Genomic DNA, 128,893 nt, shown 5'->3' with positions numbered 1-128,893 from the left:
CACATACACATGCTACATCACACACACACATACTACATCACACACACTTTTATGCTTTGCACACAATCGAGTAATTCGGCCCCGCATCTTGTAGCATGTCCGACCGATTAATGTGACCGATTTAGAGCCAAAATTGGTTGCATAGTTGAACGGGCATGCACTTGGCAGCCTCCATAAGATTAGTTTTATAGATTAAATTGTTTAGTCCTAATCTTTGTAGAAGTGTAGATTCTGATCTGTGGAAACCGCAGTGACCATGACAACAGTGCCCACATTTACTTGTCTGCAAGAAGCAAGAAAACACGAAATAAGATTTTATTTTCCTTAAAGTAAAATATAATGAAATATGGCAACAAAAAATGCAAAGTACAATACACATATAGGAAGTTCAAATGTACAATATTGTGCTATATATATATTGTAAGTATAAAAAACTAATGCTATGCAATCTGTTTTGCAATTTTTTTTTTGGTTCCAACCATGGCCTTGGTGGTGTACATGGCATTCAGGGCCGGTTCTCTCAGAAAGCAAGGTGAAACATTTGCATCAGGCGCAGAGATTTCAGGGGCGGCAGTTTTGTATTGTGTGTACCTTCCTGAGGTGGAATGGAGTGGCTGAGGGTGAGCAGTTTGTTTGCCACAGACTCACAGCCAGCCAGTGTGCTATTGTGTTGAGCTGCAGCATGTCATGTGAGAATATTCAATGAAGCAGAGTAAATTGACGGATGCTGTGCAATCATTCCAAATCGGGGAATGGGGCGCTTCCTCACAAGTTTGCCTTAGGCAGCAAAAAGTCTAGAACCGGCCCTGATGGCATCTGACCTTATTATGTAAATGAGATTGAGCATTTCCCAGAATTCTGCAGTAAAGTGTGGATTCTGCAGAACGCTGAAGGTGAAGGATTTGAACAGCTTGCCCGCTCCATGCTGCCATGTTCAGGTTTGGTCACTGGCACAAAGTTTGGTGTTTGATACCTGCAGGAGTTTTTCCTGACACATCTTGAGTACAGAATAGCTCAAGGATAGAGACTTTTTGTGAAGTAGTGCTGCAGGTTGGGTAACAAGGCCATTTAGGCTCTCCTTCCATTATGAAATGGATAGCGCACAGGGAAAATGCAATTATAATGCAGTCATTTTTCCTGTGTGCATGCTAGTGCTGGATAGTGTACTGGTTAAGGGCACTGCCTTTGACATGGGAGACTAGGGTTTGAATCCTAGCTAGGGTATTCAGTAAGGAGTTCAAGGCAAGACTCCCTAACACTACATGTGGCCTCTTGAGTGCATCCCAGTGGCTGCAGCTCTTGAGTGCTTTGGGTGCGACTGGAAAAAGCGCTGTACAAATGTTCGGATTATTATATTTTTTTGTGCAATTGCAAAGCCTCGTACAGTTTTACTAAATGTTGCAAAAATGTTGGCAGAGCTTTGGGCTCTGGGGAATTACCCAGTTTTCCCCTAAGGATGCACCAACCCTGGTGGTGACAGCCTCTGTTACCACATTGGGCTCTGGGAAAAGGCATCAGTTACCCCTCCCTCCAATGTAGGGCTCCATTGTCAAGACTGTGTTGTATGCAGCCTTCCCACTTGTTTGCTCCACAGCAATCTTCCACAGAATCCCTTTTATTGAAAATAGGTCAGTGGTGTTACTGGGTAGCACAGCTGAAGGCACATGGCACACTATCCTCTCATTAGACTGTGTTCAGCTCTCTCACTCAGTAGCACGTATCGGACTTTCCTGTGTTTGAAGATGAACTTTGTATAAACTTTCACACTATATAAAAGGTTAACCTGCAGTATAGAGCTCATAAAATGAACATGTCAGCTTGCAATGATTTATTGGTCACATGGAATTATGTCAAAATAACCCTCTTCAGGCAAATATGAAGCTCTCTTTCTGTCAGGGAGATTTATAAAGCTGATTTTCTCCTCATGTATTTGGCAAATGAAAGAAATTTAAAATGGAATTTGTGTGAATCTTCTCACATGTTTCATGTGGTAGCTGCATAGTTACTGTAGTATTTGCGCATTGCGATATGTGCTGTACATATTTGGAATAAATAGTACAAGCACATGCTTTGTAATTCTCAGCCCCCCCAGCGAGGAGCTGATGCAATGCAGATTATTCACATATTTCACAGGTCAGATCCTCCTAAACCGGATATTCCAGTGTTGCATGGTGGATCAAAATGATCCGCCGGCTCTTTTATTTCAGAGACTTTGCCCCTCCCACCACCTGAATGCTTTCTGTACCCGGCTGCAGCAGTCGTGCAGAGCAGGGAATCCTGGCAGGAACCCCACACAGCTGTGAGATTCAAATCACATGCAATGAGACTAATGTCTGCTAAAGTTGTTGTGCACAGGCAGTCAGAGCCGGATTTCCCATAAGGCACTCTAGGCACGTGCCTACAGGCGCCTTTCAGAGGGAGGAGCGGCTCCTGATCCCTGAATGTCTCCTCTTGCAACAGGTGCTGCGTTCCCCAAGTTGCTACAATTAGATGCCTCCAGCAGGGCGGAGCGCTGCGCCTCTCCAACTCTACATATCGAGCTGATGGCTGCCCGCCTGTCTCCTCTCCCCGCCTGCACTCCCGGTACGATTCGTTCAGTGTTGTCATCACATGAGATGACACGTGCAGGCCGGTTGTAGTGTGTGGCTGCTAGGCAGCAGGAAGCAGGAAGCCGAGTTCTGCAGCGGCTCCTGTTCTTCCTGTACAGAACAGACTGCGGGCCAATGGTCAGGAATGAGGAGAGTGGCTCCAGCTTCAACTGCACGGGGCAGAGCAGACAGAGGAGGAGATCGGGTGCACCGTTACTAGAGGCAGCTGGAGTGAGTGCCGTTGTTCTGTATGCTAAGTTGGAATGCTATCTGTGCCTCTGTCTGGTCTGCAGGTCACGGACCATTTATCTAAGGAATGCATATAGAGTCAGTAATTAGTCAGCCTGTATAAAACTGTCCTGAAGCAGTCTCTCTTCACTGAATTGTACGGTGACACTAGCTATTGTTGTGTTACAAAAGCTATGTCTATGTATGTGCAGTTATCTGCATAGTTTATGATGAAAAGTGTGATTTAAGATGTCACCACTTCAGTTGCAGCAACTTACAAGATAGTGATCATGTGCAATTTTTTATATGGTTCTCCCTGCTGCTTAGAAGGGTCTGCAGTTATGCACACCATGCTCCAGAACCCAGTAATATAGTTTACTCTTGCCAGCTAATCTCCCACATTAGCAGCTGCTGCACATGTGTGTAGAGGGGTTCTTTGCTACAGATGACCAAGGGGCAGACAGTGAAGCTGCAGTTTTGGGGACATCTGATCCCAGGGAGGGACACAAAGCACAGGGAGATCAGTCGATCTGAACTTTGTCCTCTGCAGTGTCTGAACATGTATCCCTACTGTAGAAAGGTCAGACAGAGAATGGGTGATTGTGCCTTATGCTGGATACACACGTTGCGTTTTCCCGTGCGATTCGTGGGATCGATTCCGTCGATTCGATTATTTCCAACATGTTCGATCGTGTTTCGATGGATACAGCCGTCGATTTTGCATATAAGTATGCAAAATCGACGGCTGTATCCATCGAAACACGATCGAACATGTTGGAAATAATCGAATCGACGGAATTGATCCCGCGAATCGCACGGGAAAACGCAACGTGTGTATCCAGCATTAGCAAGTGTACATTTCTGTGTCTGTCTTTGTTCAAGTGTGTATGTGTTCCTGTGTTCAAGTGTGTGTGTGTGTGTGTGTGTGTGTGTGTGTGTGTGTGTATATATATATATATATATATATATATATATATATATATATATATATATATATATATATATATATATATATATATATATATATATATATGTGTCTGTAAGTATGTGTGCGTGTGCCTGTGTTCAAGTATGTGTGTGTATGTGCGTGTGTGTCCCTGTGTTGATTGTTGAACTGTGTGTGTGTGACTGTGTGTGTGCCTTTGTTGAACTGTGTGTGTACCTGTGTTCAGCAGCCGAATTGCTAGAGCTGTGCCATTCACAGCTATAGGGAATTTGATGTGTGACAAAAAACTGCGGCATGCCATCCATAATCACACCGGCATGTGATTTGGACATCAAGATACTGTCTGAATAGGCAGTGTTTCCCTGTCTGGCTCACATGCTGAGAAACACTGCATATTTGGACTTAGTGGAAATAGGCCCTAGGGTCCTTGTTTGAAGACCGCCAGCGGGACTGTGGATGAGTGTCACTACCTTTATCATACATCTGTATTGAAAGCCTATTGGGTAGGGAGGGGAGCTTAGAACAGAGGGAAGGAAGTCCAGGGACCACTAGACTGACAGGGATATTGGGGGCTCCCTGCCTGATGCCAGTAACTGCTCTCAGGCAATCTAATTCCTACATCATATCACTGAACTCAGGAGCCTACACCTTAATCCTTGTCTTATGTCACTAAGGATGACATGAGACAGTACTTAAAGTGTAAGATTCTAAGGACAGTTAGTGATGTGAGGCAGGTATTTAGAGTTGAGAATATTTTTTGATTGGGGGTGTGGCCCAATTTCAGGGGCGGAGTTAGGGGCGCCAGAATGCCTGTGCCTACAGGCTCCAGTGTTGTAAATCCGGCCCTGCAGGCAGTGCAGTTACTAGCACAGGGGGACCACTGGCCTTTAACCCAATAGCGCCACGCGCATTACCGGGTTAATGTGTACGTTGCTATGGTAACGTTCAGGGTAACGCGTGTTACCAAAGAAATGTGTGAGGCGCTAATAGGTTAACGTCCGGTGCTCCCCCCCCCCCCCCCCCTGCACTAGTTAGTGCAAAGCTGATCTTAACATTCTCTATAACTGCTACACTGAGTACCCTCAGGCCAGCTTTATACTATACCAGTGATCTGCAAACTTGGCTCTCCAGCTGTTAAGGAACTACAAGTCCCAGAATGCATTGCAGGAGTCTGGCAGCCACAGTCATGATTCAAAAAGGCAAATGCATTGTGGGTCTTATAGTTCCTTAACAGCTGGAGAGCCAAGTTTGCAGATCACTGTACTAGACGTTTGCAATGCTATCATCACACCACATAAATTAGGCTTGCTATGACCCTGCACCACAGTGCGGCAACAGGGTCATATGCATAGCCCCGCGCCCCGCTAATGCGCTGCAGACTTGAGATTGCACCGACTTTGCTACCTCCGGTGCACCGCATAGCATCATATAAACTGAGCAAGTCTCCATAGACTTGCATGGCCCTTACGTCGGGGAAGCGTCAGGTAAGCATTCCGTGGTGTGACAGTGTGCAAGGGGCCTCAGTTCTGCACTTTGTGTATCACTAGTTAAAAATAACTGTCAACATGGTCAGGAGCATTTATAATTACATTGCACATGCCCCTTATATATTCATTCATGTGGATTTAGTTATGCCTTTAACCTGCCTTTTACCATGTTACCAATGCCTTTAAGGATTTTTAGAGAAAAGTGTTCTATAGCACATTATTAAAGCCAGACTCCAGGAAAAAAAATGGTTTGGACGGTGTAAAAAGGTGGTAGATTCTCTTTTGGCGCATGTTTGCTGTGCTCTCACCTGGAGGAATTTCCCTTTCCATCCTTGTGGACGGAGTAGGAGTTAGAGCTGATAATGAATCCCACTTTTGATAACTAAAGTTATTTAAAACTGTATATAAAACACACATTTAATGAGAATCCACTAAAAATAGATACAGTATGACCACATAAATAAAAGCTAGGAACACACCATGTGATGACTGTACATATAGTTATCTTACTTGCTTTGGTCCCAAAGTAATGTAATTTGTGTAAAAATCACAAGACCCACCAGCTCAGAGAACAGCAATGCTTGGAGATGCCATTGCAAATGGGTATGTTAAATCAGTTGATTCAAACATCTCCCCAGTAAGGAATATTCTTTTCTGCTTACAGTCATTAAATCCTGTGTAGAAAACCTCTCTTCTGTGTGTGTTCTGTCTTATCTACTGCAGTCAGTCACCTAAACACCCTGGGGAATTAGGCTGTGTTCCCACTTCTGCCAGACCACATGCAGCCTGCAGGAGCTAATGGTCCACTGTGTTCCGGCTGTAGCCCGGAGTGGATGCGTTACCCCCTTAGGCTATATAACTGATAATATTCTGAGCAAAGCAACAGTCTTACCCTCATCCTACCTAATAATTTGCAAGTGTCCCTGCGTCCAGTCCATCTGTTAGTGCTTTTGCGCTACTGGGCATGTCGAGCACTGACAGCCGTTGGGACAGGGGGCCAGACGGGCGTGTGTGTGCGTGGCAGGCGGGAGCACGCGCCCACACGCAACGGGTGAGTGCGCACGCATGTGGTGCGCGCGGTGGTGACAGACCTAGAGCCCGTTTTCAAACGGGCTTAGGTCACAAGTAGACCATATAACTGATAATATTCTGAGCAAAGTTAAAAACAGTCTTAGTTCACACTAGGGGTGGTTTCCGCTTTTTTTTTCAAGCACAGGCGATTTTTAAAATCACCCACAAAATGCTATGCAATGATTCCCTATGAGAGAGTTCACAGCTGAGCGGTTTGTTTCCAATCCGCTCAGCAAAGTGGTGCCTGTACCATTTTTGGGGTGTTTTTGCTATAATGGAAGGTATAGAAAAATTGCAAAACACTCACAAAATCGCTTTGTGCAGCGATTGTGTTTGCAATTTTAAGAATAAATACATTGTATTATTATTTTCCGGGTCAAAGAGTTCACTTCCTGACTTGCGTCAGTGAGTGAATTACAAAACCGCTCTGAAAAAGCGCTTAGAAAAGCACTTTTTACAAATGCGCAGTGGAGCGCCAGAAGGAGAAAAAAAGTGCACAAAAACTTTTATTTTTAGGTGTGAAGGGGGCCTCACCCCCATAGGCTATAAAATTGATAATATTTTGAGGAACGTTAAAAACATCTATCTACCCTTTCAGTTACTTTTTTTTTTTTTTTTTTTATGTTTTCCCTAGAACTCCTTATGGTGTTGCTAATCGTTTGGAGCAGAAGATACATTTTGACTATGGTTTCACTTTAAAAACATGGTTATGGGGGTCTCAGGGACAGTAATTGCGTAACAATCTTCTCAACCAGGACTTAGACAGTAGTAAACACCCTCCCAAAAGAGGTTTTACCAGCTTTCCACTTTTTTTATTTTTTTATCCGGGAATTGGCTTTAATGCTGGAATGCAAATTGCAGGTACTATGCAGGAAGACTGCGTTTGTGTTTCTTCCTGTGAAACAATATAAGCATTGGAGTAGTTGAATGCTGAATTTTAATTTGCATGTATACTTCCTACGCATTGCTCTGAAACCGCACCTAGGTAGGTAAATACTGTGCAGAGAAAGGAAGAGCCCAAATCATACAACATCACAGAAGGCCATCAGATGTATTGCTGTATGTACTCCATGAACTGCTGCTATTCCGGGATTGGGACGGCCTCCGCACCTCTGCAGAACAGAAAGGAAAAGACTGTGTTAAAAAAATGCGTATTTGTTTAAGGCATACATCTCCTATATTAGAAATACAAAATCAAAGCTACTGCATTCTGCTTGAGCCACATGCTGGATGCACTGCAGGGTGTAAGGCCTAGTGCACACCAGAGCGGTTCTGCTGCGGTTTGCGATCCGTTTGCGGGTGCGGATCCGCTAGGGTAATGTATTTCAATGGGCTGGTGCACACCAGAGCGGGAGGCGTTTTGCAGAAACGCATACTCCCCGGGTGAGGCATTTTTTGGATTGCGGATGCGTTTCTGCCTCAATGTTAAGTATAGGAAAACCGCAAACCGCTCTGAAAAACACCTGTTCAGAGCGGTTTTGCCGGCGTGTTTGTTACAGAAGCTGTTCAGTAACAGCTTTACTGTAACAATACATGAAATCTACTACACCAAAACCGCTACACAAAACCGCAAAACGCTAGCTGAAACGCTACAGAAAAAGAAAAAGCGTTTCAAAATCTGCTAGCATTTTGCAGATCTGCTAGCGGGTTTTGGTGTGCACCAGGCCTAAATGATTATGGGCCCCTAGAATAACTGGTCCTGTTTATTCATTGCACAGTCACACTGCCCAATAGCCCCTGCATGTCAGAAGGTGCACAAACATAACACTGCAAGCTTTCATCGATCACTCCAGATGAACTCAGATTTTGATCAGATGTGGCCGGTACAGGGTGAAAAATAGATGCCTTGAAACAGCCACTCAGATCCAGTACTACTCTTAACTGGTAAAGGGATATCCATGAAACCTAACCAATTATATACCTATCATAAAGTGTTTGCAGCATGTATATATGAACTGACTGAGGAATCTAGATCGGTGTTGCCAGAATAGACAGCCTATTATAGCATAATCTTCCCATTTTCAACAAACCTTTGTTGATATTCAAAATTTCCAGTGGACTGCCATGTTACAATGAAAGGCGGGGGTCCCACCCATTAGTGTTCTGTACAACTTTACGTGGGGTCTTGGTTAAATCGCCTGATGTAGACAATGGCCTCAATTCTGATAGCTAGGTGCAGTAAATATATTTTTTTGTTGGTAAAATACCACAATCTGTATTCTGTGTTTTTTTTTGTTTTTTTTTCAGCAATTATGAAAGATTTGTCCGCATTTTTAAAAATGCAACAAAACATGCAAAAAATGCGGAAAAAGTGTGATATTTCAGCGATAAGCATGCAGTAAATAATAATAATTAATTGCCTTCCATAAGCAGGGATAGTATTTGTAGTCTTTGGAAGTTTTTTTGGGGGGGTGGGGGGGGTGATTATGCAACAACCTACTATGGAAAGTTTATTTACAGGAATCTCATATAAAAAAAAATAAATGCATACAAATTGACTTTACCGCCAGGTACAGGCAGGTCTTAAACTGATTGGTAAATTATGTGCTAAAATGCCCCTTATTTTTCCATGAGATTTTTGATTTTCGGTAAAATATCGCAAAATACCACAACATGTATGACCTAATTTACTGCATGGGGTAAAGTATGCCTAAAATCTATTAAAATCGCAAACTGCTTTTACCAGACGCAGTAAAATACCGTGTATGCAGTAAAACGGATGCTAAGCCTACCACCAAACTCCTCATCCATGCCTTCATAATTTCCCGTCTCAACTACTTCAATGCCCTTCTGTCTGGTCTCCCTATGACCCGAATAGCCCCACTGCAGTCCATCATGAATGCGGCAGCCAGAATTATCCACTCCTCCCATCGCTCCACCAGGCGGCTCCCCTCCGTGAATCCCTCCACTGGCTTCCTATCCAGTCCAGAATCAGATTCAAGCTATTGTGTCTGACCTACAAATCTGACCCCAAAGCCTGTCCAACCTACATTTCTGATCTTACTCAGAGATACACACCTAGCCGCTCGCTCCGCTCCTTCAATGAACTTCGCATGACTGTCCCCCGCATCACCCAGTCCCATGCAGGACTTCTCAAGAGCTGCCCCAACACTATGGAACTCCCTACCTCCACCCATTAGGGCAGCCCTCTCCTTAAACATCTTCAAGAAGGCCCTCAAAACTCACCTTTTCACTCTGGCCTACCACCCCTCACAATTGTTCTAAACCTACAGCTGAACTCTGGTCCAATACCTTTGGTGTCCTTACCTCTCCCTCTAGATTGTAAGCCTTTGGGCAGGGTCCTCCTCCTTTTGTGTCCTACCTGATCTTGCACCTCCATTACTGTGCACCCATGCTATGCATCTGAGTGAACCTAACTTGCCTAATCTCCATGCTCCCATCCAGTGACTGACTAAGCATTACCTTGTACTCATACTGTGCTGTGTGATCTGGTTTTCTTGTATTCCTGTATTGTCTTATTGCTGAATGTCACCCCTAAATATTGTCTGTAACCTAAACTAATGTCCAGCTCTGTGTAATATGTTGGCGCTTTATAAATACAATAAATAAATAATAAATAAGCCTACTAGAATTGAGACCAATATGAATTATGTTTATTTGAAAATTTCCCCTTGCAGTTTTAACATCCACCTTACAAAACGTTTTCAATGAATTGATCCCTGACGCCTTGTAAATCTTCATCTGCAGCTGCTAGCTTTGTAAACTGGTGGATACAGTACAATGCTGTATAAACAATACACGCCTACCTTTTCTTCCTGCATGCCCTTCTTCCTTTCCCCATGCTCTAGCCAGCTGTCAGTCAGGCAAAGAATGGGCATGCAGGGTCAATATTCAGTTGTCATCATTTGAATACAATTTAGCTAGACTATTTTTAAGTTGAATCTACAGCGGGGATTGTAACCAAATTGAGGGCTGGACTACTGCCCTGATAGATTTGCATCGAGGTTGACAGAGTGGATCACTCCAATCAGGGCTTTGGAGTCAGAACAAAAATCATCTGAACACGACTCTGCAGTTTATGAAACCTCTGACTCCCAACTCCTTAGTGTAATTCTTACAAGTACTGTGGAGTGGAAACAAAAATCATCAGACTCATAAGTTTATTGAAACCACTGACTCCGACTCCAGGCACCCAAAACTGCGTCGATTCCTCAACTCTGACTCAAATCTACTAGTGTGGGTGAAGGGAGGTGTCATGCAGAATGTTAGCACAGGCACCCTGTCACATTTAATCATTCTAACTCTTTAACACTTTTAGTTTAGCTCAAGTATATTTTGAGAAAATGTAACCTACCAGTTTCACGATGGAAATTTACAACAGGAGGAGACCTCAGCCTGGAAAACAAGAGAGGTGAGACATTAGGGGGACAGCTGAGAGAGAAGAGCATGCAATCTTCTTCAACACCATAATACTATAAGCATCATACTTTGGTTCTTGAAACTTTGTGAACCTTTTTAAACATCAATATACCTCTATATACGTAATCTATAGTGTTGTCTGTTAATTTTACTAAAGTCCTAAAATTAGATAATGAGAACCCTTTCTTGGCCTACTAACAAACCTGAAGCAACAAAGAAGTTTCCTGTCAAGGAACTTTAACCCAAGATTAAAACTCATCCCAGTCAGCAGCTGATACCCCTTTTTACCATGAGATAACGTTACCTTTTCTTCAATAGATCATCAGGGGGGTCTGTGTGGCTTATATAGTGATGACATTGTGCAGTCACGACAAAGGTCATGACAGTTTCCTTTCTGTGAACCTTGTTATATTGTGGGAATAAATGGCTGTTTCCAACTGCCAAGCCACCAGTATCTCCCTCTGTGCATATGTATATAACTTTTAGCCTATCACATTGTTAGTGGGTGTGGTTATAAATACTGGTAACGGATGCATTTTTTCTTGTCTGCCAGTAGTAAAGATGGTTACATGCAGGCTGATTGAGGATCAAACAACATGAACGAATTACATGGCGCATTTATTGATCTCTTCCATTTTTTAAACTTCCCACTTTGCAATATATTGATTTATTTTTTAGCCCCTACTACTGTTTTTCAGTAAATTTTCTCTTAAAGGACTTCCGAGGCCAAATTTAGAAAAAAAATTGAAAAAGTTAGATACCTGCATCAGTTTGGAAGGCACGGAGGAGGCCCTCCGTGCCGTTCCGCCAGGTCCCCGCCGCTCAATAGCCCCCCCGAACAGCTTCTGACCCTGCGGGCCGGGTCAGGCTCTCCTTTCCTGTATAAAGATGGCCGCGGCTGCGCAGCTCTAGGGCCAACCCCTCGATCCACGTAACAGGCTGTTTCCTGTAGGGTGGATCGGGGGGGTTGGCCCTAGAGCTGCGCAGCCGCACTCGCGGCTATGCGGACTGCGCAGCCTTGGCCAGCTCGGGCGGCCATCTTTATGCAAGCAGGAGAGCCCGACCCGGGCCGTGCGGTCGGGAGCTGTTCGGGGGCCTATTGAGCAGCGGGGACTCGGCGGAACGGCACGGAGGGCGCGGACAGCATCCTCCGTGCCTTCCAAACTGATGCAGGTATCTAACTTCTTTCATTTTGTTTTCTAAATTTGACCTCGGAAGTCCTTTAAGCAAACAAATCTTCCTGCTTGCAAAAAGATACTTGTATTCAACCCTTCGTTAAAGAAACAAACTAAACAGGCCTGCACACCTATGTCCAGAATGATAATTTATTATTCCATAAACCTTTTTACATCCTAAATTTTGTAACCATTGAATGCCACTCAGGTACAAATTAATATAATGTTCTTTACAGTTAAAAGCCTATGATGTCTGCATAAGGCCCATGGGACTTAGTTACAGTTACATTTCAGTGCAGGAAACACTCCAAAAGTTCCTGAATTCAGAAAAAGACAATATTTCTTGGAAAGACCTCCAAAGTGACCAGGTGGTTTGAAATCACAATACAATTGCAAACAGTAAAATGCACATCAGTTAACCGATTCCAGACCAGCGTGATTTAAATCTAAGTCCTGCTCATGGCTGCACGGCTCTGACAGGATGTAGATTCCAACAATCATCACCGCACGATCCCGCCGCTCTGTCCCCGCTGCAACCCACTTGCCCTGCTGTCAGTATGACTGCAGAGCTGTGTGAGCCGGTTAGGAGCCGTTTTCATTGGCTCCTGAACCTGTCATTACTGTAAGCCAATCCCATTGGCTTACAATGATGGACAGCGTCGAGCCAATGAAAGCGACTCCTGACCGGCGTACAGAGCTCTGCCATCATGGGAACAGCAGAGAGAGGGAGCGGCGGGTCCATGCGGCGATTTGTTGGTAAGCGGTGTTTTACTGTACCAGCAGTCTTTGGTCCTTAACCAATTATGCCGCCTGGATGTGATGCTGCAGTGCTTCGGCGCGTTCCCGCATGCCCCTGTGCCGCCCCCCGGTAGCCCGGAGATCAATGAATGGCAACATGGTTCCCGTTCATTGATCTAAGTCCCCAGCACAAAAACCAACGGCTTCTGATCAGAGGCCGCAGTCTTTCTGAAAAAAAAAAAGTTTCCCGCCCTTTATATGCTTCCTGGAAGCGTGAAGGACTGGAAAAATCTCACTGTGGCTATCTTGTGGCCAAACAGTAAAACTACATCTACATATATTTTTAGCACAATAAACACACATTATTACATTTAAAATTAACTGTTTATTTCCACACCAAAAATTACCCCAAACATTTTTTATGAAAAAAAAAATTACAATTAAAAAAAAGAAAACATAAATAGTTACCTAAGGGTCTGAACTTTTTAAATATGCATGAGAAGAAGGTATATTATGAACATTTTTAAATTATAAGCTTGTAAATAGTGATGGACGCAAAGCTGAAAAAATGCACCGTTCTTTCCAAATAAAATATTGGCGCCATACATTGTGATAGGGACAAAATTTAAACGGTGTAATAACCGAGACAAATTGGCAAATAAAATACATATGTTTTAATTATGGTAACATGTATTGTTTTAAAGCTATAATGGCCGAAAACTGAGACATAATGAATTTGTTCGATTTTTTTCTTAATATTCCTGTTAAAATCCATTTAGAAAAAAATAATTCTTAGCAAAATATTCCACCCAAAGAAAGCCTAATTGGTGGCGGAAAAAACAAGATCTAGATCAATTAATTGTAATAATTAGTGATATTTCTTGGTGAATGAATGGGAGGTGAAAATGTCTCTATTGCATAAGGTGAAAAATCCCCACGGGCTGAAATGGTTAAGGGAGTAGACACTGCTGGTACGGAAGTAGTTAAACATCTATGCAAGTCCAATGTACCTTAGGTACAGTATAGCAAAATCGGTTTAGTCTAAAGAAATAAATAGTTATTAGCAGTTACGTTTTTTTAATTGATGCTCAAAACTCACCACGTTTAACGTGTTTCAGATATCTACGTGTACTTCCTTAAAATATAGGATAGCTGATTTCATAAATGGACTGACAGTCTGGTACTATACATTTAGGAAAAGAAGTATTTAATTCCCTGATGATTTTGCCCTCTGACCAAGAAATGATCTGGCTATAATTGTAATGGTGGTTCTACTATAGCTTTGAAAAACAGAATAACAACAAACCCCTCTAAAACCCAGTGCCCCAAAGTGTACTTGATCCCTTATCAAAAGTTTAAGATTTCAGGCTCCCAGGTGCCTTCACCACATGCAGGTAACAAGCTGAGATTAGGTGCACCCTCTGTACTTACGAAAGACCCGCCAAAACAAACGGCACAAAAATGGGAACAAGTGAAAAAAAATTCAAAAAGACCTTGTAGTTTTTGAGAAAATTGTTTTTGAAAAATTCAAAGAAAAACGTTTTTTAAACTCAGTAAAATGACATTTTGTGTGTACGTATATGTATGCTGATGGTGAGCTGGGCGCCTGCTGCCGCTCAAATCCCTGGCAACATAAAATACTATTTTCCCTCCGAGTCATCGCAACTCAGAGGGAGATGTAATTTAGGGTCTGGAAATTGCCGGAACCCTAGATTACCCTTACGCGCCCCAAGCAGTGTAACATTACTGCAACGTCAACACCGTGCCGAAACCACCTGCTTCGCATTTTGCCACAATACACTATACTATGTAGCGAGTTCCAAGTTCTGCATACGCATTTTATACATTTTATAGCAAACCTGTGACACTGGACGTTTGCAAGGATTATGTGAAATCGATTCAATTTCAGAATCTCAATTACGTATAATTGTAATTACAAAATGTATATGTGAAATTTTGCGTAAGCGAAATTAGCACATTACAATCATCACTAGGACAGAAGGAGACACAAAGTGGGATGAGGGCAGAGGTAGTACAGAGGGACACAATGGAGGCTAAGGTAGCACAGAGGGGAACACTGAGGGAACAGGGGTTCAGAGGCAGAGGCGTAGCTTGGGAGGGCGGGGTAGGACATGTGACCCTGGGCGCTGGGTTCCTAAATTTGCCCAGCTGCGTGTTGTCTTTTTTTTCTCATTTTATCCTCTCTGCTGCAGCGTCGCTGTGGCTGACTTGCTTCCTGTGTCTGATCAGGGACTGATCTAGACCAAGTTGCACCTGGGGCAAGGTCAGGTTTTGGCGCCTAAAGGTCAGGTTTTGGCGCCTAAACTGCCATTCCCCATCCACTTTGGCACCTGAAGGTCAGCTTTTGGCACCTAAAGACCAGGTTTTCGCGCCTAAACTGGCATTCCCCATCCAAATTTTGCCGCCTTTTTAAGAATTCAACAACCTGCGCCTGGGGCAAGATACCCGCCTGCCCCCCCCCCCACCCCCTAGATCCGTCCCTGTGTCTGATGTCACAAGTCATTAGTGGAACGCAGGCAGAGCTGGCGGCGGCAGCCAATCAGACAGCCATTCGGCACAGTGTGACTGTGGAGGCAGGGGCGGAGATGGACGAAGTGGAGCCGAGCCAGCTAAGCCCAACTAGTTGTGACAGGTAGTAGCCTTGTAGCCAGGTAGTAGTGTTGGGCAAGAAAAAATGTAAAAAAAGCTTATGCGCCCCCCCTCCCTCCCCCCAGGGAAAATCGTGCAATCATCATGACATGGATGGGAGGGAGATTAGACAGGCGGGGGGCTTAATAAAATACAATGTGTTTTTTATGTACATGAGCCATGTGTCTGACTGTTCTCAGAGGAGCTCACAATCTAATTCTACCATAGTTATAGTCTAATGTCCAACCATATTATGTATTTATAGCACTGACATCTTCCGCAACACTTTACAGAGTACATAGTCATGTCACTGACTGTCCTCAGAGGAGCTCACAATCTAATCCTACCACAGTCATAGCCTAATGTTCGACCATATTATTATGTATTTATATAGCATTGAAGTCCTCTGGAGCACTTTACAGAGTACATAGTCACGTTAGCCAAAAAAAGAGGAAAAGATGGGAACAGCTGCCTAAAAGCCCTTTATTGTGGGCAGGTATACACAGGGGTACAGCAGTGGGGAGAAGGGATGCCTGACAGCTGTTTTGCAAGTGTTATACTTGCTTCATCAGAGCCTCTGATGGCTTACACTGTGACATCTGTAGCACTGTGACATCTTCTGCAGCACTTTACAGAGTACATAGTCATGTCACTGACTGTCCTCAGAGGAGCTCACACTCTAATCCCACCATAGTCATAGTCTTCTGTCCTCCATATCATTATTAAGTATTTATATAGCACCGACAGACTTTACGGAGTTCCCAGTAATGTCACCAAGTGTTCTCAGAGGAGCTGGCACTCTAATCCAACCATACTCCTAGTCTAATGTCCTACCATATTATTATTATGTATTCATATAGGCTTATACATTTGGCTCCACTCATGATCACGCCCACATATTGCATGGCCACACCCCTCTTTGGTGCGGCAGGTTTCTCTTTATAGTGTGCATTAATAGTCTTTGTCCCCGGGCGCTGAAAACCCTAGCTACGCCTCTGATCAGAGGGGGGACACAGAAGGCACAGGGTAACAGAAGGGGACTCTAGAGGCACGGGGGGGCACGGGGGGTCACAGAGGAGGTATATGGGACAGAGATGGCACAGTGTTCCTCTTTTACAATGGATTCAGGTTAAACACAAACCTACTGTCCCTATCTCGTCCGTTAACCAGGTACTATATTTGCAGTGCAATACAACGTAGGTTATATATGACATCTCAAATGCTGCGATTACTCCAAGTATCTGTTATGGCTGGTCCCACATCATTAGGTGGTGGGCAAGTATTCCTTCGATAATTCATGACTTGTGAGCTCACCTGTTTTCTTCTCCCTCCAGTAGTTTCTTATAGGTGACAATCTCAATGTCAAGCGCAAGTTTGACGTTCAGCAGCTCCTGGTACTCTTTCACCTGCAGAGCATATTCCTGTTTTGCATTTTGTAGAGCTTCCTGCATTTCGGCAAGTTTTGCATTGGCATCCCTGAGGGCCGTGCTGCTTTGTTCCTTGGCTTGAGAAACCTTCTGCTCCGCGTGCAAACTCTAAAGAGCCAGACAAGAGGAGAAGTAAGAAATACATCAGTGGTGAAAGGACTCTAGGCATCTAATATAGTGCTTTATACTATTTTACTACAACAACAACAGAGACTGATTGACAATCAAACCAATAGAATATACAGCGAACGTTTCCATTATTATGATGCATTTGCAACATGATTTTTTTCCTCATCGCAGAGGCGTAACTAGACAACACTGAGCCCCCCTGCAAAACTTTGGAATGGGCACCCCACCCCCCTCGCTTTCTGCACAGGAAAACTGAGGACCAATGTGGTTTCCCCATGCAGAGAAAAACACTTAGGCCTCAATTCACTAAGCTTCTCTCCTGTCTTTAATAACGTTTCTTTAGTTATCACCATGGTGATGAGGCATGTCCTATTCAGGAAACATTTTACCTCAGGCAAACCTAAAGTTAACTCTTCTGTCTTTAAATTAACTCTTCAATCCTTAAAATAACTCCAGAGTTAAAGACAAGCTGTTAATGAACTGCGTGTGAAAATAACTACAGAGGAGGTAATTTAACTACAGAGGAGGTAAATTAACTACAGAGGAGGTAACTTAACCCATTCAGGTTCCGTCGTTTTCGCTTGAGAAATGTTCACCTCCCATTCATTAGCCTATAACTTTATCACTACTTATCACAATGAACTGATCTATATCTTGTTTTTTCCACCACCAATTAGGCTTTCTTTGGGGGGTACATTTTGCTAAGAGCCACTTTACTGTAAATGCATTTTAACAGGAAGAATAAGAAAAAAACTGAAAAAATCATTATTTCTCAGTTTTCAGCCATTATAGTTTTAAAATAATACATGCCTCCATAATTAAAACTCACGTATTGTATTTGCCCATATGTCCCGGTTATTACACCGTTAAAATTATGTCCCTATCACAATGTATGGCGACAATATTTTATTTGGAAATAAAGGTGCATTTTTTCCGTTTTGCATCTATCACTATTTACAAGTTTAAAATAAAAAAAATATAGAAATATTTCATCTTTACATTGATATTTAAAAAGTTTAGACCCTTAGGTAAATATTTACATTTTTTTTTTTATTGTAATGTTTTTTTTTTTATATTAAACATTTTATTTGGGTATTTTTGGGAGGGTGGGATGTAAAGTATAGTTTTATAATGTAATTGTGTGTTATGTTTAATTTTTTTTAATTTTAGTTGTAGTTTTACGTTTTGGCCACAAGATGGCGGCCATGAGTTTGTTTACATGACGTCACTCTAAGCGTAACACACGCTTAGAGTGACTCATCGGGGAGGGAACGGCCAGAAAAGGCGCAGCTTCCGAGAGAAGCTGTCGCTTTTTCAGCGGGGGAGAGGAATCAGTGATCGGGCACCATAGCCCGATACATTGATTCCTTGGCTACCGAATCCGCGGCCGGGAGTGCACGTGCACGCGCGCGATCGGCCGCGGGAGCGCGCATGGTTCCTGGACGTAGTTTCTACGGCCAGGAACCAAAATAGGTTAAGGAATGAAGAGAAAAAATAACTCTCTCACTGTGTGGAGGTAAGTTTTCACTTGCCTTATTATCTCCAGCATGATCTTAGTGAATTGAGGCCTTAGTCTTAAAGGAAAAGTCAGGCAGTCTATGCTACCCCAGATCTACTTACCTGGGGCTTCCTCCAGACCCTTGCAGCAGACAAGTCCCTTGTCGCAGCTCTGTACCCAGTACATACATACACGCACAGCTGTATTATTTTACTACATGAGAGCACATGCTATATGGAGGAACAACAATGACATGCTGAACGTAAGATATAGTATTCACTGTAACTTTGGCAAAGCATTCAAAATGTCACTGATTGATATAGTTATTACAGGATCTTGGACTCCATGTGAGACAACAAGCTCTCAATGAGGCAGCAACAGTCAGACATCAATCTTTCCTATTCCACTTTGTCCAGTAGTGTGTGTGTGTGTGTGTGTGTGTGTGTGTGTGTGTGTGTGTGTGTGTGTAAAGGAAAAGAAGCACGTAGGGTGGCACTAGATGCTCTGATTGGCAGCTCCAAGGGGGTAGCAGGGGTTATACGCCGTGCCTCCGGAATAACCAGGTACAATTGTAACAAAGGAAGGCAAACAGAGTCCGGGCACCAGCTAGCAAAGGTCAAGCATATAACTCCTTTGCAAGGCCTTATATAAGGCCTTGCAAATTTCTGTCAGGGATCTTGGGGAAGGAATAAAGGAGTTTATGCATGACCTTTGCTAGCTGGTGCCCGGACTCTGTTTGCCTTCCTTTGTTACGTGTGTGTGTGTGTGTGTGTGTGTGTGTGTGTGTGTGTGTGTTAAGAATCTAGGAATCTCTTCTGAGGGAAGGTCTACAACTTTTTTTTTTCCAACTGTGACTCCTTTGTTTGTAATATTGTACATGAAGTCATCAGAACTGCTGCAGTGTGAGACAGATGTTTTTTTACCAACCCTAGGGAGCAGACAGTGTACAAATTGTGTATGATACCTTATCTGTGTGGTAGACACATGCAGTCAACATAACAATAGTATGAGAGTACAATACGTTTTCTCTCTATGCCCTTAGTTGCTTGTCAGTCTCTCAAACTTTTTCCCCCACGGGGCCCCCTGAGGCTTCTGGGCCCTCCTGCGGAGGCATCTGATCGCATTTGCTGTCCTCCTGCATTTTTCATGTGAATGAGTCCTATACGTTCTATAGAAGTGCAGGAATATTGCATAGCAATCACACTGCTATGCAATTTTTTTTTCAGTGATTCTGCAATTCAAAATATTTTCCTACTACACACACGCACGCACACACACACACACACTTTGGATCAGTTTTTTAAAGGACACCTGAAGTGAGGGGTATAGAGGCTGCCATATTTTTCCCTTTTAAAACGGAATATAACCCTGCATTTCAACTCTAAAACATTATGGCCTAGTGCACACCGGAGCGTTTCCGCTGCGGTTTGCGATCTGCTTGCGGGTGCGGATCCGCTAGGGTAATGTATTTCAATGGGCTGGTGCACACCAGAGCGGGAGGCGTTTTGCAGAAACGCATACTCCCGGGCTGCTGCAGATTTTGGATTGCGGATGCGTTTCTGCCTCAATGTTAAGTATAGGAAAAACGCAAACCGCTCTGAAAAACGGCACTTCAGAGCGGTTTGCCAGGCGTTTTTGTTACAGTAGCTGTTCAGTAACAGCTTTACTGTAACAATACATGAAATCTACTACACCAAAACCGCTACACAAAACCGCAAAACGCTAGCTGAAACGCTACAGAAAAATAAGAAAAAGCGTTTCAAAATCTGCTAGCATTTTGCGGATCTGCTAGCGGTTTTTGGTGTGCACCAGGCCTCAAACAGTATATTATATGCAACCAGCATTTTTTTTTTTACTAGACCAGCATTGGAAGGGTTACACAGAGCTTTAAAGTTCCTGGAGATTTCTGCAGACGCATCCGAAGCTGACATAGATACATTTTGTTTACATAAATGTATCTAAGTGTTGAATGTGACTCACTCTCTCTGACTGAAAAGGAGCTGGAGGACAGCCAAAGAGTGTGTAACATTTCTCAATAGATACATTTACCTAAATAAAATGTAACAATCTAAACTTCTTCTGCATATCTCTCTACGGAACTTTAAACCTCTGTGTTTAACCCTTCCAATGCTGGTCTAGTAAAAAAAAATGCTTTTTGCATATAATATGCTGTAAATAATGTTTTAGATCAAAGTTGAAATGCAGGGTTATATTCCGCTTTAAACAATACCAGTTTACAGGCAGCCCAGTAAGTTTGCCAGGTGGCACAGGCGCAGTCCAGCCGCTCGCGCTGCCGTGGCCTGGAGCATTATGCGCCTTCGCAGTAGTACTGTTCAGGTGCACAATGCTCCCAGCTACGGGAGCGCACGTGGCATGCGCAGTACCCCCGACTCACGGAATTAATGGTGCAGCTAGTGGAGGAACCAGGAGGCGGTGGAAGATGGCAAGGGACTGATCAACCTGAAGGGGGCTGGAGGAAGACCCAGTTATGTATCATTTTTATGTTTCTGATCATCTTAGGTTTCTTTTACATTTCTGATGTCTACTTATAATGCCTGTAGTTTGGGTCTTCTATTTTTATACAAGTTTTATTAGTATAGTTTCTCTTTAAAAAGAGCTGTGTCCTCTCTCCTTGAAAAAGCGGGGTGACTCCTGTGGAACTAGTGGGACTGTTCTGAGAGGATCCCTGTCTCTCCCTTGCTGCTCTGCCCTTATCCACACCATCTCCTGGGCTAAGTATCTCCTCCAGTTTTGCACTTCCTTTCCTCTCATGCATTGCACTTTCATAGGCTGCTCCTAGGTTGTTTTGCATAAATTTTTCATACAGTTTAGCACTATTTATTGTATCTAAATTGATTTGGTGAGATGTTTGCACGAGCACTTTATATGTGATTTTCAATTACCATGGACTATGCTCTGAATTAGCTCTTCTATCTTCAGCATTATATGTCATTACACTATTGTGACTTATAGCACTTTACTGAACCCGGGTTCATCCACCTGTGGGCTCTAAATATTGAACCCACAGGTTTGGTATACTATATCTTTATATATTGTTTAATGGTGTGGTTTAGCGCGTATTGGGGTTGATTCACTATAACAAATAGTGTTCCTTATCAGAGCTAACATGTAACGATCGGTGTTAACACAGAGAGGATCTGATTACCGGTGATCTGCAGTATCACCGAGAATGCAGATATATACCCGATTATTGATGATCTGCAGGATCACTGATAATCAGATATATCTCTAACCTCTGGACACCTGAGGGATGAGAGTGTTTTGGTGCAACAGTAGTACTTTGAGGACCGCACCTGGATATCAGGTGCTAGAGCAATAAGGAGTATTGCTCTGCAGCAAGTTCCTTCCGTTGGTCTGAACTCCCCGCAGGGAGGAGTCAGGCCGAGAGTGGGAAGGACAGAACGTGAGTGACACCAATGAGGGAGTGTCACTGACAGATCTGTGAACTATCTCTCAACAGGTGTGAGAGTTCTCGAGGTGGGGCAGGCCAGGTCGTCAACACACGGACAGATAAAGTACAGAAACAGGAGACAGATGCAGAATCTTGAGACTAGCCGAGTTCAGCAACAGAGTATCAGAATGACAAAGGTAAAAAATCAGAGATCAGAAGAATGGTCAGGGAAGCAGAAGGTCATAACAAATAATCAACAATTCCTAGACTAAGGTGTGAGTTCCTTGATCATCAACACCTTGGAAACTGGTCTAGATAATAACACAAATAATACAGAATTCCTAGTCTAAGGTGTGAGCTCCTTGATCATCAACACCTAAGAAACTGGTCTAAAGTAACACAGATACTGACAGGGTCTGAGTGCTACCACGTAGTGATCGCAACGCCAGACACCAGAGGAATGACCAGCACCCAGTATATATACACCAGTGCTCTCCTGCGCCTCCCCTAAGTGCTGGACCAATGAGAACTGAAAGAATTGTCAGCTGACCGGCCTGGTCAGCTGACACTCCTCTGGCTGTCATAAATGCGCTGCCTCTCCGCGCGCGCACGCGTCCTTCTGAACCAGTGTGGTCCCAGCCACACCAGACATGTGCTGTAATGCCTCTGCTGTTTTGGATGCGGAATCCGCCGCACCGCTGTCCGAGCGTGCAGCGTTTTCTCCGCATTCAGCAGTACTGAGAGAGGTAGGCCTATGCGTGCAAACCGCCGCGTTGGACGCGGAATCCGCCGCCCTATTCTCTGGGCATGCGGCGGTTTCTCCGCATTCTGTCAGGCCAGTGAATGCAGGTCCCTGCGCACAAGCTGCCATGTTGAACGCGGAATCAGCCGCCTTACTCTGAGTTCTTGCGGCGGCTTATCCGCGTTTTCTCACAAAAAGCACTTAGTGAATGGCAGTTGCTGCTTGCTGTGCAGAAAGCAGGGAGGCTGGCTAGCATCATTGTTTAAATCCTTTTTAGGGAATATCTTTATAAAGAATAAAAGCCTTGCTTAGAATCCACTATGTAGAGATGGACTAGTCCAAAACCTGTCACTTCTGTCAGATTTTTACTACCTATAATAAGTGACAGCAACATATGAGAAATTTTACGCTGGAAAAACGTACTTCTTCTTTGTCTATGTCTGCACATATTTTAAATTTTACAATTTTTCGGCATAGTGCCCCTTTAAGCTGGGACATGATGTATTCCGTTTTAAGCTGCATTTTCACATAGATGAAGTGAATGTTTAATTTGCCTCTACGTGGAATGTGTTTTAACACATCATTATTATTTTTTGTATCATCCTTGGACAATTTAAACAATGACAGATACACAGGGGAAGCATGTAACAGAACCGCAGGCGATCTAACCTACAAAGTATTTATGGTGATGAGAGACAACATAATTATACAACGACCCTTCCATTTCATTTATGATGGCTGTTAAAATAATGCTGATTGAGGCTTGCATAAGGAAAGGATTATATTATTGTACTTTCGTAATGCACAGCTAAAGCTATAAGGGCCTTACTGGTAAATCAGAGATTAGCATGTGCACAGTTGTTATTGTATACTTTGTACACACACATAGACACACACAGCTGTCCATGGCGAATCAGGAAAAAAGTGCACACAGAGCAAAGCGGAAAGAAGGGCGGCAATGATAAAAGCCATGATTAGCGCCATTAGAGGGAAATTTTGGCAATAAAATGCAGCAATGATATGATGTGTTTTTAGTGTTAGGAGTGAGGATTGCCGTCAATAGATGGAATTTTGGGTGAATATATAGCCACAATTCCTGGGCGTCCAAAATTCCATCTCTTGCCACTTATTGTGGTTAAGGGTTAGGCACCACATGGGGAGGTGGTTAAGGGTTAGGCGCCATGGCAGGGGGGTGGTTAAGGATTAGGCACCATGGAGGGGAGGGGTTAAGGGCTAGGCATCAGTAGAGGGAGGGTTCTGTGTGAGAACAGGAATAGGTTAGGTCATAGTAATGCGATGATCACACCACACCGTGTGTAGTGGAAACGGGCCCTAAGCTGTGAAATCTCAGCTAGGATCATTTTGGAGCGAGATCTGGTTGATGAGGAATGCTTTTCCTTGGGTTCTGCAATGGACATCTCTTGGAGTATTTGGGGCATTAGTTCCTATTTTGGACGATGAACCGTATCAAGCATGAAAGATTAGAGGGTTATGCTAGGTGTACTTGAAGGCCAGTTATTGGCACCATAGGAGTTTCTGAAGTAGGGAAATATGTAGGTGTATGGGGGAGAATAGTAATAGGCAATGGGGGTTATGTTTCTGACGTGAGATTGTATTTAAAGGAGTTGTCAGGCATATTTTATTAAAATTAACACTACTTACCGGGGGCTTCCTCCAGCCCCAAGCTCCCAGGACCTCCCTCACCGCAGCTCTGCCCGCCGTTTGCCGGAGCTCCAACCCGGTCCCCGGCGATGACGTCAGCGACCTGGAGGTCGCTCTGTACTGCGCCTGCACTATCGGCGCTGTCAATCACCGCCACGTGGGCCGGAGCGGACTGCGCAGGAGATTGGGGCTGGAGGAAGCCCCCGGTAAGTAGCGTTTATTTTATTAAAATATGCCTGACAACTCCTTTAAAACCATCAAGATTATTGCAGGTTTAGGGAGGGAAAAACTGTTATTTTTGTTTCTTTGCCAACAGTTTAGCTGCAGGCAACTAGACTGTGCTGCTGCCAAAAATACATAGCACTGATCCGTCTCCGCCAAAAACAGGAAATTTCATGGATCTTGCCAATATTCTTAACATTTGTGTACATTTATCTGCTTTTCTGGAGTTTAGTTTACTTGTGACTCTTTATTATATGCCCATTATGATTTTTTTTCGCTTTTCTACTTATTGCAGAGATGAATGTGTAATATAACCCAGTAGATCTACTGTATACTCACAGATACAAAATGCTGTGCTAAGTTCTTACCTGAGTCTGCAAACTTAGAATCTCCGATCTCAGACGCTGAATCTTTCCATTGAGCTGGGTGATCTGGCTGCGGCTGTTCTCTAACTCAGCCTCACAACGTCCGGCTTGGAGAACTCCTTGCTTTAACTGTATTTGAGAACAAAAAGGTGTTTTTTAGTATAATGTGATCACAAGCTGAGCCGGATCATCCACAAGGCAACCTAGTTTGGTGATTAGAGCCAGATGGGTGTCCAGGGCCTTGCTGGCACCTCCTCTGACTTCTATCATTGCACCAGAAAAGTCATGTAATAAATAGTAGGAACTATGATTTATCAGCTAGGTGAATTCCATTGTAGTTGAGACACTTATTACCTCACCTGTGCATAAATGAAGTTGCCTGAAAAACATGCACCGTTGGGGAGTCACGACAGGTTTAAGAAACGCTGCCTCAATCCATTGCTGACCACAAGTCATTTCTTCCTCCTGCATTGGCTGAATCAGGAAGCAGTAGTAACACATGATCATGTTACTCTGACTGTCGTCATCTGCAGGAGACCGTGCCACCAACACAGTATGCACAGTGCCTCTTTAACCACGTCGCTGGTCATCCCGCGATCGACATTAGAGAAAAATGCCTATACCGTTGTAGCCAGAGGGTTAATCGCGGGACCACTACAATCTCTGCCCAATTAGACATTTTTGTCAAATCTAAAGTCTAATTGGGCAAAAATATTGTATAGTGTATGTGTAACTCTATTCTTATTTCATTCCCACGTTCCTTCTTCAGGTTCCTTCCTCAAAAACAAAGGGGCGTATTCACAACGATCAGTAAGATTTCCGAGTGCCCCAGTCTTTACATCATCTATGTAGCAAGTTATGCAAACAGCTTTAGGCACCTCATTAATAAAGCAAACTATGCTACATAACTTCTCTAAAGACCAGCACATGCACTGCCTACAAATATACATTTTAATAATATTTTGTGAATATACTCCAAAGAAGATTATTGTGACTTTCTGGTGCACGACTAAGTTGCATTTGGAAACATTGTAACAGTTTCTAAAATAGGTTTGCCAGCTTTTTAAATTAAATAGGAAATATTGATTGTAAATATGATATTAACCACTTCACCACTGAGGGGTTTTACCCCTTGACCACCAGAGCAATTTTCACCTTTCAGCGCTCCTTCCATTCATTCGTCTATAACTTTATTATTACTTATCCCAATGAAATGAACTATATCTTGTTTTTTTTTGCCACCAATTAGGCTTTCTTTAGGTGGGACATTATGCCAAGAATTATTTTATTCTAAATGTGTTTTAATGGGAAAATAGGAAAAAATGTGGGAAAAAATTATTATTTTTTAGTTTTCGGCCATTATAGTTTTTAAATAAAACATGCTACTGTAATTAAAACCCATGAAATGTATTAACCCATTTGTCCCGGTTATAAAACCATTTAAATTATGTCCCTATCACAATGTTTGGCGACAATATTTTATTTGGAAATAAAGGTGCATTTTTTTCAGTTTTGCATCCATCCCTAATTACAAGCCCGCAGTTTATAAAGTAACAGTGTTATACCCTCTTGACATAAATATTTTAAAAGTTCAGTCCCTAAGGTAACTATTTATGTTTTTTTTTTATTGTATTTTTTTTTTAATTACAAAAAAAAAAAAAAAAATTGGGGAGTGTGGGAGGTAATGAGTTAATTTATTGTGCAAATGTAATGTTTGTATATGTAAAATGCTTTTAGGGTGTAGTTTACTATTTGGCCACAAGATGGCCACAGAGTGTTTGTTTACATGCGACCTGTAAGCGTCCGGAAGGACGCTTACAGGAAGCAGTAGGAGGCTGGGAGACGCACAATGATCTCGCTGTTTCTGAAAGAAGCAGCAGATCATTGCGGGGGCTAGATCAACGAACGGGAATGGATTTTCCCGTTCATTGATCTCCGGGCGAGCGGGTGGCGGCGTGCACGAGCGGCGGGTGCGCGCGCACGAGCGGCGGTAGCGCGGAAGGTACGGATTTCTCCGTCCCTGGTTTTTTAGGAGGGAAAAAAGGGGCGGAGAAATTCGTACCGCTGGGGGTAAAGTGGTTAAAGGATACCACAACTGACATGTGGCATAATGAGATAGACATGGGTATGTACAGTGCCTAGCACACAAATAACTATGCTGTGTTCCTTTTTTTCTTTCTCTGCCTGAAAGAGGTAAATATCAGTTATGTAAGTGGCTGACTCAGTCCTGACTCAGACAGGAAGTGACTACAGTGTGACCCTCACTGATAAGAATTTCCCCCTTTTTTATCTCTTTCTTGCTCTCAGAAGCCATTTTCTTCTAGGAAAGTGTTTTATAGTTGGAATTTCTTATCAGTGAAGGTCACACTGTAGTCACTTCCTGTCTGAGTCAGGACTGAGTCAGCCACTTACATACCTGATATTTACCTCTTTCAGGCAGAGAAAGAAAAAAAGGAACACAGCATAGTTATTTGTGTGCTAGGCACTGTACATACCCATGTCTATCTCATTATGCCACATGTCAGGCAGTGTGGTATCCTTTAAGCAACAGCTGAACTGACCCAAAATGAAGTAATACAAACATGTCAATTATGAGGTCCTGAAGTTTACAGATCACCTGGTCATGCTGGCCCATCTCCGTTCCCCCACATTGTCCACATTATCCCCCGTTTTAGGGTTTGACCAAAGCCAGTTGAATTAAACCTGCATGCTGTCATAATCGGCACTCTTGTCCATCTGTATCCCCACACGGCTGTGTATGTCAGCCATGGCAGGAGCATCCTGTGCATGCACACTTCGGAAGTGCCACTTGTGCATGATGGGAAAGAAATGGAGGCTAGCATTACCAGTGGACCTCATAATGGACACATTGGCACATTTTAGGTTACATCACGTGTCTTTGAATATCTAATCTAAATAATGAAATAATAGTTTTACATTAAAAATAAATAATAATTATAATATCAATATATATTATAAATTATATTGATTTGTTATGTTTCAGAATTGAATAATAACAGCAAGAACAGAAAGTATTTTACTTCTCTTTTACCCAGTCACTCAAAACACCAGACTCTTCCTGTTTTCTGTGGGAAAGAAGCTGCGCTACCTGCGCTGCCATATTATTGTTAAACCGGACCTGCTCTAAAATCTAAAAGACAAGCAACAGCTTCACAGAAACACATTTATTTGTTACAGCTGATACAAATCCTACAATAAATCTGCAGTGTGTCTACTTTTTGCTTTCATGGATTCAGACATATTGTAAACATCCTGTCTTTACAAATTAGCCGCTCTACCGTGGCAGAGGAGATTCCTGAGCTGACACAGCTGAGGGATCAAATTACGGTGGTGATTAGTCACAGATGAGGGGGAATTAGATAGGCTAAACTCTCTAAATACATACAAGGTGCATTTCTCTCTGTTTTCCTTCTGTGCTGTGCAAGAGTTCAGGCCACTTTAATCATGCTTGGACTGGCTGAGATCGGGCCGTGTGTAGCCAGCTGAAGTGTGAAACCTTAGGCATGTCTGACTGAGGAGTTGTCACTGATTTACTTAAATATGTTTCCTAAAGGCACACTTAGCTCATCTCCTCATCTCTGTAAACAATAGCATACTGTAATCTTTTGTATTTGTTATTTGTCAGTAATGATTTGTAATGGTAACATTGCTCATGCGTGGCTTTGGGTACTTTTTCCCTGCAGTCATTGCCGTGTCTGTCTTGATGTAAAAAGGCATTTTGTTAAGTAATGTTACTTTCTTACGATGCCCAGTTTGTAGTCGCACCTGCATGTTTACTGGCCATGTGGAATGTGTCAATACAGAGCTTCACTCATCACTCCCCTATGCTGGTATTTGCTCTCTCATTCACAGATGCACTAACTTCTCACTAGTCTATGTTAAGTATATTTTTTTTTCCAAATATCGCTATTGTTAGCTTTATGTGATTTTTAAGATGACTTCAGTTTTATATGGTAGCAGAATTTAGCTTTAATCACTTCACCACTACGCCAGAGCAATTTTCACCATTCAGCGCTCCTGCCTTTCTTTCGCCAATAACTTAATCACAAGAAGACGATCTATATCTTGTTTGTTTGCCACCAATTAGGCTTTCTTTGGGTGGTACATTATGCTAAGAATTATTTTATTCTAAATGCATTTTAATTGGAATAATAAGAAAAAAAAATTGAAAAACAAATTAGTTTTTAGTTTTCGGCCATTATAGGTTTAAAATAATATGTTATACTATGCATTAAACCCAGCCATTTTATTTGCCCACATGTCCCAGGAAGGGATTTATTCCATTATTTTTTCTTATTAAAAAAAAAATATTGAGCCTGCCCTTTTTTTTTTTTTTTTTTTTTGCCACTAGATGGCATTAGAAACTCTATCCTGGGTTACCAGGTTTTTTTTTTACTCTTAATTTTTTTTTTTACAACTTTTGTTGTTATGAATTGACATGGCCCTTGAACGGGGTCATGTCCATGCACTCCAGACACTGCGATTGGTTCGGGGAACACTTGCTGACCCGTAAATGTCGCTGGGAACGAGCACTGCATATGTGTGTGCACCCGCCCTGGCAGACTAGCGTGGCTCCTATGATTAACTGTATAAGTTCCCCAAGGGCAAGTGTTTTTTTTTGCTTGCTGGCTGCTGAAAATATACAAAATAAAACAGTAATATAATGTGATAAAATGTAGTACATAATTTCTGTGGCGATATCTACCTTATTCTGGGAAAGAGTCTGTGCTTCTTCCCGACTCCGTGCAGCAATCATCTCATAGCGTTCCTTTATCTCCTTCACCAAATTCTCCAGTCTCAAAGGCTGTCCACCGTCCATGTTCACCATTACTGATATATCTCCGGACTGCTCCAACACTTCTTTCAGTTCCTAGAAAAAAAATGGAATTCATTCTGAGGGTGCTGCAAACTCATATTAAAGGGAACTTGAAATTAGAGGGACATGGTGGCTGCCATATTTATTTCCTTTTACCGGTTGCCTGGCAATCCTAATCATTTCTTTGGCTTCAGTAGTATCTGAATCGCACTTCTGAAACAAGAATGGTGCTAATCTAGTCAGACTTCAGTCAAAACATCTAATCTGCATGCTTGTTCAGGGTTTATGGCTAAAAGTGTTAAAAGCAGATAATCAGACAGCCAGGCAATGTGCATTGTTTAAGGGCACTTTTACATATACCGCGTTATGTTGCTGTGTGTTCTGCTCCGTCATTGAAAGTTTATGGAGATTTCTATACTTACAGGATGCATCGTTCTGCGCCTAAAGTAGTCAAATCACTGCAATCCCATTGCAAGGTCATCCATGCGTTACCGCATGATCTGTTCCCACCCCATGCAGTAAGTGTAAACGACGGAGTGCTGCATGCATCCGCAGATCGACAGGAATCCCGATGAGGTACTTCCTGTCCAGCAGGGAGTAGGTCACTGAATGAGGGATATCAGACTCCATTTCCCAATAAGTTCAAGAGGGCTGTTTATGGCCATTTTGGTTCCCGAGGTATGGTACCTTTTTTGTTGAAGCCCCACCCCCTTCCTCCAAACTTGTGACTAGGAAGACTATAGCCTACATAAGTTAGTTTTGCTGCAACTGCAGGCACCTATAACAAAATGATAGGATATACAGGGAAATTGTATTGTTTTTCAAAATGAACCTATAAAGAAGCCAAAAGCTATTACCAAAAGCTGTTACCAGGCCAGATACATCTAATTTCCCCTAACCCACTTAACCCACATATTACTATTATTATTTATTGTATTTATAAAGCGCCAACATATTACTCAGCGCTGGACAATAAATAGGGATACATACATTGTAAACAAAGGGGGACAGACAGAGAGGTAGCAAACGTTTATACACCATAGATGCAGGTGAACAGAGGCGCCAATAGGATAAAATAATAAAATAAAAAGTTTAAAATGTGGATGTGGCAGAGGTGGACTCCTAGCCACTCCAAAGGACACTACAACAGGCAACTTTTAAGGTATAGAACAAAAAGATTTCTTATTACACTCCACAATATTGCAACGCATTTCGCGGGCGTGACCCCACTTTCTCAGGCAGTTCAGTTAGGAGTATAAAGCTGTGGGACAGAGCTTAGTTTTAGACACAGCCTATACTGTATAAATGTATATTAATAATCAATAACAGTGGATCATCAGTATAGTATACATCAATGATAATTAAGAGCCATAATAGTAAATGAACAAATAAATACATAAATAAAATTGATACACAATGTTGCAAGTTTTAACCGTAAAAAATGTGTTGCTTACGTGAATTCAGTGTGTAAATATATCTAAAATTATTTAAAAGGAGTAGTAATAATTGATAAAAGAAAAGAGCATAGGGGTGTAGGGATATGTAGTGTAAATAATATCAGGCGTAGGGGTGTGGGGATATGTAGTGTAAATAATATCAGGCGTAAGGGTATAGGGATATGTAGTGTAAATAATATCAGGCGTAGGGGTGTAGGGATATGTAGTGTAAATAATATCAGGCGTAGGGGTATAGGGATATGTAGTGTAAATAATATCAGGCGTAGGGGTATAGGGATATGTAGTGTAAATAATATCAGGCGTAGGGGTATAGGGATACGTAGTGTAAATAATATCAGGCGTAGGGGTATAGGGATATGTAGTGTAAATATCAGGCGTAGGGGTATAGGGATATGTAGTGTAAATAATATCAGGCGTAGGGGTATAGGGATACGTAGTGTAAATAATATCAGGCGTAGGGGTATAGGGATATGTAGTGTAAATATCAGGCGTAGGGGTATAGGGATATGTAGTGTAAATAATATCAGGCGTAAGAGTATAGGGATATGTAGTGTAAATAATATCAGGCGTAGGGGTATAGGGATATGTAGTGTAAATAATATCAGGCGTAGGGGTATAGGGATATGTAGTGTAAATAATATCAGGCGTAAGGGTATAGGGATATGTAATGTAAATCATATCAGGCGTAGGGGTGTAGGGATATGTAGTGTAAATAATATCAGGCGTAGGGGTGTAGGGATATGTAGTGTAAATAATATCAGGCGTAGGGGTGTAGGGATATGTAGTGTAAATAATATCAGGCGTAGGGGTGTAGGGATATGTAGTGTAAATAATATCAGGCGTAAGGGTATAGGGATATGTAGTGTAAATAATATCAGGCGTAGGGGTATAGGGATATGTAGTGTACACAATATCAGGCGTAGGGGTGTAGGGATATGTAGTGTAAATAATATCAGGCGTAAGGGTATAGGGATATATAGTGTAAATAATATCAGGCATAGGGGTGTAGGGATATGTAGTGTAAATAATATCAGGCGTAGGGGTGTAGGGATATGTAGTGTAAATAATATCAGGCGTAGGGGTATAGGGATATGTAGTGTATACAATATCAGGCGTAGGGGTGTAGGGATATGTAGTGTAAATAATATCAGGCGTAAGGGTATAGGGATATATAGTGTAAATAATATCAGGCATAGGGGTGTAGGGATATGTAGTGTAAATAATATCAGGCGTAGGGGTGTAGGGATATGTAGTGTAAATAATATCAGGCATAGGGGTATAGGGATATGTAGTGTAAATAATATCAGGCGTAGGGGTATAGGGATATGTAGTGTAAATAATATCAGGCGTAGGGGTATAGGGATATGTAGTGTATACAATATCAGGCGTAGGGGTGTAGGGATATGTAGTGTAAATAATATCAGGCGCAGGGGTATAGGGATATGTAGTGTAAATAATATCAGGCGTAGGGGTGTAGGGATATGTAGTGTAAATAATATCAGGCGTAGGGGTGTAGGGATATGTAGTGTATACAATATCAGGCGTAGGGGTGTAGGGATATGTAGTGTAAATAATATCAGGCGTAAGGGTATAGGGATATGTAGTGTAAATAATATCAGGCGTAAGAGTATAGGGATATGTAGTGTAAATAATATCAGGCGTAGGGGTATAGGGATATGTAGTGTAAATAATATCAGGCGTAGGGGTGTAGGGATATGTAGTGTATACAATATCAGGCGTAGGGGTGTAGGGATATGTAGTGTAAATAATATCAGGTGTAAGAGTATAGGGATATGTAGTGTAAATAATATCAGGCGTAGGGGTATAGGGATATGTAGTGTAAATAATATCAGGCGTAGGGGTATAGGGATATGTAGTGTAAATAATATCAGGCGTAAGGGTATAGGGATATGTAGTGTAAATAATATCAGGCGTAGGGGTATAGGGATATGTAGTGTAAATAATATCAGGCGTAAGGGTATAAGGATATGTAGTGTAAATAATATCAGGTGTAGGGGTATAGGGATATGTAGTGTAAATAATATCAGGCGTAGGGATATGTAGTGTAAATAATATCAGGCGTAGGGGTATAGGGATATACAGTTTAAATAACATCAGGCGTAGGGGTGTAGGGATATGCAGTGTAAAGAGCCAAAGGCTTGCAATCTAAATGGTGGGGGACGGACACATAAGGTAGGGTTGTGGAAAAGGTGCTTGACTGAAAGATACCAAACCCATTGTATAATTGAAGTGTGTGCATAGGTGCGTACACACGCACTTCCAGCGGCAACGATGGGTCCGCCCTCCCCGCTGAGCAGATCGTTCATAAACAGCCTTATCAGTCCGCCGACAGCGCGTACACACGCACTACTGTTGGCTAAAAGACCGCCCAGCGGGAGGGTCTGGGGGACTCGTCGCCACTGGTAGTGCGTGTGTACGCACCTTATCTACTTTATACGTTGATCTTTACAGGTGGGTATATTGTCCTAGAAATCCAACAGTTCCTATAATTAATACAGGCTAAATCTAAAACCATTACAGCTTAATTAGCACATTAATAGCACCTGCTATAGCCTTGTTAAGGTGCGTACACACGCACTACTATAAGGAACGACCGGTCCGTCAGACCCTTCCGCTGGGCGGGCGTTCCGCCGACAGTAGAGCTTGTGTACAGTCTGTCGGCAAACTGATAACACTGTTTCTGAACGATCCATTCAGTGGATCGTTCAGAAATAGTGTTATCAGTCTGCCGACAGACTGTACACGCGCTGTACTGTCGCTGGAACGCCCGCCCAGCGGGAGGGTCTGACGGACTCACAGTTCCTTATAGTAGTACGTGTTTACGCACCTTTAGGCTTCTCTGGCATCATGTGTTATGCCTAATACACACAATGAGATTTTCTGGCAGATTTCTTGCCAGATCGATTCTTTCCAGCATGTCCGAACTGATTTCCGATCGATTTTCCATAGCAGTGAATGGGAAATCTATCAGAAAATCGATTGGAAATCAGATTGGACATGCTGCAAATAATTGATCTGGCAAGAAATCGGCCAGAAAATCTCATTGTGTGTATTAGGCATTACACTAATTAGCAGTGCACATTTAAGGGCTAGTTTCCACGGGCAGCTGAACTGTGTGCTCAGCAAGCATTTGCCAGGCAGCAACAAGCAGTTACCAGGCAGCAGGAAGCAGTTATGAGAGTTTGAGAGGCTTTTCATTGCCTGTCAACTGTTAGTGGAAAAGGGGCCTAATGCTGGGAATTCACGGTTAGATTCTGAGCCATTTAGATGGCTTGATTGATAATTTCCGACACGTCGTTTCGCCGCTCGATTCCGCATAGAGGACAATGGAAAAAGATAAGAGAAACGAGCGGAAGATAAGAGAATCGCCCGTGGAAATCGAGCGGCAAAACGATCGAGCGGAAAATTAAGCCATGTATTCCCAGCATTAATGTTAGAAATGTCATTCATGCCATTCCTATTGGGACTAGCATTTGTGTATGAGAATTCCAAAAATATCTCTGCAGTGCCGCCTTCAGCAGGTGTCACCTAGTGTTGGGCGAACAGTGTTCGCCACTGTTCGGGTTCTGCAGAACATCACCCTGTTCGGGTGATGTTCGAGTTCGGCCGAACACCTGACGGTGTTCGGCCACATGGCCGAACTAAGAGCGCATGGCCGAACGTTCCCCGAACGTTCGGCTAGCGCTGTGATTGGCCGAACGGGTCACGTGGTTCGGACCCGAACGCGCTCTGATTGGCCGAACTGTCACGTGGTTCGGGTAAATAAATACCCGAACCACGTCATATCTCCGCCATTTGTCTGTGGGTTTAGCTTTGGGTAGGCAGGCAGGGTAGTTCGCGCTCCAGCCACGCTAGCCAGGGTCCCCCCTGTCATTGTGTCGCTGCTGGGAACAGTAGTACACCGCTCGCTCAGCCACACTATATAGCATTCTGTTTACTGCCACTCTGTGTACCTCGCTCAGCCACATTATATAGCATTCTGTTCACTGTTCTGTGTCTGCTGGGAATAGTGGTACACCGCTCGCTCAGCCACACTATATAGCATTCTGTTTACTGTTCTGTGTCTGCTGGGAATAGTGGTACACCGCTCGCTCAGCCACACTATATAGCATTCTGTTTACTGTTCTGTGTCTGCTGGGAATAGTGGTACACCGCTCGCTCAGCCACACTATATAGCATTCTGTTTACTGTTCTGTGTCTGCTGGGAATAGTGGTACACCGCTCGCTCAGCCACACTATATAGCATTCTGTTCACTGTTCTGTGTCTGCTGGGAATAGTGGTACACCGCTCGCTCAGCCACACTATATAGCATTCTGTTTACTGTTCTGTGTCTGCTGGGAATAGTGGTACACCGCTCGCTCAGCCACACTATATAGCATTCTGTTTACTGTTCTGTGTCTGCTGGGAATAGTAGTACACCGCTCGCTCAGCCACACTATATAGCATTCTGTTTACTGCCACTCTGTGTACCTCGCTCAGCCACATTATATAGCATTCTGTTCACTGTTCTGTGTCTGCTGGGAATAGTGGTACACCGCTGGCTCAGCCACACTATATAGCATTCTGTTTACTGTTCTGTGTCTGCTGGGAATAGTGGTACACCACTCGCTCAGCCACACTATATAGCATTCTGTTTACTGCCACTCTGTGTACCTCGCTCAGCCACATTATATAGCATTCTGTTCACTGTTCTGTGTCTGCTGGGAATAGTGGTACACCGCTCGCTCAGCCACACTATATAGCATTCTGTTTACTGTTCTGTGTCTGCTGGGAATAGTGGTACACCGCTCGCTCAGCCACACTATATAGCATTCTGTTTACTGTTCTGTGTCTGCTGGGAATAGTGGTACACCGCTCGCTCAGCCACACTATATAGCATTCTGTTTACTGTTCTGTGTCTGCTGGGAATAGTAGTACACCGCTCGCTCAGCCACACTATATAGCATTCTGTTTACTGCCACTCTGTGTACCTCGCTCAGCCACATTATATAGCATTCTGTTCACTGTTCTGTGTCTGCTGGGAATAGTGGTACACCGCTGGCTCAGCCACACTATATAGCATTCTGTTTACTGTTCTGTGTCTGCTGGGAATAGTGGTACACCACTCGCTCAGCCACACTATATAGCATTCTGTTTACTGCCACTCTGTGTACCTCGCTCAGCCACATTATATAGCATTCTGTTCACTGTTCTGTGTCTGCTGGGAATAGTGGTACACCGCTCGCTCAGCCACACTATATAGCATTCTGTTTACTGTTCTGTGTCTGCTGGGAATAGTGGTACACCGCTCGCTCAGCCACACTATATAGCATTCTGTTTACTGTTCTGTGTCTGCTGGGAATAGTGGTACACCGCTCGCTCAGCCACACTATATAGCATTCTGTTTACTGTTCTGTGTCTGCTGGGAATAGTAGTACACCGCTCGCTCAGCCACACTATATAGCATTCTGTTTACTGCCACTCTGTGTACCTCGCTCAGCCACATTATATAGCATTCTGTTCACTGTTCTGTGTCTGCTGGTAATAGTGGTACACCGCTCGCTCAGCCACACTATATAGCATTCTGTTTACTGTTCTGTGTCTGCTGGGAATAGTGGTACACCACTCGCTCAGCCACACTATATAGCATTCTGTTTACTGCCACTCTGTGTACCTCGCTCAGCCACATTATATAGCATTCTGTTCACTGTTCTGTGTCTGCTGGGAATAGTGGTACACCGCTCGCTCAGCCACACTATATAGCATTCTGTTTACTGTTCTGTGTCTGCTGGGAATAGTGGTACACCGCTCGCTCAGCCACACTATATAGCATTCTGTTTACTGTTCTGTGTCTGCTGGGAATAGTGGTACACCGCTCGCTCAGCCACACTATATAGCATTCTGTTTACTGTTCTGTGTCTGCTGGGAATAGTAGTACACCGCTCACCCGCCACTGTATAGCATTGTGCTCTGTGTCGCTGCTGGGAATAGTGGTACACCGCTCACCCGTCACTGTATAGCATTGTGCTCTGTGTCGCTGCTGGGAATAGTGGTACTGTATAGCATTTCTGTACTGCCACTGTACTGCTGCCAGTCAGCGTGTACTGTAAGGATAAGTGAAATGAGGAAGAAATCCGGTGAAAGAGGGAGGGGCAAGGGAAGAGGGGTTTCCCCTGACGGTTCACGTACAGGCCACAGGGGAGCACCCAAGAAAACCCACTCAATACCGCCCATGTTGTCCAGGACAACAACCCTCACAAATCCAAAAGAACAGGACCAGATAATTACTTGGATGACCTCTCAAGCGTCCAGCAGTGGGTTAAGCAGCACCAGCACATCACACACGAGGTCCGAGTCCTCAGCCAGTTGCAAGGAGCCAGTGGGCACAAAGCTGACACAACCGGCAGCGACACCACGCACACAACTGCCAGATAACCAGTCCGATGAATTACCTCAGGACACAATGGGGTATTCGCAGGAGCTATTCCCAGCCCAACAAACTTCCACCTTTCAAAGGTCAATGGAGGAGCAGCCAGAAATGTTGTGCCTGGATTCACAACCGTTAACTGTGGGAAATGCACCGCGCACTGAAATACAAGGCGAGTCCGAGGAGGACTCGGAAACCCAAATCCCAGAGCAATTTGGGCAGGAGGGGTTGCAATTGCAGGAGGTCGGCCGACAAGATCTGGAAGACGACGTTGGAGTGTGCTGCGCAGAGGTTGTTGTGGGGAGCTCTACTCCACGGCGGCGGCCCACAATGACATATGACGAGTTTGAGGAGATGGAAGAGGAGGGTATGGACAATGTGGACAGAGACCCAGATTTTGTTTGTGAACGAGAACATCGCCATCGTAGCAGCAGCACAGATGAGTCTGTTGAAGAACCCACTGCTGCACGAGTTCGCCTTGTGCCACAAGGTAGGCGGCACGCAATTTCAGGCACCACAAGCGTGGAAGTTCAAGTGAGAGGCAAAAGAGGAGCAAACAGAAATCGCCAGCAAGGAGGCAGGTGCTCCAAAGTCTGGGCTTTCTTTGAAGACTGCACTGAGGATGTTACCATGGCGATTTGCAAGGTGTGCAAGACCCGCCTGAGCAGGGGGAAAAGTATTAACAACCTCTCCACTACCAGCATGAGCCGTCACATGCTATCCAAACATCCCACTCTGTGGGCAAACGCGTCAGGACAGGGTACCAGCAACAACACTGCCTCCCTTGGGTTCACCAGACTCACCACCAGACCCGCCTCAGCAGCAGCAGTAGCCCAGCCATTGCGTGGTTCACAACATTCACAAACATCAGACGACGCTGACACTGTCACTTTCCGGAGTAGTGCTCTTGAGGTCTCCCAGTGTTTATCAAACACAACAACCAACAGCCCTTCCGTGTGCAGCGCTACGGTTCAGTTGTCTGTGTCGGAGATGTTTGAGCGCAAGAGGAAATTGCCAGCAAATGACCCCCGGGCCGTGGCAGTAACAGCCAGCATAGCCAAGCTTCTGGCCTGCGAAATGCTGCCATATCGAGTGGTGGAGACAAACAGCTTCAAGGGCATGATGTCAGTGGCCATCCCACGTTACGTGGTTCCCAGCCGCTACCACTTTGCGCGCTCTGCAGTGCCTGAGTTGCATGAGCACGTGGTCAGCAAAATAACCCGAAGCTTGAAGAATGCCGTTGCCTGCAAGGTTCACCTCACCACTGACACCTGGACGAGTGCGTTCGGCCAGGGTCGATACATCTCCCTTACCGCGCACTGGGTGAACCTTGTGGAGCCTGGCAGCGATTCCTCACCTGCTACGGCACGGGTGTTGCCCACGCCACAAACAGCTGCACCGCCGTCCCTCCCACTGGATAACAACAGCAGCACCTACCTCTCTGACTCCTTCTCCTCCAACGCATCTCAAAGCTGTACCTCATCCGGAAACGCTAACCCAGCAGCAGTAGGATCGTGGAAGCAGTGCAGCACAGCTGTTGGCATGTGTCAGCAAGCGTTGCTGAAGCTAATCTGCCTTGGGGATAAGCAGCACACAGGGGAGGAAATTTGGAGGGGAATAAAGGAACAGACGGATTTGTGGCTGGCACCGCTGGACCTGAAACCGGGCATGGTTGTGTGTGATAATGGGAGTAATCTCATTCGCGCTTTAAGGTTGGCTAAGCTGACACACATCCCTTGCCTGGCGCACGTGATGAACCTAGTAGTTCAGCGGTTCCTGAGGACATACCCAGGCGTGGCCGATCTTCTGTTGAAGGTGCGTCGAGTGGCCAAACATTGTAGAAATTCCAGTACTGCTTCGGGGGCACTCGCCAAGATGCAGGAGCGCTTCAATCTCCCCCACCATCGCTTGCTGTGTGATGTCCCTACGCGCTGGAATTCTACGCTGCACATGCTAGCCCGCTTTTGCGAGCAGAAGAGTGCAGTGGTCCAGTACATGACGGCGCAGTACCGAGGCGCATCCGGCCAGCTGCCAAGCTTCTGTGGATCCGATTGGGCCAACATGTTGGACCTCTGCCAAGTCCTCCAAAATTTTGAGCAATCCACGCTGCTTGTGAGCAGTGACAACTCTTCAGTCAGCATTACCATACCACTGCTGTGTTTACTGAAGAGGTCGATGTTAAAAATCAAGGAAACAGCTGTCATGATGCAACTGGGGGAATATGAAGGAGAAAACGATCAGCGTGATGGTACCAACATCAGGCCATCCGCCTCAGGGAACGCTGGCCCCAGCAGCTATGACGAAGAAGAGGAGGAGGAACAGCTGGAGTTGGAGCAGGAATTTCATGCCACCACTGACAAGGGCCAGAGCGGTGCACGTTGGACTTCCACAATTCAACGCGAATGGTCAGCAGAAGCAGACCAGGAGGAAGGTGACGACTATGATGCATCACAACAACTATCACAACGCTCACAAGAGGATGATGAGGATTCTGGTAGGACTCTGGCACACATGGCTCAATTCATGCTAGACTGCATTGAACGTGACCCACGCATTGTGCGCATTCTGGACAACACCAATTACTGGGTTTATACCCTTCTGGATCCACGGTACAAACACAATGTTCCAAAACTGCTTGAAGAAAGAGTCAGACAGGTCAAAATGGAAGAATACCAGCAGGCCCTTGTGGAGACTTTAGAGAGGAGATTGACATCCTCCCCCTCCTCTAGCCAGTTGTACGCAGACAGACTGACTTCCGCAAACCCAGGACGACCAGGAGGGCAGCAAACAACGCAAGCCGCAGCTAGTACCCAAAAGGGAACGGTATCGGCAGTGTCCTTGGAGTGGGAAAATTTTCTGACACCCATGCAGCAGCAGCCCACTGAACAGCAAGCGTGCAGATCCACCTCCAACACCGATCGCCTGGAGAAGATGGTCAAGGACTACATGTCAGATGACGTAGCTGTGTCGAACAATCCATCTGCACCCTTCAACTATTGGGTATCGAAGCTAGACACCTGGCACGAACTGGCAATGTACGCAATAGAGGTGCTGGCTTGCCCGGCAGCCAGCGTTATGTCGGAACGCTGTTTCAGTGCTGCCGGAGGCATCGTCACAGATCGGCGTATCCGCCTCTCTACAGAAAATGCAGACCGTCTGACTCAAATTAAAATGAATCAATCCTGGATTGGAAATGACTACGCAACACTCCAGGACCCCAACCAAGTAACATGACCAATGAACATCTGGGATGGTGTAGCGTTTCCGGTCCCTGTTTATTGAACCTCTCATCTGTATTACATTTATGACTGCATGGCGGCAAAAAGCATTGCTGCTATATCCGCACGCTTTTTGTCTTCATGCAAGGCCTGGGTTGTTGTGTCTCAAAAGCCGTGGCCTTCTCCTCCTGCGCCTGCTCCTGTTCCATCACGTCTGCTGCTGCTGGGTTAGCGTTGCCGCGTGGTCCCTGTTTATTGAACCACTTATCTTTATTACATTTATGACTGCATGGCGGTACAAAGCATGCTATCCGCACGCTTCTTGCCCTCATGCAAGGCCTGGGTTGTTGTGTCTCACAAAGCGTGGCCTTCTCCTCCTGCGCCTCCTCCTGTTCCATCACGTCTGCTGCTGCTGGGTTAGCGTTGCCGCGTGGTCCCTGTTTATTGAACCACTTATCTTTATTACATTTATGACTGCATGGCGGTACAAAGCATGCTATCCGCACGCTTCTTGCCCTCATGCAAGGCCTGGGTTGTTGTGTCTCACAAAGCGTGGCCTTCTCCTCCTGCGCCTCCTCCTGTTCCATCACGTCTGCTGCTGCTGGGTTAGCGTTGCCGCGTGGTCCCTGTTTATTGAACCACTTATCTTTATTACATTTATGACTGCATGGCGGTAAAAAGCATGCTATCCGCACGCTTTTTGTCCTCATGCAAGGCCTGGGTTGTTGTGTCTCACAAAGCGTGGCCTTCTCCTCCTGCGCCTGCTCCTGTTCCATCACGTGTGCTGCTGCTGGGTTAGCGTTGCCGCGTGGTCCCTGTTTATTGAACCACTTATCTTTATTACATTTATGACTGCATGGCGGTACAAAGCATGCTATCCGCACGCTTCTTGCCCTCATGCATGGCCTGGGTTGTTGTGTCTCACAAAGCGTGGCCTTCTCCTCCTGCGCCTCCTCCTGTTCCATCACGTCTGCTGCTGCTGGGTTAGCGTTGCCGCGTGGTCCCTGTTTATTGAACCACTTATCTTTATTACATTTATGACTGCATGGCGGTACAAAGCATGCTATCCGCACGCTTCTTGCCCTCATGCAAGGCCTGGGTTGTTGTGTCTCACAAAGCGTGGCCTTCTCCTCCTGCGCCTCCTCCTGTTCCATCACGTCTGCTGCTGCTGGGTTAGCGTTGCCGCGTGGTCCCTGTTTATTGAACCACTTATCTTTATTACATTTATGACTGCATGGCGGTAAAAAGCATGCTATCCGCACGCTTTTTGTCCTCATGCAAGGCCTGGGTTGTTGTGTCTCACAAAGCGTGGCCTTCTCCTCCTGCGCCTCCTCCTGTTCCATCACGTGTGCTGCTGCTGCTGCTGGGTTAGCGTTGCCGGTCCCTGTTTATGGAACCTCTTATCTTTATTACATTTATGACTGCATGGCGGTACAAAGCATGCTATCCGCACGCTTCTTGCCCTCATGCAAGGCCGGGGTTGTTGTGTCTCACAAAGCGTGGCCTTCTCCTCCTGCGCCTCCTCCTGTTCCATCACGTGTGCTGCTGCTGGGTTAGCGTTACCGGTCCCTTTTCCTGGAACCTCTTATATGTATTACACTTATGACTGCATGCCGAAAAAAAACATGTTACCTGTGCAAAGAAAACAGACATTTCCCGCATTTAAAAGACAGTTTTCCCTTTGAAACTTTAAAATCGATTTTCTCAAAAACTATAAGCTCTTTTTGCTATTTTTTTTCCTCTTGTACCCACTCCCAAGGTGCACATACCCTGTAAATTCGGGGTATGTAGCATGTAAGGAGGCTTTACAAACCACAAAAGTTCGGGTCCCCATTGACTTCCATTATGTTCGGAGTTCGGGTCGAACACCCGAACATCGCGGCCATGTTCGGCCTGTTCGGCCCGAACCCGAACATCTAGATGTTCGCCCAACACTAGTGTCACCCCATGTGTTTTGTTTACCTATAAAAAAAAGTGTATTATTACTTGCACTAGTCTACTGAAACGCTGGCCCTTTTAAGTGGTTATGGTGCTCCTGGTGCTTGCTCCCAGTGCTGGGTAGTGCCAGTGGTCTATGTGAAAAAGCAAGGGGAGAGGCAGCGCTTCAATGGTGCCTTAAACCTTTTATTGATAAAACACGCAAAGTAAATTGCACTTAAAAACTTTTCCAGTTGCAAATCGCTTTGGGAGGCCGCTAACCAGCTCTCTCACAGCTCCTGAGCTTGGCCAGAGCTAACGGGAGCGGTGGTAATCGGGGAGAAGTGGACAGCGGGCAGATCCTCCTCTCAGCATGCTGTCTAATGTCAAACGCGTTTCGGCGCATAGCCATGCTAACTGTAACTTCTTAGTACAAAATGCACAATTGGTAAATGCAGCAGCACACCAGGGAAATGCTATCAAATCAAACTGTTTGTTAACCACTCTGCGACCACCTGACGCCAATTGACGGCCGCAGAGTGGCTCCCCCAGGACAGCCTAATGCTGATTGGAGTCAAGTACTGAGGGCGGAGATTAGCGGGGATTGCGTGTGCGAATGCGCTTTGTAAACAGCCTGCGAGCCACGATCAAAGCTGTCAGGCTGTAAATAGAAGAAAATGCCGCAATTACTTGTACAGCGCTGCGTTCTAGTGCAGCAGTTGTCATCCGTACACTGTCACTGAGCTGTCACCAGGAGAGGCTCACAAAGCGATCCCTCTCACAGGCTAATGCCTATGAGAGGTGATCATAGGGGCTGGATCTCGGAGGAAGGGATGGGGGGAGGGGAAGAATGAAAAAAAAGCACAATTCAATTAAAAAACGAACAATAAAATTAATTAAAAAAATTTCTGCAGCAAAAAGATGCCACCAACAGAAAGCTCTGTTGGTGGCAATAAAAGGAGGCAAGATTCATTTGTGTGCAAAGTTGTATGGATCTGCCGCGAACTGTTAAAGCTGCAGAGTGCTGAATTGTAAAAAATGGCCTGGCCACTGGGGGGGGGGGGGGGTGTAACCCTGTGGTCCTCAAGCAGGCAATGAGGTTGAGTGAAGTCACTTTCACATCAAAGAGACTGAATTTTTGAGAAACATAATGTTATCAAGATGCATATTGAAAATGAGAATTTCATTTAAATGTGTTTTTCTCGTGCCTATAGAATGCATTTGGAGAAAATGTGTGTTGTCTGTGGCTGTATTCCTTTATCACTTATGGTACAGAACGATTGTTCTGAAAGCAGCATGGAAACGGGGCATTTCTTAAAATTTGTGCTCTTGCAGTGCTGTTATATGAGTGTGGGGAAATGGTAGGACACTGTTCTGCCTGCCAGAGTGTGGAAAATGGGAGAACACTGTTCTGCCTGCCAGAGTGTGGGGAAATGTGAGGACAATGTTCTGCCTGCCAGAGTGTGTGGAAATGGGGGGACACTGTTTTGCCTTCCAGTGTCTGGGGAAATGGGATGACACTGCTCTGCCTGCCAGAGTGTGGGAAAATGGGAGGACATTGTTCTGGCTGCCAGAGTGTGGGAAAATGGGAGGACATTGTTCTGCCTGCCAGAGTGTGTGGAAATGGGAGGACACCTTTTCTGCCTGCCAGAGTGTGGGAAATGGGAGCACACCGTTCTGCCTGCCAGTGTATGGGAAATGGGGGGACACTGTTCTGCCTGCCAGTGTATGGGAAATGGGAGGACATTGTTCTGCCTGCCAGAGTGTGGGAAATGGGAGGACACTGTTTTGCCTGCCAGAGTGTGGGGAAATGGGATGACACTGTTCATCCTGCCAGAGTGTGGGGAAATGGGAGGACACTGTTTCTCCTGCCAGAGTGTGGGAAATGGGAGGACACGGTTTTGCCTTCCAGTGTCTGGGGAAATGGGAGGACACTCTTTTGCCTTCCAATGTCTGGGGAAATGGGAGGACACTGTTTTGCCTGCCAGAGTGTGGGGAAATGGGATGACACTGTTCATCCTGCCAGAGTGTGGGGAAATGGGATGACACTGTTCATCCTGCCAGAGTGTGGGGAAATGGGATGACACTGTTCATCCTGCCAGAGTGTGGGAAATGGGAGGACACGGTTTTGCCTTCCAGTGTCTGGGGAAATGGGAGGACACTGTTCTGCCTGCCAGATTGTGTGGAAATGGGGGGACACTGTTCTGCCTGCCAGAGTGTGTGGAAATGGGAGGACAATGTTCTGCCTACCAGAGTGTGGGGAAATGGGAGGACACTGTTCTGCCTGCCAGAGTGTGTGGAAATGGGAGGACACCTTTTCTGCCTGCCAGTGTATGGGAAATGGGAGGACACTGTTCTGCCTGCCAGAGTGTGGGAAAATGGGAGGACATTGTTCTGCCTGCCAGAGTGTGTGGAAATGGGAGGACACCTTTTCTGCCTGCCAGAGTGTGGGAAATGGGAGGACACTGTTCTGCCTGCCAGATTGTGTGGAAATGGGGGGACACTGTTCTGCCTGCCAGAGTGTGTGGAAATGGGAGGACAATGTTCTGCCTACCAGAGTGTGGGGAAATGGGAGGACACTGTTCTGCCTGCCAGAGTGTGTGGAAATGGGAGGACACCTTTTCTGCCTGCCAGTGTATGGGAAATGGGAGGACACTGTTCTGCCTGCCAGAGTGTGGGAAAATGGGAGGACATTGTTCTGCCTGCCAGAGTGTGTGGAAATGGGAGGACACCTTTTCTGCCTGCCAGAGTGTGGGAAATGGGAGCACACCGTTCTGCCTGCCAGTGTATGGGAAATGGGGGGACACTGTTCTGCCTGCCAGTGTATGGGAAATGGGAGGACATTGTTCTGCCTGCCAGAGTGTGGGAAATGGGAGGACACTGTTTTGCCTGCCAGAGTGTGGGGAAATGGGAGGACACCTTTTCTGCCTGCCAGAGTGTGGGAAATGGGAGCACACCGTTCTGCCTGCCAGTGTATGGGAAATGGGGGGACACTGTTCTGCCTGCCAGTGTATGGGAAATGGGAGGACATTGTTCTGCCTGCCAGAGTGTGGGAAATGGGAGGACACGGTTTTGCCTTCCAGTGTCTGGGGAAATGGGAGGACACTCTTTTGCCTTCCAGTGTCTGGGGAAATGGGAGGACACTGTTTTGCCTGCCAGAGTGTGGGGAAATGGGATGACACTGTTCATCCTGCCAGAGTGTGGGGAAATGGGAGGACACTGTTCCTCCTGCCAGAGTGTGGGAAATGGGAGGACACGGTTTTGCCTTCCAGTGTCTGGGGAAATGGGAGGACACTGTTCTGCCTGCCAGATTGTGTGGAAATGGGGGGGCACTGTTCTGCCTGCCAGAGTGTGTGGAAATGGGAGAACAATGTTCTGCCTACCAGAGTGTGGGGAAATGGGAGGACACTGTTCTGCCTGCCAGAGTGTGTGGAAATGGGAGGACACCTTTTCTGCCTGCCAGTGTATGGGAAATGGGAGGACACTGTTCTGCCTGCCAGAGTGTGGGGAAATGGGAGGACACCTTTTCTGCCTGCCAGAGTGTGGGGAAATTGGAGGACACCTTTTCTGCCTGCCAGAGTGTGGGGAAATGGGATGACACTGTTCTGCCTGCCAGAGTGTGGGAAATGGGAGGACACCTTTTCTGCCTGCCAGAGTGTGTTCACCTTTTCTGCCTGCCAGAGTGTGTGGAAATGGGAGGACACTGTTCTGCCTGCCAGAGTGTGTGGAAATGGGAGGACACCTTTTCTGCCTGCCAGTGTATGGGAAATGGGAGGACACTGTTCTGCCTGCCAGAGTGTGTGGAAATGGGAGGACACCTTTTCTGCCTGCCAGAGTGTGGGAAATGGGAGCACACCGTTCTGCCTGCCAGTGTATGGGAAATGGGGGGACACTGTTCTGCCTGCCAGAGTGTGGGAAATGGGAGGACACCTTTTCTGCCTGCCAGAGTGTGTTCACCTTTTCTGCCTGCCAGAGTGTGTGGAAATGGGGGGACACTGTTTTGCCTTCCAGTGTCTGGGGAAATGGGATGACACTGTTCTGCCTGCCAGAGTGTGGGAAAATGGGAGGACATTGTTCTGCCTGCCAGAGTGTGTGGAAATGGGAGGACACTGTTCTGCCTGCCAGAGTGTGGGAAATGGGAGAACACTGTTCTGCCTGTCAGATTGTGGGAAATGGGAGAACACTGTTCTGCCTGCCAGAGTGTGGGAAATGGGAGAACACTGTTCTGCCTGCCAGAGTGTGTTCACCTTTTCTGCCTGCCAGAGTGTGTGGAAATGGGGGGACACTGTTTTGCCTTCCAGTGTCTGGGGAAATGGGAGGACAATGTTCTGCCTGCCAGTGTGTGTGGAAATGAGAGGACACTGTTCTGCCTGCCAGAGTGTGTGGAAATGGGGGGACACTGTTCTGCCTGCCAGTGTATGGGAAATGGGAGGACACTATTTTGCCTTCCAGTGTCTGGGAAAATGGGAGGACATTGTTCTGCCTGCCAGAGTGTGGGAAAATGGGAGGACATTGTTCTGCCTGCCAGAGTGTGTGGAAATGGGAGGACACCTTTTCTGCCTGCCAGAGTGTGGGAAATGGGAGCACACCGTTCTGCCTGCCAGTGTATGGGAAATGGGGGGACACTGTTCTGCCTGCCAGTGTGTGGGGAAATGGGAGCACACCTTTTCTGCCTGCCAAAGTGTGTGGAAATAGGGGGACACTGTTTTGCCTTCCAGTGTCTGGGGAAATGGGAGGACACTGTTCTGCCTGCCAGTGTGTGTGGAAATGGGAGGACACTGTTCTGCCTGCCAGTGTGTGTGGAAATGGGAGGACACTGTTCTGCCTGCCAGTGTGTGTGGAAATGGGAGGACACTGTTCTGCCTGCCAGTGTATGGGAAATGGGAGGACACTGTTCTGCCTGCCAGTGTATGGGAAATGGGAGGACACTGTTCTGCCTGCCAGTGTATGGGAAATGGGAGGACACTGTTCTGCCTGCCAGTGTATGGGAAATGGGAGGACACTGTTCTGCCTGCCAGTGTATGGGAAATGGGAGGACACTGTTCTGCCTGCCAGTGTATGGGTAATGGGAGGACACTGTTCTGCCTGCCAGAGCGTGTGGAAATGGGAGGACACCTTTTCTGCCTGCCAGAGTGTGGGAAATGGGAGGACACTGTTCTGCCTGCCAGTGTATGGGAAATAGGAGGACACTGTTCTGCCTGCCAGTGTATGGGAAATGGGAGGACACTGTTCTGCCTGCCAGTGTATGGGAAATGGGAGGACACTGTTTTGCCTTCCAGTGTCTGGGGAAATGGGATGACACTGTTCTGCCTGCCAGAGTGTGGGAAAATGGGAGGACATTGTTCTGCCTGCCAGAGTGTGGGAAATGGGAGCCCACCGTTCTGCCTGCCAGTGTATGGGAAATGGGGGGACACTGTTCTGCCTGCCAGAGTGTGGGGAAATGGGAGGACACCTTTTCTGCCTGCCAGAGTGTGGGAAATGGGAGGACACTATTTTGCCTTCCAGTGTCTGGGGAAATGGGAGGACATTGTTCTGCCTGCCAGTGTGTGTGGAAATGGGAGGACACTGTTCTGCCTGCCAGTGTGTGTGGAAATGGGGGGACACTGTTTTGCCTTCCAGTGTCTGGGGAAATGGGAGGATACTGTTCTGCCTGCCAGTGTATGGGAAATGGGAGGACACTGTTCTGCCTGCCAGTGTATGGGAAATGGGAGGACACTGTTCTGCCTGCCAGTGTATGGGAAATGGGAGGACACTGTTCTGCCTGCCAGTGTGTGTGGAAATGGGAGGACACTGTTCTGCCTGCCAGTGTATGGGAAATGGGAGGACACTGTTCTGCCTGCCAGTGTATGGGAAATGGGAGGACACTGTTCTGCCTGCCAGTGTATGGGAAATGGGATGACACTGTTCTGCATGCCAGAGTGTGGGGAAATGGGAGGACACTGTTCTGCCTGCCTGAGTGTGGGGAGATGGGATGACACTGTTCTGTCTACCAGTGTATGGGAAATGGTAGGACACTGTTCTGCCTGCCAGAGTGTGGGGAAATGGGAGGACACCTTTTCTGCCTACCAGAGTATGGAAAATGGGAGGACACTGTTCTGCCTGCCAGAGTGTGGGAAATAGGAGGACACCTTTTCTGCCTGCCAGAGTGTGTGGAAATGGGGGTACACTGTTTTGCCTTCCAGTGTCTGGGGAAATGGGAGGACACTGTTCTGCCTGCCAGTGTGTGTGGAAATGGGAGGACATTGTTCTGCCTGCCAGTGTGTGTGGAAATGGGAGGACACTGTTCTGCCTGCCAGTGTATGGGAAATGGGATGACACTGTTCTGCATGCCAGAGTGTGGGGAAATGGGAGGACACTGTTTGGCCTGCCTGAGTGTGGGGAAATGGGAGGACACCTTTTCTGCCTACCAGAGTATGGAAAATGGGAGGACACTGTTCTGCCTGCCAGAGTGTGGGAAATGGGAGGACACTGTTCTGCCTACCAGAGTGTGGGGGAATGGGAGGACACTGTTTTGCCTGCCAGAGCATGTGGAAATGGGAGGACACCTTTTCTGCCTGCCAGAGTGTGGGAAATGGGAGGACACTGTTCTGCTTGCCTGAGTGTGGGGAAATGGGATCCTCCCAGTAATTAGAAATTAAGAATGGAGGAAATGTATGTTTGTGTGTATCTATACAAAGCAAAACAAAGTAGGCTGGGGCAATTTCTGGCTTATACAGACTGTTTTGGTGCTATTTTATCTGTGTATTAAAATTCATAGAAGGCTTGACAACAGAGATAGGATAAAAGAACACAAGAGCTATACAATTGCTGGGGCCATTAAAATAATAGTTCAGTGCCAACTGAATGGTCCTTTACTCACATGCTCATAGACAGCTGTCATCAGTTCAATTAACTCTTTCAGCTCCTGCTGTTTCACTTCCAATTCTGTCTTGTCCAAGCTGCAGCCGTCCACATCCTGAGGAATTAAGACATACAACAAAATTATAGATTATATATGTTCCATTCCTTATACTGAGCTACATTATGCTACCACTGCTTGCCCACTTAGGGGAACATAAATGATCTCAACTTCTGGATCATCCCTGCTTTGAAAGGTTGACATGCCAAAGAGTACACTACTTCATACATGTGTCTGTATCGGGACACTACTTCATACATGTGTCTGTATAAGGAGCAGTCTGCTGTACAGAAAGTCTGCATTGGAAAACCCCAAACTTTCATACAAAGCTGTGAGTGACTTGTTGACTTTAACAGGTTAATCAGTATGTTTGTGCTTAGGTCAGCAATTCTGTAGATAAAGTATAAAGCTGGCCATACAAGAATCCATTTTTCTGAAACTACAAACTGTGCAACTCTTTGGGTTGATCGATTTTCTATATATTCCCTACTGAAATCTATGGGAAATTGATGTGCAGTGTGTGGTAGGAATCGTTTCCTACTGAACCGATTCTTTTCAGAAATGAATTGATCGTTTTGGAACATTGGGTGGAAATGGATACCTGTATGGCTAGCTTAAGTCTGATTCGGTATGTTGGAAAACCACTGTGGGAGAGAGGTGGAGCTGGAGCATGTGGTTCACAAAACAATCACTATAGGCTGGGGGCACACTTGCGTCTGCAATTTGTCGGTGTTTGCAGTATTCTGAGTTTGTGATGATGGTTTCTGCCTGCAATTTTATGCAATTGTTCACGATTTTCGGACTGCAGCGCAATGTATTGAATTAAGAAACGTGTGTGTCATGTGTGGGAACAAAATAAACTGCTGGGTGCTAGTCTATTTTAGGGGAACCAGTAGGGAACCTCATAGAAAAATTCAGCTTATGTAATTGAGTAGATGACACCCTCTCAAACTGCTAAGTTTCCAGTTGGTTGTAGTAAACTACGCCCAAAACGCTTTGTTCTGTAGAGGACACTGTGATTGGAGAATTAGTTCCCTATGAGTGGTGTGTGGACCAGTGGAGTCAGAACGACCTTCCAGAGGAAACAGAAAAGGAGACAGGGACACCAGGAGCCCCTGATCGTGTGGTATATCAAGGTGTGGATTGCAAGACTCGCAACCACAGTATTAAAGCCAATCCTCAGACTCGGGGGTCATGTCTCTATATCATCACAGGTCGCACTCCAGAAGAAGTAAAGTAAAAAGCCCCTTAACACTAACCCACCCATCCAGAATTATTAAAATGCTGCCTTACCTCTATGAACAAGGAGATCTCCATAAACCGTAACAAATCTATTAAATAGAAAGTCAGACACTCAGTTGATAATGTGTTTTGCAAATCACAGTCCGCTTCATCAGATCAGAAAGAAAAGTGTCTTAATAGAAGTGATTTTCATAGGAGCACCTTCTTCTTAGAGGTAAGCCAACCTTTTTATATTTCTTTCATATGCCAATTTTTATTTTTTATAAATACTAAATAATAAAAATAAAAAGGGCCCATACATTTAACAACTTTTTGCATCGATGTCCAACTAATTTGATCATATGATTGGATCTGCTAGAGATTCCGCAAATTATTCTGAATCTACAGATTTTTACATTTAACATTTTAATTGAACAGTGAGAAGTGCATCTCAAGCAGCATCCAATTTGATGGCCGACAAATCTACTCTCACCTGTCTGTGCCGCAGTTTTAGCCTTTCTCTCCCCACTTGCTGCTTCTTCCCCTCTTCACATCCGTGTCCCGGGGTACCTGCCTTACTTTACACATGGAAACTCAGGAGAAAAGAAAAGGAGCAGGGGACAGGGTGAGAAGAGGCCGGGACCGCGTGGCAAAAAGGTGAGATAGGCTTCGTCACCACAGCACGGAAAGTGTGTGTGTGTGTTGGGTGGGGGGATAGACCTGGCAGGCAGGCACAGATTTACAAGGTTGTCATGCTGAAATCGATTGAAAATCTGTGTGTAGTGTTCTGTGGGATTTAGGCCCCCTGCACACCGCAAATCCGATTTGTGATTCTGATTTACCCAGGATGCTTTCAAAACAAAAAAGAAAGACGCAGCATGCAGTACCGATTAAAAATTGCATATCGGAATTGCATGTAAAATTGCGTCAAAATCGCTAATCGGAATCGCATGTAGTGGGCAATCAGATAATGATCGGAGAGGGCACTGTCTGTTGGACATATGAATCAGCCACCTTAAAGGAGTACTGTAGGGGGGTAGGGGAAAAAAAGAGTTGAACTTACCCGGGGCTTCTAATGGTCCCCCGCAGATGTCCTGTGCCCGCGCATCGGTGAGTGGCTGCGCGGGCACAGGACATCTGCGAGGACCATTAGAAGCCCCGGGTAAGTTAGACTCTTTTTTTACCCCCCTACAGTAGTCCTTTAAGGCCATTTTCTTTTGGGGGAGGAACCACTTAACCTAGCTCTATATTTATTGGATATAGGAAGAAACCCACACAAACATGGGAGAACATACAAACTCTGTGCAGATAGGATCCTGACCCACATTTGAATTTTGGACCCAGTGCTGCAAGGTGAGAGTGCTGTCTATATGCCGCCATGCCGCTGACATTTTACCCAAAGAATTCTCTAAATGCTGAAAAGTGAATTTTCACTTACAATTACATAAGGGGACTCTGTTTTGTTTGGCTGACACACTGTACTTTGTTCTGTATGGCTTTGTTGCATTGAGCATTCTTGTAGATATTACAGCATTGTGTACATATTTGTGCTGAGGTTCCCAGCCCTCACTCTTTTTACTGATGTGTGGTCATAATAAGCATTCCACTTCATGTGACTGATGTAATCTTGACAAGTGCAATGGAAATTCTACCTGTCAGATTGTACAAACGAATCTTGACATTTGTGGAAACTCAGAATGAATGCTTCATTGTTGTTCCAGAAATGGATGTGCTTTTTGTTGATACAACATGAATTTTAGTCCACTAGCTGGGAACTGAAGGCCAGAGCATCCTTTTATAATACAGCTTTACCAGTCCAGTCTGCAGCTTCTTGATGTTAAAGTGAACCAGAGACGAAGCACCCTCATGTATTTCACCATATAATCAGTGGAAACATTAGAGAAAACACCTACCCTGCTCTCTGTTTCATCTTTCACTGCTTAGCCTGCTTGTTATCAGCCCCGATAAAATCCCCAACTGAGCATTCAGTCTGGCTTTGCTCAGGAATCATTACAGCTGAGTCTGTTTTCTCTGATGTCTTTTCAAGCCCAAGCCTGCCCCCTTCTGGCTCTGCTTTCCTGCTCTATACTGCAGCATCACAGAAAGCTGTGATGAGAAGGGAGGAGCTGCTAAGGTAAGGGTATATTGAAAAAAGTTTTTTTTTTTTTTAATCTATATTTGTTAGTCATAAGAGGTTTTTAGAAATTGTGATTTTATTTTGCATAAAGCCCACTAAAAATGATTTTCTGATGAACTGTGTTTTGCGTGGAGTTTTAGTTAAAAAAACACAAAAAAACTGCACACCAGAGCAGCGAAAATACCAGGTATAGTATTTTTTTAATATCTATCAGGTGATATTTTTATTTTGTGCCAAAGTGTTCATCTCTGGTTTCTTTCAAAGAGGACCTGTACTCAGAACTTCATCTCAGCTCTAAACGATAAGCAACAACATAATAACCCTTACAGAAAAAACCTTTTCTTTGTTACAACTGATACAAATCCTAAAGTTTGTCTACTTCCTGCTTTCATGGAAGCAGACATATTGTTAACATCCTGTGTTTACAAATGAGCCCTCTGCCATAGTACATTGATAATTAAATGGCTGATGCAGCTAAGGTATCAAACTAAACTTAAGATTAGTCACAGATGAGGGGGGATTACACAGGCTAAACTCTCTAAGTACATACAGGGCGTATTTCTATATGATTTCCTTCTGTCCAGTGCAAGAGTTCAGGTCAACTTTAAACCAGTGATGGCTAAATTACTAGATATTAAGAGCTGTGAAGCAGTTAATTTAAGCACACAGCCTGATGACTTAATTAGTTGCCACCATAGACCACAATGTAATGTGCGGCTATGGCGACACCGACTAAATGAAATGGGTACCGGGTTTCAGAAATTATGCAACCGAACTCTGGATACCAGTGCAGCAGGTGTTGAAAGTGAATCATTGGTTCATGGGGTTTGTCCATTATATAGTCAAACTCAAGATACCGACAATCGTGTGATTAACGGGCCCCGAAGCCCATTGAAGCTTAGCCTAGGCTGTTTATTATGTGGAATTTCTCCCCTCCAGAGCATCCTGTGAGACCAGCTTATTTTTCTACTAGCTTTAGAACTCTTAGTAAACGCACATTTTGCAGAGATCACCTGCCAGTACTAAAAATATTGCTGCCTGTGATACATTTCAGAAAGGAAATCAAGGAGAAGAAAGAGTTTACAATTGGCAAACACTGACTAAATAAGTTGTAAGTTAATGTTTAAAAAAAAAAAATAGAACAAAAGGAATTTTATTGTTATTTTGACTACAGTTCTTCTTCTTTCTATTAGCAACAGTTTATTGAGCTCTTGCAAACTGAAGAACATCTCAGGGTGGCTTTCATAAGACTCTTTCAATAAATGAGCATAAAATACATTTGCCTGAAGCAAGTAATAGATTACTTGTGGGATAGCACCATATTTTGTATCATAAAATTCTATAGCATTCTCTTTAATGTACAGATCTCATAGCACTCACTTTGAACGTACAATGGTGTTTTACCATATTTACCAAGACATTTTAAAGACAGCACACATTTTCAGCCAGTTAATCTAAAGCTGATTTCTGCCTAATGTTACAAAATCAACGATTCCTTTCTAAAGAGAATCAATTCACAAGGAAATGATTCCCACTATACACTGCACAGTGTTCTCCCCAGGCTTTTTTTAGCCAGGTGTTCCACCCGGCTAGTTTTGGTGAGCACCCGGCTGTCATCGACTCACCTCCTCCTCTGTTGTAATCAGAGTTGTGCAGAAAAGCACCGGCCCTGCATTCTCTCATCTCCCCCCACCTGGCTACCTTTAATGCCACCCGGTTGGAAAACATTTCTGGGGAGAACATTGTTGCACATAAATTTCTAATAGAATCCAGCAGGGATTTTATTGAAAATTGATCAAACCACAGCATTACTCTGTTCGATACAGTGCAAGCTATGAGCCATCAATCTACCAATGCTCTCGATGCTCTCGCCCCCACCCCCGGTTATCCTAAATTTTTCATTCTGTCCGATCAATACTTTGGATCGATTTTTAATCTAAATTTTGTGGGAATCGATTCCTCGCAGATGAATCAAATCTGCAGGGAATCAAATTGGAAAATGGATTAGTGTATGGGCACCTTAACTTCTTGATGGCCGATCCATGCCAATTGGCACGAATGCGGCGGCAGCCTCAGGACCGCTCAGCGCCAATTGGCGTGAAGTCCTGGGGGTGGAGATTGCAGGGGATCGCCGCTAGGAGACCGTTAGACAGCGAAACCCCTGTCTATTTGCATGGTACAGCATTGCGATCTACGACAGCGCTGTACTGGGGACAGCTGTGTGATACGGCTGTCCCCCATAAGCCTTAGGAGCGATCTGCTGTCATAGGCTGAAGCCTATGACAGCCGATCGCTGTCATTAGCTGGCGGAGGGAGAGAGGGTGGGGAAAAAAATAAATAGGAACATTTTATTTAGAAAAAATGTATAAATAATAAAAAAAAAAAAATAAACATGCTGGCAGCGATCAGAGCCCACAAACAGAAAGCTCTGTTGGTGGGAAGAAAGGGGGGGGAATCACTTGTGTGCTGAGTTGTACAGCCCTGCAACTAGGCCTTAAAGCTGCAGTGGCCTAATTTAATTTTAATTGTTTTTTTTCACAAAGTGTCATTTTCCGCTAACTTGTGACAAAAAATAAAATCTTCTATGAACTCACCATACTCCTAACGGAATACGTTTGGGTGTCTTCTTTCTAGAATGGGGTCATTTGTGGGGTTCCTATACTGCCCTGGCATTTTAGGGGCCCTAAACCGTGAGGAGTAGTCTAGAAAACAAATGCCTCAAAATGACCTGTGATTAGGACGTTGGGCCCCTTAGCGCACCTAGGCTGCAAAAAAGTGTCACACGTGTTGTATCGCCGTACTCAGGAGAAGTAGTATAATGTGTTTTGGGGTGTATTTTTACACATACCCATGTTGGGTGGGAGAAATCTCTCTGTAAATGGACAATTGTGTGTAAAAAAAAATCAAACAATTGTCATTTACAGAGATATTTCTCCCACCCAGCATGGGTATGTGTAAAAATACACCCCAAAACACATTATACTACTTCTCCTGAGTACGGCGGTACCACATATGTGGCACTTTTTTACACCCTAAGTACGCTAAGGGGCCCAAAGTCCAATGAGTACCTTTAGGATTTCACAGGTCATTTTGCGACATTTGGTTTCAAGAAGACTACTCCTCACGGTTTAGGGTGTATTCCGTTAGGTATTCCGTTAGGTGTATGGCGAGTTCATAGAAGATTTTATTTTTTGTCACAAGTTAGTGAAAAATGACACTTTGTGAAAAAAAAACAAAAATCAATTTCCGCTAACTTTTGACAAAAAATAAAATCTTCTATGAACTCGTCATACACCTAACATAATACATTGGGGTGTCTTTTTTTCTAAAATGGGGTCAGTTTGTGGGGTTCCTATACCGCCCTGGCATTTTACGGGCCCAAAACCGTGAGTAGTCTGGAAACCAAATGTCTAAAGATGACCGTTCAGGGGTATAAGCATCTGCAAATTTTGATGACAGGTGGTCTATGAGGGGGCGAATTTTGTGGAACCGGTCATATGCAGGGTGGCCTTTTAGATGACAGGTTGTATTGGGCCTGATCTGATGGATAGGAGTGCTAGGGGGGTGACAGGAGGTGATTGATGGGTGTTTTAGGGGGTGGTTAGAGGGGAAAATAGATGCAATCAATGCACTGGGGAGGTGATCGGAAGGGGGTCTGAGGGGGATCTGAGGGTTTGGCCGAGTGATCAGGAGCCCACACAGGGCAAATTAGGGCCTGATCTGATGGGTAGGTGTGCTAGGGGGTGACAGGAGGTGATTGATGGGTGTCTCAAGGTGTGATTAGAGGGGGGAATAGATGCAAGCAATGCACTGGCGAGGTGATCAGGGCTGGGGCCTGAGGGCATTCTGAGGGTGTGGGCGGGTGATTGAGTGCCCTAGGGGCAGATAGGGGTCTAATCTGATAGGTAGCAGTGACAGGGGGTGATTGATGGGTAATTAGTGGGTGTTTAGGGTAGAGAACAGATATAAACACTGCACTTGAGAGGTGATCTGATGTCGGATCTGCGGGCGAACTATTGGTGTGGGTGGGTGATCAGATTGCCCGCAAGGGGCAGGTTAGGGGCTGATTGATGAGTGGCAGTGCCAGGGGGTGATTGATGGGTGGCAGTGACAGGGGGTGATTGATGGGTGATTGACAGGTGATCAGTGGGTTATTACAGGGAAGAACAGATGTAACTAATGCACTGGCGAATTGATAAGGGGGGGTCTGAGGGCAATCTGAACGTGAAGGCGGGTGATTGGGTGCCAGCAAGGGGCAGATTAGGGTCTGATCGGATGGGTAACAGTGACAGGTGGTGATAGGGGGTGATTGATGGGTAATTAGTGGGTGTTTAGGGTAGATAACAGATGTAAACACTGCACTTGGGAGGTGATCTGACGTCGGATCTGCGGGGGATCTATTGGTGTGGGTGGGTGATCAGGTTGCCCGCAAGGGGCAGGTTAGGGGCAGATTGATGGGTGGCAGTGCCAGGGGGTGATTGATGGGTGGCAGTGACAGGGGGTGATTGATGGGTGATTGACAGGTGATCAGTGGGTTATTACAGGGAAGCACAGATGTAAATATTGCACTGGCGAATTGATAAGGGGGGTCTGAGGGCAATCTGAGCGTGTAGGCGGGTGATTGGGTGCCCGCAAGGGGCAGATTAGGGTCTGATCTGATGGGTAACAGTGACAGGTGGTGATAGGGGGTGATTGATGGGTGATTGATGGGTAATTAGTGGGTGTTTAGGGTAGATAACAGATGTAAACACTGCACTTGGAGGTGATCTGACGTCGGATCTGCGGGCGATCTATTGGTGTGGGTGGGTGATCAGATTGCCCGCAAGGGGCAGGTTAGGGGCAGATTGATGGGTGGCAGTGCCAGGGGGTGATTGATGGGTGGCAGTGACAGGGGGTGATTGATGGGTGATTGACAGATAATTGACAGGTGATCAGGTGATTAACAGGTGATCAGTGGATTATTACAGGGAAGCATAGATGTAAATATTGCACTGGCGAATTGATAAGGGGGGTCTGAGGGCAATCTGAGCGTGTAGGCGGGTGATTGGGTGCCCGCAAGGGGCAGATTATGGTCTGATCTGATGGGTAACAGTGACAGGTGGTGATAGGGGGTGATTGATGGGTGATTGATGGGTAATTAGTGGGTGTTTAGGGTAGATAACAGATGTAAACACTGCACTTGGAGGTGAGCTGACGTCGGATCTGCGGGCGATCTATTGGTGTGGGTGGGTGATCAGATTGCCCGCAAGGGGCAGGTTAGGGGCTGATTGATGGGTGGCAGTGCCAGGGGGTGATTGATGGGTGGCAGTGACAGGGGGTGATTGATGGGTGATTGACAGGTGATCAGTGGGTTATTACAGGGAAGCACAGATGTAAATATTGCACTGGCGAATTGATAAGGGGGGTCTGAGGGCAATCTGAGCGTGTAGGCGGGTGATTGGGTGCCCGCAAGGGGCAGATTAGGGTCTGATCTGATGGGTAACAGTGACAGGTGGTGATAGGGGGTGATTGATGGGTGATTGATGGGTAATTAGTGGGTGTTTAGGGTAGATAACAGATGTAAACACTGCACTTGGAGGTGAGCTGACGTCGGATCTGCGGGCGATCTATTGGTGTGGGTGGGTGATCAGATTGCCCGCAAGGGGCAGGTTAGGGGCTGATTGATGGGTGGCAGTGACTGATGGGTGATTGACAGGTGATCAGGGGGATAGATGCATACAGTACACAGGGGGGTCTGGGGAGAATCTGAGGGGTGGGGGGTGATCAGGAGGGGGCAGGGGGGTGGAATAAAATAAAATAGCATTGACAGATAGTGACAGGGAGTGATTGATGGGTGATTAGGGGGGTGATTGGGTGCAAACAGGGGTCTGGGGGGTGGGCAGGGGGGGTCTGAGGGGTGCTGTGGGCGATCTGGGGCAGGGGGGCAGAAATCAGTGTGCTTGGGTGCGACATAGGGTGGCTGCAGCCTGCCCTGGTGGTCCCTCGGACATTGGGACCACCAGGGCAGGAGGCAGCCTGTATAATACACTTTGTAAACATTACAAAGTGTATTATACACTTTGCATGCGTCGATCGCGGGGTTAACATCCCGCCGGCGCTTCCGTATGGCCGGCGGGATGTTACGGCGGGTATGCGGAGACAGGCGCCGGCGGAGGATCGCGTCACGGATGACGCGATTGCTCCACCCATGCCCTTACAAGGACCGCCGCCTCTGTGGGTGAGCTGGTCCTTGCGGGCTCCACTTCCCGGCCGCCCCTGTGCATTATGCGGTCGGGAAGTGGTTAAATTGATTTTTCTGGCGTTTTTGAGTGATTTGCACTTTTCTTTGGCGATTAGCCAGGAAGTGAACTCTTTGACCTGGAACTGAATCTCTTTAATGTTGTTTTTAAAAAAAAAAAAAAAAAACAACACAAAATCGCTTAGCCAAGTGCCTTTTAAAACGCTTAGCGATTTTCCTATACCTTCCATTGAATCACAAAAGCTCAGAAAATGGTGCAGGACCCGCGTTTGTAATTGGAAAGAAAGCTCGTTGCTCATGTGATGCTGAAACTAGGATACTTAATGTAAAAGTAGGAGTCCTGAATGCGTACGTTAAAAAGGGGCGCTGGGAAAAAAGGGCGCCGGGTTTTTAACGATAAGCATGGATAACGTTTAAAAATGTATTGTACTGTTTTTCGTTTAAAATTAATGTTTTTTAAAGTTATAAATCATTAAATAATGTGCATTAAATCGGCAATTGTAAAAACGTTAATCTTTCGTTTAAATAGTAAACCGTATATTCACGTTTAAAAAAAAAATTACTAAGTAACCCTCCCTGTACCTACCCCTAACCCCTAGACCCCCCTGTTAGTGCCTAAACCTAAGACCCCCCTGTTGGTGCCTAAACCTAAGACCCCCCTGTTGGTGCCTAAACCTAAGACCCCCCTGTTGGTGCCCAAACCTAAGACCCCCCTGTTGGTGCCTAAACCTAAGACCCCCCTGTTGGTGCCTAAACCTAAGACCCCCCTGTTGGTGCCTAAACCTAAGACCCCCTGTTGGTGCCTAAACCTAAGACCCCCTGTTGGTGCCTAAACCTAAGACCCCCCTTTTGGTGCCTAAACCTAAGACCCCCTGTTGGTGCCTAAACCTAAGACCCCCCTGTTGGTGCCTAAACCTAAGACCCCCCTGTTGGTTTTTTCGTTTAAAAATAATGTAAAAAAAAAAAAAAAAAAAAAAAAGTACTGTTTTTCGTTTAAAAATAATGTTTGGAAAAAAATATTGTACTGTTTTTCGTTTAAAAATAATATTTAAAAATGTATAAATCATTAAATAATGTGTAATCATGAGAAACAGTAATAAAACATTAAGTCTCCGGGCGCCGCTTTTAAAACGTTAGTTTTCTCCGGCGCCCTTTTTTCCTATCGGGCGCCCATTAAACGATATTTATTATAGGAGTGAATGGCGGCGCCCGATTTGTCCACTAGCCTCAGGCGCCCGAATTTACTGTTTCCGTCCTGAATAATTTACTGCCTGCTACTATATGTCATTACACTTCCTCTTCAACAGAAACACTGCAAGCAGCATCTCTGTACATCATCTCCCATACTCGAGGTGAACCGCCAGTCTGCCACTAGAAAAAAAAAAAACAGAAAAGCCTATCCTTCCACTAACTTAAAGTGGAATATAACCCAGAATTTCTTCTTTGCTCTAATAGATTATTCACAGCATATTATATACAACCAGCATTTTTTTTACTAGAACATCATTCAAAGGGTTAAACACAGGCTTAATGCTGGGCATACACGGCTCGTTTGTGCGCCGGAATCGAGCTGCTGGCTCGATCCCGGCGCGTCCCCGCAGGCGCCCGGATTGATTCCAGCTCGTCCCCGCGGGCACTTTCTTATCTGCGCTTAGTTTCTTCCATTGTCCGCCCGCGGGTATCGAGCGCGGTATCGATCCGGCGCAGTGATCGGACACGTCGGATATTATCAATTGAGCCATCAGCGGCTCGATTGATAATAAAAAACGAGCCGTGTATGCCCAGCATTAGAAGCTTCAGTTCCTACACAGCCTGCCGCATCCGAATGTTAAACAATGTTATCTTGTATTTACTTAAATGTATCAAGTAAGGAATGTGACACATTCTCTGACTGTGGAGAAGCTCCCGGACACAGGTAAAGAGTCAAGGCACGTCTGCCTGAATGAATGAATGTATAAAAGCAGTTATTAATAAAATGCAAAGTCAGCTCACAAAGCAAAAAACTGTACTTTTGGGAAGCTATAACTTATAAATGAATAATAATACTTATGCACAAATGCAAATATGATAACCGTATGGCATATAAAAATAGGAAAACATGTTTTTATTGAATATTATGTTCGGGTTTTAAACCGCTGTCAGATTGTGCTGAGGCCCCATTCACACTTGGCAGCACAATCGCCTAGTGGTGTTCTGTGATTTTTCTGGTGTTTGCGATTTTCATTCTAGTGAATGAGAATTGGAACATGTTACATGCAGCACATTTGCGATTGTTGGAATGCTGCAATGTGAGTAATCCCATAAGATTATTCATGCAGCGGCGCTTTGCTGATTGCCGGCAATCTGCAAAGCACAAATTGCAACCAAAAAGAGTGTGAACTTTTGTGACCCAACCAAAGAGATAGATGGTAATTACACTTTGTGGCTATTTCTTAGGCCCGGTTCACATTAGCGTTCGCTATCCGGATTTTCCGGATCTGATCTGGACCGCATACTGTACAAACGGAACGTACGTTCCGCATAGCAATGTAAAGGCTATGCGGACGTTCACACGTGTCCGTTCCGTACAGTACGGAGCCGGATCGGATCCGGACTCTTTTCCAACATGCGCTATGTTTTGGGTCCGGCTCTCCGGCCCACGCACCCGGAGCCGGACCTGAGCCTGACAGCACCATCAGGAACACAGAAACCAATGGGGAACGGAAGGCACAGAACACACAAAAACCTGACGTTCTACCCCACTTCCTATGCGTATCCAAGCGGCCATTTCGGATGGGGACACATGGGCCAAGCATGTCTGGAGTGGAGCAGCAGTGACAGATGTGCTGGAGCTGTTTGGCAGAATGTCGGAGGTGGAGGTGAGGCCTACAGCGGAGGAACCTGATTCTACAGGTGCACCAGATGCACCTTCTGCTGACCCCAACATTTTTTTTTTTAATTTCGCTATTTTTTGCCCACGGATCCGGATGGCAGCCTGATGCATGCCTGATACAAACGGACCGGATCCGGATCGGAACCGTACGGTTCTGATCAGGATCTGGTCAGGATCCGGTCCGTTTACTTGCCAAAACGCAAGTGTGAACGGGGCCTGAGGGCCCGTTCAGACTACAAAATGCGGACCGCAACGCATGCGGACCGCAACGCGTACGAACGCACGCATGTCCGCGTTCGTATGCGTTGCGTGGCTGATCCCATCACTGAAAAGTGAATGGGACAGCCGCGCGTTTTTGTAAAATCTGCGTGCAGCATGCGTTCCCGGACCGCACAGGTCCGGAACGCATGCTGTGTGAACATCAGACATTGCACTCATATTGCACGCATATGGAAACGCGTGTAGTGTGAACGGGCCCTTAAAGAAAGAGTGTAAAGAACAGGAATATTTCAAAGTAAAAAAAAATAAAATAAAATAAAAATTAAGAGTATTCTTCAAAATTTCTATCAAATTCAGAAGTAAAGTTTTATGTCTGCAGATGGCTTATAAGCAAGCAGCAGCAGATGTCATATTGCTTTAAACCATGATTCCTGCCAGTTCCTCCCTGTGACGGCATGCCAGTTTGACCTAAATATTTCATTCTGTTTTCATCATCTTTATACTGGCTATTCTGGGACAGTCCTTCTGCCAGCAGCAACTGGTTATACCAGTTTGCCTGTACCATTGCCATCCTTGCCTGGATTATTATGATGCCCTTATCATTTTTGACCATATAATGAATTAATCATCGACCACAGATTATTTCCCCTTAAAAACCATAGCAATTTTCACATTCATTCGCCTAGAAAATTATCGCTATATTTCACACTGAAACAATCTATATAATATTTTTTAAAGGACAAACTAGGCTTTCTTTGGGCAATATTTTCGCTAGGAATTACTTTATTTTATATGCATTTTACAGAGAAGAACAAGAAAAAATTGGAAAAAAAAAAACACTATTTCTCGAATTTCAGCCATTGTAGTTTAAAAATTAAATATGCTATTGTAGATACAACCCACACATTTTATTTACCCATTTGTCCCGATTATTACATTTAAATTATGGCCCTATGTATCGCAGTAATATTTTATTTGAAAATAAAGGTATATTTAGTGTTTTTTGTTAACAGAAAACAGAAGGAAAAAATTGAAAAAAACTCATTATTTCTCAGATTTCGGCCATTATAGTTTTAAAATAATACATGCTACTATAATTAAAACCCACACATTTTATTTGCCCATTTGTCCTGGGTTATTGCAACGTTTAAAATTTTTCCCTAGTACAATGTATGGCACCAATATTTTATTTTTTTCAGTTTTGAATCCATAACTAGTTACAAGCCCATCATTTAAAAAAGTAACAGTAATATACCCTCATGGCATACATGTTAAAAAAGTCCCTAAGGTAAATATATATATATTTTTTTTAATTATGTAATTTTTTTACACAAGTGTTTTATTTTGGTAACTATAGGGGTGAAAGGGGTTAAACAAATATTAACCTTTTGGGGACCACAGACGTTGAATCAACGTCCAGCAGGTGGTGCTACCGTTCTGACCGGACGTTGATGCAACGTCCGCGCTAACAAATCGTCCCGACGCGATTGTGCGCACCGGAGAGGGGAGATTAAGCTGTCATATGACAGCTGACCTCTCCCCTCAGTGATCAACAGCCATCGCGTATGACTGCTGATCACGTGATCACTACGATCGCCGTCGGATCGTAGTGATCACTTTGACAGCGGCGGCGGCAGGGGGCAAAAGAAGAGGATCCACTCACCTCCCTGCTGTTCCAGCAACGATCAGCGCCCCCCTCTACTCTGGCCAGCATCTCTGCTCTATCTGAGGTCAGCGCCGGGTCCCGGCTTGATGACGTCATCAAGCCGTGATCCGACCTGAGCGTCATTTGAAGCGGATATGCCGGCTGGAGAAGAAGGGGGCCACTGCGGCTCATCGCTGGAGCCTGGAAGGTGAGTGATGGCTGCTGGTGTAAGGTGGGACACTTGCCACCATGGGGGGGGGGACACTACCCAGCCAGCCACAGATGGGATCCGGCCGCCCGACCCCCCCCCCCAAATGCGCGCACCCCCGTCCACCGCAAAATGCCTGGTCCTTAAGGGGGGTTAGGCGGCTGGTCCCTAAGTGGTTAAAATGTAGTTGTTATTCTATGAAATAGTGTGTGTGGGTGTATTTTTACTTTTTGACCACAAGATGAAGCTACGCTAACTTCCCGAGTACTGTAAACAGTATATGGCAAGTAGTAAGTGTTACTTTCATGTTGTAAATGAAAGCCAATGTCTTGCTGATGCCGGCTTTCATTCCTCACAGGCACTGTGATTGGGTTTGGGAACAGCTGTTTCCCATTCACCAATCACGGACTGGCGGGAAAAGCGCAGCAATCGCGAATGGCGGCAGTAAGAAACAAATATGTAGATCTAGGTCCCTGTTTCGCAAGTGGAGTATACAGGGGGCATCGATATATGTGACAGGAATCCAGAAGTTGGTTAACCACCCTGGCGTTCTGATTAAATCGCCAGGGTGGCTGCGGGAGGGTTTTTTTTAAATAAAAAAAAAACTATTTCATGCAGCCAACTGAAAGTTGGCTGCATGAAAGCCCACTAGAGGGCGCTCCGGAGGCGATCTTCCGATCGCCTCCGGCGCCCAGAATAAACAAGGAAGGCCGCAATGAGCGGCCTTCCTTGTTTTGCTTATATCGTCGCCATAGCGACGAGCGGAGTGACGTCATCGACGTCAGCCGACGTCCTGACATCAGCCGCCTCCGATCCAGCCCTTAGCGCTGGCCGGAACTTTTTGTTCCGGCTACGCTGGGCTCAGGCGGCTGGGGGGACCCTCTTTCGCCGCTGCTCGCGGCGGATCGCCGCAGAGCGGCGGCGATCAGGCAGCACACGCGGCTGGCAAAGTGCCGGCTGCGTGTGCTGCTTTTTATTTGATGAAAATCGGCCCAGCAGGGCCTGAGCGGCGACCTCCGGCGGTGTTGGACGAGCTGAGCTCGTCCAGACCGCTCAGGTGGTTAATACATCTTTTGAAGCACTCTAAAAAAGAGCACTGAACAGGATATAAAACAAGAAATACAATGGAGGCATCACTACCTAACATAAATTCATAATTTCTTGCTGGTGTTCATCTGACTTTGCAGCCGAGGATTCTCATTGGCCCAGGACAATGCACAAATAAGAAGCCATAGTAAGAAATTGAAATGTACCGGTGTCAATGTGACACGGATGTAGAGGATAGCTGGGGTGGAGTTCTACAATCAAAACAAAAGAATACATACAGTATGTGCTAACAAATATATATGGTAAGTGTCAATGGGCACTTGAAAGGGTGCTACCCACAACAGGGGATACCTGGTAAACGCCATCTTTAATGAAGCGGTATTTTCTCTTAATAGTGTTGAGATCCACTTTTTTAGACAAAAGATAACCCTTGGTGGATTAATAAGCATTGGGAAGAAGCATTCCCTATAACTGAGGCTAGAAGAATAAAGAGGCAGGAGTGAGAGAGAACACAGAAGTGACAGATAAAGCAATATTTGCATCAAAATGAAAATAATCCACATTTGATGCTACTTGACATGACATGGTTTGTCTTATGTTGTAGTGTTTGTTTTCTGTTTTTGCTTTTCTTTTTATAAAAGTTTGGCGAGCTTACAGACTTTATTGGACTTTATGTTTGAGGTGATCCCTGGAATCTCATTAGGGTGGTTTTAGTCCACCATTTTCCAGGTGTATTAGATTTGTGTGCCTGAAGCAGAGACAGCTTCTCAAAGTGTTTTTCACTTGTTACACACACATGTATTCATTTGTTACACACACATGTAAACAAAGATACTGTTATCTCCAGTTGGGATGCAGATTTGAAGCTGAATAGCTGGACAAAGTGCTTTGTTTAACCATTTCAGTGATGTTCTGCTAAAAAAAATTCTGGGATTGTAGGTTTAAAGCTGTGAGGAATCTTTTATAGCTAAGTAAGCTAAGCTAGAAATGCTGACTTTCATACCACTTTCAATTATTTGATTACACTTATTGCTCCTTAAAAGTCCATTGTGGGTTTTTTAATTCAGTGAAACTAATGCCATGCATTTTGAACTTAGAACAGCAATGCCTTTCGTTGACCATTGAAATAAACATGGTTTGAAAAAGGAAAGCAATGCCATATGCAATACACTTTAATGATATTATAATGAGGTCTACTGTCATTTCATTCTGTAGCAAAGAATTTGCTAGAGACATAGAAAATAATACATTTTTCAATTCTCACCTTCTTCAGTTGTACGAATGCATATTCCATATCAGAACGTAGGGAAAGCTCATCTTCATACCTATGGAAAAAGAACAGGAAATGTCATGAGGACCATTAGTAATATGACCTATAAGTAGCCTACAGAGTATAACAAACAATTTGTAATAAATCAACAGAGTCCCAATGTTTTGGAGGCCAGAAGATCCTCAGTAGATTAGGCATGCTGGGGAGATGCTAACATTCAGTAGCTCCACTCCATTTTGACATAACCCTAAACTGGCAGAACTCCAGTTCTCTGGACAACACTTCCTTATGGGCAGATGGAGGTATAGTGTACTTAGGCCAGCTCATACATAGTACCTAGCTTATCCCACTCTCTGAGCTGCAAATTCACTACTCCCTATCTCAACTTAGAAGTATATGTATATGCAATTGAAAAGCCCAATTTCCAGGTGACCTCCCACATACTGGTACCTCAGTGATTCTCAAAAGTATTAAAGCGGAAGAGAAGAGAATCAACTGCAGAATCGAGGGGCAAAAACGATCGAGAGGAGAATTGAGTGCCATAAACTAACTGTATTTCCAGCATTATAGACAGACTAACCCAGCTCTCCAATCTCCACCAGAGTTACCTAACCCCATGACAACTAAATACATTTTCTGCCACTGCATCCTCATACTGCCCTAAATTCCAGCTTCCCAGCCCTTCCTCTCTGCATCTACTTTGGCAATGTCCTCCTTTAGAAGACTTTTGGAGCGCATGCCCCTACTGCCCTAAATTCCGGCTTCCCAGCCCTTCCTTTCTGCATCTACTTTGGTAATTTCCTCTTGTAGAAGACTTCTGGAGGCAGGTTGTTTCTTTCTTTCATGACCACATGGGTTACTTATCGTACTGCACATTAAGCTGTGTATTCTGAATTTTGCAGAAGATGGCTTATGGAAGTTTGATAAGGCTTTTCTTACTGTATCCCTCTTCTCAGCTAAGCAATGTATATCTTTTAGATGCTTTTCCTCGATACGCCCTTCCCTTAAAGAGAACCCGAGGTGGGTTTGAAGAATATTATCTGCATACAGAGGCTGGATCTGCCTATACAGCCCAGCCTCTGTTGCTATCCCAAACCCCCCTAAGGTCCCCCTGCACTCTGCAATCCCTCATAAATCACAGCCACGCTGCTGACAAACAGCTTGTCAGAGCTGGCTGTGTTTGTCTCTATAGTGTCAGTCTGCTGCTCTCCCCGCCTCCTGCAGAACTCCAGTCCCCGCCTGCATCCCTTCCCTCCCTGCTGATTGGAGGGAAGGGACGGGGGCAGGGACCGGAGCTATGCAGGAGGCGGAGGAGCATCTGAGACTGACACTACAGATGTAAACACAGCCTCACAGCACAGCTGTGATTTATGAGGGATTGCAGAGAGCAGGGGGACCTTAGTGGGGTTTATGATAGCAACAGAGGCTGGGCTGTATAGGCAGATCCAGCCTCTGTATGCAGATAACATTCTTTAAACACACCTCGGGTTCTCTTTAAACCTTGGAAGAAGTGAAGGCCACTGCACCTTACAAAAAATATGGTCTGGCTAAATGATCTTGCCTTAGGGGTAAGTGGCTATCCAGCCCTCATGTGTAGCCCATTCTGTGATATTAAATGTTATGCTTTCGTTTATGCTTAGTTGATTGTACGACTTTTCACGTCTATATCTTGACAGTGTATACTTTTGCACCTATTACATAACGGATATTGGAGCATCATATTGAATGTTAGTATTTACTGTACTTTGACTAGTTCCTATAATTTGTTTTATTAAAAAAGAACTATGGGCTCCAGTGCAAGTTTTACATTAGGCCCCCTCAAGCACTGCACATAACGGATATGGAGCAGCAGAACCAGCCAAGGACAGCTGCAGCATCAGAAAGATGTAAGCAGGGGAGAGGTATTGTTTGTTAGCGATTATTTCCATGTAAAGTGGACTGAGCAGAGTTTTAATTTTTAAAAACGAACCTTCCCATAAGGGAGTGGCATCTACTCGCATCTCCCAGACTGCATCTCTCCACATCGTGGAGCATGCGCATGCCTGACCCCTAATCCAAGGACTCCGGTACAGCCACACCCTCTGCATTCCCTATTGCAATGCGACTGTCACTATTATATTCATCAGGGAAAATGCTGGATTTAATTAACTCCCTGCATAATGTGGTCTTAAATCACCTGGCATATTGACTTTTATTAATAAATCAAATTGTGCTACGTGAAATGTGCATGTATAGGAGTAAATTATGCTTACACTGCTAGTTCAGTTTTAATAAACTGGCCCTTATTGTGCCCCAACCCGACATCACCCAAAGTTCACTTTCAAGGGCAGCGAGTTATACAACATACTTCTGTGTTCTCTGTAAGGACTCTATCTCCTGTAAATGGGATACAAGTAATATAAAATGTATCAGTGTGGAGAATAATCAGGCACACACCTCTTTGTACGTATTGCATGACTAATTACGGGTTTATCTTATAAGTGGAAATAGCATTAAAATCAAAGCTCAATTTAGACTTGATGATTTACCTTAAATTACCGGTTCCTCCTTTCAATCTGGTGTTTATAGTTTAGGGCTCCACCAGTTGCCATCTATGTATAGCTAATAAATGGTTAATCAGCTGAATGGGTATAATTAGCGCATAATAAATTAACTCCTGTCCTAATCACGTGCGAGTAGAGTCATTATTGCCATAGAATTAATATGATGTATCTTGTAATCCATGCGAGACAAATGTAGCCTGTATTAAGGGGCACAAAGCCCCAAACCTTTGTCTAGGAGCCCCAAAATGTTGGCTACTTTGTGAAACACATGTATCAAAAGGAACCCAAGGTAAGAGATGTATGGAAGCTGCCATATTCTTTCTTTAAACAATACCAGTTGCCTGGCTGTCTTGCTCATCTTTCTGGTTAGAAGTGCCTGCATCACACACCTGAACAAGCATGCAGCTAATCTTGTCAGATTTTTGTCCAAGACTCACCAAAAACTCTACAGTCATCACTATCAAGATTTTGCCTTGGAATAAAGTTTAAAGCGTGTTAAGCAGTTCTCAGATCAAAGTAATATTGCACTGTTACCATGATTTGTAGACAACCTAAAACATTGTGCAGGAATTGTTTTCTGCTACGACCACATAGGCCATGACCTTGGGTGGCTGCTGCACAAGGGGCATAGAAGAAGGTAGCATATGAACGAGAGGGCTAAACAATGGAACGTGGGGGTGTAAATGGGAAGCAACACAGGGAACAAGAGAGTTGTCCATGAAAGAGGAGTTGCTGTACATGGATGTCACACATGGAAGAGGGGACTACTCATGGAATGGGGGGGGGGTGGCTTCCACATACTCAAGAAGAGGCTGCTGTATTTGGAAAGAGAGCTCCACTTGGAAGAGGGGACTACTCATGAAATGGGGGGTTCTCTTCCACACACTCATTAGGTGGCTGCTGTATATGGAAAGATGGCTATATGTGGAAGAGGAGCTTCAAGAAAATTGTCCAAAGGGAGAAAAAATTATAAAAACCTGTCTTTGCTATCTGGCATGTAGCTGCTTCTGTGGAATCATCGTGAGGTTGAGATTTTGCTTTGTTGGTAAACTTCTAATCTGTGTTAAGTTGAAACTGCTTTTCCAATACTTTTTTACAATCTTATTACTTGTTCATGTTTTGTATTTACATTGTACCAGCATGTTCTTTACAGAGTACACAAGAACATTTACACGTGTGCCTCACAATCTATTATTATGAAATAAGATAGGGCCAATTTAAGAGAACAAGACTGTTAACCTACGCCCATTTTTTTAGGATCTAAGAATAAATTTTAGCACCTGTTGGAGCCTCTGCTGGTAAGGATATTATGGCATTGACAGCTACCAGGTTGAGTACTCCAATACATGCACAAACAGGTCCAATTAGGTGACAGAGGTCAGGCCCAGCAGAAATCCTCAGCAGATGTTTAGACTATTCAAGTGACTTACCAGGAAAGCAGGTTTAAATAAGGTCAAACATAGCAGAGGTTTGGTGGCGATGGGCATACAGACACTCTGAGAAAGGTACCAGAGGATCAGAGTGAAGTGAGGTCAGAGTTCCAGCGTTCCAGTGAGACTGGTAGGTAAATGCATAGTAAAATATCAATAATGTAAACTACTAATATTTTTTACTAGCAGCAGCACCCGGCGACCAACTCATGCGGTAGCACTGAAACCCACATACTCCCATAAGATTAATGGTTAGAAGGTTGTTGGATATTTTAAACTAGGACCTGGCGGGAGAATGGAGGGTTTAGTACATGGGAGCTACCCAGAGTAGATAGACAATGGAAACCTGGACTTATAGGAGCAGGAGAAGGGAGGTATGGGGAGCTCAAAGAGAAAGGAGGGGACTAAACATAATCAGGTGATTGAAGTGTAATGGTAATAGCATTAAATGTATGCTACCCAATACTAGAACCCTTTCAAATAAACTTTCAAATAAAATGGATGAACTATAGTTGCTGGTGAGAGATAAAGACTGTGATAATGGCGTCAATTCACCAGAGAGGATTTACTAAGAGAAAAAAGGTAGGTAGTTTATCTCATGAGGTATTTTAACACTCTGGAGTCAATTCACCAGTTTGAGAGGACAGAGAGAAAAGTGTTCGATAGCAGGGGATAATGGAGAAATATGCATGAGGAAAGTGTGAGAAAGCAGAGAGTTAGGTAATCGGTATTAATGATTTACATGGGATACTTTTCCTCTCTGTAAGCTTGAAAGTGAAGCATTGTGGGTAGGAGGCGGAGTTTTACCACTACGTGACCAGAGTATTCCCGCCTTTTACTGCCGGATCATATCATAAATCATATCACAAATGAGTCTGAACTTCTTCACCACCTCTGTCTCAGTAAAATTATCAAGAACTGTTCTCTCACGAAAAATACGAGGGGCGATTAAACAGACCCTCCTCCTGTGCCTTTGTCTCCTCATAATAGAAGCAAGCTCTAAGGCCTAGTGCACACCAGAGCGGTTCGGCTGCGTTTTGCGATCCGCTTGCGGCTGCGGATACGCTTGGGTAATGTATTTCAATGGGCTGGTGCACACCAGAGCGGGAGGCGTTTTGCAGAAACGCATACTCCCGGGCTGCTGCAGATTTTGGATTGTGGAGGTGTTTCTGCCTCAATGTTAAGTATAGGAAAAACGCAAACCGCTCTGAAAAACGTCACTTCAGAGCGGTTTGCCAGGCGGTTTTTGTTACAGTAGCTGTTCAGTAACAGCTTTACTGTAACAATACATTAAATCTACTACACCAAAAACGCTTCACAAAACCGCAAAATGCTAGCTGAAACGCTACAGAAAAATAAGAAAAAGCGTTTTAAAATCTGCTAGTATTTTGCGGATCTGCTAGCGGTTTTTGGTGTGCACCAGGCCTAACAGAGTAAGCTCAAAAGGCTCCATCTTCCACAGCAGCAGCTGCTGTGTGAAAACCACGATATCTCCAGGTTCATTCAGGGGATAAAGAGATGAAAAAATAACGAATGGCCACACCCCCTTTCTTCCCTGGTGAATTGTGATTTGGAGAAAAACTAACTACTAGCTATCACTTATTTATCTCATACTTATCTCACATTTATCTCTTGCATTTCTCTCTGTCGATATTTTCCCCTATACTTCTGGAGAATTGCTATTTGGAGATATCACAGGAGGTAAATTACCTCCCGAAAGATAAATAGGTTGGTAACCTCTGGTGAATTGATGCCATTGTGGGAGTAACAGAGAGATATAGATGGATGCCAGCCATGATTGAATGGTACATTTGGAGGTTTACAGTGTCTTTAGAAAAGATAGACTAAATAAAAAGGAGTAGGTGTCTGTATGTTTGTTAAATCCTTGTCTCTGGTTATGAAAGAAGACATGGCTAAGGATTGTGAGGATGCGGAATCTGTATGGGAAAATATTCATTCTGGAAGCAAGAATTGTCAATCTGTGTACGCTATGAACCTCCACATGTAAATAGCATGAAAGAGATACAATTACTGCAGCCGACTGAACAAGTTACAAACAAAGATGGTGTCATAGTTATGGGTAATTTCAATTATCCTGACATGGGATATTAAAGCTATTTGCTTCAACAGATATATACACTATAAACACTGCAAGACAACTAATTAAGGTGAGTCTGAAGCAATATTAAAACATATATATATATATATATATATATATATATATATATATATATATATATATAAAACTAAGGAGAGGGAAGACGCTGGGTCCTATATAGCCTTCCTGTTCCTCTCACAGTCCCCTCGTTCCAGTGTTGGCTTCCCCGGTGGGTCGAAGACTGCTCTCTGCCACTGAGGAAGCCTTTAGAAGTCTCTCCCACATGTACAGTATGGAGCCACCCGTCTTCAGGAGCACTCACACTCCCGAAGACTTCCACAGCCTCCCACGGTAGGAGATTTGAAGGGGGGAGCCAGTGTTGGAACAAGGGCACCGTTAGAGGAACGGGAAGGCTGTATAGGACCCAGAGCCTTCCCTCTCCTTAGGTAAGTATCTGTTTCTTTTTTAATAACTCTTGAGACTCCCTAACTCAAATGGTAAACAAACCAACCAGGGTTTGGTCATTTCAAATACACGAGACATATCTAACGTGAGCAACAGTGACTTTAATATGGTAACATTTGACCTTTGACTTAACAGAGATGTAAGCAAGACTACAACTTAAACTATGAATTTAAAAAATAATAAATAAATAACTTTTAGAGGTTCACTTAATCTGGTAGGCTGAGATAAATTACAGGGTAAGGAAACTTAAAGTAAATGGCTAAATTTCAAACACTTTCTTAGTGACTATTGCAAAATGTATATATCTTATGAGAATAAAAATTCTAGATCTAAAAAAGGCCAGTATGTATAAATACTGGTAATTCATTTTTGGACATGATTAAGTGCTAAAGGAATACCTTTAGAGCCCTAAAGATGGAGGGCGCTGTGTCAGCATTAAATAAATATAAAGAATGTAACTAACATTGTATAAGTGAAATCAGACTTGCGAACAGGAAGCTGAAAAACAAGTGAAATAACTTTAAGTGCCCCCCCCCCCCCAAAAAAAAAAATCAAATTCTTATATTCCAAAAGGAAAGGGCTGGAAAGATTGGTTAGTGAACTGTATTATGGAAGACTAAGCTAAAGCAGACACAGACACTTTGAATGCATGCACCTCCGGGTATTAAAGAGACTCCGAGCACCTCCCATGGGCATGCCTTTAAGCCAGACGACTTCCAACAAAGTCGTGCTATGACCCCTCTGGAGGGGCCTCTTGCAAAGGCCTTGCGTGTCACTTCTTCTTCCTGCTTCATTCAGTGATGCACTTCTCTAACAGAGAAGACATGGATGACCCGGAAGTTATAACATAGCCAAGATGGCAGCCACGATATTTAAATTGATATCGAACGAAAACTATTTGGTATAGAACGACAATTCAGGCATCAAATGAAAGAGGAGAGCACAAGCTAAAGAAAGGTGGGCATCTTTAAGTACTTTGCAGTACTGGTCGGAGTCTTAAAGGCATACCCATGAGAAGTGCTCGGAGTGCCTTTAACCTCTTGACGACCAGCTAACGCCGATTTGCGTAAACTGGTCGTCTGCGGGTTTCCATGGAAACGGCCGCTCGTTCGAGCGGCCTTTCCATGTCCGTTCACGGAGGCTGTCTCCGTGAACAGCCGGAGAGCCGCCGATCGCGGCTCGCCGGCAAAATGTAAACGTGGGGATGAAATCCCCGCTGTTTACATCATACGGCGCTGCTGCGCAGCAGCGCCGTAAGGCAGATCGGCGATCCCCGGCCTCTGATTGGCCGGGGATCACCAGCATATGATAGGCTGAAGCCTATCCTACAATGCGCAGGACGGATATCCGTCCTGCGCAGCTCAGAGGGGAAGGGAGAGGGACGGAGCGCCGAAAACGCTGCGGAGGGGGGCTTTGAAGAGCCGGCGGCGATCAGACCCCCCCAGCAGGACATCCCCCTAGTGGGGAAAAAAGGGGGTAAGTCTGATCGCCTTGGCATAATCCTGATCTGTGCTGCGGGTTGGAGAGCCCACGCAGCACAGATCAGACAGAAATCCACTGGTCGGCAAGTGGTTAAGGGAGTTGAGTTCTTGATAGGCCACTTCATCTTATTTTCTATGATTCTCTTTCAAGCAGGTCAGAACTCCGAAACTACAGACCTGTGAGCTTAACATAGTTGTTTAAACTGTTTGAAGGTATTCTAAGGTATGCTATACAAGTCTTTATAGCACGGAATAATCTAATTTCAGCTCTCCAACATGGGTTTACCAAAAGACAGGTCTCACCAACATACTCGGCTATTATAAAGTAGTAAATGCAGATTTATAGCTTGGGAAAGCCATAGATGTAGTTTATTTTGACTAAGCAAAGGCTTGTGACACTGTTCCCCACAATAGCCTGGTGCATCTAGAGCAGGCATAGGCAAACTTGGCCCTCCAGCTGTTAAGGAACTACAAGTCCCACAATGCATTGCAGGAGTCTTACAGCCACAGTCATGACTCATAAAAGCAAATGCATTGTGGGACTTGTAGTTCCTTAACAGCTGGAGGGCCAGGTTTGTCCATGCCTGATCTAGAGGGACTAGGAGAAAACCTTTGTATGTGGATAGAGATCTTGTTAAGGGACAGAAGGCAAAGAGTGAGAAAATGGGAAATTGTTATCAGTGGAGTCCTGCAAGGGTCAGTGCTCGGTCCAATCCTTTTCAATGTATTTCTTAATGATCTAGTAGTTGGAATACACAGTAATGTTGCTATCTTTGCAGATGATACAAAATTATGTAGAGTTATAAGCACTAAGCAGGATAGTTTGTATGTTTATAAATACATTAGAGGGCAATACATAAGCTTGGCAGATACGCTTTTTGTCCTTAGGCCTTTACAAAGGAGTATGGTCTGCGTATGGAACTAAAAAAGTTTTGCCATCTATATGGGAAGGGGTTCTTTACAGTAAGAGTGGTTAAAATGTGGAACATTTCACCACAGGAAATAGTTATGCCTTAAAGAGAATCTGTACTCTAATATTCTTACAATAAAAAGCATACCATTCTATTCATTATTTTCTCCTGTGCCCCTCTGTGCTGTTTCTGCCACTCTCTGCTGCAATCCTGGCTTGTAATTAACAGTTTTAGGCAGTGTTTACAAACAAACTAACCAGCTTCTAATAGGCTCAGCTAAGCATAGTGTATGAGTCATTCAGAGTATGCAGGGGGCCTGCAGAGGGTGTGTATCGCTTCTACCAATCACAAGCAGCCCTGCACATTCCACACAATCAAGCTTTAGCCCGACAAACAGGACAGAGGAAAGATACATTGATTTATTACAGAGACAGTGCAGTTAGGAAAGACTGCAGTAAGCCAGAGCAGATTAGAACAGGCATAGGAACTTATAGGATAGAAGAACTAAGGCTGAAAAATTTGTTACAGAGTCTCTTTAACGTTTTCTTTGCATTGAAGAACATTTACGGCTATTGAGTTGATCAAGGGATTTTACCTTCCACCAGGAGGTAAGTATTTTTTTTTCCTTTTAAAGCATTGTAAGGTTTTTTTTTTTTAATGTCTTCTTCTGGATCAACAGGAATATTTTAAGTTGCAGGTCAGAAATGTACTTATGGTGCCCATACACGATACAATAAAAACGTTTGATTTTCCAGTGTTTTTTTCGATCTAAATGATCGAATCGAATGAAAGTAGAAAATATTTTTTTTTTCGATCAAGAAATTCGAACGATTATCCCGTTTTTTCGAAAAAAAATCTGATCGGACATGATGGAAAAATCTTTATATTTGATGTAACGGAATAATCGAACTAAATTATCTAATCAAAAAAAATGAAAAATTGTACCATGTATGGCCACCATTAGTTTTTCCTCATTTATTCACTTTTCTCCTTTTTTTTTTTTTTTTTTTTTTTTCAACCAAACTATCTATGTAAGGGCTGGTTCAGATGGACGTTCGGAGGCGTCGCGTTCGTTGGCGTCGCGTTCGTGGGCTTTCAGCAGCGTTCGTGTTGCGTTTGCATGCGGTCGCAATTTTTCTTCGCCTAGGGGGACATTAGCCGTCGTGGTTAACCGCCCCTGGAAGCTACATGTAGCTTCCAGGGGCTCCTTGAACGCCAGGGAAAAAACCGGGATCCGAACGCCGCGTTCGTGTAAACGCGCTTGAAAGCTTGGTACAAACGCTCCCATTGAATGGGAGCGTTTAACACCAAGCCCCGAACGCTGGCTGTAAACATTCTGCAAGCGTCCGTCTGAACCGGACCCTTCCTGTGATATCCCATTAGACTGGCCATACAGTGTGTATGAGTTCCATTAGGAAATGACATACAGTATATAGATAGTTACACATACTCTGTAAAAGACCAAATAACATATCTATCTATGTCCTGTAAATGCAGAAAATAAACAGCTTCTGTTTAAAATGCTACTGCACTTATTCTACTGTAAGGAGAAAATAAACATGACAAACTGATACAGGCAGTATTTTCACTACGCTTCAATTTAAGATTAGGACTGACATCTGCCATAAACTAAAGCCTGAACAGTTTGAACACTACAATGTATCTTCCTTTCACCAGGAAGTTCAGTTGACAACCAAAGTGACAAAAATGATACAACAGCTGTAGTATTTTTCTTCCGCTTTTGTTTCTTTGTACTGTATGTCTATGTATTATAGTTTATGTTGTACTCCCTGCCTTCTTTTGTAAGCTGTGTATGTAATCCATGTATCGAGACAGATTTATGTCCACATAGCTCACGGCATGGCAGTTCACATTGTAATGAGTGTAAAGGAAGTTCTGAGGAAAAGCACTTTGCCCTGACACGATCTATGTAGATGATTTAGGATTATGAACCTGGTGAGGAAGCCTGAACAAGTCTAATAAATACTCATGGAGGCAATAATCTACCATATACCAAGACAGGAGAATAAATAAACATATAATTACAGTGACCCTATAACCATGGACACAGAAAATATGACCAACCAAGTGGCCTTTGTCCTTGATGAAGCACGACTGTCTGCAGAGCAAGTAGACTGCATCCTAATGGTACTCATACACGGTACAATAAAACGTTTTTTCCGACCAAATCGATCAAATGGAATGAAAGAATCCTGTTTTTTTTCTATAAAAATCTGATCAGACATGTTGGAAAAATCTTTATATTCGATTGAATATCCGAACTAAATGATCTAATCGAGAATAACTTTAATAGAGACATCTTCCTACTAAAAAGTTAGCCTGTCAATTATCTTTCTTGTTACAGGATTTTTGTTTTAACTGTTTAATTATTTAATATTAATATTAAATTCATATTTAAGTAATTAACTCTGAAAATAAATCATGCCCAATAGTGCTGCCCTAAGCAACATTATGTAACTATGGGAGGGAACATAGCAGCAGGTCTGCCTCTTCCTGTCTAAAAAAAATGTCACTGTCGCCGGGGGTCGTATTTTTCAGGTGGGGGTTGTTGGGGCCCGGGGACTGAGGAGAGGTATCTGTATGTGGATCCAGGATGATGGCGTAGTGAAAAAATTGTAGCGGATAGCACTCTTGCCTTGCAGCGCTGGATCCCTAGTTCAATCCCCAGCCAGGGCACTATCTGAGTGTTTGTATGGACACTTGTTGAATGTGTTTACAGACTTTAAAGAGGAACTCTAGTGAAAATAATGTAATAAAAAAAGTGCTTAATTTTTACAATAATTATGTATAAATGATTTAGTCAGTGTTTGCCCATTGTAAAATCTTTTAAATCCCTGAATTACATTCTGACATTTATTACATGGTGACATTTTTACTGTTGCCAGGTGATGTAGCTGCTGCATGCTTTTTTGGCAGTGAAACAGCTGTAAACCGCTATTTCCCACAATGCAACAAGGTTCACAGACAGGAAACTGCCAGGAGTACCACGGTCCTCAGAGTTTCTTGTGAGAGGGGTTTCACCACAATATCAGTCATACAGCACCCCCTGATGGTCTGTTTGTGAAAAGGAATAGATTTCTCATGTAAAAGGGGGTATCAGCTACTGATTGGGATAAAGTTCAATTCTTGGTCGGAGTTTCTCTTTAACTGTTTACAGTTATACAGTCCAGGTTTTTGTGGGTTTACAGAGAACTAAAAAGGATGTCCATTTGTGGGTTTTCGAGCTGAAGGAGCTTGCCTGGTCCATACATGTAGGCGGTTACTTTAGCAATAAAGAATTTTGTTCATCTTAAAGCAGACCTGATTTCAGAACTTCCTCTCTGCTCTAAAATATACACAACAAAATAATAACCTATATAGAAAAACAGTTCTTTGTTACAGCTGATACAAATCCTGCAATAAATCTGCAGTTTATCTACTTCCTACTTTCATGGAAGCAGACATATTGTTAACGTCCTGTGTTTACAAATTAGATCTCTGCCGTGCCAGTCAGCTGACACAGCTGAGGGATCAAATTACAATTTGTGCTTAGTCACAGATTAGGGGGAATTAGCCAGGTTGAACTCTCTAAATAAATACAGGGTGCATTTCTCTATGTTTTCCTTCTGTCCTGTGCAAGAGTTCAGGTCCACTTTAAGCTGGCAGACATTACTTTGTGTTTACTCGGGGCCCGTTTCCTGTAGCCACCACTCATCCTACGAGACACGCGGTGGCACTTCCTGCTTAAGCGAGTATGTAGCCGAATCCCGTGCCATGCACGGCTATGGGATTCGCTGCCAAAACTGCTGCAATCGCTATGGCAAGCAATTCTGACAGCGGCAGCATTATCCACTATGGCAGTTGTCCCGCACGATTTGCCTGTTGAGAAACCCTGCAGATTCGGCCCGATTTTCACACTACTGGAAATGGGCGCTTACTAAAGAAGCTATCAAGCTGACTTTCTGACTTTAACATCGTTGTTGTTGTACTAGTTATATAGGACTTTCACAGCAGTGTGTGCTTGGAACAAAATACCTGTAATGCTGCTGCAAAACTACATATGTGGCCTGATTTAATATTGGCATGACATTCTTAAATAGAAATCCCAATCATAGATTTACTAAGTAACTTGGGCCGTGTACGTGACTTGTGATGGCATGTTGGGAATTTACTATGGGATTCCCGGTCATTGCTGTGCGTCTGCCGGTAGCCACAGTGATTGCCAGCTAACAGCTGCTCTTTAAACATGTAAAAGCATGCAGGGAAGTTGTATGTACATTTTCCCTGAGAAAAATAATAAAACATCCTTACAAGCTTGGTGGTGTAGGAGATGGCACTCTCGCCTTGCAGCGCTGGGACACCCCAGAAACATACATATGTTAATTGGCTTCCCCCTAAAATTGGCCCTAGACTATGATGGATGTATGACTATGGTAGGGATTATTATTATCCATTGCTGGGAAAATAATCGCTAACGTGGGCGTGACATAACATGCATCCACTTATAAGCTGGCAACCATGTGGGGCGCATGTATTTGGACAGAGCCCGGAGCCTGGGATGGACAGGTAAAGTGTACTCCATCGGGCACCAGGGGGCAACATATTACATATTGGGGAGACAGCGCCAGGGTTCTGCCGCATTCATCTCTCTTCCCGGTAACACCCGCCTGATTAAGCTAGTAAGCACTACATCTTGCAGCATGTCCGATCGATACATGGCATGCTCTTGGGGGCACCAGTTTTCATCCGATTAGAATAATCAAATTGGATGGTCGATCAGCCACCAAGTCACCTGATGTATGGCCATCTTTAGTTTCTATGTCCACCATGCAGGTTGATTGTAAAAAAAAAGGCAGTTCCGGTAAGTATGGGACCTTTCGGGCACTCCTCTCCCAATGGATGAGGGGATTATACTCTGCTTTGTGTGCCCAGAAAAAGGTAGGAATGATAATACAATACAATGATATAGTTCGGGGACCTTACGGTGCTATCCGGCCACCCCTTTAACCACGCTCACTTACATATATAGGTAAAAGGGGTCATTCAGCTGACCTCTTTATATTTTTTTTATTTGTACATTTTTCAATAAACCTTGCTGGGGTTGTAATATATATTATTCTCTTCTTGTTGTTAATTGAAGTCTTCAGGGTTTTTAATGTTGATTCCCATCTTGATCCTCCGCCAACATGTTGCTAGTAACCTTTTTTTGTTTGACTTAAATTCTTCTTTGAAGTTGCTCGAAGTCTTCTATGTTGCTTGAAAAGTCTTCTCCTGTAGATTGCAGCGGACATGTCTTTATGTCGCTTGAAGTCTATTTTGAGTGAAGAGATCCTGTCGGCAGTGTCTATCCTGTTCGAGCTTCAGGGCTTAAGAAATGTAATCCCACCAGCCCTCCTGTATTTATAGACTCAGCTGGGTGATGCTGAGAGTGATAAAGCTGGACTATGGGCTGCCACTGACATAACCTGATTGCATCATCGGATGTTTCAGCCTGAGGTGTCTGCACATATGCGGGGCTGGCAGGATTACATCAGCTGAGCTCTGGAGCTCAATGAGGATGAAAGCTGCTGCCAGTAGATCTTCAATCAGCATAGAAGGTGTCACACAAACTGATAAGACACTGACGGAGTACCAGCTTTAAGCAAGTTGTCAAGATTTTTCAAATGGAAAAAGCTTCTGGCAACATGCATAGGCGGATCAAGGTGGGGTTTCTGGAGAAGAATCCTAAAATTACAAACATTAAAGGGCAACGAAGCGACAGGAATATGGAGGCTGCCATATTTATTTCCTGTTAAGCAATACCAGTTGCCTGGCAGTCCTGCTGATCCTCTGCCTCTAATACTTTTAGCCATAGCCCCTGAACAAGCATGTTTGCAGATCAGGTGCTTCTGACATTATTGTCATATCTGATAAGATTATCTCCATGCTTGTTTCTGGTGTGTGACTCGGACACTACTTCAGCCAAATAGATCAGCAGGGAGGCAACTAATATTGTATAAAAGGAAATAAATATGTCAGCTTTCATACTCTTCTCACTTCAGTTGTACTTAAAGCAGAAAATAAAATATGTAAACCCTGGTGTTTTTTGTTTTTTTTTTTTTTTTAGTACAATTTTACAAATAAGTTAAAGGGTCTGCTGAAAGAAACTTTTCAGTTTTACCTGAATCACCGGGCCATCCTGCAAAACTTTGGATTGCCCCCTGCCTCCCCCTGGGCCCGCTCAGAGCCGTTTTGGGGGGGCCGGAGGGGCTGCAGCATGAGGGGAGAGCTTGGCCACACATCAGCGGGGAGGGGGGACAGTCCCCCCCCCCCCCCTTCCCTCACCTCAAGCTCTCCCCTCCAGCATCTATCAGCGGCAGCAGAGCGGGCAGGAACACATACCTCCATCCACTGTGGAAGTCCAATCTCTAAGTGCCTCATGCTACTTCCTATTTAAACAGGAAGTAGCGTCAGACACTTAGAGAGAGGAACCTCCAGCGGTGGAACGCATGAAGGTATGTGTTCCTGTCTAATGTCTGATCGCGCTGCCCGGAAGCTCCCCTCCACACTGAGTAGCACACATGCGCAGTGTGAAGTTAATTCTGCTGCTGATGGTAACATAATAAATATCTCCGCTTCCACACATCCTACACTCCTCAAATGTTCAGGGAAGGGAGAGGATCCCCCGAACTACCTATATTCCAAATTGCAGCCCCCAAGCCCCGCTGGTTCAGGAGATAGATTAGAGAAACCTATCTCGGGAACCAGTGTGGCTCGGGGGCTGCAATTTGGTATAGAGGTAGTTCGGGGGATCCCCTCCCTACCCTGTAAATTTGAGGAGTGTAGGATGTGTGGAAGCGGAGATATTTATTATGTTACCATCAACAGCATTATGAAATAGGAAATGTGACCGCACAGTGTCCTACTGCGCATGCGGGGCAGCGCAAATCCACAGGCAGCGTAATCAGACACAACACCTGCACACCGCCTGCTGCCGCTGATAGATGCTGGAGGGGAGCGCTGAGGTGGGGGGACTGTCCCCCCCCCCCCCTACCCGCCGGTGTGTGCCCATGCTCTCTCCTCATGCTACGACCCCTCCGGCCCTCCAAAACAGCACTGAGCTGGCCCTAGAGGGACCCCGGGCAACCCCGCGGGTGCAGCCCCTATTGTTACACCACTGCCATCATATAAAGAGCCTTGTGGAGTGGTATTGGTCAAAAGGTGAGCCCTATACTTGTGACTCTGCATTTTTGACCTAAATGGTGGATAGAGAGGTTAACCCCCTTGCCGGTCCAATTCCCACCGGCAAGGGGGCAGCGCAGCACTTTTTTTTATTTTTTTATTTTTTTTAAATCATGCAGCGAGCCCAGGGCTCGCTACATGATAGCTGCTGAGCGGCGGCATCCCCCCACCCACTCCGATCGCCTCCGGCGATCAGAGTAAGCAGGAAATCCCGTTCAGAACGGGATTTCCTGCTGGGCTTCCCCGGTCGCCATGGACGTCGGGACGTCAGAGGAAATCCTGATAAACCCCTCAGCGCTGCTTGGCACTGATTGGCCAGGCTGCGCAGGGGTCTGGGAGGGGGGGCGGCGCGGCGGGTAGCGGCGAATCGGCGGGTAGCGGCGGCGATCGCGTACCACACGCAGCTGGCAAAGTGCTAGCTGCGTGTAGGAAGAAAAAAAATTATGCAAATCGACCCAGCGGGGCCTGAGAAATCCTCCTGCGCAGGTTACCCCGAGCTGAGCCTGGGATAACCGGCAAGGAGGTTAAAAAGGTTTTAGGTGGGGGCTGTGCTGTCTTTTCATTTAAATAAAGACCTTTTTCTTCCATTTCTTTCTGAGTTCCACTTTGCACACACTGCACATGTACACATGGACTGCACTCGAAAAAAAAACAAAAAACCTGGCATTGCACTGCAGTCTCATATCCAAGGGAGCCCAATAACAGAGTGATATGAAGGCTGCCATATTTATTTCATTTTAGACCATACCAGTTGCCTGACCGTCCTGCTGATCTTTCTGGCATCATTAGAGTTTCTGAATCACACAGCTGAAACAAACATTCTGCTAATCCAGTCAGACTTGAGTCAGAGCACCTGATCTGAATGCTTGTTCAGGGCCTATGGCTGATGCTAGGAATACACAATTGTTTTTTTGGCAGATTTTCTTTCCGACCGATTCTCCTATTAATTTTACAATTGTTTTTCTGATCAATTTCCATTCAGTTCTATGAGAAAATCAATCAGAAAGATGATCAAAATCAGATTGGACCTCTCGGAAATTATCTATTGAGCCATCTATCTGCCGAAAAAACTCATGGTGTATTCCCAGCCTAAAAGTATTAGAGACACAAGATCAGGGGGTCAGCTAGGTCTCTGGTATTGTTTATAAGGAAATAAATATAGCAGCCTCCAAGTCCCTCTCACCTTGGGTTCCCTTTAGGCACCTGCCCACTAAGCAATGACTGGTGGTGAAGGAGTAAATGTTGGTGCTTTATAAATCAATACTAATAAGAAATGTGTGCCTTTTTCTCTGTTCGTTTCAGTGGAATCTCTTAGGGCTCCTGATGAGCAGAAAGCAGTCGGAGTCCACAGTTTTATACATACTGGCCACATCACTGGTAGGCGGGATATGAGCATATTCAGCCTTATGACTGTGGCCACAACAGCCATTCTGAGCCAGATCGCCCATCACAATCTCTTGTCTTAGTAAATAAGGTCACTAGAGTTTATTTTCTTGGTACACTGCATAATAAATCATATCACATGTATATCCTTTTATTAGGATACAAAATGAACCTGTATAAGTTTATTAGGATATGACATGGATCAGTCACCACTGGGTAGGTGCCAGCGTGTTTGTGTCTTCTTTGTGGTTGAGGGTGTGTCTTTGTGTTTTGAATGTGACACAGTGACTCATGGGGTGTTTGTGTTGGCAAAAGACTGACGTATGAGCGAATGTATGGAGTAGACTTGTCAACTACATGGCAAAGCAAAAGTGCCCTGAAAACTTTCTGGTACATATAAATGATGTTATACTTTGGCTTCATCATGTCATTTATCTTGTATTATCATTACATGGAGATCATCCATTATACATGGGCCTCATGTACTAATGAAGCTGTGTTAAAGTAAATGTGAAACAAACAAAGATACTTGCTTATGGAGAGGGAAGGCTTTGGATCCCATAGAGCCTTCTTGTCCTCTTGGTGTCCTTGTTCAAGCGCTGTCACCCCAGTTGCAGGTATTCTCTTTTGGGGATCCTCGAAAGGCTTCAGAAGCACTTGTCTCTTTTCCAAAGTTGGGCAGCTCTGTACTGCGCATTCCTGAGCGCAAACTTGCATGCCAACGCACATGCACAGTATGGAGCCACCATCTTCGGAAGCATTCAGGGACACAAGTGCTTCCAAAGCCTTCTGAGGGTTCCCGGATGCTGCAAATTTAAACAAGCCTGGTGTTGGAACGTGGACACCGAAAGAGGAAATGGCTTTGCCTCTCCATTGGTGAACATCTGCCCTTTTTTTTAGGACACTACGCATTTGCTTTAAGCTTTATAATTCATGTGACATGTCTGCCCCATTTTTTCTTGGGCAAAGCAGCTAGTTCTGTTAGGTAAGTACAGGGAACCTTCCTTTTATGTCTCCATTAATTTGATGGACAGTTTGACATCTTAGACAGGAAGGAAGAAGCATGTAAGGCAGCCAGAATTATAAGACAATGGTCAGCCTTGCCACTTGATACAACAGCCTGGCTTGGCTGAGTGGCTCCAAAGGGGAAGGGAAGGAAAGTTTCTGGGCAGAAGCTATCAGTTAGTTTACTACATGGTGGTGAGGTCTCAAAATTCAAATATGTATTTAAGATCCATCCAAAGTTCTTCATAAACACATTAGAATCAAAATTCAAATAAATGTGTATGCTAGACCTAAATGAACTAGCAACTGACAGGTGCAGGCATGCAAATCTTGAACCCAATCCAGCTTCCCCACCAGTTCACTTCTCTAGTCCTGATCTCACAGCTCCCGGTACAACAGCACCAAAAACTTAACTACTTTTAGTGATTATGATACCCCTTCCCTGTTGCTAGGCAATGCTGGCAAGGTTTGTATGGCACCAGTTACGCTGGGCATAGACGGTTCGTTTCTGCCACTTGATTCTCCACTCGATCATTTTTGCTGCTCGATTCTGCAGTCGATTTGCTTATCTTACGCTCCTTTTTCTTATCTTTTTCCATTCACTTCTATCAGTAATCGAGCGGCGAAACGATAGAATGGGAGATCGGACATGTCGGAAATTATCTATCAAGCCATCTATCTGCCTCAAAAACGAACAGTGTATTCCCAGCATAAGACTGGGCTGTATCACCGTGTGTCCACTGTCTATTTTTGAGCATCTTGCTAGCAATAAAATGGTCAGAAGTAATTGTGGGAATGAGAAACCTGCTGGCACCAACTACAAAAACTGCAAGAACAGTAAATGTTAGCCAAGGTTGTCCAACCTGCTTGATCACTTTCCCTCTGGCTTCACTATGCTGGCAGTGCCTGCCAGGGAACCTGAATACACATTAAGTTGCAAGTTGTGGCAGTGGTCACCCTAATCAGGCCATATAAAGCTTTGATGTGTGGACTACTCTTGTCAATAAGGCTAATTTTCTGTCAATGTAGCCTTAACCACCTGAGCGGTCTGGACGAGCTGAGCTCGTCCAACACCGCCGGAGGTCGCCGCTCAGGCCCTGCTGGGCCGATTTTAATCAAATAAAAAGCAGCACACGCAGCCGGCACTTTGCCAGCCGCGTGTGCTGCCTGATCGCCGCCGCTCTGCGGCGATTCGCCGCGAGCAGCGGCGAAAGAGGGCCCCCCTAGCCGCCTGAGCCCTGCGCAGCCGGAACAAAAAGTTCCGGCCAGCGCTAAGGGCTGGATCGGAGGCGGCTGACGTCAGGACGTCGGCTGACGTCGATGACGTCACTCCGCTCGTCGCTATGGCGACGATATAAGCAAAACAAGGAAGGCCGCTCATTGCGGCCTTCCTTGTTTATTCTGGGCGCCGGAGGCGATCGGAAGATCGCCTCCGGAGCGCCCTCTAGTGGGCTTTCATGCAGCCAACTTTCAGTTGGCTGCATGAAATAGTTTTTTTTTTATTTAAAAAAAACCCTCCCGCAGCCACCCTGGCGATTTAATCAGAACGCCAGGGTGGTTAATGAATCCACTGTTATTAGGACATCTTTTCATTAGATGTTGTGGTCTATGACCGGTAGTAACAGTCAATGTGATGCAAAATATTTCCAGTTTGCATGCAAAGTTTGTGCAAACTAGAAATGGGACAAATCCCAAATTTCCTTGAATCCGAATCCAAAAAGATTCTTGAATCTCTCATATCTTTTGAATCTCTGGAATCCTGTACATAAGAATTGTGTGATCTGTGTAAGAATAGTAGTTAGACTTAGAATAGTATATTCTAAGTTTAACTATTCCTACACGTTTCACACAATTCTTATGTACAAGATTCGAGATTCAAAGGATTTTAGAATCCTTTTCGAATCGGATTCAAGGAAATTTGGGATTCATCCCATCTCTAGTGCAAACTGTATGCAGCTTATAATTGGGCCAATCACTTGCACTTCCTTTGTATACATTCAGTTATATCAAATTGGGTCAGTGCTGCAATGCAGGTGCAGATAGCTCTTTCGTGCTTTTTTGGTATTTATCAGGTCAAGGTAATAGGGCCCTATGAGTTTGAGGTGGAACAGAGTACACAGTCAATTCATATAGAACAAGAACCAATGATTTGCAAACTTACTCACTGTCCCAAAGGCAAGTGTTATGGAAGTAGCATCTTGCTCATGTGGAGCTGAATATCTGCAAATTCATTCTGTATTAAGAAGGAAACATTTCCCATACTAAGGTAAGTGCTGAGATATGTCCATGCTGGATCCCCATACCTCTGTGTCTTGTCCTTTCCTCTCCTTGTTACCTCCTGTTCCCGTAATCGTTCAAAAATGTGACTTTCTACTATAGTCAGATTATCAGACAGGAAGAGGCAGGCTTGCTGTGATTGTCCCTCCCTTAACCACTTGAGGACCCACCCTTTACCCCCCCTTAAGGACCAGCGCTGTATTATGTGATCTGTGCTGGGTGGGCTCTGCAGCCCCCAGCACAGATCAGGGTGCACGCAGAGCGATCAGATCGCCCCCCTTTTTTCCCCCCTATGGGGATGATGTGCAGGGGGGGTCTGATCGCGTCTGCGTGCAGGCATGTTGCAGGGGGGGCACCTCAAAGCCCCCCTCCGCGGCGACATTCTCCCCCTCCCTCTCCTACCTCCCTTCCCTTCTTTGTTGTTGGTGTTTTTTGTCTGGTGGCATTTTTTGCGTTTGTTGTTGTTCGCCAACTTATATATGGCCCACTGGGAAAGATTCATTCTAGGTGGTCCCATGGGCCCCGGAGCCGCCCTGGTGCTCTGGAGGAGGTTCATAGATTATGCCTTCTTTATTTGGAAGGGTACAAAGGAGAAACTTGAGGAATTTTTAAGATGGATCAATGTTAATGAGTATGGCTTGAAGTTTGTGGGAGAATTCAGTACAGAAACTGTAAATTATCTAGATCTTACAGTATTCCCTGAAAATAACAAAATTTTGACAAAAACCTTTTTGAAGCCAGTCGATACCAATAGTTATATCAATATGGACAGTTGTCATCATCTCAAATGGCTTACCAATATACCTCAGGGGCAGTTCCTGAGGTTGAGGAGGAACTGTTCAAAATTGACTGATTATGAGGGGGAAGCTAATACTTTACAGACTAGGTTTCAACAAAAGGGTTATCCACATGAGCTAGTGTCACAAGCCAAAGAAAAAGCAAGAAGCAGAGACAGGGAAGCTTTACTGGAGGAGAAAATACAGACAAGTACACAAAACATACATCAGTTAGGCCTCATTATGAACTATTCAGCACAAGCCAATAAAGTGAGGACTATAATCAATAAATATTGGAAAATATTAAGAGAAGATCCTGTTCTCACCCCTATGCTCCCTGCCCATCCACAAATTATTTTTAGAAAATCTAGAAACATTGGGAACTTGGTGGCACCAACAGTTAAGAACCCCAAGCAAAACAGGAAACAGCAAGGCTACTTCAGAAAATGTGGCTTCTGTAGAGCATGCAGGGAGAACGGCGTACCTGCAGAAAGAATGAGTGAGGTGATTTCAACATCTAATAAGGAACTGTTCAAAATAAATGAAGTTATGAATTGCGATACAGCAGGAGTTATATATGTAATCACCTGTCCTTGCTTAAGACAGTACGTGGGGAGGACTAAGCGCACTCTAAAAGAGAGACTGGGAGAACATTGTGCAAATATATTGAAGGGGAACAGTAAACATCCATTGTCAGCTCACTACAAAGAATTCCATGACTGTTCCTTTAAGGGAACGAAGTTTTGTGCGATAGAGAAAGTTTTGAAGTCATGGAGGGGAGGAAACTTCATTCAACAGATGTCCAGAAGAGAATCGAATTGGATTTATAATCTAAATACATTGAAACCACACGGCCTAAACAGCGAAATAGAGCTGTTTGCCTTTGAATGACATGTGTTGCTGTTACCATGACAACTAGTGAGCTTGCACAGTATAAGAGACAGCCCCCTCTATCCCTCGTGTTGCCAGCTTTGAGAAAGGAAGGCGTTCCTTCCGAAACGTCAGCTTCAGGCATCAAGTGTGACGTCACACGCTACGAGGAAGAGGGTGTTTGCATAGAATCAGCACGCAGCGGGGCAATACGCAACACGCTCACCAGCACCACCGCCTCTCTTCCGGGAGCCGGGCAGACTGCCCGACCCTGCAGCCTACATCTTGCAGTGTGTCAAGTCTCTCTCATTATGCTGCCGGCCGGGGCCACTGAGATTGAGCGGCTCCCCCACAAAATTTGTGCAGCTCCAGCAAAACACATCATTCAAATTACGAGGATCGTGAGTACTCACCATCATTTGCTCTGCCATTATCTTTTGTTCTACCATTATCATCTCAGCAGAATAAGCTTAGTGAAGCACCACGAGTTTACAATCAAATTAAGTGCTGAGCACATAACTTATCAGCGGAAACCCTATCGCATGTCAAATATCCATAGCAAGGATTGCTCATTTGATGCAGACCAATAAGCCAATCAATTTACAAGTTGAATTTGCATAATATGCTATCTAACATCTATAGTAACAAGTACTATCTCTGCAAAACAAAAACAATTTTTATTTGCATCAGGATCATTATCCTAAACGGAACATTATTTTAGAGACCACTTACAATCAATGTTTACACAAATATTCAATCAATAATACCTATCAATTCTAGGTTTTTAATCAAAGATTAACTAAAGCTGTGCAATAATTTTTTATGAAATTTTTATGAAATTTATGAATTTATTAAACTTGTCATATGGTATTTACCATTGATTTAATGTTCATTAGCGCTATCTGATACTTTATATATTTATTTTTAATCTGAGGAATTGGGATACCCTTATTCAGAATTAGCTGCTATCACCAGTTGCGCAACACTTCCAATACATATATTAAGTTGTTCTTGAATTAGTTTTCATCAACACCCATTCCCCCCCCCCCCCCACCCAACTAACTTGTCTTTAATATCATTGACGGAATCCACCATGTCCAGCAGGCTTCCCTGGGTCTGGTTGTTTTTCTTGGTCACACTGTTGACTTGTGCAAGCAGTCGGCTAATGTAGGACAGATAAATGGGTTCCAGGTCTACTTCAGAGTTATCTTCTACCTTAAGCATAGACAAGCGGTCTTCCAGGATCTCCCGCTGTTTTTCCAGGTAGCGAATCTGTAAAGCATGGTGAGACAGCTTACTTACAGCATTATTATTATTATATGTAGACAATGTTATACACCAATATACAAAATACAGAGTTAGTACAAAATACAGAATCAATACAAAATACAGAATTGGTAATTACAGTGACACAATTATTATGAATAAATGTGTAACAAATTCCAAGACAGAGAGAGGCCTGCCCTTGTGAGCTTACAATCTAAAGAAATGGGGGGTGGGGAGGGGGACTAGAAGTGGGGTAACTTACGATATTCATACCTAGAGGTAATGTGTTTAGGTTATCTAGAAGGAGTCCAACTAGGTCAGAGGTCAAAGGGGAAATGGCTTAAAGTAGAGCGTATGCTTGCCGGAAAAAGGGAGTTTTGAGGGCGTTTACAGATGTCAAAGGTTGGAGAGTGACGGATGTACTGTGGCAGGGGATTACAGAGGAGGGGTGAAGCACGTGCAAAATCTTGTATACATACTGTAATTGCGAGGTGATTCTAGAAGAGGAAATAGAAGGTTGTGTGCAGATCTGAGATTGCAGGGTTGGGATGATATCTGGAAAGTAGTGAGGAGATATACACAGGAGAGAGATTGTGGAGAGCTTTGTAAGTTAGGGATAAGAGTTTGAACTGGATCCTCTGAGATAATGAAAGCATACGCCATTCCTCTATCTCTAGATGTATGTTCTCTTCTTGTTACATACTTCAGCAGTGTCTCATCTTATATCACATCTCTCCATCAGATTCCAGAGGAAGATGTGTACTCCTCTCACCTTATCTCATGTTCCAATCATACCTCACTGTACACATACTGTAAGTCAGTGCCTCACCACATTCTAAAGAAATCACGCAACATCCACCTCTGCCTTCTTTGTGCCTGTAACAATAAATCAGCACAGTTCTTAGGAAACCCAGTGGAAGCGGCACTCCATTTTTTTTCTTTAGATTTGGGTAAAGTAAATGAGAATTTGAATCTAAGTTTTTTTCTTTTTTTGTTGTTGTTTTTTTTTCATTTCTGTCTGGGTTCCAGGCAAGATTTCTCATTATTCCCTATTTCACCAAAGGGGTCATAGAAAACAAGAAGATTTGAAAAGTTTTGAAACGCTAGCAAGAAAACTGTACCATATACACTTGACTGTAAGTCTAGAAATTTAGGTTTGTAAAATAAAAAGTATAGGGATCGACTTATACATGAGTTAGACCAAAATGTCTGGTACGTAGCCGAGGGGGTGGAGGGCGCACATCTTTCTCAACCTTTGCTGAGCGATCCGCAGCAGCCAGCATGCTTTATAACCCCATCCCCCCACCCACCATCACCTTTTCCTTGCAAAAACACTACTTTGCATAGCTTAGTTTTAATACGAGAAGGTTTCAGAGGCATCCATTACCAACCAATGGCTGCAACACTGAGCACACTGCTAGTTTACTGCTGGTGACATTACCATTTGCACTAATTTACCACGTGGTAAGTGACACCTTCTTGATAAAGGAAATGCCAAGAAAACACTGGTCCCTTGGTGCAGCTATTTACTCCTCCTTCCACCAAGTACAGCCATTATCTTTGCTGGGTAGACTTTTACTTGGGTCAATAAAAAAATCTGCTTTACGAGGGTCAAATTTTTGGGTTGACTTATACACAAGGTTGACTTATATTTGAGGATATACTGGTAGTTAGTCATTAAAGATATTGCCTGAATCAACTTTTAGTTTGACAAATAGGATGTCAACAAAGTCAGGTAAAATTTCTCTAATAGTTACACACAAAGAAATAAAAACACACTTTAAGTAAATATCCCCAGATTTACTCTTTTCAGAAGTAATCTCACTAATATTATAAATGCGAAAGTTTGGATGTTTGTTGCTCAATCACGCAACAATGGCTGTATGGATTTTAATGAAATTTGGCACAAACAGAGTACATTACCTGGAATAACATATAGGATGCTTTTTATCCCCATAACCAAAAAGTGGGCGGAGACAAATACAAATTTCACTGGCAAAATGTAAACTGCAGCCATTCCTACACTGTTAATGGCAGGGTTCTCAAACTTTGCACAGTTGGTCACTGGGTGACTGGAATTAATAATCAGAAAAGTGGGTGGAGCCTACAAAAGCCAATCAAAATGCACCTATTGATTTTCAAGGGGAATATTTAATTGCTGCCATTCTTGCACTGTTAATGGCACAAGCCTCATTTCAGTGCAAATAATTAATGCCAAAGACCACATAGCTCACAAACTAGATCAATGAGTAATTGAGTAATTGTGTGTTAGGGTTAGAAAAAGTTGGCGGAGCCAACAGTCAAATACATACCCGGGCAACGCCAGGCCATCAGCTAGTATACAATATTTTGCTACAATTACTGTAATGTAACTGCTTCCTGATTGAAAAGTACTACAAACTGGAATAAATGTGGCTGTGAAAGTGAAATGACCAACACATGGCTTCAGAATGTAGGCCAGATGGTGCCTGATTGTTCATGATATGCCATGAAGGTTTGATCATCACTTGCAGTTGTAGCAACAATGAAGCCTGTACAGTCATTAGTTGGACCTGATTTTTGTTGTTGGACATGCAGACTACAACCTGACACCTAGCATGACAGATTGATGTACTGTATAATGTGTCAATGAATAAAGCACGGACATACCAGAAAAGATTTAAAAGTTTGCGGTGGTCTCCTGTGATTCGGCCTATACTCAAAAACATAGCTGTTGATTAATTGGCGTATGTTTTGGTTACAGACACTAGATTTGTTTTGAGTTTTGAGAATGAGATGCTGCTTATGTCTATGGTTCTGCCACTGTCATCCATCATTTGCCTACACTAACTACTTTCATACTTCTATCTCTAACCTCCCTTCATCCTGGCTCCTGCACACTCTCAACAAAAGCCGCTGCAAACAAACAACCAACAACTTTACCGGCGACAAAGACAAACGGCGAGTCTTTCCAATGACTCTGTCTGCATACCGATATTGCAAATAACCAGCTCATTTGAATACTATGTGCTCAAGCAGAAGTGACATGTGGACATTCTATAGAGCAAAGTCTTTTAAACTACATTGTACACACGTGGCCGCCTGCAGGATATCTGTCCAGTGTTGTTTTGAGTTGATCCGCCGGATCGATTGGGCAAAATGCCGATATTGGCGGCTCGTCCTTTGGCAACAATTTTTTAAACAATTGTCTATAAATATGACAATCTTTTGTTGGATGTTTTAAATCGCTTTTGTTGAGGGGGAGTAAGAGGCTTAATACTAACCATTCCCCTTTCTTGATGCCCAGTCCTAATCTCCCTCTGTAAACCGTGCCTAAAGGTGACCACACACCATACAATCTTTAACCACTTTCCCCACCATTACAGTATATCTACATCAGCTGTGGCACCCTCCAAGCCACAGCGACGTAGATATACTGAGCTCCTTGCAGCCCTGCTGTGCACGATCGGGTGCGCTTCAGAGCACACCCTCCAGCACTGTCAGCTGCAATACTAATTGGTGGAAGGGAACATGTTCCCTTTTGGCCAATTAGTCCACCCCCCTCCCATGAATGATCGCTGCAGTAGTGAACTGCAGCGATCCTTCATCTGTCCCCCTCGGCGCACAAATAGTAAAAAAAAAATCATCCAGCAAGCAGCCTCACTCACCTACCTTGTTCCTGCGACGTCATCAAGCCGGGACCCGGGCTACTGGCAATACGCGGCTGACTGCAGAGCGGTGAACAGAGGATCGGGCTTCAGGACAGTCGCAGGACCGAGGTAAGGTAAGTGAGGCTGCTTGCTGTTGGATTTTTTTTAGGATTTCTGCACGGAGGGGGCTGCCTCATGGGGGGGGGGGCATCTGGCTATCGATCCTGGGGGGTGGGGGTAGGATAAATAAAAGGGGGGGTTACATATTTGTTGGTGGGCATCTAATTGACTAAGGGGAGGGGGGGATTTACTAATTTGGTGCATCTGGGCAACTGGGGGGGGCAGTAATCATATACTAGGGGCACATTTGGCTATAATGGGGGGGCAGCACTAATCCTGGGGGTACATCTGGCCATAATGGGGTTAATCCTGATCCGGGGACACATATGGCTATAAAGAGGGGCACTATTCCTGGGGGTGCGTCTTTCAATCTATTCTGGGGCTGTCAAACGCAGGGGACATGTGGCTATCCTAGGGGGGCTGATATTGGGGACACATCTGACTATACTGGGGGAGGCGGTGATACTGGGGACACATCTGGATATCTATACTGGGGCGACTAACTGGCGGCACAGTTTTTATGTCAATCGCACTTTTTATGTCAATCGCACTTTTTATTTCCAAACAGGAATTGGTCAAAATTGAGAAACAATGCATTTTTTTTTTAAATTTTCCCACTTTTTCCCATTAAAATGCATAGAGAGGAACATTTTACTTCATACCAAATACCCCCCAATGAAAGCTTAGTTTGTCTTGAAAAAAACGATATATAGATAATTTAAGTGGCACGAGTACAGATGAAGTTATTGCTGATTAAAAAGGGACACCGCTAAAGCGTCAAAACTGCTCTGGTCAATAAGGGGAAAACAAGGTCTGGATGCGAAATGGTTAAAATATCTTTTCAATTCAAGAATTGCAATAATTTTTTCTGACTGATTGTAACATTTAAAAAAATCTGACCAATGTACCACACACATATGTTCAATTTGTACCCAATTATGAAAAAAATTATTTGAACCTCTGAGAAAACTGCTTGGAAGTATACATTTTACGGCCAGAACCTGAAGTCTGGCTACTTCGAGTTCTGGCCGGTCAGAATACGAAGTGGCCGGCTAATGCGGCCAAAGTAAGAAACAAGTATGAATTGCGGACTTTGGACAGCCAGAACGCGTTGTGACTTAACATGGCCAGCCAAGTCCCGAAGTCCCGCTCCCCGACGCCAGCTGCTCTTCTCTCCCCACCACCAGGAAGCCCCGCTCACCTCTCCTCCCCCGCTGCCGCTACTCAGACATCCGATCAGGGCGACCGTACCGGGGAGGTAGAGAGAAGCATAGCAGCTGCCAGCTCACACGAGACCTGCAGGACCCGAACACTTCAATGCAGAAGTGACGTGACGTCATTGAACACTTCCGCATATGAAGTGTATGGGTCGTGCGGACTGCTCTGCCTTTCTCCGCCTCCGCCCCCCCCAGTCAGGTCGCCCTGATCGGAGGTTTGAGTTTGAGTAGTGCAAGCAGCCTCCAGCAAAGCTCCCCCAGCTATGCAAGGCACCCAGCAAAGCCCACCCCCAGCCATGCAAAGCCACCCCACCCCCTGACCATGCAAAGCATTTCCAGCCATGCAAATCACCCAGCAAAGACCCCTCCAGCCATGCACAGCCCCCCAGCAAAGCACCCCCAGCCAGGGCCGACCTTAGGTTTCACAGCGCCCTGAGCGAAACCTTAATTTTGTGCCCCCTTTCATCCTCTTCGCATGCACGCACACACACACACACACAGGCCCATATGCAATTCACCTTTTCTCCTGAGTTACCTCCTAGGACAGTGATTCCCAACCTTTGTGACATCGTCACACATCACTCCAAATGCTCAGATCTACGTGACACGTCACATATGTATAATAGAAAAATAGTATTAATAACCACGAATGGATGGAAAAAGTGTAGTATCCTGAATACACTTAAAAATGAAGGCTAGAACCTTTCAGGAATGTTAATAAAAACAATCAGCGGCACAGTTAGCCTCTCCCCCCCCCCCCCCCCAACAGCCTCTGGCATTTAGAATGATAGCACAGCACCGACAATTTGCACCGCGCGTTATAGCGGCAGTACGACATCCACTAAAAAAAACTCTCAGACTCCGTATAGGTAGGTAGCCAGGTATAGGCACCCCTTGGAAGATCGCTCGGGTCTCTCAGGTCAAAGGCCGGCTATGCCCCCAGCCATGCAAAGTGCCCAGCAAAGCCCCCCCCAGCCATGCAAAGCACCCCCAGCCATGCATCCCCCCCTCATCTGTGACTAATAATCACTGTAATTTGATCTCCCCTGTGTCACCTGACTGCCACAGCAGAGCAGCTAATTTAAAAGCAGAGGATGTTAACAATACATCTGCTCCCAAGAAAGCAAGATGTAGACACACTGCAGATTTATTGCAGAATTTGTATCAGCTGTAACTAAGAAATGCCTTTCTTTAAAAAGATTATTATGCTGTATTTTTCAGAGCAGAGAGGAAGTTCCAAGTGCCATTCATGGTGCTGGACAGGACCCGGGATGTTCTGGGATTTGTGCGTTTTGGACTTTGGCCGACTGACTTTGGCCATTTTGCAAACTAGCCGGCCAATGTCCGAAATTCCCGGCATTTTGGACTTTGGCTGACGTCAAATCGGCCAGTTTTAGAAATGGCCGGCCAATTCCCACTTTGGCCGATTTCTGGTTTTGGCCGTAACATATACAAGGAAATTGACAATCTACCCTACACCAATAATTTTTTTCAGAAAAATTGATCAGAAAAATCCAGCACTCCCGATAGACTTTTATCGAATAAAAATGGGAAATCCAATCGGATTTCTTGCTCGAATAAAAAAAAAGAGCTTTACATTTTTCATAAAATCTGATCGTTTAAATCGAATTGCTGTAAAAAGCGGATCATTTTATTGTATCACGTGTGGCCACCTTATTCTGAACTGATCTCCGTACTTGACACCTCTTCCTAATCTCCACCTGTGTAACAGGCTGTGAGGGCCCATTCACACTATACATCGCAAAATGGTAGCGCTTAGTGATTTTTTTCCCACGAGTAGCCACGTAAATGCACTGCTCACACTTCCGCGATTCAGAGCGATCACAATCAGCGCTTTAATAAGCACTGTACCACAATTGCTCCAGAATTGCGGCAAAATGCTGCATGTCACGGGTTTTGCGATTGACGCTAATTACAAATCGCCCATGATCTGTGCCAACCGTGACAGTGAGATCACTTCCATATAATTTATATTGCGTGAGTGCTTTAAAAAGCGCTAGTGCTTCAGTGATTAGAGGGAATCGCCCCCTAATCGCTCAAGTGTGAACAGACCCTAAATGTACTATCCTGCTGCAGGGGTAATAAGATGCACAGCGTAGGCGCTTATTGCTTATTTTAAAAACCCAGGGAACTGCGTTTTACAAGCACATGTTTTACCTGCTAACTTATGGATACAGTGAAATAAGGCAATGTATACAGCTGAACTGAAGGGATGGCTAATTTCTCTGCATCAGCAATACAGAAGTTTCACTTTAAGGTAAAATCCATCCTTAACCCAAAGAACAGTTGACACCACTTGTGTTAGACTTTGTGTACCGTGCCTTTGCCTGTATGGAGAATGTACTATTACAAACAAACACAGAACAATTATATTGCGCTTTTCTCCTGGCGGACTCAAAGCGCCAGAGCTGCAGCCACTAGGGCGCGCTCTATAGGCAGTAGCAGTGTTAGGGAGACTTGCCCAACGTCTCCTACTGAATAGGTGACGGCTTACTGAACAGGCAGAGCCAAGATTCAAACCCAGGTCTTCCGTATCAGAGACAGAGCCCTTAACCATTACACTATCCAGCCACTAGACCTAGACTATTAGGCTGTTGTTTATCAGTGATGTAGATTCCCTTGTTTTATTCCATACCCTGACTCACCATTGTGGCAGATAGTAAATAGTGATGCATTATGAGTGTTTCTTCCTGCTCACATAAAGCTGAATAATTGCAAATGCCTTCTGTGTTAAAGAAAATCTGTAATGAAAAAAATCTACCCTGAGGGTACTCACCTCGGGCGGGGGAAGCCTCCGGATCCTATTGAGGCTTCCCCTGTCCTCCTCGGTTCCCCGACGGCGGAGAAAATCCTCTCGGAACGGCAGCGATGTAAATATTTACCTCCTTGGCTCCAGCGCAGGCGCAGTATCCGCTCCTTCCCACAGAGATAGGCGAAAATAGCCGATCTCCGTCGGGCCGCTCTACTGCACAGGTGCAAGTCTCCTGCGCAGTAGTTCGGACCCGACGGAGATCGGCTATTTTCACCTATCTCCGTCAGAAGAGTCGCAAAGTCGGATTTGTCGCCTGTGCGTTCCGAGGGCTGTAGCGAGACCGCCGTGGGACACAGGAAGACGGGGGAAGCCTCAATAGGGTCCAGAGGCTTCCCCCTACTGAGGTGAGTACCCCCCAGGGGAACTTTTTTTCAGTACAGGTTTTCTTTAAGAAGGCAAATTTATATTCAACATAGCCATTTCCCCCCATCAAATCTGGAGGTGTCTGGCTCTCTGGGACATAAAATAATCATTTGCATATTCACAAGTGATGCATCATGGGAGTTGCTTCTTGCTCACATGAAGCTGAAAATTATATTTTATAAATACGTGTTACATGTAAATACATACCATATTTTTCAGGATTTTAAGATGCACCTAGGTTTAGAGGGGTATAATTAGGAAAAAAAAGTAACTAAATCTGTCTATACTGCAGGGCGTCTTAGGGCCCTCCCCAAAACTGCCTCTAAGCTACACTATCTATACTACACTGCCCAGCTACATTACACTAATCCCTGTTGCCCCCTACCAACTAAGCTACACAACAATACACTACACTACACTTAAAGTGCAACTCCAGTAAAAATGTCGTAGTGAAAAAAAGTGCTTACTTTTTACAATAATTATTTATAAATGATTTTTCCAGTGTTTGCCCATTGTAAAAACTTTCCTCTCCCTGATTTACATTCTGACATTTATCACATGACGACATCTTTACTGCTGGCAGGTGATGTCCGTGGAAAGAGATGATGCATTTTTGGCATTTGGAAAGAGTTATTTCCCACAATGCAACAAAGCTCCCACAGTGTGATGTCAGGACCATGGTCATGACATCACACTGTGGGAGGGGTTTCACCACAATATCAGCCATACAGAGCCCCCTCATGAGATTTCTCATGGGAAAGGGGGTCTCAGTTACGGATTGGTATTGATGCAATTAATCAAACTAAACTTTAATAAACTGCACTGCACTAAACTACACAATTAACTAAACTGCACCTAGCTACACTACACTTCACTACAGTTCCCATGGGATAAGGCATGCAGGAGAGGATCACGGAAGATGCACAACCCAGAGCCAAGGGGAGAGGATCACTGCGGCAGGAGCAAGTATAGTATAGTGAAATCTTCCCTGCGCACTCCGCATTCATTTCTTTATCTTTGGAATATAAGTCATACCCACTTTTCTCCCCAAACATTTGGGGAGAAAAAATGTGCCTTATATTCCGAAAAATATGGTAAGTGTTTTAAGAAGTGAATATTATATCTAAAATATTATATCTAATCTATTTTTTTCTTTCTTTTAGTAATGGAGCTTTTGTAGGTTTCTTTTAGTACAGAATCCTAGTGGTTCTGGTTCACCATAAACTAACTAAGGGTTTCTCATCTCAGTCCTCAAGTACCACCAACAGTGCTTGTTTTGCAGAAAACCACAAACATGCACATGTGGGGTAATAAGTGTCTCAGCAGAGCTCACTAACCACCTCTGTGGATTTACACAAAACATGCACTGTTGGGGCTACTTGAGGACTGAGTTGAGAAACCCTGAACTAACTTGTTACGCTGTCCATTTTATATACTCTTTCTCTTGGACCATATTTACATTCCCTCATCCTCTCAGGAGACCAGGCCCCATTCACATCCCTTCTTTTGTCTGCTTAAAATGAGATAGTCAGCCACAAAATAAAATTCCATGTACCTACTGCTCTGTGTTTATTATGCAGCCTGCAACCTTACCCTGCATTGCAAGCATTCCAATGTAATCATAAATGCTCCTTCTCTAATAAACCTTAACTCAGTCAGCCTGGCTCTCTATTTGGTACATTGCCAACGAAATGGAAGCTTGTCATCTCCCCTCCCACATTCCTTCTCCTCACTGATTGGCTAAGGGCAGTTCAGTGTAAAGCTGTTGAAATCTGATCCATGCTGTGCTCACATGTGTTTACAAAGCAAGCTGGATATGACAGTGCAGTTTCGGGGGGGGGGGGGGGGAGGAGTAAGGCAGCAAATTACATCAGGATTGGCTTTAGTCAGAGCTAGTTGAGATGGAAAATGCCTGGAACAGCTTTCTCTTTATTTACTATAGAAAATTCACTGAAATCAAAATATGTACAGTACAATACATATGATATGTAAGTAGAACTAGTATTTATCAACTTATGTATGTGGGTTTTTTTCCAGGTATAGTATGGCTTATCTCCTGATTAAAAAAAAACTAAAAAAAAAAAAAGTGTTGACATATTAATTGTTCCAACACACAAATGTTACTGTGAACAGTAGAGAAACAATCAGCTGGCACTCGATGCTGGCTCACCTACAGCAGTCTGCCTTCTGGAGAAGTAGTGTGCACCAGCAAAAACAATTGCAATCGAGGTTTGTAGGATAAAACAGTGCTGGGCAACAACTACATCTGCTTCCAATGAAAAATGTATTGCCAGACTAAACATACAGAGTGATAAGCCAAGGGTCCTTTGGTCCTTTGGTCTCTAAGGAAGCGGGTAACCGTGAAACGGCTGTTAGACCTTGTACCCCCTTGGCTTATCACTCTGTATGTGTAGTCTGGCAATACATTTTTCACTGGAAGCAGAGGCAGTTGTTGCCCAGCGCTTTTTTGTCCTACAAACCTTGAAATGTTACTGTGTATACTCGAGTATAAGCAGATAAGATTCTTCAGCGTGACTCTCGCGTCAGCTTGTCTGCCTAAAGATTCCAGGACATTGGTGTCACGTTCTGCACTTAATGCCACCATGCCCTCGTGCGCGTGCACAGCCCCTTGTTCCTGCTCCTGTGCATGCACATATATACAGCAGCAATCATTCATTAAAAGTTAAGGAAAAAAAAGGTTCACCTTAAATAAAATCTTTTTTCCCCTGCAGTCAACTTTCAACCCCTACCTAATTGACCCCTTGTGTCACCTTTACTTGGCCTTAAAGTAAAGGTCCAAGGAAAATAACAAAAAAAGATCCACTTACCTGGGGCTTCCTCCAGCTCGTGGCAGCCGTCCTGTGCCCTCGCCACAGCTCCGGAGGCTCCCGGTCTTCTCTGCTGCATAACCCGACCTCGCCAGGTCGGGTTCCGGGTCGGCGTCTTCTGCGCTCCACGACGCGGGTCACGTGGTCGGCCGACGTCATCAGGACGGTACTGCGCAGGCACAATAGTTCTGCACTTGCGCAGTACCGTCCATGATGACATCGGCCGGACCACGTAACCTGCGCGGTGAAGCGTAGAAGACGCCGACCCGGAACCCGACCTGCAGAGGTCGGGCTCTGCAGCGGAGAAGACCGGAAGCCTCCGGAGCTGCAGCAAGGGCACAGGACGGCTGCCACGGGCTGGAGGAAGCCCCAGGTAAGTGGATCTTTTTTTTTTTTCCTTGGATGTTTCCTTTAAGATTAATTGACGCCTGTAATTGCTGCCGCCCGTAACGACCAGATGCAATTGCTAGGGCGTTTGGAAACCCGATGGTGTATAGATGCATCGCTATGCTGCTGTCTGGCAATGTATCTATATTGGGACTTGCAAACTGTACACCATAGCAATCATATCTTGGTAGCTAGAGACGCACAGACTGGCAGTAATGGTACGCTACATGCTCAACTAGTGACAAAATATGTCTCATTTTAATCGAGATAGGCCATATAATATATTTTGAGGTGTTTTATAATTGTGGCGCTTGTCATCTGAAAATAAGGAAGGTTGAAAAATTAAACCGTGTATTTTCTGCATGTACACCTATTTTTCCCCATAAAATTAACCACTTCAGCCTTTAGTCGTTTTTCACCTTATGCATCCGAGCAATTTTCACCTCCCATTAATTCGCCAATAACTTTATCGCTGCTTATCACAATGAATTGATCTATATCTTGTTTTTGCCGCCACCAATTAGGCTTTCTTTGGGTGATAAATTTTGTTAAGAATTATTTTTTTGTAAATGCATTTTAACAGGAATATTAAGAACAAAATAGAAAAAAATCATTATTTCTCAGTCTTCAGACATCATAGTTTTAAAATAATACATGCTACCATAATTAAAACCCACGTATTTTATTTGCCCATTTGTCCTAATTATTACACCATTTAAATGATGTCCCTATCACAATGTATGGCGCCAATATTTTATTTGGAAAAAAGGTGCATTTTTTTTTAGTTTTGCGTCCATCACTAATTTAAAGCTTATAATTTAAAAAATACTAGTTGTATACCCTCACATGCATATTAAAAAAGTTCAGACCCTTAGGTAACTATTTATGGGTTTTTCTTTTAATTGTAATTTTTTTTATTTTTTTTTAGTTAAAAATTTTATTTGAGTATTTTTTGGGTGTGGGAGGTAAACAGTTAAATTTAAATGTAATTTATTGTGTCTTTTTATAATAAAAATGTATGTGCATATAGTTGTAATATTTGGCCACAGTGAGATTTTTGTTTTTCTATCCTTTGAGCGAGCACTCTCGCTCAATGGAACTACAAGGAGGACATGACTTTCTTTTTTTTTTACAGAAACACAGCAGCCTCTGAAAAGAAGCTGTCGGTTCTTCTACCGGGGACAAGGTCCCCATTTGTTGATCTCCGGGCTACCGGGGGGGGGGGGGGGGGGTGATGCGTACAGCAGCCTTTTGGATGTGAAAGTCACGTCCAAAAGGCGAACATGGTTAAAAAAAAATTTTTGAAAAAAAATATTACTCAGAGAGCCAGACTATATATTTATCACTTTGTTGTCATAAGTAGTAAAAAGTTATTGCTATATTAAAAGTGACTGCTGAAATGCCAACATTGTCAGGAATTTTAAGAGGTAAAAATCCAGGAGTGCAGAAGGTTACGTCAAATTTTTCAGCACCCATAATGTTCTGAAAAAAAAAAATCAGCCTGGGCTTATACTGGAGTCACCTGGTGTGCAGAGGCGTGCCACTGTACAAAACCCCTCAGACTGGTCCGAGGCTTGGGAGGCACCAGCTTCTGTCCCACCCACCATTGCCATATCCAGGGCGGAGTGGAGGATACCCCCAATATTAGGTAACCCACTCCAACCGAACATAGCCAGATATTAGGTAGCCCCCTCCCTAGCATAGATAGCCATATGTGCCCACACTATTAGGTACTATCCCCCATATGTAGAGCGGAGCATGCTTGCAGCAGTAACTCACCTATCAGCACCAATTAGATTTCTCTTCAGCCCTGTCTGACGCACTCGCAGAGTCTGATCTGAATGATGCAAGCCAAAGAAGTCTCTTATTGCGTGCTCCATTTGAGTAGTCCATAGAGATGAGACACTGCAAGTGCAACAGATGTGGTTGAAGAGAATTCCCGGCACAGCTAATAGGTAGGTCACTGCTGCAAGCATGGTCCACTCTACATATGGGGGAGGCTAGCTAATACTGGGGGCACATATGGCTATCTATATGGAGAAGGGGTTACCTAATACTGCGGGCACATCCAACTAGCTATACTAGACGCTCCCTAACACTGGAAGTACATCTGGCTAGCTATACTAGGGAGGGGGCTACCTAATACTGGGAGGCAGTGGGAGCATATCTGGCTAGCTATACTAGGGAGGGGGCTCCCTAATACTGGGAGGCAGTGGGAGCATATCTGGCTAGCTATACTAGGGAGGGGCTACGTAACACTGGGAGCACATCTGGCTAGCTATACTAGGGAGGGGGCTACCTAGTACTGGGAGGCAGTGGGAGCACATCTGGCTCGCTATACTGGGGAGGGGCTACCTAACACTGGGAGCACATTTGGCTAGCTATACTAGAGAGGGGGCTACCTAATACTGGGAGGCAGTGGGAGCACATCTGGCTAGCTATACTAGGGAGGGGCTACCTAACACTGGGAGCACATCTGGCTAGCTATACTAGGGAGGGGGCTACCCAACACTGGGAGAACATCTGGACACTGGCAGTACATCTGGCAAGCTATACTGGGGAGGGTGCTCCCTAATACTGAGAGCACATCTGATTACCTATACTAGTGAGGGGGCTACCTAACACTGGGAGCACATCTAGCTAGCTATACTAGGGAGGGGTCCACCTAATACTGTGGGCAAATCTGGCTACCTATAGCCACGCCACTGTCAGGAGCCAATTCTATGATCACTGTGAGCCTATCACAGTTATCTCAAATTGAAAATGAAAAAAAAAAAGACTACGGTCATTAATGGACCAGAGCCGCGTGGTACTAATATGGTTAACTTGATTCACCTGGTGTATGGATGCTCCATTGAAAACAATTATTTTACACTATTCCTGCACTTTTTTTTATAAAATGCAGCTAAGTACAAGGCAGCATGCTTGTGCGTATGGGCCCATAGAAATTTTGGAACTCTCTGGCAATTCAATATGCCTGAAAGTGTAAAGCTCTGGTAATGGTAGAACCAGGATATCATGTTACTGACATTCATATGTAAAATAGGCCCTGCATTGTTCTCCTACAGGCTATAGTCCTATTGTGTAAAGTTATTGGAGATTTCTTCTTCAGTTTCTGCTAGAAAAGTTGGATATTCTATGTTTTGTACTTTCTCAAGTTTTCCCACTAGATGTAATTGCTAAGATGATTAAAATAATCTATGGCAGAATTATAAATGGATGCCAACTTATTTATGTCAGTTCTGCAATGCAAGTGGAGCGGTTCACTTTGTTCTAGAGTTGATGGATGGATCATTTTGATTGCAGTAAAACTGCCACCAATAATCGTACCAATACAGTGGTTGCTTTCAGAAATATACCATGCTTACACTATACTCATGTAATAGTACCCGCATTGTTTTGTTGTAAACTATCCCCACACTTCCAATTCTCCATGCTTGGAAATATTGTTCTGGGAGCATTTGTGGAGTAATCATTGTACAGACTCACTGCTTATCATCCTATTCTTTTCTGTAGAGAGGGAGAAACAAAAAAAGGTGCCATGCTATGGAAACAACAATCAAAGAAGTCAGTCAATCATTAGTGATCAAACATAACAGATCACTAATAATGTCAATGGCATCAAGTAACACCTGTACTCAGAGCAGGTATCTGCACACTTTTTCAATGAACGTTCTTTCTGACCAATAACTGGTCTACACATATCTAGGATGTGTACATAGTTCAAAGCCTGGTACACACATTCTTTATCTGTGTGGCATGAAAAAGTTGTTACAGATCGCTTCAAGAAGCAGTTTCTGACACTCTATTCAGTTCCCAGGTATATATATACCGGTCTACATCTCTACAGAGTGTAGGCGGAGCCATGAGTGGCACTGCCAAGTTGTACTATGCTTTTAGAAGTGTCTTTGACGCATTGGGTGGGATGATCCATCCAGGAGATCACAAAACAGGTGGCAAACGATTTTGGGGGTATGTACAGCTAAAATTTCCAGGCAAAGTGATCAGGAGCAATCATTTTAATAGATTGAAATCTGTAGTGTTACCATTCTGTACTGTAGCCTTGACAACGGGGACCCCTTGGGGCCCGGAAACGATTTGTTGGTTTAGGAATGGTTGTGTCACGTGTTTGAATAAACAGGACTTGGTACTTTAGAGTGTGCATACCTTCTGGAATTTCTTGTGGATTATAATACTGGTCCAGCACCTCAACAGTGGTGTGCAGCTTCTTTCTCTGTGTATAAAATCTGTAGTGTGTCTGTAGCTTTTCTCCGCCTATTGTTTGTTGTCAGGGCCGGATTTGTGGGCAGGCCTCATAGGCCGGGGACTAGGGCGGAGCCTAGGGAAGGGCGGGTTAACAGTGTCCCAACAGCTACTATGAAATCCCCCACAATAGTGGCCATGTTTGTCTGCAGCCGCCCCTCGCTTTGCTCTGCACATAGAAGCACGTCTGTGGGTGCAGCAGCGGCGGCTACAGACAGGGACAGGGCTGGCAACTTTCCTAATGTGACAGGAACAGTGTCTGCATCATCGCAGCTCTGCCTGCTGTCAATAGTTCCTCCAGAAGCCTGGCCAATAGCAACACTGGAATCCATTGTGTCCCCGCCCTCCTCCTTGCTCCTGGAGATGGTTCAAGCATTTCTTTAGCCTCGGAAGCTGGTAGGAGGAAGGAAGTGAAAACTGCAAAGTATGGTCTGCCTTTATAGATGCTCGTTCTCTTTGTGTGTCTGCTGGAACGTGTCTGTGACATATTGTTACAAACACTCCCCTGCTTCTGTGTGTCTAGCAATGATCACATTCCTCTTCTCCGTTATTAATGGCTGCTGTTCCCCAGAACTTCCTCCTCAGAATCCCAGGGCAGAGGTGCTGACCTCCATGAAAGAAAGTATGTTAATAACTTCTTCTGGGCAGGAGGGGAGGCTGACAGGGCAGCACACTGCTCAGGTGCTGATAAGAAGTTGTGTGACTGTCATAAGCTTTAGGAGATGTTCAGTGTTCCCTAGATAGATAGATATTTATATTTACTGCACACTAGTCACCATTATTAAATAACCTTACGCTGCCCAGGCTTTTTTTTATGCTGAGCCCTTGACATAACGCAAATACGTTTGAAAACCAGCAAGTGACATCACTGAAACCCTCTCCCCAGGGGCGTAGCAATAGGGGGTGCAGAGGTTGCGACTGCATCAGGACCCTTGGGCCAGAGGGGCCCTTCCTCAACTGCAGAATTAGCTTTCTATTGGTCCTGTGCTCATAATAATCACTTCTATAGATACTTTGAACAGAAGTGATCATTAACAAACTGTTTCCCATCCCCTTCCTGTACCCCTGACACTGTAGTTGCCATTGGCAGGTTTTGGTGCACCGTATCAATTGTTATGTATAGAGAGCTTGGGGGTCCCAATGTAAAACTTGCATCGGGGCCCACAGCTCTTTAGCTACACCACTGCCTCTCCCTACATTCAGAATAGCACAGTGAAGCATGGTATTCTAACTACTCCACAGTGGCGTAGCTACAGACCTCAGGGCCCCGATGCAGAATTTGGACATGCCCCCCCCCCCCCCCCCCCCCCCATACTTACTCTGCCAGTGCCCTATGTATTCTTTCAAGTGATGTGGAAGCAGACAGCAATATAGCTGTCACCTGCAGGCCAATATAGCTGTCACTGCAGGCCAGTGTCCTCAGCAAACAGGCGTGTGCACCATGTGACGCCGGTAGCATTAGATCTGGGGGAGGGAGGGTAAGGAATATTGAGGGGGTAGTGAGAAGAGAGAGCGGGATTATTAGGGGTCTGGGAAAGGGAGGGTGGGGAATATTGAGGGGGGAATGAAGAGAAAAAAGGGGGTTATTAGGGGGGGTGAGTGAGGAGAGACAGGGGGGTTATTAGGAGTCTGGGAAAGGGAGGATGAGGAATATTGAGGGAGGAGTGAGGCGAGAGAGGGGAGCTATTATTAGGGGTCAGGGGACAGTGAAGAATATTGAGGGGGAAGTGAGGAGAGACAGGGGGGTTATTAGGGGTCGGGGGAGTAAGAAGGGAGAGCAGTTAGGAGTCTGGGAAAGGGAGGGTGAAGAATATTGAGGGGGGAGTGAGGGAGGTTATTAGGAGTCTGGGGAAGAGAGGTTGAGGGGGGGCTAGTGAGAATTCTGGGGGGTGGATAGAAAGACAGGAAATTACTAGGGGTCTGGTGGAGGAAGGTTAGTGAGCCCTGTTGCGGGCTCTGGATACAGTAAAGGCTGATAAGCAGTGACAGGGAAATAAAGAGGGAGACAGCACTCACCTCTCATACCTCCCGCTCTGTTTGCCTGGGGGAAGGGAGCTCTTGGCTCATCTCCATCTTCTCCCATGCTCTGTCCTCTGTTCTTGCTGTGCCAGCCAATGGGATTTGCAGGGGCAGGGCTCGGTGAAAGAATCAAGCAACTCACAGGAACGATCATGTGAGAGGCGGAGCTACCTGCGATTTGGGGGCGGAGCTAAGCGGCTGTCACGGAGGGCCTGGGGACATAAGAGAATGCGGGGAGCAGGGGTCGGTTGCCAGTGCGACTGCTGCGACCCCTGCTCCTACACCAGTGCTACTCCAGTGGCCAAACACATCTAAACTCTCCTGTTCTTTATTGCGAGGCGCTTTAATGCTGCATACTTCTGTCAGGTGCCATAAAGAGGTATGCTGCAGCATAGCACCCCTCTACAGTGAAAGGGAGTGTAAACCTGACCCACCATTTAATAACATGATCTGTTGTGCTACTCCGCAATTTTACCTGAGCTGCAGCTACAGGGCTGCACTGGAGGAGGGGCCTTTGGGATGCGGGAACGAGGTGCTTCCTCCTCACAGAGGCTATGCCCCACGATCTGCCTGAAAGTCGGGCGGAGCAAAAGGAAGTGGTGCAAAACAGCTAAAATTTAACTATAAACAATAGCGGTGAAGATTTATTTATATATTTTGCCAGGAGCCCACTGCAAAAATCCAGATCAAGTGTGGTTTGCAGAGATGGGGGGTGGGGGCGGCCATAGATGACAACGGGCCTTGGGCGGTTAAAAGTACAAATCCGGCCCTGTTTGTTGTCATTACTCTGGATATTTTACCACAACTGATTATATGTGCTGTATTCCCAAATACTGCTACACTTTTGTTTTATTTTTGACGTACATTTAGTAAAGGCGTCCGTTGAATAAGGTGCAGGAAATAGCCAACAGTAGAATGCCCTAAAAGTATCGATATTCTACTACTTAATTCATAGCAAAATATCAGTAATATTTACTGATTTTACAATGACCTAACCCTACTCTTACACTGAGCCCTCTCTCTACTGATGCCTAATCCTAAGACTCCTCTGGTGATGCCTAACCCTGAGACCCCTCTGGTAGTGTCTAACCTTGAGACCCCTCCGGTGGTGTCTAACCTTGAGACCCCTCTGGTGATGCGTATCCCTGAGACCCCTCTGGTGATGCGTAACCCTGAGACCCCTCTGATGGTGCCTAACCATAAGACCCTCCCTTGGTGGGGCCTAACCTTAACACTCTCCCATGCTTATCATTAAATACTTTCCTGTCGATGCCTAACCCTCTCTTATGCTTTGTGCCTGCTATTTATAGCCACAGTTTGCATAGCAGCCCCAGTACCAGCTTTTTTTATCGGGCCACCTTTTCAACAGGATACGTCATGTGCCCTTTTTATCTGTTCCAAATTTTTTCTGTCTGTGCTGGCAAAACAATCCCAGAGTGCTTTTGCTAGAAAATAGATTGCCATAACATAGAGCAGAATATTCATTATTCACCTACATATCATCAGTCAGTTTATCCCTAATGGGACAGAGAATTGGGGTGACCCCTCTGGCCTGGCCTCGGAGAAGAGCTGGAGTCATTCAGGTTTAGTGAAACATGGCATGAAAACACAACATACAATTCTCTCACAAGCCACAGCAGAGTAAACCTATATCTGCTCAAACTGACTATAAATTGAGTTTTCCAGCACAGTAGTGTTGTAGACTAAACTATACTGAGAGAATGCATCTATTATAATACCGCAACTTCTAACTCTAATTTCTATATTAACAATCTTGAATTGTGAATACTGATCATTTATAAAAAGTTTTACAATATATTTGTGCATGTCCTTGTGGAATGCCCAGGGCTGTACTCTCACTTTACTGGTCTTCAGTTGCTAGTCTGCATGGAAAGATGATGGACAGTAGACCACTAGCCTTTACCATCAGTAGAACGTGGATCTTTAGCAGCAGAAAGAGGGTCTAACTTCATCCCTAACATGTTCACTGCCTTTTTATAGTCTTCCCGCAGGTTTTCGAACATTTATATCTAAGTCGAGCAAAGGAACGTAGAGAGGGGTGTAGAATGTGTCTTCTGGTACTGGTCAATTCAGTGGCTACTCAAAAATCGGGAACATGCAGGCAAAGTGCTCAGAGTATATAAACATTTGTCCAAACCCACTGGGCAAATAAGATAAAGTTCCTGGGCTTGCAGGAAGTGATGTCATTGGTCACTTATCCATGAACGGGAGTTGCTGGTGCTTTGCACAGTGCATACAGGAAAGACTCTGCCCAGCACTGTTTACTGCAGGCTTTGCATTTGAGCATCCTTGAGAACTGTTATACTGGTCCTGATGTGATAATATCTGTGCAATACTGGGGAGGAGAGGAATATTTAATGCCCAAGCTCTTTATGCTGTAATTATGTACAATGGTGCTTGAAAGTAGATTAACTATTTAAAGTGCTATATTTTTATATGGATGATTTTTAAACAAGTACTAAAAGTACATGAATACAACCTTGTTAAACAAATGAAACAAAAATTATTATATTTGGTCATGTATTGATTAAAAAAATAGATTCACTAACATATTTGCCTGTGGAAAAAGTAAGTAAATCCTTAGGATTTTCATAACATTTTAAGGTTGGAATCGGAGTCTGGTGGCTTCAGTCAATATGATGACAATCAGGTGTTTGTGAGGAATCGTTTTATCTGTAGAACGAGAATCTAGCAAAGGCTGATCACACATACAACATATTCGTCAATGTGTATTCTGGGCCGAAAAAAAGAGGCGTCTGAGGACCTCTGAAAAAGAGTTGTTGCTGTTCATAAATCCAAATTAACCTCTTCTGGATGTAAGTAATTGAAATATGTGCCTTGTTTAATTCCTGTTATTTTTGCCAGTGCATAGATTTCAATTACTCTTGCTGTGTGGTCCTGTTGCTCTCGTTATTTGCGTTGCTCTGGTGCCGCTGCAGCCTAGAGGCCTGCGCGGGTCTTATTTTTCAGACCAGCGCCTGACCCACAGCCTCGATACCCGCACCCTGCTTTGGGTCACCCGCAAAGCTGCAAACTGCTTTCTGGTGAATCTGGTACGCAATCCGATTGAAATCAAAACAGGTACCCGAACCAGACCCGCATTTCGGGTAATCCGCAGGTAACCCGCAGGTACCCAACTTGATGCCCTGTGTGGGTCTAATTTTTCAGCCCCGCTACCTGCACCCAACCCGCAACCCACTTTCTGGTGAATCTGGTACCTGCACCCGAAGACCCGCACCTGACCCGCAACCCGATTAAAGTCAAAATGGTTAACTGAACCCGACTTGCATTTCCATTAATCCGCGGATACCCGACCAGATGCAGGCCTCTACTGCAACCCACTCGCTCAGCTGTCTGATAGAGCTGACATCTGTACATCGGTCACGCGGTCAATTTCATTGGCTCCTGATCCTGCCATCACTGTGAACCAATCACAATGATCACAGCTCTGTTAAGTGCGAAATTGTCCTGTGGTCTAACAAATCGAAATTTTAAGTACTTTGTAAAAATCATGGACAATATATAACGGGTCTCTTGCCTAAAGAGGAGAAAGAGCATCTGGCTTGTTATCAACACACACCTAAAAAAAAAAAAAAACAGCATCCATAACAAAATGGGTTAGCATTATTGGGTATGACATGGCTGGCTTACACATCTGGGAAGGTACCATTAATGCTTAACAATGAAAACAACATATCTTTTTCCTGTCTACTTCAGCAAGACAATGTCCAACCACATTGTGCACGTATTACAACAGCATGGCTGCCTGCCTATTGTTCAGACCTGTCACCCATTGACATTGTGTGATGTGCGTCATGAAACAAATGAAAGCTATCACAAATGAGACCCCCAGCGACACAGTGGAAATATGCCCTCGTCCCGCTTTATTTATACATGTTGCCTGAATCAAATTCAAAATGAACATACATGTCACAAAACAATGATTTCTCCATTTGCTGTGTTGTCTTTGTACTATTTCCATTTGAATATAAGGTTTACATGATTTGTTAATGATCACACTCTGTTTATATTTACATTTTAGAGTGTCTCAGCAGTTTTGGAAGTGGGGTAGAGTCTTTAGATTGCCTGCTTAATATAGAACGCCAGTATAGAATGCACTTCAGCATCACCCTCTTCCTGAATTTCAGCTATGCAGTCTTTCAGCACTAAGAAATTTAGTTAGTTGTCACAATATGCCCTTCCCTCTGCACTCACCTTGTCTTTGAAAGACATCAGTGTAACATTCAGCTTGTCTTCTCCATCCTCCTGCTGGCCGAGCATCGGCTGCTGGGTATCAGAGGAGACTGTGACTTTAGACGCCTGCTGGCCGAGCATCGGCTGATGGGTATCAGAGGAGACTGTGACTTTAGACGTAAACACCTCTTCCAATGATGGCGATACATAGGAGCCATTAGTAGCTTCAGTGGCAGTTTTAGTGATAGTTTCAGTAGTAGTTTCAGTAGTAGTAATACAGGATTCTGTGTATCTTTCTGTCACAACCGAGCTGAGAGGCAAATGATTCTGTCTCTCATCTAGAAACCTGGTGAGCCAGGAGGGCACTTCAGACCCAGAGGATTGAGAGAACGTAGCCATTGCACAGCCAGGGAAGTTGCCGTGAGATCCTATAACAAAACCTTTTTTTTGTGGACAGGATTCCGTGAAGAGCAGAGTGGGAGAGCACACAGCCAGCCTGGGTGTGCCTGACAGGGAGAGGCTGCAATTACCAGCCACCTGAGAGATACACTGGGGTGTCAGCCATTTGGTATGCTAATGTGCCATGCACAAAAATCCCTCACAAGTACCGTATTAATGTTTACATGCCCAGTATTACTGCATGTGCGCTTTAAGGGATGTGGTACAAGCATTCATTACTAGAAGCACTCCACTAGTCAGCGTCCTACAAACAGTGCTTTAAGCACTTATGCATGCCTTGACTAATATGTAATGCTGTTCACATGCAATGTAGGAAATTCTTTTATTACAGGAACTAAGTCACAAGTTTTAGGGCCATGGTAGATTAGCCATAGTAGAAAAGCTCTGTATTTGGAGTTTTTAAATGCAGGAGAGCATGAGATATTCTGCAAACCAAAACACCATTCTGCTGATCTGTAGACGCCCTAAATGTAGTTCCATCATCCATCAAATGTGAGCATTGATGAATAAGGGCTGCTGCACACCAAGAGCAGTTCTGAGCGTTTTTAAAAATGCTTGTGGGCTGAAAACCGCTTGGCTAATGTATTGCAATGGGATGGTGCACACTTGAGCGGTTCGTTTTTTCCCCAAATGCAAATTCAGGTCCTCCAGCATTTTTGCTGATTTCTGAGGCGATTCTTACTCAATGTTAAAGTGGAATGAAACTCAGCATTTCTTCTTTGCTCTAAAAAATAATTTACAGCATATTATATACAACCAGCATTTTTTTTTTTTACTAGAACAGTATTCAATGGGTTACACAAAGGACTTAAAAGTTCAGTGCAGAGAAATCTGGACGCAACGGAAGTGGCGATAATGTTATCTTGTGTTTACTTAATTGTATCAAGTGAGGAATGTGACACATTCCCTGACTGTGCAGAAGCTCCTGGACACAGACAGTCAGAAAGCATTTCTGCCTTCTATACATAATGAATAAAACCAGTTATGAATAAAATGCAAAGTTAGCTCTCAAAGCAAAAAATTTACTTTTGGGAACTTGTAATTTCTAAATGAATAATAATACTTATGCACAAATGCAAATATGATAACCGTATGGCATATAAAAAGTAGGAAAACATGTTTTTATTGAATATTTCAGGGTTTTATACCGCTTTAAGTATAGGAAAGTGGAAAACCGCTCTGAAAAATGCTAGATCGGAGCGGTTTTTAAAGCGTTTTTGTTACAGTAGCTGTTCAGTTACAGCTATACTGTAACAAAATATAAAAAAGCTACACCAAAATGCTCCACAAAATGCTAGGCATGTTTATAAAACTGCTCCAAACATGCCTAGTATCGCTCTGAAAAACCACTTCAAAAAACACCGGCACTTGCTGATAAGCTAGCGGTTTTTGGTGTGCCCTGGCCCTAAAACAGGTTTCATTAATTGCCATGTTTTACTTTTGGATCAGGCAGGGGCACCTAAAAAGAACTGTTAGGGCTCATTCACACTATGTGCTGCGCTGTCAGTTTTGACGCAACGCACATAGTGTACGATCCACATGGCAATATGAAAGTCCATAGACTTCCATGTTACCATTCACACTACAGGTGTGCGTTCCCATGCGTTACGGTGTAACGCTTCTGGGTACATAAAATCGCACAACGCGCACGTTTCCCGATGGGTACGGCTGCCGGCGTCTGCGCTCTGGCGTTCCCCGACGTGCATTCCGTGCGTTGACCGTGCGATGGCAACGCAAGCACGAAATCGTATTCGTGCTTGCGTTGTGTAGTGTGAATGAGCCCTTAAAGGCAAACCTCCCAACGTTTTAAAATAAGAAAGAGACACTTAAGCCACACCCCTGCCACAACGCTAATCGCACCCCAAACACACCCCTAGTCACGCAAATCATAAAGATTTCATATGAAAATAATGCAGTTTTATAAGTCAAACCACACTGATCCTTTCTATCCTGATTCATTTTCCTTCATAATAACATTTTAAAATAAGAAATATATCAATTTAAAGGATGGGAATAAAGTTTATAGTCCATAAAACACATTTCTTCAGTAGAAAAATACATATATTTACACAGATCTGTACATCAGTACTGAAACAGGGACAAATGAGGAAGGAAGAGGGACTGACGGACAGGGTACTGAAAGAGGGACAGTTCCTCCAAAAGAGGGACATTTGGGAGCTATGGTTAAAGAGAATCTGAAGTGAAAATTAACTTATAAGATAATGAATTGAATGTGTAGTACAGCGAAGAAATAGAACATTAGTAGCAAATAAAAGTCTAATATTGTTTTCCAGTACAGGAAGTGTTAAAGGGAACCTGAGACAAATTTTTATAAAAGATTTATACATACCTGTGGCTTCCTCCATCCTCTGACCAAACTCATGGGGCTTCTACCAGGACGAGGAGGAGGAGGAGGAAGACGGTATCACTTGAAGGTACACTTTAAGAAAGTTTAGTTGTTATCTATGCAAAAGAGCTTCTCTGAGCTCTCCGACCAAGCTTGGTCAGCTACAGTGCGGTTTTCTGAAGCACTTATCTCAACCTGTTTCTCACTGTTTCTTGTTTATTAGAGGACCCTTTCATACTGAGGTGGCGCTGTAAATTTACCTCACCCCACTGCAGCCTAATAAGTCTATGGGGGAGTTCAAACTCCTCACATTGCGGTACGCTGTGCCGGAAGTGCCCTATCTAACTCGTGTCCATACCTACAATACCATGCTGCTCCTGTGGTGATCTGCATTGGACTGGAAGCCTATGGTAACGCAGTTTTAGCGGCGCAAATGCACAGAAGCGTATTCTAACAATACACCTCTGTGCACGTCATCAACAGTGCGCGTCACTTCCTGCTTGCCTGGATGCCAGATGGGGATTACTGCGTATTAACACGGTAATCCCCGAAGGCCTGGTTTTGGCAGTGCAGTGGCCTGTGTGCACCGCACCGCCAATCTGCAGTGTGAAGCTGGCCTAAGTTTTTACTGCAGGAAAGTTCAAAGGGTCATTAGCTCTGCTCTGTGTAATAGTTAAAAATGCAGAGTGTACTTTGTAAACTGCAATTATTAGAGAATGGCACAATGTTATAAAAATAAAGCTATATAACTGAAAATAAAAATGAGACCCTTTTCTTTGCTACTAATTACCGGTAAGTGTTTTTCTTTAAAGTGACAATGAAGTGAAAAAAAATGTATGATATAATTAATTGTATGTATAATTCATAGAACATGAATTATACATACAATTAATTATATCATACATTTTTTTTTCACTTCATTGTCACTTTAAAGAAAAACACTTAATGAGGAACTGTAGTAAAAATAATATAAATAATAAAATTGGGGTTTTTGTTGAGTTTTTTTTTACAATATTCATTTGTAAATAATTTAGCCTGTGTGTGCCCATTGTAAAATGTTTCCTTTCCCTGATTTACATTTTAAAATGTATCACAGGTGGCGACATATTCAGGCCTGTCCTGTGATCTCTGCTGAATGCTTGTTTACTAAAAGTTCTATGGGCAGGATAAAATATACCTGGTCTCCTAGAATAATGGGGGGGGGGGGGGATTCTGCATATTTAATCAGCCTAGGCATCACTTTGAGAGTGGGGCTACATACCATTATCCAGCAAAATGTACAGTATGTTTCAGAATATAAGACGCTCTGGAATATAAGATGCATCTAGGTTTAGAATGCAAAAATCAGGGGGGAAAAAAAAACAACTAGACTTGGTGCAACTATAGTGCAGGAGCTTCTTGTGGACCTTTTTCCCCCAAGCGGTTTCTAAGCTTCTTTAAAGAGTACCCGAGGTGGATATAGATTATAGGACACAGAGGCATGTTCTCTGCCCAATGACATGCCTCTGTGTCCTTCTGGTGCCTTGCTTAGGAGGCAGCGGTGTACTTACCTCCCAGAAGCAGACACTAGGACTGTCAATGTGAAATCAATATCAATTTATTGGCATACTCCAAAATAAGGTTGCAACGCATTTCGCAGGCTTAACCCCGCTTCTTCAGGCAAATAACAGGAGTATATGGCAGCAATAGGTCAGACATACACAGAGCGCTTCTGTCAGACCGCCTCCCTTGCATTTCCTCCCCTGCATTGCTCCCCCGCCTCCTCACATCACTCCCCGACCTCCTTCAATCACCAGCTAAGCCATGACCCAGCAAGTACTTCTGGGTCCTGGCCATCTTGGATTTATTGCTGGTGACCGGAGGATGAGCAGGGCCACAGAGAGCGGCGTGGAGTGGCGAAGAGGTATCCAGGAGGAGGCGTGGAGCAGGTAGTATATTTTTTTTTTTTTTTTTTTAAAGCCGGCTCGGGTTCTCTTTAACCACTTCACTACTGAGGGAGTTTTTCCTTTTTGTACCAGAGCAATTTTTACCTTTCAGTGATCCTTCCATTCATTCACCTATAACTTTATTGCTACTTATCACAATGAAACTATCTATATCTTGATTTTTTTCACCACCAATTAGGCTTTGTTTGGGTGGTAAATTTTGCTAAAAACTATCTTATTCTAAATGCATTTTAACAGGAAAAATAAGAAACAAATGGAAAAAAAATATTTCTCGGTTTTCGGCCATTATATTTTTAAAATAATACATGCTACTGTAATTAAAACCTACACATTTGATTTGCCCATTTGTTCTGATTATTAAAATATTTCTCTACTACAATGTATGGCGCCAATATTTTATTTGGAAATAAAGGTGCATTTTTACAATTTTGCATCCATCACTAATTACAAGCCCATCATTTCACAAGTAACAGTAATATACTCTTTTGACATACATATTAAAAAGTTCAGTCCCTAAGGTAACTATTTATGTTTTTTTTGTCATTTTTTTAAATATGCATATCATTTATTTAGATAACTATGGGTGAGAGTGGGAGGTAACGGGTTAATCTTAAATGTAATGGTAGGTGGGTTTTCATTTAAAAAAATGAATGCATGTGTAATTTTACTATTTGGCAACAAGATGTCCTTGCACATTATTTTCTATTAAGTACGCTAAACAGGAAGTAATGCGTTCACATTTTGCTCTGGAAGATACAATGACGCAGGCACCTCATTGATGCCGGCGATCATTGATATGGGTCTTGGATTAATTAATGGGAACTACATTCCCATTCATTTATCTCCCCACTAAAGGGTGGTGGCGAGCAGCTGCCACGTGCAACCATGGATAAATATCTACGACCCTGGGCATGAACTCAAGTCCTGCGGGATGTAGATATACTGTAGCAAACCACATAAGTGGTTAAGCTACACTGCCCAGCTACAATACACTATCACCAGTTACACTGCACTACACTACACAAACTCCTGCTGCCCTATCAGCTTAGCTACACTGCACTACCCAATAAGGCACTTTCACTGCACTAAACTTACACTACACTACCAGAGCTGGGACAAGGTCCTCCAGCACTCAATGCTGAGACACCAAAGTGCGCCCTTCCATCCCTCCCACCCCAGCTGTCACACACTGACTAAGGCTATTAGACTAAGGCTATTAGACTAAGAGGGCCACAGGGCCCACAACCTCCCCAACACCTTAATCTCTAGTTATCTGGCTTGCAGTCACTGCTATGTATCCCCTTTTCTTATTTCTTTCTGCTTCAAACACAATTAGGAATGACAGCTGAATGAATTGTGCGCCCCCTCCTACACTGCGCCCTGAGGCTGGAGCCTCTCCAGCCTATGCCTCGGCCCGGCCCTGTACACTACTACTTCAGTACGGTACACTCTGATCTCACACACATGGCATGGTCCTCCAACACCCCCCCCCCCCCCCACACACACACACCCGCGCTCTCCAGAATTACTCTTATGAAACACATGTTATTACATTACATCTATATATGCTGCAAAGAAGAAGGAAAATGGATGAACATCAGAACTGGGCCTCTCCAGTCCCGATGGTAGCTGCTATGCTGCTTGTGAACAGGCAGAGGAAGAAGGGAAGTTTTATAAGTTATTTTATGGTGCTTTGGTTAACCTAGCAATTACTCTGGTGAATGTAAAGCATAACTTCAGGCACAAGCTTTATATGGGAGGAGTAATAGTCGTATAAAGAAGCTTTGTTTTTGTAAGACTTAGAAGCATTTTAATGACCTAGATGAATGTATACTTGGTAATGTGCCTTGTGTTGATGTACTTGCAGCGTGGGGATCCCATGTCTGAACTAAGCAATGTCATCACAATAAGATGGGTGCCCGCTAGGGATGGTCAAGGAGATGCAAATAATTCTGCAGAATTGAGTATGAATTTTATACATTTAGTTTATACATGCAAATTAATGCAGCTTGAAAATTGATCAGTTGGTCAGGTGAAATTCAGATGGTCCATTTTCAACCTGCATACATTGCAAACAAAATGTGCATAATCCTGCATGAGCTCTAAAGTATTTGCATCTCACTGACCACCCGTAGAGCCCACAAGGGTAAAGCATATGTGCAGCTCCATTCCATTCTGCTCCTGCAAACCTATTCAACAAACACTAACAAGCATTGTCAATTGCAAATAAAAATGTTGAAGGTACTTGCTAAGACCAGTATAAATTGTTATGTGCAGCTGTAATGTGTGCTATATGCAATTATCTTTGCAGGAGGAAAGGAAGCAGAAGTAGTAAAATAATAAAACAAAAAGCAAACCAGTAATTCTCTCCTTTTTTTTTTTTTCTTTTTCTTTTTTTTTTTTTCTTTTTCTTTTTTTTTTGGTTAACCACTTATAGAGAATCTGTAAGAAACAAAAATCCCTCTGGGGGATACTTACCTCAGGAGGGGGAAGCCTCTGGATCCTCTGTCCTCCTCCGTCCATTCGTTCAAGTGCCAGGGTCCTACAAAGTGCAGCGAGGTAAATCTTTACCTACCACGATTCTGCGTAGGCGCAGTAGCCGCTCTTCATTCGGGTTAAGGCGGAAATAGCCGAACCCGATCGATCCACTCTACTACGCAGGCGCGAGTCCTTTTGCGCCTGCGCTGTAGAGTGGATACGAACAGTCTCGGTACGAACGAAGAATCGCTACTGTGCTTGCGCTGGATCCCGGCGAGGTAAATAAATCAAGCCTTGTCAAGCTTGTCGGGGAGGATTCGGGGGAGCCAGTGCTGGATTCCCTAAAGATACAGGGGAGGGGGAGCGTCACTGGGACCCTGAGGCTTCCCACTCCCGAGGTAAGTATCCTCCAGAGGGTTTTTTTTCCTCTACAGAGTCTCTTTAACCTCCCTGGAGGTATGATTATTTCCGGATTTTAGTTTTGAAAGCAGTGCAATTTTTTTACGCTTTATGCAATTTTCAGTGCTTATATGCCCTAGAAATCATACCGCTAGATAGAGCTGCGGTAGCCCTGTACATTACTCACATCCCATGGATCCAGCTCAGGGTTACTGCTAAGGAGGTTAAGGACCAGAGGTTTATACCCCTCAGTGACCAGGCCATTTTTTACGATTCCGCACTTCACAACTTTAATGGTTTATTGCTCGGTCATTCAACTCACCTCCCAAATGAATTTTACCTCCTTTTCTTCCCATTAATGGAGCTTTCTTTTGGTGGTATCTGATTGCTGCTGCGTTTTTTTTTTTTTTTATTAATTAAAAACGATCAAAATGTTTACATTGACCCCCCCTACATTGGCCCTATGCTACGATACATACAATGGCTATGGCAGGGATTAGATTGTGAGCCCATCTGAGGGACAGTTAATGACAAGCCAATATACTGCACAAGATGTCAGCACTATATAAATATTTATAGAACGAATAAAACCAAAACACACCCTGCTGGCGCTAATCGGTCGCTGGCAGGCTGATCACTGTGGCCGTTTGTTTATACTTACGGGTGCTTGGACGAGCGCAAGCTCCCGTCTAATCTCGCTTCTCATGAGATCATGCCATATGGCGTGGCTGAGGAATGAGAGAGCCACTCTGCGTTAGGCGGTCGCAGAGTGGTTAAGGGGGCACTATGGCAAAAATGATGCTGTTCCGTTATCCCCATGTAACGATTGTGGAATTCTTTCCGTGGTCAGCGCACAGGGTGCGCGCTGACACTGCGGAAAACCTCCACAAGCGTATAATCTGAGAGAACCCAGCAAAAGGTGCAACGCACCTGTAGAGGGGAATTCCTGCCGGCAGATGGAGCCATGGAGTGCAGAGGAACAGATCCTCTGCACAGCCACAGATGTCAGATAGGAATTGTACGAAGGGAAGCAATGCAGGGCAAGATAGCCCTTAAAGAGAGAGAGCACAGTGACAGAGTGTATGTGTGTGCACCAATCTAGTCGCCAACCCGCGACGGTGAACACACAACAGCAGAAACAAAGTAGGAACGCAATCGTGAGAGAGGCGATTGCCAGAAGTGACACAAGACTGAGCAAGACAGAGCACGAGAGTAGCAAAGGCACAGCAAACAACAATGAGAAGATAAGGAAAATAACAAACGCTAGCTAAATGCGAACACCACACTCATTCATAACAGCGAACGCGTTTACGGCCCGGTCTCCGCACGAAAAGCGCAACAGAGACAAGCACGCCACCCTAACTAACCAACGCCACACAAGCACAAAACAGAGAACACGAACGCTTGCTTAATGGTTACCCCACCGAGCCTACAGCAAGCGTTCGTATCAGACAAGACAGAGAGAAGGAGCAGCCAGCAGCAACCGCAGCTCTGGCTCACACTCCCAGACAGAGTACCAAAAGGAACCACCGCTGCTACCGCTAGAGCGAGTGCGATCCAGACAGACAAACAGGAATAGGTCAGATAAGATCCACCGTTTTTCCGCCAGAGCGAGTGCGATCTAGGTTCAGGGACAGGACAGAAAAGATCCACTGCTCTTTCCGCCAGAGCGAGTGTGAACCAAGTACAGAAACAGGCTAGCAGGATCCGCTGCTCTTTCCGCCAGAGCAAGTGTGATCCAAGTACAGAAACAAACTATTCACCATCGCCAACTGCTGGCGACAGTGCAATCGCAAGGACAAACAGAAGACAGAGCAGGCAATACAAATAATACAACCTGACTACTAGAGGGATGCCTAATGCAGTCCCCAGGAATACTCTAAGATAATCTTTAGCAAACAATAGCAAGGCTGACACTCCAGGAGTGTTTCAACAGTAACAAACCATGATGACCAAAGCAAAGACAGGTCTATTATCCAGAGACCTGCATCCCACAGACTCAAGGAATGGTCAACCAGGGCAGGTTGAGGGCAGGGGGGCACCCATGCTTACTGGGTTTCTCTCCGATCATTACTGGCCTCCTATAGCATGGGTAAAGGAGAAAAGGAGTTTTGGTCTTGTAAAACTCTGGTAGGGGAGGGTATGGAGGAAGGCTGGTCACTTTTTTTTTTTTTTTTTTTTTTCCTAACCAAGGAAAAACAAGGTGGAAAAATGTTTGCAAGCCTTCCACATTCTCTGTTTCATAAATCGGCCTTGTGCCGCCACCTCCTCCCCAGCGTGTGTGATGGGTAAAGTATAAATGCACATGCAGCGGGGGACATGGGCAAGGGTTCCTGTCGCGTTTGTTGTTTGCGATTATGACAAGCCGTTAACAGCAAGCGCCCAATTGAGAATGTCGGCCCGAGATTTCCCAGCATGTCCAATCAATACATTCAACCAATTTTATCCCAAAATCGGTTGATCAGGCATGCTTTTAGCAGCTCTGATTTTCATCCGATTTAATTATTATCGAATCGGATGGTCGATCGACCATTAAGTAGACAGATGGATGGACGCTTTTTAATGTCAATTTAAGCCATACTTACACTTCCCTGACGTTAATTTTAACATTGTATTAAAGGCAGGCCCAGATTTACCTCAGGAGCCTATAGGCACAGATGACCTGGCACCTTAGATTTTGCCCTCCACAAACCTTCAACCCCCCACCAAACTCTACTGAAAGTGTGCTGTCCCAGCTGTCACTTTTCCATTGCCCGTAACTACAGGTGCCCCGTAATTTTAGGTAGCCAGAAGTACCCTCAATATTAAGTAGCTAGAGTTGCCCCCAGTATTAGGTAGATAGAGGAACCTCAGAATGAAGTGGCTAGAAGTGCCCCTGACTAAAGGGAGATCTCATCAGTGGAATGCTGAGATCAAGGTGACTAACCTCTCATTAGCACTCTCATCAGGATTCTGCATAAGGAGGAAGAGAGGCGTTCAGGGAGGGAAGTGAGCCATCTTCTCATCATTCGGTGCTTGTAAGCACATGCCTACAGTGCCTCATGGTTAATCCGTCCCTGATTGAAGGACAAATTGTCTTGTAATTAGCGAATTGCTGTCCATGGATACAGCAGAAACGTTTCTCTATGGCTTACATATGTAGCTTAGTGGCCGGGCCGAGGCGAGAGAGGCTCCAGCCTCAGACGCCGTGTAGGAGGGAGTGCCCAACTCCCTCAGCTATCATTCCCATATTGTGTTTGAAGCAGAGAGAAATAAGAAAAGGGCATACATGGAGGTGACTGCAAGCCAGAAAACTAAAGATTAAGGGCTTTGGGGTCCTGGTGCGCCTCTTAGTCTAATAGCAATCAGTGTATGACGGCTGGAGTGGGAGAGATGGAGGGGCGCACTTTGGTGTCTCAGCCTCTGCTTAGTACACCTCAACACAATCTGAGAATTTTGATATGGCAACGCAATCTTATCAGCTAGCTCCTGAATGATGTGAAAGGACCACTCTTGGAAAAATGTGTTCAATTTAAAATGCATGTGTACAACAAGAACCGGCATGTTTCTTTCAGAGTACAGTAAATTGCATAAATTACTTTTCTCCTGTGTTGCTCCCACTTACAGTTGGCAGTAGAAATCTGACTGGTTTTGGACTAGTCCATCTCCTGATGGGGCATTCTCGGTATTTCTTTTATTGTTTACTAAGCCGATCACTGGAAAGGATCTAAATAAGGTCGTTGGCCAGCCAACTTGCTTGCTCACTATTTTGGAAGTTGGACTAAGCAACTGCATTCAGGAAGTGCTGTAGAAAACTCTGAGAATCTCTGAGGCTGGTTTCACACCAGAAACCAGCATCACCAAGGCGGTGCGCCCGACGTACCGCATCGCACCATCAATAACAGGTCTTCAGGGAACGCTGCCCTACTGCGCGGTGTTCCCTTTCTGGCCGCCAGCCAAGTAGGAAGTGAGGCGTACTTGCCGTCACTTACTGCTTTGGGTATGCGGAAGTGCGCATAAGCATAGTAAAATACACTGCTGCGTATTCACGCCGCAATGTCGCGTCCACGCCGCAACGTTGCGTCAGTGATTTTTTTTTTAAATCTATGCGTCACCGTAGACTAACATGTTTTCCGGGCCGACGCAGATCGCCATAACTCGACGCATCTCCACAGCGTTAACGTTAAAGGGCAAAAAATCAGATCCAGGAAATTATAGACCTGTAAGCTTAACATCAGTTGTATGCAAACTATTTGAGGGGTTACTAAGAGATACTATACATGACTTCATAGTAGAAAATAATCTTATTTCTCAGCATCAACATGGGTTTACTAAAGACAGGTCCTGTTTGACTAACATGCTCAGCTTTTATGAGGTAGTGAATGCTAATATGGATATTGGGAATGCTGTAGATGTGATATACTTGGACTTTGCAAAGGCCTTCGACACTGTTCCCCACAAAAGTCTGGTGCAAAAGTTGAGGATGCAAGGACTGGGGAAGAGTCTGTGTGCATGGATAGGGAACTGGCTAATGGACAGAAAACAAAGAGTTGTGGTCAATGGATCGTACTCAAAATGGGAGACTGTTAGCAGTGGGGTCCCACAGGGGTCTGTTCTGGGTCCAGTGCTCTTCAATTTATTTATTAATGAACTAGTAGATGCAGTAGTGAGCAATGTTGCTATTTTTGCAGATGATACAAAATTGTGCAGAATCATCAACTCTCAGGAAGATGGTGTCATATTGCAACAGGATCTGGATAGGATTGCTATATGGGCACATACATGGCAGATGAAATTCAATGTTGACAAATGTAAAGTCATGCATTTTGGACGTACTAATGGTCTAGCACCATACAAAATAAATGGGATACAGTTGGGGACATCAAACTTGGAGAAGGACTTAGGAGTACTCATTGACAACAAGTTAAATAATCGTACTCAATGCCAAGCAGCTGCAGCTAAAGCTAACAAAATTTAGGGATGCATTAAAAGGGAAATAAAAACTCGAGATGCTAGCATAATATTGCCCCTGTTTAACTCTCTAGTAAGGCCACATCTGGAATATGGAATTCAGTTCTGGGCACCACATTACAAAAAAGATATTGCAGTTTTAGAACAGGTGCAGAGACGAGCAACAAAATTGATACGTGGGATGGAAGGTCTCACCTATCAAGAAAGGTTAGATAAACTGGGTTTATTTAGTCTAGAGAAAAGATGCCTTAGAGGGGATCTAATTAACATGTATAAATACATCACAGGGCAATATAATAGCTTGGTGGATGAGCTTTTTGTCCCTAGGCCTTCTTAAAGGACTAGAGGGCATGATCTGCGCATGGAGGAAAAACGTTTTAGCCATTTATTTAGGAAAGGGTTCTTTACAGTAAGAGTGATTAAGATGTGGAATGCATTGCCACAGGAAGTCGTTATGGCAAACTCTATACCTGCATTTAAAGGGGGCTTAGATGCTTTCCTTGCGTTGAAAGACATCCATGGCTACAATTACTAGGTAATGCCTAATGATGTTGATCCAGGGATTTTATCTGATTGCCATCTGGAGTCGGGAAGGAATTTTTCCCTTTAGGGGCTAATTGGACCATGCCTTGTAAGGGTTTTTTCGTCTTCCTCTGGATCAACAGGGATATGTGAGGGAGCAGGATGGTGTTGTACTTTACACTGGTTGAACTCGATAGACGTATGTCTCTTTTCAACCAAAATAACTATGTAACGCAAAACGGTCATATGATGAAAGGATTCAGAGCAATCTCTGCTCTAACAACCCTCGGGCTGTCTGGAAGGGCCTGAAGGCTGCCACCAACTATAAGCCTCCAACCCAACAGGCTACTCCCTGCCCCAAGCTAGCCGTGGATCTCAGTAACTTTTATTGCAGGTTTGAGGTTTCGGGTACCTCTGGGGTGCAGTCAACTCCTTCTGCCCCCCCCCCCCTCTGCCTCTGAGAGCATTGAACCTAGCTGGAGCACATGCCCATCCCCGACAGTATCCGAGGCTGATGTTCTGCACCTGTTGTCTTCCTTGAATGCCAGGAAAGCATCTGGCCCTGATGGTGTGTCACCTGCATGTGTGAAGTCCTGCTCACATCAGCTGACCTCTATCTTCACCAGGTCCCTCACCGAAGGGAAAGTCCCTACTTGCTTCAAGGCATCCATCATCATTCCTGTCCCGAAAAAGCTCGGGGCTTCTTTCCTAAACAACTTCAGGTCCGTGGCCCTAACATCAGTGGTCATGAAGACCTTTGAAAGAGCGGTCCTGACACTGCTCAAGAACGCTACTCTGGACCGACTGGACCCTCTCCAGTTCGCGTACAGGGCACACAGGTCCACTGACGATGCTATTAACATCAGCCTGGAGTTTATCACTGACCACCTCGACAGGCCAAACTCATACGCTAGAATTCTTCTCCTGGACTTCAGCTCGACCTTTAATACTATCTGTCCCCGGATTCTGCATGACAATCTCACAGAGCTAAATGTCCATCCAACCCTTGGTCTCTGGATCATAGACTTCCTCTCGAACAGGTCCCAGGTTGTTAAGCTGGGGCGACATATCCTCCAGACACAGAGTGACCAACATTGGAGCCCCTCAGGGCTGCGTCTTGTCACCATTTCTGTTCTCTCTATGTACGCATAACTACATATCCATAGATGACTCTGTCAAAATCATCAAATTTGCGGACGACACCACAATTGTTGGCCTTGTTAGCGAGAACTATGAGCAGGCTTACCGCAAGGAGGTAGACAGAATCTGCAATTGGTGCAGTGAGAATGGGCTAGTTCTTAACACTTCCAAAACAGTGGAGATGGTCATTGATTTTAGGAAGCACGCCAGTATTCCTCCCCCGATATATATTGAGGGCACTGAGGTCGCTAGGGTTCCCAGCGTCCGCCTCCTGGGTACAACCATCTCTGATGACCTGACCTGGAGGGCAAACACTACCGCAACCCAGAGGAAGGCACAACAAAGACTCTTCTTCCTTTGCCAACTAAAGAAGTTCGGTATGGCCCATGAACTTCTAAAGTCCTTCTACTCTGCTACAATCGAGTCGGTCCTCTGCTCATCCATTCTGGTCTGGTTCGCTAGCTGCACCGCCAATGACAGATATAAACTCCAGAGGGTCATCAGCTCAGAGGAGAGGATTATTGGAAAACCCCTCCCGCCTCTAGATCTCATCTACAACACCAGACTGCGTAATAGAACATTGAAAATTGTGGGTGACCCCTCTCACCCTGGTCACAGTTTTCAGCCGGCTCAAACTGGGCTGGAGGTTTCGGTCCATCTCTGCTAAGACTACCAGGCGCATGAACACTTTTTTCCCCACAGCCGTTAGACTCTTGAACTCTGCCCATTCCACTGACCCCCCACAACCTGCTGCCGTCTATGGACTAATACCTGACTTCGGCCACGGCCGCTCTTGTTTACCGCCTTGCCTGGTTGTACTAGAAATATTATCTTCTGCTACACACTGCTATTCCTGCTAGACCCGCAATTGCGCTACTGCAAATGTTGTATTACTCCTGTTCTGTTGCATCGCTCTTGTTCTGTTGTACTACTCTGTATCATCTTGTCTGTTGTATTACTATCTCTGTGCCAATCAATGTGCCAAATCCAATTCCAGGCATGGTCCAACCGTGCTTGGCGAAATAAATTCTGATTCTGATTCCACACCTTAATTCCTTTACGTGCAACGAAAATTAGATTGCAAGTTGATCATTGCGTTCGACAAAGTGAATGTGTGTTGATTTAAAAAAAAAAGTAAACCAGATACTTACCTAAGGAAAGGGATGGGTCTGGGTCCTATAGAGCCTCCACGCTCCTCTCTCGGTCCCCATTCCAGCGCTGGCTCTCCGGTAGCAGTATTCAACCAATTTGGTCAAATACTGCTCACTCCGCCGCTGAAGGTGGCTTCTGAAAGTCTTGAGTGCTCCTGAAGACGGGCCGCTACATACTGTGCACGCGCCAGTGCCCTTTCTCACGCACTCATGTGTGCGCAATATGGAGCCTGCTGTCTACTGGAGGACTCGGCTCCCGAAAACTTACGAAGTCCCTCGCGGCGGGGGATTCAAACAGAGGAGCTGCTGCTTTTAGATTAGCAATTTAGATCAGCTCAATTGCAGATGATCTTATCTCTTTTCCCAGCTCCCCTTCTCAACCTGTTGTCTTCCCCCATGGCCCTTTCCTCTTTTCAGATTTTAGTGGCTTCTTTTAACAGCATGTCTCTGCCAAATAGCACTGGTGATGTCTGCAGCCCTGGTGAGAGGTCTTCCTGTCATTTCTCCTCTCCCACCAGGCTCTCTGTCTTGTGCTCCTACCACTTCATCCCTCCCTCCTCCTATGCATTCCCCTCTTTCCTATGTCCCCCTTTTCTGACTGTCCTCAGAGGAGCACACAATCTAATAATACCATAGTCGTAGTCTAATGTCCTACCATATTATTATTGTGTATTTATATAGCACTGTCATCTTCTGCAGCACTGTATAGAGTACAGAGTTTCATAACGTTTAGCTCCATCCCTCCCCAAATCACCATAAATGTGCAGCAACACACTAGGGGCCTCAACCCGTCAACGCTCCCATCAAAAAAACTGGTTGTTGGGGGGAGGGTTATCTGTAAATTATCAATACTGGGTGTCAAATTCCCTAGGTGCGCCACTGTTTCATGCTCACCTTATTTCAGCTTTCCTGGCATGTGGATGCAAAGGTTCTGAAATGTCTAAGGACGTTGGCGGGAGTCTAAGGGCTGGGCTCACTACAAGCACTTTGGGGCAATTCCGTAGCTCCGCAATCCACCCCAAAATGCTACAAGCAGCGTTTTATGATTGCTCTGCAATCACAACGTTACTAGTGGCACCATCCCCATAGGGATCCACTGGCGTAGGGCTTTGCTGATTGCCAAGGCATTTTCTCTGAATTCATGCTGAATTTCAACTGCTTCTGATGTAAATTTGTTTTCAGGCTTTTTGAATATGACAGAAATATCTTCCTGTCGTTTACTCAGTGGTCACAGAGGGCAGATGTTTTACATGATGGATGAGAAGTGAGACATCTGTCTAACCGTGGACAAATTACACACCAACGGGACCTGTCTAGATCATCATCTTCATACGGCTGACAGATGTTAGTGATGTCTGTGCAGCAAAACCTTCACTCGCTTTTCTCCATTGAAAAGGTGATGATTAGTTACGTACCATAAAGTACATTTCTATTATGTGGAAACTGAAGTGGCTAAATGATCATGGGTGGAGGGCTGTAACGATAGTGCATGCAGATTTGCACTGAATGCAGAATGTCACTTAATGTGGAAATACTGAAGACCAAAACCAGGGTAAATGTGAAATAAAGT

At 44.5% G+C, this 128,893-nt stretch overlaps 1 protein-coding gene across 1 annotated transcript; it reads right to left on the bottom strand.

Moving 5' to 3' along the window:
- Window positions 1–7,240: 7,240 nt before the first annotated feature.
- On the bottom strand, window positions 7,241–112,472 carry LOC137545715 (keratin, type II cytoskeletal 80-like). The gene is made up of 9 exons (XM_068267249.1): window positions 111,953–112,472; window positions 89,855–90,063; window positions 66,326–66,386; window positions 49,436–49,531; window positions 29,446–29,610; window positions 24,723–24,848; window positions 16,577–16,797; window positions 10,636–10,676; window positions 7,241–7,432 (listed from the first exon to the last, which is right to left on the bottom strand). Exons 1-9 carry the CDS (start codon window positions 112,328–112,330, stop codon window positions 7,353–7,355), a joined length of 1,377 nt encoding a protein of 458 aa, XP_068123350.1. The 5' UTR covers window positions 112,331–112,472; the 3' UTR covers window positions 7,241–7,352.
- Window positions 112,473–128,893: the final 16,421 nt, after the last annotated feature.

Source organism: Hyperolius riggenbachi, chromosome 2 (genome assembly GCF_040937935.1).
Source record: "Hyperolius riggenbachi isolate aHypRig1 chromosome 2, aHypRig1.pri, whole genome shotgun sequence".
Classification (NCBI taxonomy): Eukaryota; Metazoa; Chordata; class Amphibia; order Anura; family Hyperoliidae; genus Hyperolius; species Hyperolius riggenbachi.
The sequence above is the reverse complement of the archived record's forward strand: the minus strand, read 5'-3'. Positions and strand labels throughout refer to the sequence as shown.

Bases quoted from the DNA above. Each gene is read 5' to 3' on its own strand.
- LOC137545715 (XM_068267249.1), bottom strand. From the start codon at position 112,330: ATGGCTACGTTCTCTCAATCCTCTGGGTCTGAAGTGCCCTCCTGGCTC. The intron at 66,387-89,854 runs GTTAGTTGGGTG...CTTTTTCCATAG, and splicing joins GTCAATGATATTAAAGACAA to GTATGAAGATGAGCTTTCCC. The intron at 24,849-29,445 runs GTAGATATCGCC...TCTCAAATACAG, and splicing joins AGACTCTTTCCCAGAATAAG to TTAAAGCAAGGAGTTCTCCA.